The 144,179-nt window shown below is 39.1% G+C and overlaps 3 protein-coding genes across 13 annotated transcripts; 1 reads left to right on the forward strand and 2 right to left on the reverse strand.

Moving 5' to 3' along the window:
• Positions 1-234: 234 nt before the first annotated feature.
• Positions 235-42,381, reverse strand: TPR (translocated promoter region, nuclear basket protein). 4 transcript variants are annotated; one of them, XM_072867165.1, is made up of 51 exons: positions 42,191-42,381; positions 40,415-40,519; positions 39,867-39,940; positions 38,438-38,534; positions 37,958-38,061; positions 37,116-37,280; positions 36,280-36,372; positions 36,076-36,156; positions 34,503-34,590; positions 33,837-33,977; positions 32,740-32,831; positions 31,703-31,900; positions 31,072-31,179; positions 30,316-30,542; positions 29,449-29,612; positions 28,921-29,060; positions 28,687-28,835; positions 28,223-28,385; positions 27,654-27,788; positions 26,739-26,879; positions 26,401-26,569; positions 25,722-25,888; positions 24,576-24,728; positions 23,752-23,868; positions 22,480-22,683; positions 22,206-22,390; positions 21,615-21,762; positions 21,083-21,220; positions 20,232-20,363; positions 19,838-19,968; positions 19,252-19,462; positions 18,731-18,877; positions 18,093-18,291; positions 17,177-17,382; positions 16,401-16,462; positions 15,256-15,464; positions 14,674-14,946; positions 13,732-13,874; positions 12,787-12,870; positions 10,704-10,904; positions 9,283-9,414; positions 8,648-8,738; positions 7,992-8,176; positions 7,103-7,171; positions 5,842-5,936; positions 5,041-5,147; positions 4,162-4,257; positions 3,801-3,957; positions 2,100-2,218; positions 1,454-1,552; positions 235-449 (listed from the first exon to the last, which is right to left on the reverse strand). In XM_072867165.1, the coding sequence occupies exons 1-51, from the start codon at positions 42,339-42,341 to the stop codon at positions 394-396; spliced, it is 7,101 nt and encodes a 2,366-aa protein (XP_072723266.1). In that variant the 5' UTR covers positions 42,342-42,381; the 3' UTR covers positions 235-393. The 4 variants fall into 4 exon arrangements, with proteins under 4 accessions (XP_072723266.1, XP_072723265.1, XP_072723264.1 ...); XM_072867164.1 differs by having other exon boundaries at positions 5,842-5,933; positions 13,732-13,880; XM_072867163.1 differs by having other exon boundaries at positions 13,732-13,880.
• A 409-nt stretch (positions 42,382-42,790) lies between these two features.
• ODR4 (odr-4 GPCR localization factor homolog) lies at positions 42,791-60,187 on the forward strand. Of its 8 annotated transcripts, none has more exons than XM_072867850.1 (14): positions 42,791-43,370; positions 43,833-43,967; positions 44,304-44,435; positions 44,825-44,920; positions 46,063-46,169; positions 46,891-46,927; positions 47,049-47,189; positions 47,825-47,920; positions 48,449-48,514; positions 49,862-49,990; positions 50,676-50,766; positions 52,200-52,385; positions 57,659-57,751; positions 58,946-60,185. In XM_072867850.1, the coding sequence occupies exons 2-14, from the start codon at positions 43,869-43,871 to the stop codon at positions 59,011-59,013; spliced, it is 1,341 nt and encodes a 446-aa protein (XP_072723951.1). In that variant the 5' UTR covers positions 42,791-43,370; positions 43,833-43,868; the 3' UTR covers positions 59,014-60,185. The 8 variants fall into 8 exon arrangements, with proteins under 8 accessions (XP_072723951.1, XP_072723952.1, XP_072723953.1 ...); XM_072867851.1 differs by having other exon boundaries at positions 42,791-43,055; XM_072867852.1 differs by having other exon boundaries at positions 42,791-43,050.
• Positions 60,188-67,127: 6,940 nt separating this feature from the next.
• Positions 67,128-70,212, reverse strand: PDC (phosducin). Its single transcript, XM_072867812.1, has 3 exons — positions 70,152-70,212; positions 68,325-68,485; positions 67,128-67,655 (listed from the first exon to the last, which is right to left on the reverse strand). Exons 1-3 carry the CDS (start codon positions 70,210-70,212, stop codon positions 67,128-67,130), a joined length of 750 nt encoding a protein of 249 aa, XP_072723913.1.
• Positions 70,213-144,179: the final 73,967 nt, after the last annotated feature.

Raw genomic sequence — 144,179 nt, forward strand, 5'->3', positions numbered from 1 at the left:
AATGAAATTAAAAGGAAGGCTTTAACTTCAAGATTCTTTCCAGGTACTAAATGTAGTTTCTGGAATTTAATTCTGACATATCTTCATTTCAGATCGGTACTACAGTTTGGATGTTGGCAAAAGAATAGCAAGACCTGTTACCGCTCTCACAGGAAAGACTGTATCCAAAGACTGGTACAACTGTCCTAGCAAGTGATGCGCAGCAGAGGATTTTAAAAAAAGATGCCATTTGAATGTTGACATTTTGTCTAATTTTATTATTAAAGACATTGAAATGTGTGCACACAAATCTAAGTATAAAATGCTGCTTTAAGCTCTTGCTTCATTACACTAAAGCAACCACAGGCAAACTGGCACTTTTGTATACACAGCTGTAATTACTTCACAGATCCTTTAACTAATATTTCCTCTGTTCAGGCCTCCTCTGCCTCCCATTGCATGAGTTACACCTGTGTTGGAAAAGAAAACAAATGCATTAATAGAAAACCTTTTCAATCTTTTAATCAACCATTGGTACATGTGATACTTTATCCTTCTGTAAGGAATTGCTACTGCAGTGGAGCCCTTCCTTTCTAGTAAAATTCAAGCTCCCCCTTCCTCCCCTAGAGCCCAGTGATATGGATACATTCTACTTCTGTCATTTAAAAGAATGTGATCTTATCTCAGGCCCTGTGCCAAAAGAACAAGTATAGCATTCTTACCACAGTTGAAATCAGTTAGTCCCTCCCTTTTGTTATTAAAGAAATGGCGATAGACTAGAAAGAAAATCTATCCTAGGTCCACCTCCTCACTTTTTTTTTCTTTAAAATACCAGATACCTATATGTCAATGCTACTATCAAGTCTTCTACAATGTTAAAACAATGCCAAACTGAATATAATTCATCTAAAGATTTTTCTTAATACAGATGTTGCAAACAATTTATTGTCACAGTTTCACTCTATACTGCGTTACAAAAGTCTGTAATACTTCTATAAACTTTTTTGGTTGTTTTTTTAAATCAGTGTAAGACATAGGGATTCCAGTTATTATCCCACTATGTACCAAATGGGAAACTAATATGTAATGTTAAAAACAAAGATTTCTAAACTTATGTCCTAATATCATTTTTTAAAATCTTCTTTTAAAAATTTGCAAAGTTTAAGATCTACTGCACTTTACTTCCTCTCCATTGATAAGAACCACGTGTCACATAAGAAGAAAGTTTGCCTATCTAAAAAATGCTCACACTAACATACTAAACCAAAACTACAGATCTCTTAGGGTAGCTAAGGAAACTAAGGAAACTACAGAGCTATTGAAAGCTAGGGAAGGGATGCTGTATTATTTAACATCTTACAAGCAAACACAGGCATATAAAGTAGTACTTCATATATGGTCCCCACAGGAAGAATGTACTAAAAACTTGTTCTAAAGAAAAAGAGTTTGAATTTGAGCAACCATGAACACTTACCCCGCTGTCTGTTGAACTGACGACCACGAACACCAGTTCTTAGTGCCGGTGGCTGAAGTCTGACACGTCGAAATGGCTTAGGCTGATTACTGCTTGTGTCTGAAGAAGTGGAAATGGAGGAAAGAATGTCTGTGTCTAGTACGGTTTCTCACTGTTAATGTTTACATGATTTGATACGCATTATGCTCTTGAATTTACTTTAAAATTATGAAAGTACATCCTTATTTCATTGACATCTTTGATATAAATAAAAGCCTCAAAACAAGTAAGTTTGGGACTTCTTTCATCATCTATGCTAGGTGGTTAAATTGGTAACTCAACAGTGATTTACTTACTGTTCTTCAATGATTTAATATTGAAAAATATTTTAAAAACTGACATCAAACATAACAGTGCATAGAATCACCAAAGTATCAATAACTTTTGCTCCCTGAAGCATTATTCTTACTACAGCCTACTCTAGTTACTGCAGTCCAAGTAAAAATAGTTTGCCATTAAGACTATAGGCATCAAAACATGATCTTGCTCTAAGAGTTCTATCTTACTTTATGTACGTTGGCTATCAGCAGTGCATGATGCTGACCCAAAAAGTTCCCACGCTTAATGAAATGGTACGAAACAACTGCTTCCAGCAATTAACCTGTACCTGCAGATGAACTAGAAGGAGGATCTTGACTAGTCGAAGGAAGATCTGACTCATCAGAAGCTTGAACAGATTCTTCTTCTTGCTGGCTATCAATTTCTAGGCCTACTTCTGAAGTAATTCTAGAAGAGAAGGAGGGGGAGGAAGAACATGTAAGTGTATTCACATAGTTTCAAAAAGCTCAGGAAAAAGCGCATCATGTTGGAGCAGAAAGATTACTATGCAAATGTCTTTCCCCAGAAATTCTCCCTGGTTTTATTGTTTTGTCATGTCCCCCTGCCCCAATAATGAGAGATTTATCTGGCTCTTAGAAAAATAACAATGTCATTTCCTCGCATCTGGAGTTGGGCTGCATATCATATTCAACATACTAACTGTCTTTCAAAGGAGGTCGTAGAAGCTATTTAATAACAATAACTAAAAAACCTAATGTGATGGTGGTGTGTATGTTTAGATAGGGGAAGAATGAAGTGGAGGGACCACACTGACTGCTTACGCCTAAAGATCACTCATTGGCGAAATACCTAAGTTATTTGGACTCTGTCTTCAAAAGATGAAAACCAAAAAGCATTATAGGGCTGGAAAAAAAAAAACCCAAACATTCAACTTCGTTTAAATGCAGCTCACTTTTTGGTATACATTTTATCTACCTTGACTGGTATATAAAAACTGTTAGAAGATAATAACTAAAACTCATAAACTGTGGGAAATAGCTGTTCTCTACTAGCAACAGATTGACTTGCTGTCCTATCAAGCTAAAAGCCTGGTCCAAACTACAGACTTTTCTGTGAACCACTTAGTTCCTCTAAGGATATACTTCTCATTCACTAAAGATTAGATGGTTTTGTAAGAAACAAATATGAGACCTTAACATTAGAATACCTATCCTATGCTCTACCTATTTGTAGGCAGACTATTGCAGTTCAAGTTGGTGCTGCATCAAGAAAACTGTGTGGCATATTTAACTTGCAGCAGTAACACTTCATTTTCTTACAACCAAACCTCCTACCTCCTGCAATCAGTAGATAAAAGTTTAAGTAAATTGTGAACTACACATCTTTTATTATTATGCAACCAATAAAAAGTGAAATATAGCATAAAATGATAACCTATCCCCTTTTAGATTTGTAATGTATTTGATCATAATACAAAATATAGCAATTATTATAAATATTAAAAATTGCACTTGCAAAGTGGAAGACAAAATAATTTGTCTATCAAATTCTTAAGAACTGCTTATTCCCCTCCCTTGCGCTACATCTTTTGTACTTGCACTGCCTTAACTGAATGACTTCATTATACATGCTTGCTTTGTAACGAGAAGTGATTTTCTCTAGTAACAAACAGGAATGCTTTAGCTTTTATTCTACAAACCCCAGTCCTTCAAACTGGGGTTTACCATCAGTATTTGACTACTGCAGAGCCCTCTGCATTCTGAAAAAACACAGAAATTTTTTTTTTTTTTTTGGTGAGTTTTATGTTAGCTATCTTAAATCAGAAGAAGAAAATCAGAAGAAAAATCTTTGGTTTTAGACGAAAAAGTCAGATTGTACTACTTCACAAAATTACTAAATCCTGTTTGAGCTGTCCTTCCTACCAGAACAGGTTAAATTGAATATGAATCACAGGCAGACCTGGATGAAAATAAATAATTAAAACTAACATGACATCAAGTCTTAGTGAACCAAACAAGTCACAGTTTACCCTTCAGATTCTGCCTCTGCAAAAACTTCATCCCCATCATCACCCGCTCCAGCCTCTGTAGTGGTGGACAGATTGCCAGTAGATGTCGTAACCATTGGAACAGACTGAGAAGCATGCTCTGAAGCATCAGCTGATGCACTTTCAGTAAAAACTGTCACTGTACAGGAAAGGTAGTTTAATAAACATGGTGTTAGTTTGAATTTCCTACAGAAAATCCATGGAAATCTTAGGCATGTCAGGGAAAGGGCTACTGAATACTCCTGACGTAGCAATAAGCACTACAAAAACAATAATCTAATTCTTTTCTGGAAAGTCAATGTTTCTAATCTTTACTTCAGCCTGAATATTTCTTGCCACTTACCTGGTGCTGCTACTTGTAATGGTGTTGTGGGAACGCTACGACCACCTGATTCTTCTTCATGAGCAAGGAATAGTGGGGTTTCATACATTCCTAAACCTGCAACACAAAGTTTTAGTGACAATTAAAATAGCCAGCTAAAAAGCAGATTAACTGTCTTCTCTCTGTACACTTGATGAAATCCAGTGATCCGTACTTAAATATGGAGATTTTTGTTATTTTAAGTTTGTTTTGACTTACTGCCAGAGCTAATTATAATTTATTGAAAGGTAAAACCTTGATGAAAATATTTCTATTTGTTTTACTTTCATCCTTTTCTTATGCCATTATTTTGCTGTGAGCTTTCTTCAAAGAACAGCATACTGTTTCATGCTGACAGGGATGCAGGAGAAAGGGATTGATTCAGGACAATAGCAAAAACAATATAGACAAATTGCCTGGCCATCTCTTAGCAGGTAAGGATTTATCCCGAAGTTTTCTTTGCATTTGCTGTTTTCTCCTATTATTTTACTACAGGAAAGCTACAATTAACAGTAAAATTAAAATCAAAAGCCATTCCTTCAATATTTCATTTCTCCTTAAATGAAGTTTCTTGTGCCCAGCAGGCAATTTGTCCTACATGAAATTTCAGCTTCTCCGGTTCACAAGCCTGTTGTTCCTACCCACAGAAGAATTCTACTTTTAAAACCATATTACAAATAGAAGTGCAGCAGCTTGAAGGAAACACCTTTTTACTTTCTGTCAGTCTCTCTCCGCTGACAATTATTAAGTCACAGGTTTCCACACTCAACAAATACCTGAAAGTAGAATTGTATTTTATTGACTGCTTTATTTGTTTTTCACTCTAGCAACCATGGCAAAGAAAGTACAGAAATGGTTTACCTCCTTGTGACGCAAGCTGACCAAGATCAGAGTGACTTGAGCTAGTTTGTGGCATATCTTCAGGGGGTCCAAATCTGAATCTAGGAACTCCAGCTACCTGGGGGGAACTATCAAAATAAAGATTTAAGGAAATGTGCAATTTTTCCAATGATCAGGAAGGGGGGGGGGGGGGGGGACAGACAGGAAAAAAAACCAAAACAAAACAAAACCCAACTTCCTGACCAAAACAAGAGAACAAATTATACATGATACAAAATGAATTAATACTGGCCATAAAAATCAGCTAAAATACTGCTAATTAAATAGCAATTAGTTTCTCAAACTTATTTGGACTGCATCCAATATCAGTAAAACAGTCCTGAAGAGAATATTTGTTACTTACTCATCCTATGAATTCTCAAAATTTTAAGTGGATTGCTGAACATGTCCAAAACCATCCCAAATGCAAAAACGGAGATAACTGTTCCTACTTTTATTGGTAATATTAGGGGGTGGGGCGGAGGGAAGAGAGCAGGGAAGGAAATGAAATAGAAGAACCTATTTTTTTTTGCTCAATCTAGTCTTAAGTCAGTAAGATACAATACATTGGAGATTATCTGCCTCCTAATTTGCTGATAAGTTTCATGATACACAGTTCAAATAATGATTACTTATTTGTAGATGCAGCCATCTATCATACTACTTAGCACGTTTTAGCACGTTACTCCAATCACAAGTTCATTTAATTTGAATTCATTTTCATTCCACTGAAAAATAGAAAGAAATAGATGCCTTTTTTTTTTTTCTTCAACATCTACTTACTGAATGGCTTCTGCAAACCCATCTGTACGATGTGGAACTACAAGAGTTGGTGTGCTCGGAACTGTTCTGTCCTCATCATCAAAGAAGTGTTGCTGCTGAAAAAACAGAGGCTGATGAGAGCCTACAATGTATTTCCAGTTTCTACCAAGCCAAGTTAAAGGTTGGTTTGCTTTTTCCACGTTGTCCAGCAAAACAAAGATGGATTTCGCTCTAACAAAATTCTTGTCTGATTTCAGACATCTAAATCTGAGTTAGTTATATAGATCGCCCTGACAGGCAATTAAAGAAACCAAACCAAACCAAAAATCATACGCTTGCAGAGCACCCATCTTTCAAAGGATTTTTAGACATCTGCTCCATGAGATCATTGCACCATCAAAGTGCCACATCTCCCTGTTGACTACAAAGGAATCTTAGGGTGACTCATTCATAAGTAGATCAGAATCATCTGTCTTAATCTGGATGGCTGTAATGTACTTGCCATATAGGATTTTTCACATATCAAATCATCTGTTCCCTATAGACTTGTGTCCTTTGTTCCTGCATTGCCTACAAAGCCAGAAACCTCAGCTCCCTCTTCCCTCATCCTTCATAAGGCATTCTTTTCATCTCCCTGTCTTCCTCCCATATCTTTCAAACCTTTCACTCCAAACTACTCCTAAGCTCCCTCCCATGTGCTAAGTTACTGTCCAGGCAAAAATCAGTAGGTACTGAGGCCAGTTCCAAGCAGAAATTGAATGACAGGCACATGCAAGCCAAGCAGAATCAAAAAATCTGAGCTAATGGCTTTGACCTCAGAAAATATACTTTTTTAGTCAGTCAGTCTCCCCTCCCTCACTGAACTTGCATTCCGTCTGTCAAATACAGCTGAAGTTGAATAAAGGGTTCAAAATTAGCTGAAGGAGACAGACAGAAATCATAAATTAGCCTTGCTCCTTTAGGATGAAGCTGAAAACATTTTATTATTTTTTCCAGTAACATGTCCACTTTCAAAGACTGATTCTAAAACCAAGTAATTAAAACCACCTTAGACAAAACCAATTCAACCTCTTTTGAAGACCTTTAGCTTCCCGGGAGTTTTCCAGCATTTGCCTTCCATTAATACAGAAATTAACCAGACTAAGATATTTTCTGCAAGACTACAGAAACCATCCCACCCCTTAAGTCAGCAGCTAGGCTTCTTCAAAAAACAAAATAAACCCCAAGAGTTATGGATGTTCCCTCAGTGCAGGTTTTTAGTAGTAGACTTTCATATACTTACCATCCCACCTATACCAGGAGTTAGCTGAAGTCCACGCCCCACCGACTGTCTTCGAGTCATCTGGATTCTCTTTATAGTAAAGAAAATTGAAGTAGTGTGAATGCTTTCCTGGAATTCTAATAACATACAATTGTTCAATCAGAGCCAAGGATAGTGGCTAAAATTATGTGGCAGTGTACAACACTGCTCAGTACAGTATCATACCTCCTTAAAGAATAGACCATGGCAGCTGCTACTCCATATCTCATATCTGCTGCCTGATCCAACCATGAAAGAGAATCGTGTAGGTTTAAATTCTGGGTAAGTGGCATTACTATTTTACTCAACTTTCTACTGAGAACAGAAAACTTTATTGTGGCCCCAAGCCCCAGAACAAGTTAATGGTAAAGAATAATTTCAGACAGGATATTTTTGCAAAATTCACATTATGATGTTTTCATTTACAAAATCTATAGGTCTATGTCAAAGCATAATCATGGGTCAGACACTGACTATGAGAGGTTTAACTTAGAAAATGAATGGCAACATTCCTTTGCCCCGTCTGCATTGGGGCAGAGACTAATAAAAACCCCTGCCAATCTGTCTGAGTTACAACCTGTTCAAGAACAGCTTTTGTAGTGGAAATAACAGCAGTCACTGACTGAAACAACACTGGTATAATAATTTCAAGATACAAATCCATCATGAGTGCCTTACTGCTTTTAATGTTCCCTGCCCAGCCATAATCTGCAGGACAAGACATGTTAGGTCAGTTTGCTCAGCTACCATTTTTAGGATGCTAAATAGATGTAATCTATTTTTACAATAGGCAGAGTACTTATGTTTTATTTAGAAGAAATCAGATAGTAATTTTTTAAAAGTCTTCTGAACCGCTAGAGATAGTTTATACCTGTACTGGGGGACCCAGTTCTTGAGGAGGAGCATGAATAGTTAATCGTGGGGGCAGTGGATGTGGCGGTCTGCGTGGTGACTGTGGGGGCCGAGGGGCCTGTCTCTCCGAGGCAGATGATGGCTGCTGTTCTCTTGAGCTTTCATGAGGAAAAGTGGACTCGGCAGCACTTGTACTCCCTTCTCCTAAAACATACAGAAGTATAGAGGAGTAAACCCATGCCCTTCAAACTCAGTTGAAAACATGAAGGAAAGTCTTCAAATTCTGCTACCACATTAACACAGACATTTTTACCTTTGCAAGAGTGGGGACAGCTCAGTACTGTTATCTAAAATTACTTAAAAGAGGACTTGTGCCAGCTATGTCAACACCAGCACCAAAACAAACTATTGATTATTCAAGTGCTGATTTAGAGAGAGATTAATCTACTGAGCCATCAACAGCAGTTTCCATAGCAACCAGAGCTTGCAGGGTTTTCAAAGGAATGTAGAATAAATCCAGAAAAGAACATTTCAAAAGAATCTACACTTCAGGTTAAAATGGTCTTTAGCATTTTGCCTTACATTCTTAAGTGCATATTTTAACACATACAAAACAGCTTCTACATCTTCCCCCCTTATAGGCAGAGACTTTGAAGAAACATGGAATAACCATACCACTGTTTTGAGAATCTGCTGCCCTCTGGTTGCTTTCACCTCCTCCCATGCTTTCCTCAGTTTCTGTTCCAGGATCTGTACCATCAGCACCCTAAAAAAACCCACATAAACATTATATGACTTAGCACTAAACAACTTATAGGCTCTAAAGAGAATAAAAAAGCAGTACAAAAGTATTCAGAAAGTAAACTAAGTAAAATATATTAAAATCTTAACATATTTCTGTAAATATCTACAAAATCAGGTAAATCTATACAACTCTATGAAATTTCAGAAGTTTTGCATATCTGTACATACACAAACGTGAACAATGTAGCCATCATAATTTCATAATAATAGACAATGAAATATCCAGCTTTTGAAGAAACTGCCTTACTAGCTTTGCAACTACAGTATTTGTTGCTGGCTCCTGTACTCTGCATTTTCATTCAGCCCTCTTAAACATTCAAAGTTGATTTTTCTTGTGAAAACACCCGTTATAACAGAAATTATCATCACCTACTAGGAGCCTCAATTTTCTGGGATGAATTCACACTAAGATTGTCCTTTCAAGTATTCAAATATGTGCAGATGCATTACAACACTAGTTTATTCCCAGAAATTTAGCAGGCTATAAAAAAAGGTACAAATCTCACCTCAGCATCATCTGCTTCATATCCGTCATTACCATCAGCACTACCAGTTCCTTCATTACTGTCATCACCTTCATCTCCCATCCCTGTGTCTTCATCATCATCCTCATCTTCCTCTTCCTCATCCTCATAGTCCTATGATAAGACCACAAAAAAGCCTTAAGGAAGCACAGAAAGGGTAGTGGAATGATTTCAAATCTTAAAGTGGTACACTTCACTTTGTGGTACACAGACCACCTTTGTCTGTGGATCTCTTTCTGAAGATGTTCAGCATTTATTACCCACAGAGTACATGTATGTATTTTTCTATTACTGTAGTAGGTTGACCTTGGCTGGCTGCCAGACACCTACCCAGACACTCCCTCTTCAACAGGACAATGGTAGAAAATAAGATGAAAAAGCTTGAGAGTCAAGATAAAGGCAGGCAGATCACTTACCAATAACCATTACACGTAAAACAGACTAAACTCGCAGAAAATTAATTTAATTTGTTGCCAATTAGAGTTGGATGGTGAGAAACAACGACAAAAACCAGAACACCTTCCCCCCACCCCCTTCTTCTTCCCAGGCTCAACTTCACCCCCTCTTTCCCAATTCCTCTTCCTCCTCCCCCAACCCAAGCAGGGCAGAGAGGACAGGGAATTGTGGTCAGTCCGTAACAGTTTCTCTCCGCTACTCCTTCCTCCTCCAGCGTGGGTCCTCTCCACAGACTGCAGTCCTTCAAGTACTACTCCAGCAGTGGGTCCTTCCTGCTGAAGGGCTGCCGTCCATCAGGATAAACATGCTCCTCCTTTGTCTCCTCTCCATGGGCCACGGTTCCTGGCAGTAGAGTGTATTCCTCCATGGACTGCAGTTTCCTTCAGAGAATATCCTCCTCTCCACAGGCTGCAGGGAAACACCTGCTCCATTGTGGTCTCTTCCATGGGCTACAAGGAATATCTACTCTGATGCCTGGAGCACCTCCTTCCCCTCATTCTTCTTTGACCTTGGTGTTCACAGGACTGTTTCTCGCTTTTCTTCCCCCCTCCTCACACTAACACTGCCATGCAGCATTTTTCCCTTTCTTACATATGTTTTCACCAGCTGATGGGCTCAGCTGTGTCCTGCAGTGGGGCCACTGCAGAGCCAGCTGGAACAGGCTGTGTCCAGCATGGGGCAGCCCCCAGCCTCTCCTCAGAGGCCACCCTTGTATGTTGAATAGTCATAGATAATCTAGAGGCACTGTAGAATTTTATGACTTCAAAAAAATCAAGCTGAATTAGCAAGTATCTTTAAAACACTAGAAGTTCAGGCTACATAAATACAGACTATTTATACAGTAAAAAAAATTATTTTGATTAAATTAGTCCTGCCAGGTGAGCTTTACATCTGATCAAAGACAAAATCATAAAGTAGTTCATAAAGTAATTCCATGATATACATACTTCCTGCTCGCCTTCATTTTCTTCATCATCATCATCTTCATCATCACTATCAATTACAATGACATCATCTCTCTTGGATTGACCATCCTGAGATGAAGAAGTATTTTGTTGATCTGACTGAAGAGGTCCAAGATCTATTGGGATAGACTGGGAAGTTTCTTCACTATCCTCCATGGGCGTGTACTCTCCCTGTGTAACACCCTGTAAAAGATAAAAGTAAATTACCAGAAGAAACAAAATGAAATGCAGCATATACAATTCTTTAAATGTTATTCAGGAAAGCATCCACTGTATTTCTAAGAGTTTCCTGTTTCCAATCCTACCTCTCAACCTCAACCAAATGGAGGCCTGCTCTACAACACAAGTTCAAGTATTTTGTCCTTCACTTCCAAATCTGATTTGGGATGGGTGCCTTCATTAGGGATACTGTATTCATATATGATGCATTTGAATGCACATTCATAAAAAGCTGCTGTCTAAATGTTTACCCATCTATTTCAGATAACCAAGGAGTTATCACCAACACCTGCACAATAACCAAATACAGATACACAGAGTATTGCTGACAGCTGAGGAGGCACTCTATCCTTACTTCACATCCAGCCTGGCAGCCTGGTTCACAATTGCCTGGTTACTTAGAGGGGCAGTCTGAGCACACCAGCAATACTGCAGTTACTGTCATTGCTCAAGACTGGTGATGGGACAAAGAGAAGAGAAACAGACTCTGAAGCTTACAAGAGAAACACTAGTTATTGCTGTTCCTTAATAACTAACCAAGATAGGAGAGGACAAAAGAGAACGCTACAGATGATTGTCAGCAATCAACTACAGACAACTAAAAGTCTCCCCAGGATCAAGGAACAACCATCTCTCCTCTAAGCATGAACTCTGAGCTGCTGTTTGAGAGTTCTTCTGGTCTGGAGTAACAGTAATGCAATTCACATGATAGCCAGCCACAGAGCTAGCAAATAGTTCTCCTTCCATTCAGCACATATGTATATTCAGAGCACGTATGTATATTCAAAACATTTGAACGGAATCTGACAAGTATGACTAGAAGTGTTCAGGAGAAAAAAAAGCATCAGGGAGAGTCCCGCACAACCTCGTTAGAAAAAAAAAAAAATTCAGGACTCTACCACATACATTTTGCAGCATTCAAGACTTGGTTTAGGTACAATAACTAGGTTCTGTTATTTTCTGAACATGTCACTTTAACATTGCAAATGGTTGTCTAGCAGCAGAATTCAAATAATCACACTGAGTGCTAGAACTGTTAATTTAAAGGTACTTGTGGAATAGAGAGCACACAGCTGGAATTTAATAATGGGGAGATAAATGTTTGTCATACGTTTTAAACATGGGAAGGATATGAGGGGGAAAAATGCCTGACTAAAGACTCAGTACCCACCACTGCTTAAAGAAAATAGATTCCACACCTCAGAATGAGGTTTTGCCAAGTTAGGGAATTACCACAACACTTTTGCTCATTTCTGAGGTAAAAGGAGATTAAATTAATGGTTTTCACTTACATTTGGCTTTCCTAACATAGCTACAATGGGCATTTTTGCAGAACTAGAACAAAACCAACTTTATTTTCCTTTGTTTATCACATCATGACCCATGTAACACTAAGCTTGCTCAAGGATTTGTCAAAGCTCTCTGTAAAAGAAAAGCCAGAAAGCAAAGAGAAGTACTCCAAAGGAGTAAGCAAAGAACTGAAAACTCCAATTCCCTTTTAAGACTGTGACTCATTTAACCCCTACATCTCAGTTTCACTATATAAAACTGGGGTTTTAAGGATACTAGGGTTTCTAAAACAACACATCAAATTACAATTCAAAATTGCAAAGCTTCATTAACATTCTGAATGTTAATTATATAGCTATGTGTACAGTGCAATAAAAATTGAGCATCCACCCTTGAACATTGCAAGTCTAAACTTTAAAAAGTTATAAGTGGTTTCCACTGGAAACCTGCAGGATCTGATTTGAGATTTCACTTCTAAAAATACTGAGAGTTGGGGGAGGCAGAAGATAGCTATTTCTGCTGAAATGAATATTTTTTTCTTTTCAAATATGCTTACTTCTCCAATTGAGTCTTGTGAGTCTTGATTGTATGTTTGAGCTTCTACCTCACCATCAGTGCTCTCTTCTGCTGTCACTTCCTCCTGAAAGAACATATATTTTTCTCATTTAAAACACATAATTAGCCCTACAGTTTAGTTCTTTAATATGTTTGAGAATTTTTTACTTTTTTTGAAAAATTATCTTTTCCCACAGATATGATGGGCAACATTTTGTTCCCCTTTTACTATTACTCCTTAGATCTACTTTTATCTAGCACCCCATTTCTCTGCCCTGGAGAAATACAATTTCCCCATTCCAGTCCAGTGGACCTCAGTGTCTCTAAAACTTTTCAGGACCAAAAAGAACCCTCAAGGTTTCCCATTCTACCTCCATCCTCTCAGCTAATTAAGTGATAATGTTCTTACACAATCTTCCCCTTTTCTGTTATGCAACAACCCTCTGGTACAGAGTTAATAAAACATCTTTGATTTCCTTAACATTATTCATAAGTTGCCTGCTCTGAGGTTCTGTCTCAAGTTATTCCTTTTTTGCAAGACATCCCAATTCCCTCACACCAATATTTCACATGCTTCTCCTGTAAGCTTTTCCATGGAACTCATCTTTGCTTCCCTGGCATCTCAAGTACACTGTATTTTATTCCTGAATAACTGTAGATAACGACCTTCCAGACCACACTGAAAAATGTTTTAACTTCTTCCTCCTCGATGCTAGTATATGGCCCTCTGTCTTCCATCCTACAGTTTGATAAGATTTGCGTCATTCATTGCAACTGGTGTAACCTCTGCCGTTTAAAATACCCAAACATAACTGCTTCCTCCCCAATAGATTAAAAAGTCACGTTAAGAATTAACTGACTTGTTCTGAATTAACTGTACTTGCTCTTCCCATTAAAATCTTCCAAAAGGACAGATTAAGTAGTAACATTTTATGTTATTGCAAACCTCAGGTCCAACTCTCTGTATGCTTCTCAGTTTCTTTGGGAGAGGTACATCCACAGTTTCCTCTGAAATTTGGTCCGAGTTTTCCACAGTGTTATCCTCCTCTTCCTCTCGTGGACGTTTAGACAGTGAAGAACTTGGGGTAGCTGAAACTTAAGAGCCTCTCAGTTATTTTCAGAACAACAAATGTACAAAATGAAAAATCAAAAGGTTTGGTATTTTACTCTGGAAGATTGCCTCTTTTTCTGCACTGAATGATAACAAATAGAATCAGACAGAATCACCTTGTGCCGTTTCCTAGGACATGAAAACATCAGCCCCTTTTGTTACATGTCTTATGCTCTTGGACCTATACTCACAACCCAGTTGACCCTAAATGTAAGCTTCAGGGTACAACTAAAGTATTTTTTCCAACATCTTTGCTTCTGACAAGTACACCTAATAGTTTAACAAAGTATCAATTGGGAAACAAAAATGACAGTTTACAAAAGCGTATTTTGGGGAATAAACATTCTACACCGAAATCTACACCATGTGATGCAAACAGATGTGCAACTGTGTATCACACTGAGTAGCTTTAGAGTTCTCTATATTTTATATTCCATCTTAAGTAGCTTACTCATGATTCCTAAAATTAACCTTGCTCCAACAGTACCATGGAAACAGAGGCAGCAAGGTTTAATGTATTAAACCCCAATGCTGCTCTGAATAGATAAGCAAACATGTGAGTATTTATTTTCTGCTTTAAGGAATGCAGTGACAACAGCATTTCAGAGGTACTGTTTCTGAAGGTTCAAGAAAGGAGCCTAACTTCAGAAGTTTGTAAAACGTGCAATAAACTAAGGGGAGGGGGGGGCAGCAAATTCTTTTGCTGAAGTTAGGCCTGGTTTGACAAGAGTCCAAATGGAGCTATTCAAAAAGGTAAGCCTACAAAATAAAACCAACCTGTGCCAAACACTGCTGTAGAAGTGGAGGGCCTTTCTATTTGAGAGCTCTGTACAACTTCTACAATGGTAGGGGATGGCTCCTGATTAGCAGGCTCAATCTGAGGATGACTTTGCTGAGTGGGCTGCACAAAAGCAGTTGCTTGCGTCTGCTGCTGAACAGTTAAGATGGGCTGAGAGAGAGATGTCTGAACATTAGGACTGGTGGAACGCACAGACCCACTAGTGCTTCCAAAGACTGGAACATGCTCCACAGGTCCTTCTGATTGCATAGCTGAAAGGTAAACAGTAGCACATTCAACTGTCTTCATCTTATCTAGTACAGTTCACATTCTCCATTTCAGAATGCCCTAAATAAGCAGGCTGAATGTTTTGCAGATGGAGTTACCATTGCTTATACCTGTCTTCAGTTGAGGAATCATGAACTTTGTTGCAACAGAAGTGGTCATAAAAGCGTAATATTGAAAGAGATGCAGGGACAATAACGTTACGTGAGGTACTTTCAAACTAATAATTACTGAGATCGAGGCAAAGGTAGCATTTATTATTACTGTAGATCCTTGTACTACACTAAAACGCTTACCTTCCTGAGTCTCCACCTGCGTTGTAGGCATAACCGTGGCTGTTGGAGTAGTGGTAGGATTAGTGACCGTAGCAGGAGTAACCATTGGACGGATACTGGCTCTTGGAGTAGACTTATTCCCAGCCATTGCAGCAGCAGTCACTTTACTTGGAGTTGACACAACAGGAGTTGGTTTAATATTTGCTGTTGGTGGATCTGAAGTACTAGCACTGAAAAACAGGGTATTGGTTTCATCATGGTAGTGCAGAAAGTGGATTTTAAAATGTACCAAATGTAAACATATTAGCATAGCCAGAAATACTAATTTTTAAAGTTTTAAAATTTAAAAGCCTGACAAGGACATAATGACTTGTCTTCGGAATTTGTTCATAGTTAAAAAAGACAGACACACTATGCCATCAGTAGCATTTTGTCCAGCTTAGAGGTTTGACAGGTTTCTTCAAAGCTAATCAACTAGAAATCTGTAAGCAGATCAAAAGGAGCAGTGCATAGTTCATACTATTAGCTGTGCTGGGTCTTTATTACAGTGAATAATACATCTTACATTAAAACTAACTGATTCACTCAATACAGAGCAACATCAGCTCTTGGTTGAGAAAAGGATCAGTCAAATTTTAAGACCCATTTTTGAAAGCCTTGCTTTCAAAAGGATGCTGCCATAAAAAATGAAAGGGAGTTTGTTATCTAAACTTAGTAATACAATAATATTTCCCATTTTAGAGGTTAGTCATTTTACTACTTTATCTGTTGTTAGTTAACATCTATTTAGTCTGTTTCTAATGTTTGAGATTCTTCCACAAGGAAGATCCCCCTCCCCCCAACCAAAAAGGTTAAAAGGTAACAATCAAAACTGTACAACTTCAAGAATCTTGAAGTTTGAAAGCATTTAAAAAAACCTTTTATGTTTCCCAAATACCATGTTCCTGGTGGTTAACATGACAATTTAACAGCTTAAAAGCTTTATTGATTAAATGTAGCCGAGAAAACAGAAGGAACATATTATGTATCTTCAGTATCTTCAAAGTTGCTTAAGAAAAACTGTGAAAAGCCAGTGGTTTACTAAAAAGAAGAGCAACTAGATAATGACAAAAGCAAGAAACACCAACCACAGAAACTCTGCAAAACCCCCAAACCCTTCAACTCACATTCCTCTTTCACCTGAAGCTGGAGTAGACTTGAGTGAGATTTGCCTCTGCTGTTCTGGGACCTATTAAGTAAGAAACAGAACTATCATGTCATGTACATATGAAACAGAATGAGCAATTTGGTAAAATACTTCAGCAGACAGATCTCTTCACTAACAATAATTTCTCTAACAGACTTGTTAGCATACCTAGTCAGACTCCATGATTATTGCAAATTCTCCAAAACAAATCATACCAGTCATACCAAATATGTAAACCAATTCAGTAATTTCTCAGGTATTTTCTGAAGCTATTAAGACAATAGCAGCTAGAACCCATTATACTGAACACATGGGTAAAAATACAAAAATAGAGAGCAGAGTGCAAACAGTTCATTGGCTGACTCACAGTGAATGATATAACTGTACCCTTGTTAGCACTGGGAATTCTGACTATGACAGGAAGTAAGTTTTAAATTAAGTTCTGAATCCTTACTAAAGCCAAAACCAGGGGACAGTGGAACTTGAATAGTGCACAGTTTGTTGGGCTCATTGACATTTTTTATTTTTCTTTTTTTTAAAGTGTAGGATTCCTATGACAAGAATTTCCATCTGCTATTTACGATGTTTAGAAAAAACACCTTCATGTAAAGTAGTCCTGAGTATTAACTACTGTATACACAAAACCAAACCAAGTTGGACAACAGTGCTCATACTGACAGCTGTTGTTCTTGTTCAGTCATGAGACATGCAAGCTATTTATTTCCTCTCACACAGCCAGCTAAAAGGATTTTGTACCTTATTTGTAGACTCTGGTGGCTCGTCTCGCTGTTCATGATGTCGCTCCTGCTGCTCTCTAAGCTCTCTTTCCAGACGGCAGATTCGACCTTCATACTGTGATTTGAGTGCACTCATCCGCACCTCCAATTCAGTCTTCTGCTCTTCTAATGAACTGCTCTTTTGCTTCCACTCTTCATTTTCTTTTGTTAGCTGTTCTTTCGTACCTAATTGAATAGAAAAGAATTCAGTCTTGCCACTGTAAAGCTGCCTACTAACTTCTTTGCATGCTGAATACCTGTCTGTTTTAATAGGTTACTGAAGTATTTTTAAATCTTAAAAACGTTAAGCAATCAAAGGAGCTCTCAGAGGTAATTTTAACTTTCACATGCCCTTTTTCTATTTAACTGCAATAAAATTAAAATAAATTAAAAATAGAAAAATATATCATAAATATATATAAATAAAAAATTAAATAAAGAAGTAGTCACAACAGAACAAGATGTTTTCAGCAAGCTCTTACACCATCACTCCTCTCAACGTCAACTGAAAATACAGGAGGCAGTATGTTTTGCACCTGTACACTTAGGGAAGGCAAGAGGGAACAGGAGAATCACCTGAGTTGTTAGTAGGGTCAATCTGCTCTAATCAACAAAAGGATAAAAAATGGGGCTTACCACATTGGCTGGCCAAAACTAAGCAAAACTTTTTTTACCTCCAGTGTACAGCTAGTCATATACTTTTATCATCTCCCGAAGGAATTAAAATTTAGGTTTCAGAACAATTCCTGTAACATCTAATCTAGAAAAAACTTTTAAGTAAAATATGAAGTAGGCTGTATTTTCGTAAGCATCCTGTCTAAATGCTTTTCCATAGGAATAATCAAAAACCCAAATAGAAGACAACACTTTAAGGACAGAAAAAAATACTGTAATACCAGCTAACTGTGCAATTTTCTGCTTGGCCGCAAGCAAGGTCTTCCTAGTTTTCTCTTCCTTCTCAGTGATCTGTTGCCTGAGCTGTTCTTCCTGCGTAGTCTTCTCTTGCAGATCTTGATGAAAACGAGCGAGTTCTGACTGCAGCTGTGTTATCTGCTCCTGAAGATTTCTAACTTCAGTTTCCTTTTCTGCTATAGTCTAGAGAGAGAGAGAGATTGCAGCTGTTGGTCATAACCAGCTACTTTGGCAAATATATAGCCTAACAAGCTCCAAGGACCTAATATTAGCTGGCCACTGTATTAAGGTTAAAAAGCCTCTAATCAACAACAGAGGAGTCCAGTCCTCTCTGAATGCAACAGTTGAGAGAATAGCATTCTCTTTCCCACTTATTTATTCCAAGAAACAGCATGAGACACACTAGACACAGGATTTAAACCAGGTTTAAGGTCCCTCTTTCCCAACAAGACAGAGGCACAAATAGGTCACTTCACATATTTCTGTGCATACATGCGCACATGCACACACACACACACAGAAAAACACCCTCACATTCTTCACAGTTATGCATTTAAGATTGCAGTAGAGTACAGTACTCTGAAACTGTTCACTGTTCTTACCTTGCTTACGCTGTTCTTACCTTTTGTAAACTTTCAACCTGAGTCTCCAAAGCCTTTGTCTTCACTTCAGCTTGACTGAGAGTGTCTTTCAGGTCTTGTACTTCCTGGACAGAAACTTGTTGTTCTTCTTGTTCTACAAAAGGCTGAGTTGATGCTTTGGCAACCATCTGAAATATGTCAAGTGGTATCACGCTAAAGGGTACTATCTGATTAGAATGTCATTATTTTCACAAGTTGTTTCTGAATGCAAACCAATCGTTTAAAGAGTTCTGGGCAAACCCCAGGAATTCTAATGAACACTAAAGTTCCGTTAAGAATACTGCAAAGTATTAAGTGATATGCAGCTCATGCTTTGTGGCAGTTTAAGCTAACAGCAGAACAAACAATGTAATTTTCTGCTTTCCTCTTCACAGATAAGTATTCACACAGTATTATACTAAGGGAACGTGAAGATCATCAGCTAGATTATGCATGACTCTAGATGAAAACATACAGGTTTTTTTATAGATTTTCTTTGCAAACAAAGAAAAAGCATATCTACCTTATCATGCTGTGCTTTTAGCTCCTCATATTGAGTCTTGTACCTGCGCCCAATTTTCTTGACTTGTGTTATAGTTTTCACTTTTTCTTGTATGTCAGCCACTTTAGCATCTACTTCTTTCTGCAAAGTGTCCTTTTCCGTTCTTATTTTAGTTACTTCATCCTTCAGGCTCTGAACAAGATTCTGGCTCGTAGTCAAGGATGCATTAGTTCTAAATAACAAGAAATTGGAGGAACATGCAAAAATGAGATGTTTGAAATTGAGCAATATTGAAATGTATCGATTTTTATGTAATACCACAGGCATTATCTGTAGTGAATTATGTTTTCTAGGACTTTGCAATACAAATGAGTATTTATAGAATACAAATTATTCTACAATACATTAGTTTAGAATAAGTTCAGCTAAAAGACAGCTTCCAAAGCAATTCTCACTTCATTTTATCTGCATATTATCAACTTACAGTAAGAATATCAAAGGTTTCATAGTTACATGGAGACAGTTAAGTAGTCACAGTTCCAGATACAGCTTTATTTAAAATATTTTGCTTTGCACAAAACTTTTTACTAATTGACTTATACCACACCTGGCTATTTCTGCTTTAAGCCTGCCTGTTTCTTCACTCATTTGTTGTATACGCTTGGTGTTTGCCTCCTTCTCTGAGAGCAGCTTCCGATACTCTTCGAGATCAGTGTCCTTCTGTTGACTCAATAAATGCTGAAAGGTTGAGAAAATAGTTTGCATTTTCATAAGATGATTATACAGTTATAGCCAGGAAACCTCTTTGAATTAGAGCTACTGCTTTCCCATTTTGATTTGGAATGCCTGTGAATTAGAATAGCCTATTTTGAAGCTGCATAAACAATGCTTTATAATTCAAATACATTTCATAGTTTGTTGTTGCTTTTCAGAAGTTTTGGAACTTTTTTTTAGTTCTTTTTTTTTTTTCCACAACACCTTTGAAAACATGCATTCCCCACCTGGGTCCGGGCTTTCCAGCGTTTAACATCTTCTTCCAACAACTTTTTCTCCGCCTGCAACATTCCACTTTTCTCACTCAGTTCAGCATTAGACTCTTGTAGAGGTAGAATGTCTGCCTCAAGCTTGCGTACCTGAAAAAAACACAATTGGGGATTAAACTCTCTGGATCTTAGGAGACTGAAGGTAATGGAATATGGTAGGCCTTGAACAATGATGCTAAGAGGGACAGAGAGAGGAAAACCAACACCCTCAAGAAGTCATGATACAGCTTCTTTTCCAACTCTCTGCCTTTCAGTGGCCAGCTGGGGGCAGGGAGAAGAACAAGGAGCAAGAGCAGGGGATGATCCTACAGAGAGGGGAAAAAAATATAGGTACAACTTCACAATCTTAGATTCTCACTCTTTGGACTTTAGTACAGGAAACAGATTATTAATTACATGTTAGAAGCCAAGCAACACTGCACTGGATTCCATTAAAATAACTGGTGCGTAGAAACGGGAAAAGGCATGTATTTCCCTTTTAAACTCTTGATAAAGCTGTGCTCTGCTTTATATGTATTTCTGTGCCATTTTTCATTTATCTGATGATAATATCCTTGGTTACTGGTATATCTCTAGCCAAGGATAAATGCTGGTATTCAGTTTCATTTAAATGAAACTGAACTTTAACCTTCCCAATATTCTAGGTGGACCAATGTCTTCTAAACTAACTGGAAAGTGTCCTCATTTGTATGACGTAAAGGAATAATCACAATCTAAATCATGTATTTATTGTAGTTAGAAATGGTATATCCAGATTTTAATTCATCAACTTGAACATCTGCAAAATTTATGTGAACCTCAGTACTAACCTTTGCTTGGATTTGTTGGAGCTCTTGTTCTAGCCTCTCCTTCTCTTCCCTTAGCATCTTGTTGGTTTCTATCAGTACATTCATGGTCTCAGTTTTCTTCATTAATTCTTCATGCTGTGCAATGGTTTTTGCTGTTACCTTTTGAAAAGATTTAACTCAGTCATCTGTTTTGCTTGCACATGCATTTATACTTACCTGGATCTGGCATAACACCATCTTGGAAAGCTATCATGGCATTCATTATGTCACATGTACATTCAAAACAAATATCGCTTAAGAAATCAGAGATGGGGAAAAAAAAAAAGATAAATTATCTTTATTTTCCTTATTTATGTGATTTTGGAATTGCCACACTGCTCCACAGGACTCAGAACAACTCCCTCCATTTGGCTATACAGCAACCTCAGTTTAAAAGCTCCCAATTCTTCCAAAACTCTTCATTTTTGGGCACAGGCAGCAAAGACAAAGAGTAGAACATAGAGAACAGCCCTCTCTACTTATTGAAATCATAACCAATAATATCCAACCATACCTGCACCTTCTCTCTCTCAGCATTGAGACTGTCCTGCAGTTCCTGCAGTTCCCTTTCCAGGTGCTCCACTCTCTGACGGTAACGCAAACTCTCCACCTGGGCCACCTCAAATCTAGTTTCTGCAATCTCCTTTTCTCGACGTATAAATCTGCAATAAGAAAATGAACAAAGCATCATGTCAATAAAAATGCAAGACAAAGCATTTTAAGTTGAAGCATCTTATATCTGAAAGTCTACTGAGTATGGAAATTGGTTCAGAAAGATCAAATATAAAATCCTAGATAAAAATTCTTGAAAATCTACATAAAGTCCCTAAAAGCCACAATAAGAAAAAAAATCACCTCTACGAAACTTTCTTGCCAATCACATTTGCTAAAATTTGATTTAGCTTCCTGTCATAATTGACTCACATTTTTTTCCTAGGAGTAGAAAAATCTCCTCTATTAGGTACTGATATAGAACGACCATCCTACCTAGCAAAAAAGTGCTTAAATTTTATACATTATCCTTCAAATATAAAGTAATACAGAACTATTTAATTTGTCAACTAATTTATAACCACTGAGAGAAGGAGCCCAGAGCTAAATTTACCTAAGAATTTCTAAGATTTGTTCCTGGGATTTGCCTTCCTCATTGAGAGAAACATTCACCGCAGTTGGCATGGCTTCTTTCATAGAGGTCACCATCTTATCACTCAGACTTTCCAGCTGTTCATGTAATAATCGATTTTGTTTTTCCAAATCTTCACAGCGGGATGCAAGTTTTGAAGCTTCATCCTACAACAAAATTGTTAAATGGCTGTGAATTCTGTGGCTGAATGTCTGTTAACTGAAAAACCCCACTGAAACCCTAAAAACAATCATACCTTGATCATTCTCTCTCTCTCTTCCCAGGAGGCTTTGCACTCTAACAATTCAGACTCAGCTTTCTGAGCAGCTTCCTCTAGCTGCTGCCTTACCGCTGCATTCTTGGCAACTTGTTCTTTAATAGCCTGTAATGCTTCAACATCAGCAGCATGGAGCATTAATTCCCGTTCATATTTATTTTGAGCTTCAGAAGCCATCTTTGCCTGCAGAAAAAAACCCCATAGATTGTTACCTTTAATGTTGTATCTTTGGTATGTATGAAGGGATTCTCAAATTCTAGACAAAATCAGTAACTACTGCTCAAAAAGAAAATCACTGGCCAAAACCTTTATCATTCTCAAAAAAAAAGATAAGCTTAGTATGGTTCCCTTAAAGAAATTATTATTTTTTTTTAAGTTTAGAATTTGAAATAGTTTTCTTTGAGTAGCCAGAAGGAGGACGCACTCTCTCTAGTTACTCTACAATCAAACCTCTTGCTATAGATTCTGCAGGGATAACAGGCAGATATTAGTCTAAGAACATCCACTGGCTACTTCTACATGTGAATGAGCAAAGATATTTACTGCATGAGGTTAAAAAGCTAAGGACAGACTATGGTCATAGTATTAGCTGAAAAAAAATGGAAACGCCCATCTACTAAATTTTGGGTTGAATTAAACAACAGCCAAAAGTTTTTCTACATACTTTACACCAGCCAGCGTTGCTGAAATTATCACCTGCAGAAAAGCAGTTTTCCTTTAAGTAACAGCTGGTAACAAGACAATCTTATCAGGTCCTGCTAAATACCATATTGCCCTACAGTTTTAAAAGATGACAGTTACGTTTCAGGTTAGAAAGATATTGTCTTCTTGTGAGAGTTCAGTTTTCTTTTTTGCTCTCCCCTCAGGAGAGTGATGTAGCAATTCATTAAAAACAGTTAATTACATTCCCCAATCAATTTTTTTACATAATGAAACAAACCTTAGAAACAGTAATCCATCTTCTGTTGTTTTCTTAAACATGACACAAACTGTGCTTGCAGCACAACTTTATATTCGAAGTCAGTTTAGTCGATATTACCACAATGTTTGACCCGGTAGAAAAATGAAGCACTAAATAAGCAGCTGTTCACAAAATAGAGAAAGTGCTCTTACAGCGCTTTTCTTGCCTCCACAAGTCTCTGATTAGCAGCACTACCTTTAAAAAAATGTTTTGAGTTCAACTGAAAACCAGTTAAAACTAACATTACGTTTACTACCTCTGGCTAAAATAGGCAAATACTACAAACATACTTGCTCCTGGCAGTCACGTCTGGCTTGTTGTTCATTATTTAGAGCTGTGCTGGCTCTCTGAAGAGCTTCCTGAACTTCTGATTGCACAGTTGACAGACTCTTCTTTAGTTCTGATAGCTATAGTGATGGGGAAGGGGGGAACAACAACAACAAAAGAACAAGAACAAAACCAAGACTAAATGGCAAAGTATTTTACAGAGTATTGAACACAACAAGGCTCTGAACGTAGACAGTCATGAATAATGTAGAACCAAAGTTGTTACTTTATTTATTTTTTTAAATACTAATTTTAATCTGAAGAGAAATACTTTCAAGATTTTGACTTATTAATATACAGAGGTTTCTCCTGGTAAAAATATGTTACTGTTCTTTCAGAGTCAGGCCTACAGTAATTCTAGTTGCAGTCATCTTGTTTCTTTCAACCCCAATAAAAGTCCAAATATAAGCCACACAAATAAGGGCATAGGCCACTCTGGTTTTAAAATACGTGCATACTACAAATTTGGTTTTGGCTCATGTTCCAAAAAGGGTTTTCTGAAACCTTTCTCAAAAGCTTTTACACGTTTTCCTGCAAACAGTACTCAAAGTTCAGGACGATAGTGACAGCTTTAAATACACAATCACCCTAACAAAGTGATAAGGTTAATGTACTAGTCATGTTTGGAAACCTCTCAAATTTAGTTAGCCTTTTCTACATCCTGAAAGATTTAGTTTTGGACACTATTATACTACGAAAACAAATTGAAGTTTAGGGAATTATGTAAAAGCACATTCTTGTGGACTCTCTGCAAGGGAGTTTAAGACAGGGGGCATTCAGTGCATACCTGTTGTTCCATATTCTCCACAGCTTTACGCTTCTCCTCTTGCAGTTCTTGCTTTTCTTTCTCTGACTCCATCAGCTTCTTTTCCAGCTGTGCTTGATACTCTGAAGACTCCTTCAGACGAGCTTCAACTGTTGCACGAACTTCCTCTGTCACCTTCATTAAAATCCATCATAAGAGATCAATTTTTTTTTTCCTTTAAATATGGGATACTGATGTGAAACCAGTATTTTATTAACAATTTAAAGCCAGAATAGGTATTCTCAGCATCTCATTTAGAACAACACTGAAAACGTGGAAAATCACAAATAGCATTGAAATTTTTCTCTTTTTTAATTTCCCTTCAAAGCTGCAATACCTCATGAAGTACATCTAAGAACAGTTTTAGGTGACTACACTCAAGAGTGCAGCAGCTAGCACATCCTTCTATCACACACTAAAGTCTGCAATACTGTTAAAGCATATCAAGCCACAATGAAGTTTTTACAGTAACAGAACACAGACAGGCAGAGAACTTGGATACTAGAACAAAAAGCACGCCATCATCTACTGATGCTGTAACTTCAGTAGAAAAAATGAGAATTCTGTTTCCCCAGTCTATCTTACTTTGATATGCTGAAGAGCTTGGAAGAACAGGCTTTGTTTGCTATTAACATGGTGGAGTATATAACAGACTGGGAGGTAGTTCTGAAGCTTTTCCCATGAATACCACATAGAGTGTTCTTTTGCATCACTGAAGACCTTACTAATGCAGAAGATGTGAATTTAACTGCTTTTGATTGAGAGCTAATTAATATTTTTAATCATTGATCACAGGGTTATAAGGAAGAGTTTTTAAAAGTCAATTCCCCTCTTTTGAAGGAAAACATTGGCTGGGTACAGCTTTGAGTCAAATTTACAATTCAACATTTTGAAAATATGCTGCAAAAAGGTTTAATATTTCCATGATTAAAAGTGTTTTTAATAAAGTTATCTAAAATATGGTCTTATTACATTATATTCTAATGCCTTCTAAACTAACTTCAGTTTTTTTCCAATTCCTGCCAGAATCCTACAGACTGTACTGCAGTACCAAAAAAAAAAAAAATCTAAAAAAAATCTTTCATTTTGTTTCTGTTTCTCCTCTAATAAACAATGGTAACTACTTACTTGTTTTTCCTTATTAAGGGATTCCTCTAGACTAAGAACCATGGCCCTGTACTGTTCCACATTACTAGAACTAGTCTTGAGTCGTTCTCTCAGGTCATTAACTTGTTCGTCAGCTTGTCTTAGTCGACTGACAAGATCATCCACATCTTCATTTGTACTAGGCTGACCTATAATATTAGAACACATTCGTTAACCAATGAGGTTTAATTCAGTTTTTTTAAACCACTGTTCTGTTGAAAAACTGAAGTCTTTTTAGGATAATAACATGGAAAAACCAATCACCCTCACAAAACTTCCCCAAATAAAGTTGTCAGCCCTAACCAAAATAGTAGCTTACAATAAACGTTGTTGATTCAGACAAAAAAACCCTTATTTAAAAATGCTATTAAAATATTTAAAAATAAATAACCTAAAAGACTTAAGTTCTTTCAAATAAAAATAAAAGGGATCTTTTAATAAGTTTGCCTTTATTTTCCCCTTTTGTCAAAGACTGCTTGGACATTAATTTTACTTAAAAAAATCATCCTGGTTATCATTTGTTTGAATATGTGATTGTAATAATGAAGAGGTTTACTATTTAGTGTACTGTCCTGCTAATTCTAAATTATTATGAATTTTACCATTCTGCAGACAGCAACGGTTAACTTAAAGAGAAATTCAATGTAGAAAAGCATCTTACCTTTCCCTGGAGCCCTCTGTGATGACTGAAATGCTAGCTGAGCCTCCGTATTGTTAAGCTGCTGTTTCAACATCGCAGTTTCTTTCTGGGCATTCTTTAAAAGTTCCTTTGTGTTAATGTGACGGTTTGTCTCAGTCTCGAGTTGCCTCTTAAGATCCAGGATATGAACCTGAAAACACAAGGTTCTTAAACTTGTAATTATTCACAAACAGCCCAAAGACCAAGTATGTTTATAAATTACACATATGAAAAACAATGCACTGTAAGCTGGCAGAGGCCATGCAACTGTGGCTTTATTTTCACTAAAACAAGTTTAGCACATTTATAATTATACTTACCTCTTGATTTTTGGTAAGGGAATGTCTTTGTTCCACCTCACTTTCTAGTTTCTTCTTCAGCTGAGATATCTCACGCTCTAGCTTTTCTATCTGATTACTGAGTCTTTGTTTTGTTTCTGTCTCAGACCTCTCCAGTATTCCCTGATAAAAGAGCATAATACACTATGCTTACAATACACTTTAATAATTTTCTTCTGAATTACAGCAATACTTCATACAAAGTTGTCACAACACTTCTCCCATCCACAAAATAATTACTGCAGGGAGTGAGCAATAATACGTAGATACAGGAGATTATGAAAAGTAGCACTTACAATGTATGACTTATTAAAAAAACATTTTAAAACTAATGATACAATAAGTATTAGAAGAAATTCTTTTATCTGAGTCTAATTCCAGAGATTAAAAAAAACCCAAAAGATCTACCACAGAAATAGAATTCAGTCCCATGACAAAAGGCGCAACCTTAAATATTCATGCTCTAACAGTCAATATACCTTATAATAGAAGATCTAAAAGTATAAAAGTAAATATACCTTAAAACAATAGGAAAATAAACTACTAAGGCAGGCACTGGTAAATTGTGCTATAAAAAATTAACATACAGGTTTTTTTCCTTTCACTTTGTTTCATGTGTTTTGGTTCCATTTTATTGTGAAAACCCTTCTCATCAACTCAAAATTCTCATGACTTCGCCCATGTAAATAACAGAGCATCATAATTTAGGAGAGTAGTAACAAACTTGCTTGAACAAATTACTCAAGTATTTTATGTTCAGTGTCAATTTGTAACCAAAAAAAAAAAAAAATCCACTTTAAGACCCAATCCCATAACTGTTGAAGTCTATTTCGATGGTTATTTATTGAAAACTCTGAAAGACAGATCAGACTTAGACATATGAATAATACCACATACCTGAATAGTTCGCAAATTAGTAAGCAGCAAGTTCTGTCCTCTTTGTTCAGCTAATAAAGACTCACGTTGCTGAGTCAAACGCACATCTGACATCTTCAAGATATCTTTCTCTTTTTTTAAGTTTTCTGCTCTCACCTTTAAGACAGCAAATAACAGGAACTTTGTTATCAATCTCAAATCTGTCCATTAATTTTAATTTGGACAATATTATTTTTATGAGCAGTTAATACTATTTTTAAAAAAGGCTTTTAAGATTACAGATTGTGAATTAAAGTTCATGCAAATTAAGCCAAGAACAGTAAGAACACAACTGTTTGACTAATATTCTGTTTTCTCTGTAAACTGAAACATCTTTGGAATGTTGTTCCATCTTCACTCAGTACTTGAGATGTTGCGGAATGTTACAAATGCATGCACTAAACGTACATGCACACAAGCTTTTACAAATTTAATAGCTGATGCACTCAAAAAGCCACACGTTCAAGTTCTGACAGCTTTCAAGATAATCCTAAGAAAAACTCTTGTGCTAACTTGGACTATCTAGGAGCATAATACACCCTATTACTAACCTCTGCCACTGCCAGTTTTTCATTAGCTCCCCTGAGGTCTTGAGTCATAGTGTTAATTATCTGCTCTTGCTTCTGAGTTGTTGCTGTGAGTTTCTGGGTTCTTTCATGCAGAGATGTTATTTCTCGACGATAGCCTTCAACGTTATCCTGCAGCATTTCATAACTTCACACGGAACAACAAAGCAAAGTATATGTTTGCCACATTAAATTGTTTAATTGCAAGAGGTGTACATACACAGCTATACGTTTCACGTCCTTGTGCATCAGTTTTCACATATGTGGCTCACTCAACTAGAAGGTATATTCTTGATCCCACCTTCACTTTGTGTTCTTTAACAGAACAGACAATATTAATGTTTAACTGGCAACTCTTCCTGAGCGAACGATATCAAGCAGTCAACATGATTCTATTGACAGAGAACACATACATAGGGCAATGAAATGAAATGAAATAGCTGATTTACCGTTTGGAGGCAAACTCCAGCTGTGTGGATATCTTTGCATTTTGTGACCTCAAGTCTGTGACCTGCTCCTGAAGCTTTTCATTTTGTTCATTCAGCAATTTGTCATTCTCTGCCTTTTCTTTTTTATAGTTCTCAAAAACTTCCTGCAACTACATCAAAGAACAGACATTAAAATGCTTACAAAAGTAAAAAGAAATAGTGATCGCTTTCTACAGTGTTTATTGAAAAATATACCTGCTTAAGTGCAGCCTTAGCCTCCACAGTCTCCACTGACTCAGTCATTGACACTGGAGCAGGAGTTGACATGGCCTGAGGTAAATTTGGGCGCTTTGGAGTAGATGTAAGAGAAATCTCCTCTGGTAATAGACCTGAAGCTAAAAAAAGATAAAGGGGATTTTAAAGGCGACAATTGAATGAATGCTTGCCAAAGCAGAACATCATATAACCACACCAAAATATGGCTAAAACCAATTCTGTATTGCTAGGAAAGTCTTGGGCTCTCCTGAGCAACTCATTCTTTATACCTACAATATGCTACCAGAACACACGTAGTTACCACTACATCTCAGTCATTATGTAGCAAGTTATTACACTGTAAAAATAAAATCATGTGTCTAAATCCAAATTCATGGGTTTTCCAATAAGTAAAAGTTGAATACCAGATTAACAGAAGTTACTAGTACTATTACAGCACCATTACTGAAAACTCATAACAAATGGCAACTTCATTTTTTTTAAATGGTGCAGAAATGTGAAGCTTACCTTGCAAAGGAATGATAGCTCCTGTGGTCTGTGCCAACAATATGCGGAACATATCACGCTGACGAACTATAGACTCAACAAGCTGCAACTGATGATGACGTGATTCACGCAGTTTTTCTAGCTCATTGAGAGCTTCCTCAAGCTGACTCTGAAGCTCAGAAATTCTGAAACCAACAACAGTTGTTTTCAGTAACATACACAGCGAGGCATACCAAGATGACAAAACCCTTACATTTTGTCCCAAGTCCTTCAGTGTACATTTACTGCATCTTTGAAAGTTAAGCAACTTTTTTGAGCAAACTTATAGAAAGATTGGCCTTTGGGCTTGCCATTTTGTAAATGACAAAGAAAGTAGGCCTCTTCCATGAAAAGCAGAACAGAGGTAATTCTGTTCATGTGAATAACTTCAAACAACAGTCAGTAGCATGAACAGAGAATTAGGCTAAGAACTTCTAATACAAAATTACATTATCTGTGGGCTTTACAGCTAGTGAATTAGATACACACATAATAAGTTTTTTTGTTCAGCTAACGGGAATGAAAACTTATCTTTCTTTTTCGAAAAACAGCTCTGTTGTGTGAAACCACATTCACTAAAGGATGGACAATTATTTTTACTTTGGATTTTGATGAGAGGAGCTATTACAAGTTATATAACTATAAAGCTATTTTAATCTAAAACTGAAGACAATGTTTCTTAATAACAATTTGCCTTTATAAATTACATAGCTGCTCATGAGCATATGCGCACTTACATATGCATAGGCACACAATTAATACGGATCAGAAGCAAAAAACTGAAGTGTTTGAATAAATCCCTATTACTACTCAGTATAAACAGTTTACTAGAAGGAACAGATAATTTACTTAGATGACGTTGTTTCTTGCTCCTCTTTTTCTCTAGCCTCTCCCAGCTCCCGAAGAGCCACCAAGAGACGCTGATTCTGCTGCTGAAGTTCTTCAATATTTCTGTAAGAGACTAGATGTTGAGATATCACTTCAGAAGAGCTACTGATGTCAGCAGAGCTCACTTCTTCATCACGAATCACATGATTGCCTCTAGCTTCTTCAAGTTCCATTAAAAGCACACGAATCTGAAAGAGAACATTCTAGCATAAGACATGCACACATTCAGAAGTTCATTCTGAAAAACAATGTTAGAAATAAGTACTTGGAAATTAAGTGAATTTTTTCCTACAACATACAAACTATTACAGTCAATTAATACTTGTAAGATAATTACATTATAGAAAAAAGTTTGACAAAAAGGAAACACATCAAAATCAGACGTAGATATTCTGGGTTCACTTCTGTGAACAGATCACAGGACATTCCAGTCAAACAAAGAAGTTATACATACGAGTTTTCCATGTTAGATGTTTAACAATATTATCCTAAAGCAGCATCACTCCTATCCAGCTAAACTTATTCTAATTTTGTAAGCAGAAATGTAAATATCACATTTTCCTAAGGAGAAGCTTTCAACATCACTAAGGCTCTTACAACAACCAAAACATATATGACTGTGGCTGAACACAACTTCCAAGTAAACTTCAGAAATACAGCACGATATTAATAAATTAATTGCAAATAGTACATTTAACCATAGCAACATTTATTCACCTGCTGTGAAAGGTCTTTCACTTGTATTTCCAGTCTCTGGTTTTCTCTTTCAAGCAGAGAGGCATGCTTATTGGCTTTATCAGCATCCTCCTGCAATCGTTGGATTTCCTGCAAGCATACAAACATTAAGAAACACGTACCAATTAAACTCAGGCACATCTCCTTCCAGAGAGACAACGTAATTTAGAGATACATGCCTTGTGAATCAAACTCTTCAACGTTACACTCCAAAGGTTAAACTCCACATATTTAAGAATCAAAAGCCATGCTCTGTCGTGTTGTATTAGTGCATGTATTAAAATTAATGGGAATAGGGCACCAAAGTCCAATTTTACTTCTTTGGACAAACAAATACTAATCTTTGTTTATAAAGAATTCTACTCTCAGAAACTCAGAGATTTTAAGTCAGCACATTTAAGCCTTCACTATAAAAAACTCTGAAAAATGTTGTTTCTGTAAAATACTGTGTACAGTCCAATAAATTGCAAGCTAGAAAGTTCAACAGATATTTTCCCCACAATAAAAGTGGACTAAAAGATCAATTTTATACATTTACTAACAGTAATTAGGATTAAGGAATTAAAAATCCATTTTTTCCATAATTTTACATGCTCTTTTATTTTATACTGACCTTCATAGCTTGTTCAAGCTTTGCAGACAGACTAGCAACAGCTTTTTGGGAACGCTCAAATTCTTCACGCTGACGTTTTAAGATTGGTGCTTTGGCTTCTACTTCCTGCACTATTTCATCCAAATATTTATTGATTCTCTTATTCTCCAGCTTTTCCAAAAGCAACTGATCCTGAGTTTCTACATATGCGTTGTACAGCTGCAACAGAAGATTATTTTTGGTTTGGTTTTTTTTGGTGTTTTTTTGTTTGTTTGGGGTTTTTTTAAATGTCTGTCCAGATGTATCAAAGAACCACTGGTAATTACATAATTCATACCTTAAGGCAGTATAATTTTATACAACTCTAAACTAATTAATTCAGAGAAACAAGTTGGATTTTTAAAAAAATGTGTTTTTAGGACTCATACCATGGCAAAGTAGTGATCCCTATTAATTTAAAAATGGCAAACTTTTATAGTGCAACTGTATGCAATAAAAGAATTCTATGTAAAATGGACAAATCTTAAGCAAGTTTAAGACAACAGAAGTATCGAAACTAGTATCACAAAACAAAGCAGCAGGCACAGAAGAAAGTAATTTAATGGCTGGACAGAATGACCAATAACAAACAAAATTAAAATAATAATTGCCTAGAATATGTATGATCTATCATTACGTTAATTTTTTCTTCAAGTATAAGCCAAATGCGCAGCAGTACCAATTAAAAATGTATGTAAATAAGGGGAAAAAAAGCTCCTGCCAAAAATGCATACAGAAAATAAGTTTATGTACACATAAAAAAAACATATTTCAGAAAAAGAACCAAAAGACCCTACAAATGTTTTCATCTACTAAAGAAAAACTGTAAGGTATGTTGAAAAAAATCCCAATAACTTAGCTAGTAAAGTCTGCCTCAAATGCATGAAAAGATTTCATTGACTTCAGTCAGGCATTACACCAAGTCCCAAACAGTGAATGAAGTCTGCACCCTTATATTATTAACGTCTTTCTGTTGGCATTTCAAGGGCCTTGAAATTGAAGAGTTTCTTCTCACTCACCTCAGTTAATTTCATTCCAGGCTTGACTACTTTAGCTACTGCTGCAGCAGTGGGAGACATAGCTGCAAGTTCCTCCTCAGACAATATGGCTCCTGAAGACATAATCCCACCAATTACCATTAAAAAGCTGCAATAATTCCCATCATAAATATTCTTTATTAATATAAAGAAGGCCTTCACACACCTTTCCGCTTTATAACTACATTACTATTCTAAGTCCTTAAAGTTGCTGGTTTAAGAGTTTTCTGTAATCTACATTATACATATACATGTGCAAGGGACTGATATTATATACAATATTCCATGTCATACATTATCAAGATCTCTGACTAATTTGAAATGCTGAAAAGCTTTTGCTATTAGACTCTTAAAATTTAGATCATTTCTGAACATAAGCAATTGAAACAGCTGGAGCAAAGCTTAACATAAGATTTCTTGGCAAACTGCAGGAGGTTTACAGTGGCAAAGCACTTGTTTACTTGCATTAAATTAACATAGGAAGACAGCAAATATACTTGATGTGCCTCCATTCCTTCCTGCTCTGCTCTCTTTTCTTTAGAAATTACCTATATGTAGCAAACAGACTCCCCTTTAACAAAAAAATTATAGAACAGTCAATATCGAGCAAGATTTAATGTTAAACAGAAATTTAAGGACAGAGGTTTGCTTTCAATTATCTTTTTTTTTTTTTAAAGAGAAAAATAAGAATAGGTTATCAACCCCACTCCCCTCTCCAGAAAACCATTAAAAGCTTGAGGATTCAGCCTTAAGGAACTGTTCCTCTCCCTTTTCTTTGAAAAGGTAAGTCAGATTAACAAAAGAACTTCAAAAACCATTTTGATAGAAACACATTTTCTGGTGGGGAAAAAAATATCCTTTATAGACATATTTTATATACTTTATGTCTCTGTGTGTGTGTGTATATATATATGCGCATATGAAAAAGCTTCTCAAATTCATGATTAGAAATGACCAAAGATGAATTAAGATTAATGCACTCGCTTCCTATATAAATTCAGCATAGTATTTTCATGCAAGACTACTTACAATAGAAAGCCTGAGGCTTTATGCATTTTAGTTCCCAATGTGACCCCTACCTTTACGCTTTGTAGCGGACAGTAAATCATTAGCATTCTCCAGCTCCTTTTCCAGTTTACTGATCTTCTCTCTCAGTTCTTTTTCCATTACAGCTTTTGACTCTTCCACCTCAGTCAAATGCTCCTGGGTTGCTTTATTAGCTAAAATTAAATCAGACAAGCAGTTTATTGTGTTGTGGTTGTTTTAACTTTTTTCTTTTTTTAAAAAGACCAAAATTTGCATATGTACCTTAAATTTTACTTTAACTTTATATGATCTGCAGAAACTCATGCTGATAAGAAAACTCAGTAGCATGACAGAAGCATAACCTGCTGCCTATCACTTTTGCTTAGAAGAGGGCTAAAATATCAACTGTCCTTTTATCAGTGAAAAGGAATCTAAAACGAGAAACTAAAATGAAGACATATCTTGCAAAATTGGATTTTCTCATCCAAATCCAAAGTAAAATTCCAGGTATATTTGAAGATAGTTCCTCCCCACCCCCCCAGGTAAATTCAACTAGTCACATAAAATTTTTGTTACAAAGTGATTGACGTTTCCACAATCCCAAAAGCCTAATGAAGTTCCTTTCATAAACGCTCAATACCTATTTTTCAATGCATCAAGGTAGTTACAAAGGAGCATAACTGTTCTGTTCCATCTGCGATTTCTCACTCACAGCTTACCTTCACCTGCTTCCTTCAGGAGCTTGTGCAGCTCTTCTACTGCTCCTGTCAGTTCATTGCTCTTTGCCTCTGAGTCATCAGCAGCACTCTAAATAAAAGCATTTTTTTTAACCTTTTACTACACAGTAATAGGAACTATATTTTTATAAAGAAACCTCAAACTGACCAAAAATTATGAACATGCAGTTTTTGAGTAAAATGCTAAAAGATTCACCTAAACTGGACAATTCTCTTTACACTTGGATTAAGTTTCACTTTGATGCAAACTGCCCATCTGAGAGTAAGAAGTGTCAGACATTGATTTGATATGACAAACCGAAATAAAATGTGTGCCCTTTAGCTGCTTTATAGCTGGTGCTGGCTTTGTTCCTTCTCTTCACTAAAGAAAATTTGGAGAAATTTTGAGTACTCAAAATTTTGATCATTCTGAAAAATTTGGTATTTTTAGGGAACCTTATATAAACAGCTTATGTTTCTTTGCTTCCAGTTAGAGATCTCAAGTGCAAGACTGTACAATATTTCAGCAATTCTGCAAGTCCATTAGAGATAACTGAAATAAAATTGATTCAACTTTTGCTAATCAGCAAAGTCTCAAAATAGGCTCCCACAGGAGGGCACTCAATCTCGATGCTTTTAATATCAGGTCAGATAAATATGTCAGCAGTTACAAATACATAGCAAATCCTATGTTAAGCAGAAGACAAACCTTTAAACCCCTTCAAATCAATGATTCTATAGTAAAAGCATGAATGAATAGGAGTAAAAAAAAAAAACAAAAACAAACCCCAACCAAAACAAAACCAAATAAAAAGGTAAATGGTAGTGCATTATGCTCCAGAAAAGTTAGGTATTGACTTGCTGTTCAAAGGGACATCAGTTTACATCTAATCAGACAAAGTATTAATGTAGAACTCAGCATTAAGCAGGGTGGAACGTTTATGTGGGTATCTATGCAAGAAAACTCAGGAAACAGAACTCATTAACCTGTGAATCTAACATGCATAAACTAAAGAGCAATGAGTTGTCCTCTTTAGCTGACTTTGCCTTAGTCAATACGCTACAGGATATTTTTCGCTCTCTGAGCCAACAAAACAAACAAAAACTACTTGGTTTTGGTGCTTATTTGACACAATACATGACATTCAGCTGTCTTAATCAGATCACTAACACTTGCAGTGTTATTTGAAATGAACTTCTCCTAACCAAACTCAGAAAAATCTCTTGCATAGTCATATTTTACATACAAACCTTTACCTCCCAATACATCATCATAAGACATAACCACATTCATGCAACATGAAGCCTCAAAACAGTGAGCATAAAATTACTATTTTCTCTCCAGTTTTGCTTAATCCACAAAATGATCGAAGCAAGGTAAGATTTCAAATGCTGCCTAAGACAGCAGCAAAGAAAACAATGTTTTGGATGTTTCAATGTTTTGCAATGGACGTTAGTCTTCCCCACATCCACGCTTTGTGGAGAAAAAAACAGAACTGGCCTGCATTACATTTAATGCTAAGATTCAGCCCCAAGTAATACTAATATACGCTTATAACAGAATCAATAAACTCACCTTATACAAATTGGATAATTTTATGTGGGCATTCAGTTCATTGTGGAATCTTTCCTCCATACTAGCTTGCTGTTCTTTTGCCTAGTAAATTAAAGAAGAAACAGGGTAAGGGAGCATTCCACTATTTGTATTTCACACATTTTGTTTTTTTAATTTGTAAAAGCAACTGTAATGCTGTTTCACATATACTTCAAGTTGTCTTACCTCCTTCAATTTATTCAAAAGGTCTTCCACATGCTTCTGAAGATTTTCATTTGACTGTTTTAAGCTGTTTACCTGTTCCTCCATTCTGGAAACCTGTTCAAAGAATAAATGAGAACGCCATGTATAAATTTCTCTTTCCAATCCAGTTTATCTTGGAAAATACCCATCTCGTTGTTTTTTACTTTAAAAAACCCTAAAAGTTCCAGGAAGAGCAGAAATAGTTACATTTTCTAACAGTCTTTGCTCCCATGCATTCAGCTAAATGAAAAAGTGAGAGTCCCCAAACTGTTCCAGTTACGCATAACCAAATAAACCCACAAGCCTCAGTGGAGCTAAGTCCCACAGAAAACCTGACCAATTGTGACAGTTTAGTTAAAGAAACTGCTCCGGTACCCAAACAGAAGCTCACTGAAGCCGAGTATTTTCAAAATACAGCCATTGATTCTGCCATGTATTTTGTTGCAGGAAAACAAAAACAACATCACCCCGCTCTGCAAAGAATGTTAAGTCAGATCCTTCTGCCCCTTCGCCTTATTAAGAACTATATTCCCATACATTTTAATAGTATTATACCATTATATAGCTTTGTTATCAGCAACTCCAAAATTTCTAGCTTACAATTAAAATCTTTGACTTTTCTATTCTAGATAATGGTAACTATAAGTATTCCTTAAAAATCACAAGTTAAAAGAAAGAACACCTCCTTATTAATTGCAAAATGTACTTTGTTTGTTTTTACTCAAATACAGTTATTAAAGTACTTGATTTTGTTTAATACAGTTAATCAGGAGGTATAATTTATAAGAAATGGCAAAAGCACTCAGTAATCACACTACCTCCTCCTTCTTGTTCTCCAGATTACATTTAAGCTCCAAGATTTCATTGCCTTTCTCCCTGGCAGTATGGAGAAGTTCATCTGTTTTGGCTTTCAACTCAGTGTTCAGCCACATGTTTTGATTCTGTAGTAGTTCTTTTTCTTGCTCCAACCTTTTCTCACGGTACTAAAATGAAAATTGCATAGCGTAATTGTACTGGTTCCACAGAAAATAAAGCAGCTAATCAAAGTACTATGATCAGAGTAGGAGTAGCAAAAACATACTGTAATTTGGTAAATAGCACCAAATGACAGGCAGTGTTCCTTATTACATTGGTAATACTAACTTACCAGTCTCAAACTACAAGAACTTCTTGAAACTTGAGTTAGTTTCCTCAAAGTTTACATTAGCTGGGATCATTAACAAGACTAATATCTAGTTAAAGGAAATAAATTAAGATAGCAAAGTTTTCCTCCTTTCTCCTTTCCTCCTCTCTTTCAGCTCTTTACGGAGTTTATCCTGCCCACAGAGAAATGGTGCAGATTCACAAATAATTATTTTTCTCCTTTCTACCTGCCTTCATGGACCTGGAGTCCTTCTTCCTAGTGAGTGGGAGCAGCCACCATTGCCACCAATGAGGCCTGGACATGCTTGCCCAACCTGATGCCCCCTTGCCTTCTATAAATATATGTCTCACTTCCACTCATAGCAACCAATTTTATAGTAAAATACTTTGTTATAAATAACAGGAATACACTCGACCTACTTTCAAAGTCAATAATGACACAATGATGGTTACATCACATGTAAACAACTACTTATTACAACATTAACAGATACTACGCATATAAAGTACTACTCACCTTCATGGAAACATCTGATGTTTGAAGTTCATCCAACTTTAACTGAAGTTTCACCTTTTCTGTGTTTGCTTCTGTGAGCTTTTCATTTAAGCGCTTAACATCCTCTGGAGGAGGAAGGAGGGAAATCAGTGTTAAAAAAAGCTAATTGTATAACAGTTTTAATTACTCAGCCTAACTAAATTGTAAAGAATGGGAACAGGTTAAGATACAATACAAGAAATAACTGTATATTGTGCAATAAGACACTGTATAATATATGTTTTTATATCTACAAAACCAAGCATCAAACTGCTGTGTTTTTCTGCAATTAGCATGTAATTTCCTGCCCTGTTTCCTTTTCTCTAAACACTGCTACCTGCTAATCCATTATTTGGTGCTGCCTATACAAACTGCATACTCCATAACAGTTCAATTGTTCAATCAAGTCTCTTATTTAGCTAAATCATGTGAAGTATTTTGTTAATATGTTCTTGGCTATACCGTTTAAATGTTCAACTTCCTGAGATCGTCTTTCACTTGTTCGAACCAAATCTCTCTTTTCAGCTTCCAGTTCTTCTTTTTCTCTACTTAAATGGCTCTGAAAAAAATTGCAGAAGAGCAATAAAGAAATGTGGTCAGCTTTCTATAACAGTTTACAGTCACTATGCTTACCACCACAGAAAAGCATGCTAAACCACAGTAAGGTACCCCAGCCAACTGAAAACTGGGAGTAGAGGCTTTTATAGTAGGCAGCTGAATCAGTCTGAACTACATAATATGAAAGCATGGCTGCTTCCATTTTTTCTATCATGTTGGGGTATATAATTCAAACAACTGCAGGTTAATGTACATCTTTCTTCTAGGGCCTAATAGCCAACACATTTCAATTTTTTTTTTCCTCATAAATCCCTCTGATACTAATGTCCAGCTGGCCCTTTGTGCTTAAATGCAAAATACCACTATCACGTAAGATTAGACAGCAAAAATGAGAGAAGTATCACACAGCTTTCAAGATCAGCATACTGAACAGGTAGTTTTCATGTCTTTGCTTTTCAATTGGCATAGAGAGGTCCAGACTGCCACAAGGCTCCCTCTGGTTCTAGCTGTACTTGAATGAAGATTAGAATGAAAATTGTTGAACTTAAAGCAGATGAAACAAACTAAAGGCCTAACAGAAATCCAAAACAATGGGAGTGGTTCAAAACTGCATCTAATTTTAATATTCTTTGAAAGACAGCTTTGACAGTTACAACTTCACTGAAACAGCTTTATTTGGTTAAATAAAAGAGACAACAGAGTAACCAAGGAATGAACACATGCAAAAAATCAGTATCAAAATGAAATAAAAGTCATAGTCTTGGATCATTTATAGGCTATAGTACTGCCTCTGCCTTCTAAGGTGTCAATACAAACCACTTCAGATCTGTCTTCTCATTGTGGACAAATCAATCTAATAATAATGTTTTTGCTTCCTGCTCCAAAATTAGCGTTCTGCTGTATCAGTCAGGTGAAGTGACTCATCCTGCAACCCCATGACTTTTGAGCATAATGCAAGGTAAACTGTGCCAGAGTGTGGGAAAGGATGGGGGGAAAAACAGAACTCTTCTTGACACCTTTGATTTTTGAGGTTTGGCTTAAAGTCACTTCACAACAGGTTTCAGCTACAATGAAACAATCTATCCAAACTGAAATAAAAGCATCTGCTCTGACATATGTTCACTTGTAATTCAGTTTGCTAAAACACCAGCATTTACTTAGAAAACCCACACAATTTTCCTGTACACATGGTCATACGGACACATAAACATGTACATCAGTACATATTTGTACTGATATTGATACAGACCAGTTTGGAAATTGATTGCATTCTTTGCTGCAATGAGACAGGTGAACCAAAGTCTTTCAACTTATTGTCAAGTTCTTCCAGTACCTGAATGGCTGCATTACGATCCTGAGCAGCTTCAAGTTCTTTATTTTTCTCATTCAGTGACTTCAACTGTTCATCTGTTGGATAAGAACAAATAGTAGTGAGGGATCTCAATTGTAACATAATGACAGAATTCACTCTCCAAATGCAATTAAGCCAAAATTTCCCTTAACAACATAAAAAAAGAAAGAGAGAGAGAGAAAGAGAAGAATTCAAGACTTCACTATGGATGGACTAGCTAGTATTGTGGCAAACTAACGCAACCCTTAGAGCAGAGGCATTTATTGTGAAGATCAATACATAATGCACTGTACTACCATTACTACAAAAATCAGTAAGCAAGGGGTTTTTTTTCCATTAGAACAAAATTTCCATTAAAAAAAAAAAGCCGATGTGAACACAAAAGCAAACATCCCTCTACTTGCAGAAATAACAAATGTGGTTGATGGAGGGATTTTCAACTCCTATTTAAAACCTAAAGCATTTCAGCATAACATTGGACTAAAGAATGAATAACCTGTCCAATCTTAAGAATGCGCAGTTATACTTACGAAGTTTTTTAAGCTCCTCGCGGAGAGTTTGACATTCTTGTGTCTCATTTACAAGTCTCTCCTGACTTTGAGCCAGACGCTTTTCTACTTCAAAGTACTGTTGTTCTGCAAAATAACAATGTTATCTCAATTTCACTCAGTAAACATTTCTTCTTCTTTCTCACCTTTATCAAGGATCCTTATTAATGGACATCTTTAATAAAGAACGGTATTTATAAAGAAAATATCTAAAAATATAAGGCTACAGTAGAATTTGAAGAAAAAAGTATTTTTGAAGGCAAAAAGATGCATTTCCACATTGAATTATTATTGTTTAAAATACTTTGTTAGCATGGAAAGTGATATGTTTCCAGAAATGATCCATAAAATAAGAGCCTAATTAATTTGAATAGTTCTTTAACATTTTGGATGTAGCTACAGAATGTTGTATCAGCACAATTACGCAGTGTGGTCTCATCAAATTCTTTTAACTGTAGTGTATTTCTATACACATACAGTAAAATCCACACAACCCTAGGTATCAAGAGATTTGATTTAGAAAATTTTTAATGAGCACTTCTTAAAATGAACTCTTGTGCTCTATGCTGCATATTGTATAGCACTAAAAAAATAATTAGATCTAAATTTTGGTTATCTGAAAAGGTAACTGTGTCATAAAGCTAAACTGTAAAATACTTAGTAAAAGCAAAACTAATCTCACTCTCAGGCATAGTGGGCTTCTAAGGAAGTACTGAGGGATTTTTATTTATCTTATGCTTCCTATTGTATCTTACAATTTCAAGTAATGCTGCCCCTCCAGCCACATATGAGAAGAACGGATCCAAAGGAGACTAACCTGCTAAAATCTGTGGGTTACCTTAATTTACACTACACTTTACTAATTTCCTTTAGCAAGATTTTTATTGTGAAAGAGACAGGAGAGGTGAAAGTAAAGTTTACATCAGAAGTATGTCACCTACCTGACAAATTAACTCATATTCACAACCCTGCCCAGTGCCTACACTCATCTATACTCTTCTCTCATTTCTACTCCAGTTCTCTACTGGTATTATTTTTCTGTGATCAAGTCACCTTCAAATCAATATAAAAAATGTTGATTCTATCAGGAGCATTTTACAGAAAGGTTATGGTCTTCAACATGGAATTTAACAGAAAAAGTATAAACCTAAAGCTACTTGAGAGCAGGGTAAACAAATCATTATTTCTCTTCCACAACAAGGATCAAAGCAGACTGAAACATATCAATACTTGTTAAAAATCTGATGAAAAGCTGTTCTTTAAGCCCATTTTGAATGCAGTTTTAATCCTGAATAGTCTTTTCCAAAAGGAAAAAAAAAAATCCTCAGACTCCTTTTGCCAAGCAAAAGTGAGAGAAAAAACCCTAACAGGTCTCAAGTGAAGGGCCCCTTCCCAGGCAGAAGACGCAAACATCCACCTCACAGGCCCCAGGTCACTCCCTAAAAGCGTTTCGAAGACAACAACGACCCGTCAGGCCCAGCCCTACCTCCCGCACTCCTCTCATCATCAGAGGGGACCACGACATTGCTACTCGCTAAAAGCGCGTCGGAGGAGGGGGCACTCGGCCCGACCCCAGACCACCCGTCCGCAGCCGAGCTGCCGGCCCGCTGCCTCTGCCCGAGCACCGGGACGAGCGGATACCGCTCAGCCCCTGGGCAACGCAGCCCTCTCTGCACGGAGCAGCCCGGGGCCTGCCCCGTTCCCGCTGCTCCCTCACTTCCATTCCCGTTCTCCCAGCTTCCCCCTCCCCGGACTCACCACTGTCCACCTTGAAGCGCTCATGCCTGGCTCGGAGCCCGTCGATCTCGCTCTGCTGATCAGCCAAGAAGCGCTCCAGCTTCCCCTGCACTGGCTTGGGCAGCTTGGAGAGCTCGGCCCGCTCCAGGACCTGCTGCAGCACAGCGGCCATCTTGGAAGCAGCCCAGAGCGCCACTGCGCTTTCCGGCCTAACCGCCACCGGCCGCAACTCGCCCAACGGCGCAGGCGCCACAATGCCGCATGCGTGAGCCGGTGGGCCGGGCCCCGCGGAATCATAGGAAGTGTAGTTTTCCAGGAAGCTGACAGGGCGCCTATAAGCACCTCCGTTTCCGGCAGAACAACTTTTTCCGCCATGTTGTGTGAGGCTATAATTGCTGTTTTAGGTGTAAAAGCGGCTGAAATCGAGAAAGGAGTCCCGAAGCCTTCGTCTTGAAGCTCGCGCGACCCACTCCCCCTTCTAAGGCGTCCTGTGCACCCGGGAGATGCAGGAGGAGGTGTTACCACTTCCGCCACTCATAGCATGGTGGCACTAGCGCGGAGCTCTCAATCTGCGCGCCCTTTTCCCGCGCTCGTGTCTGGGTTGGCGTGCGTCATCTCTCTGTGCTGGGGCGCGACTGGCGCCTGCTGGTGACGCGCGCATTGGCCACCTCAGTGCACTGCTGAGGCAGCGGCGGCGGCGCTGAGCTGAGGGTGGCCGAGCTTGGGGACTCAGTGGTGGCCGCATCTGTCAGGCTAGTGTGGGGAGCGCTGGGGGTGGCCCGCGCCCTGAGGCGGTGCGGGAGCCGCTGAGCTGTGGGTCGGGCTCAAGTGCAGGTACAGGCGGATGCAGAGGTGCTTTTGGCCCGGCCGTGTGGGCTGAGGTGAGGTGGGTGACAGCCTTCCTCCTCGCCCCGGTCCAGAGCTCCAGCTCCGCCATCCCTGTGCAGCTTTCTTCAGCAGACATCTTTGCGGGGACTTAAGAATGCCCTTTGCTTCCTCACCATGTGCTCTTTGGCTTCAGCGTTTTCATAGTTAATTTTTGTGAAAGTCATGAATGAAGTGCATGCACTCAATGCATGAAGCTCTTTCAAAATAGATCTACATGGAAGGGAGGAATGTCTGTGGCAGTCCTCATGCCCTGGATTCATATGGGTACTGATGGGAGCTGTAAAGATGGCCTTTTGGATAGTCCACAGATGCTGTACGTTGAACGCCTTAGGAATTGGAATGAAAATTGTGCATGGCATTGAGTACAAGCGTGGAATTTAGCAAGTCCCTCAAAGAGGGATGTGAATGCAAAAATGCACACTTTTCATTCTGGCCTCTGATGAAACATGATGCAGCAAGAAATTGTTGCTTGGAGACATGTTTTTCCTAGCATTTGCTTGCATGACTGGCCGTGTCATTTCAGTGGCAGGTATATAAAATAGTTTTCTTTCAAATAAAGGTCTTATTTGAAGATAAGACATACTTCTTCCTCTAGTATAGAGAGTTATGTTTTTCTTTTAAAGAAACAAACTTGCAGATCGTAAAGCTACTTAACTAACCTTTGTTGACAGATGAAGTATTAACCTATTCAGGATCTTTGTGTGAGACTCTTATTGTCAGGTAACCGGTGTAGTATCTATACTTTCTTTGACTTTATACATTATTTGTTTTGTAGGTTGAAACTACAATACTTAGTCTTAAACCTGCAGCAATGGGTAGAACTTACTTTGTTGAGGAAGCTATTGGTCAGTATCTTTCAGACCTCAGCACAAAATTAAAGCCTTATGTCACTGGCTTGTTAATAGGGCAGGTAAGTGTGAAACATTTGAAGTCTGTTCCATTCATTCATGTTAACAGGGGAAAGCCCCCTTGGCTTTAATCATCTGGGATAAGTCCATTAACATCACATTGAGTTTGTATAGTGCAGAAGGGTGGTAATATGACCAGATGGACTTCTGTAAAGGGTTTGCAGTGTGAACCAACTACTCAAGTCTTTTAAAATCGTTTTGTGAAAGATATGACACAGAAAAATTAAAACCTTAAAAATAAAACATGACTAAACAAGGCTTTAAGGCAAAGGCAAATTCATGAAGGAATTATTTGCTCAACCTCTTGGTATATTTGCTTATATTGTTGTTTTTGAAAGTGTTCCCCACAAAGAGACTATGTAATTCGGGCTGTTCGAACACCTCCAAAGGAAGAGCAGAAGGAAGACAACATCAGTCTTTCAAAACTGGCATCCATTGATGAAGAATGGATAACTACACACGCCAGTCAGGTAGCACAGTATGAATTAATGAAGGGGGTGGGAGGAACAGAAAGGAAAGAAGACTTTCAAAAAGTGTCTCATTGCTTGTGTAATCTCAAGCCTTTTTCTTGAAGTAAAAGAACTTTCCTAGCCATGCTGGGCACAGATATTTTAAACCAAAATATCTGTATTGTTTTCAAAGTTTATGATGAAACAGAGACTTGGTAGGACTGAAGTGAGAAAACTTGCAAGGTGCTGTGTTCCTACATTTCAGAGGAACCCATAAGTGAAAAACAGTCTTGCTTATTTCATTTCTGTTCTTGATGCATACTTGTCTCATTAGAAATTTTTGGTATATCAAGCTACATGGTTGCTAGATCTCTACTTCCTATTAATACATGTTCATTTCTTTTTTTAAGGTTTCTAGAATGCTTCCTGGAGGCTTATTAGTGCTTGGTGTATTTATTATTGCAACTCCAGAAATGTCAAAAGACAGTCAAAATGCTTTGCGCAAGGTAAGTATACTTCCTGGTGGAAAGACAGGAATATCTTTAGGTGTGTAGCTGAATAATTTTCTGTCATTGTCTTGAGTATATATGGTTGTTTTGTTGCTTTATTTCTAAAAGCACAAATGTTCTCATTTGATGTATGGTTTTGAGACTGAAACCTCAGAAATTGCTGTCCTGTGGAACTGTACCACAGCTTGTATTTGCTAACTTTCTGTTTCTTGTGATGTTTGTTACTGCAATAGTAAATCTTACTGTATTTACTGAAAGTGGACATTCTAGCTTAAGAAAAACATCTTCAGGGTTTATATTAAGCTAAATCCTTGTGGCGCAATTGTTAGTAGTGGTAGCATGTTAGCCTTTTTTTGTCTGAATGAATTGTTCAGATTAAAGATGTTTACAATAGTGAAAGATCTATAGCTCTGATTCCTTTAAAAGGAATATCTTGTATAGAACTAGTGATATTTGACTTAGGTGTGTGGTGTTATATTTAAAAACTACTTAGAACAATCTACTCTCTGATAGACTTAGAATACATTTTTATTACAGTATTGAGGCATCTAGTGCCACATTTAGTTTCTGTTCTGTAGATGTAGGTTCATTTTATTGTTTTCATAAAGGAAGCATGATAAGCAATTTAAACATGAGTAGGTTTTGAAGCCTAAGGTCCAAGATTCAGTTTTGGCAGTGCAATGCAACTGCATCTCAGTTGTGATTACTGAAACTAGTAGCCAGAAATAAAGGTGAGCTGTGTCCAGGTGATCAGTGATTCCTGAATTAAAATTTGTTTTTTTGAATTAGTAGCTATTTTGCACAGCTCTCTTTCCAGATCCTCAACTGATAGGCATAAAGCTGTAATATTTTTGTAGGGAGAAAGGCATACAGGTTGGATATGTGAATGTGTGTTTCTTGATTCAGCTTATAAGGAAACTGAATTAAGATTTCACAAGCAACTTTCGCTTTGGAGTAGTTGCCTATGAATCTTTGTTGAATGTTCTTTTAATGTGACATTTTGGTGACGTAAGCTGTATTTTCTGTTTATGCATAATTATGATATCACTTAGACTTAGAACTTTAGTGCAAGACTATTTTCCAGAAATTATAATGCATTATTTTTGTGGAAAAATCCATAATACTTTTTTCATCCTTAGCTAATCTTCTCAGTGGAAAAGTCCTTGACTAAAAGAAGGCTCTGGAAACCTTCTGAGGAAGAGGTCTCAGACAGAGCAGCTCTTCAAATTTGTTCTGCTACAAAGAAGTATCCTTTATGAGCAAGCTTTATTGCTTGAGACTGCTACCCCCAACCTTGTTTCTGTAGTTATTTCTGAATAAATGATAAACTGGGAGGGGAAAGTTTTTGAGTTCATCTAGGCATAGATCACTGAGTTGAAATCATGGAGTTTTCTGATTAGACATGAGTAAGACTATTGACCCTCTTATCCTTGCAAAATTTCCGTCACTTCTTACTGTTAGGGTTAGGTGTGTGGTGGCATCAAATTATGGCTTCCCCAGTCAGTTTTGATTTGCATAAATTGAGGAAAACATCTAAAATACTGTATAGCTTCTTGAGCTTGCTGTTACCAATGATACGTACATGGAAGTGGGGAAGTAGTGGGCACATGGGATCTGGACTAGTGCTGCAGAGGAATGCTGGGTCTGTTGATAATGAGATAATACAAGGAGAGAAAGCAAGGTTTTTTCTTAGCAGGGTGGGGGAGACAAGGACAAATTGTAAATTGGTGCATTGGTGGTTCTCCCTGTGAATACCTATTGATCTTACTTGTAAGAGATGGGACAGCATCACTATGATAGTTGGAGTTTACAGTCAAATGTTTTTCCACTTTTTTACACTAATGAAAGATGAGAACTTTCTTTAAAGCATAATTTAGCTCAACAAGGAAGTAAAGGACAAAGTAATTGTGAATTGTTCTTATTCGTGTTTTTGCTTTCCACTGGTTCTTTTTCTTTAAGTAGCAAAGAGTAGTTTGCCGAACCTATGATGTACAAGATCCAAAGGTGAGCTTATCATCCTGTGTGTCATATACAGCTTTTAATGCATGACAAGTAATGTTTCAGAAAAATCTCTGAGTTATACAGTGTTTTGTGTAGATGCTTTATTGCTTATTCCTGCTCTTAGAGTTCAGCTAAACCAGCAGATTGGAAATATCAGAGTGCTCTGTCTGCTTCCTGGTTAGCTTTGGACTGCACAGTAAATGTTAATATTCACATTCCACTTCTTGCTACCTCACCGAACCATGACTTGGAGAAGTATACCAAGGTAACTAACCGGCTGCACCAGTTTTGTAGTTGGTCTCTACACTACTTTTTCTGTTGAAAATTAAATGAGAGTGAAAGATTTGAGTAATGTGAGTAGAGGAGTAGGAGTAGTCAGCGGAGAATGTTTGGCAGTTATTCCTCTTTTAAATGTAATTTGAAGTCACTCTGAAGCATTCATAGTATAAAAAATGTGGATAGCTTTTCTTCTGCTGTGCTTAGCGTTGACAGTTTCCTTTGCTCAAAATTATTTAGCAAGTGTCATGATTGTTCCAAATAAAGTCTCTTCTGTTTCAACTAGTAAAGGTTACATCCAATTGGAACAGGGGTATGGGGTGCTTTTAATATGAATTTACTTTCAATAGGCTGCATTCCTCTCTACAAAAATAAAATCCCTGGGGTAGCACTTAAATATTTTGAAATGCTTGTTTCTTAATATTTCAGGTATATTCTGAACATGTTGATTTTAAGATTTATCTTTGGAAAAACATATAGACAGGTTTTTCAGAGACTCTAAAACTCTCTCAGAGTGACTGTTGAAACATGTATTTCTATAATTTTCAGCATGATAACTGTCCAACTCTTTTAGTGAAATACTCTTTCCTCTTATGAGATTTCTGTGTTTTCACTTTTTTAAAGAATGGATTAAATCGATGGTCAAAACAGATAGAAAACAGTGTTTTCCTGATCAATGGACAAGTTAAAGATGATGATATAGAACTACTGGAAGGGCAGGTGAGTACCGAACAACAAGGAATTGAATTCTAATAGATGTGTAGTTAGAACCTCCAGTGTGCTAAAGCATTGACTGAGATGTCTTCTGTACATTTGTTGATCTAATTGGCCTATTTCAAGTAACTAATAACGCAGGACCATTTCATTATGTATTTATTATGTATCCCATCTTCATTGCTGCAAATTGCCTCTTCTTCCTCTGGCAGTGCAAACACAATAATTACATGTGAAGTCTGACTAAAAAATTTTCTATATGCTGTCTCATTAAAGAACCTGAGTAAGGTGTGAATGTAGGTGATGAGATTTCGAAGACCTAAATGTTTAACAAAGAGTGGGAACACATTGTTTGGCTGATGCATTCATCTCTCCTTTTAGTTTTGTAATTATATTCTCATGGCTGTTTTCTGTGTGCCATTTTTCTCTCTTAAAAGCTATAAACTAGGGCACATTTTATACCATAGTGAGGAGACTTTGATTCGGGGAGATTTTTTTCCTGTTTCATGACACAAAGAATTTTTTTCCCCTCAGAAAAAGTTAAGAGGAAATACTCAGTCCAGCACTCAGTTTTCTGATGTCAAGGTTCTGACACAGCTGGTAAGTATTTAGTGGTTTGTAAAGTATAACCTCTGCTATCTTATAGAATAAAAAATAAAAGAACGTTCTGAATTATTGTCTAGAAATCCAGCTTACTTCGTGCTAAGACTTTTTATTCCCCCATGGATATTGACTGTGAAACTGTGGACAGATCTGCATATTTTGTGTCTTTGGAAATTCTCATGCTGTGATAACCACATTGTCTAAGAATTGCACAGTACAGCTGCAAGGAAAATTTGAAAAACTCGTTATAGAAATAAGTCCAGCAAACTCATTCATTTGATAGTAGGATACCTGTACATACCTGCATACATTGATTTTAAGGTGACTTTGCATCGTTCTGAAGTTCAGAATCACCCCCATGCTTCTGCCTGCCATGGCTAGCTATTTACTTGAATGCTTTTGTCAGAAGCTCAGTCACTAGTTTTGGATTAAGGTACAGATCCTGTGAGCTGAATCATAATCTGCAGCTGTCGGGTCTGTGTCAGGAGTTTCCTCTCTACCAGAGGTTATGCTGACTTGAACCCTGGATTAGGTGCCCAAATCTAGGTCCTAAAATCCAAATGTGTCCAGGCATTGTTTTGTAGGCTTCTTGCACAGCACAGGCCATCCTGTTTTGTCAGGTAGTTCCTGGTTTCTCTAAAGTTATGCTTAGCAAAACTTTTAGAAAGGTATAAAATGCCATTTTAAAGACTTGATGAGTATCTCGGCTTCTTTTGTTGTTACATTGTTCTAATGGTTAATTGCCAAAGAAAGGAAAGCTTTTATTTTGGCAGAAGTCGTTTATGCAGTTCATGTGGAAGTTGCGCATCCTCGTGTTTCCAGGTGTTGTCTTAGAGTGCTTCATGCAGGACACTCCTTGTTTTGGTAATTAGGGCAAGTATTTCTAGGCAACAGTTTAGTACAGTTTTAAATGTGACCACATTTATAATTTAGTACTGGCTGATGGGATGACTCTCAGGATACCATAGGTTATGCTTACTATATGGTAAACGTAAAAACTTCGTAGTTTAAAAAAATAATCTTAAAAAGGTTTCTAGATTGCAATACTAATATTAGCCACAAGCCACTTGCCTGAAAAGTTTTAGAAGTCTTATAGACACAAATATTTAAATCGCAAGAAATGGAATGTCTGGAAAAGTAAATACATTTTACATAACGGAAAAGGAAAGAGATTCTCAGTCTTAACTAACAAAACAAAAAAACCTTAGAGAGAGAAATTATGAGGGAAAACAGGTTATATGAAAACATCTTAAGGTATGCTATCAATTTCCTAGTTCTGTTTTTTATTACTTATGCTGCCAGGCCTTGATAACAAGATAAAACTGAAACATGTTTATTTCTCAGTCCCAGGGTTCAAGTCATAGATCAACAGCTACAGTCCAGGTCTGCAGTGCTTCCATAAATCTCAAAGGTGCTGTGAAATGCAGAGCCTACATACATAACAACAAGCCAAAAGTTAAAGAAGCTATTCAGGTAGTAAAAAGGTTGTCAGTTCATCAGAAATGTTTTTTCTGAAATACATAAGATTTGTCATACTGATTTTTCTTTGCCAAAATGACATGGTCTAAACTGGGGTCAAAATGTTCATCCCCTTGAATATAATGGATTGTTTTAGAAACCATCTGTGTGCATGTGTGATGGATTCAGTTCCTTTTTTACTTTTAGCAGGTTATGTCTTCTGTTGCTAAGGCTGTTCTCTGATGAATCTTTGCACAAATTGCCAAAGTGATTAGGCTGTGACAAATTTTCTTAAAATTGAGAAAAAGTAACAGACTATTTTTGTATGTGTCGTGGGAAAATACAGATTTATTTGTTCAGTGATAATTTTTTTTTTCCTTGCTGAGTCAATGCCTTGTGATTATTTTTGTTTATTTTTAATAGTGATGTCTAGAAGTTGTCAGTTCTTATTCTAACAATACTAAAATTTTCCTCAGCTTTTCATTTTTGCTTTGTTGTTTTCTTTTTTAATTTTAATTCTTTTGACGTTAGCTTCTTTCTATTGGACTTTTTAAAATTCTCTTTAGAGTTTTGATTTTCTGGAAAAACTATTCTTTCAACATGGGTTAAACCTATGAGGGACTTCTTTTGTTGTTTCTTACTAGTCAAAAGCTTTGCAAATGGCTTTTATATTACTGATGGTTTTGCTTTGTCCTTGCAGGCTTTGAAAAGAGACATAATAAACACATTGAGTGATCGTTGTGAAATACTATTTGAAGATCTCATTATAAATGAAGGACCTCACAAAAAAAGTAGGAATTCAAAGAAAAAACAGCTTACATCTGCAGTGAATTTCGGTTCTTGTAGAAAATTCTGCTGGTGTACTGATGTTCCAGTATGGTTAGAATAAAAAGCAAATGGCACAATTTCTGTTTGGCAGCCTTGACTTTTTCTCTTGTTTCTCTCTCTTTTTTTTTTTTTTTTTTTTAAATCACTCTGTGGTATTCGTATTAATAGTGAATATGCTAAAACTTAGTAGGATTCACAGAACGAGCTGGACGTGGCCTTCCCTGTTCTTATATCACCTATGTTACAAATGGTAGTGGACGTGAGCTCTGAAGTTCAATAGTTCATCTCCATTAAATTAAATATGGTATTGTATGTGGTGATTATGATGTGAAGAAGTATCCTGACTTTTTTGTTAAGTAACTATACAATTATATCATCTGTGTTGTCTCTGCTCCCTGAATTTACTTCTCTTAATCAAATACCATTTTACAAGCTTTGTGTCATTTAAAGAAGTAGGTCTTATTTCAGCACCATGAATAATTGCATTGGGTTGAATTTAACAGAGCACCATGCAGAGGCCAGAACACAATGCAAATTGATCTAATGAAAATAAAACTTCCTATCATGATTATATTAAAAACTAAGGGGGAATACACTGAGACTAGATCCCCTAGCTCATGCTGGGTGATTGTTTAAACATCTTTGGGTCAGTGCAATGGTATCAAGTTATTTTCTTGTTGTTGTGTTGGTTTTGTTGGTTTTTTTAAAACCAAATATTATTAGTTAATTGAAAGACCAATTTGAAGATCTTATATATAGGGAAGCCTTTTAAAAGATACTGTCTTTGGTAGTGATTTTAGAAAAAATAGAAGAGAAATTGAAATGGGTTGACTGTGTAAGGAAAAACAATTCATCTTCAGAATTACCATTTATTTTAGGATAATGTGGTTCGTTTTGGTGGTAGCCAACTTCGTCCAACCTGCATCATTTAAACTTGTTTTCCATTGCATGCAGTTTTCGGTTTCCTCTTTAGGTGGCACCCGTACTTTGTGGCTTTAAGTATGGCATAAAGCAGCCAAGCGTTTGCAATCCTTTGTGGTGTTGAAATCATATGCTGTTCTGTGTACACTCTTATCTGCGGTCTTTCCCAGAGTTCTTTTGCTAGTCATTCTAAACATGAAAAAAGGTCTGTTTAACATTTTATGGTCTGTTTTGGAAGTGTCTCGGGTATTTCTGGAGAGACTAATTTAAGAATATAAATCAGTGTAATAGCAGCCAAAACGTTTGTAAAACAGTAACAACTAAAAAAGCCATGCCTGAAGACAGGATTTTTACATGGAAACCTTGAGCAGTTCTTTTGCAATAGCTTTATCTTATGGTGAGAGATTAATGAGGAATTTTATCATAACTGGCAAGGCTTTTATTTGGATGGTACTTTTTCCCCCTTTTCTTTTAGATTTTGAGAGGGAATATCATGTCTTACCTCAAAGACTGTTTGTCCCTGTTGCTGGATCCAGTGTAATGCTCAGTGATTATAAATTCGGTGATGAGGCCGCTGGAGAAATTCAGGAACGTTTTGTTGAGATGTTGGATCAATCTGTGCAAGCTGAAGATATCCATATAGCAGAGGAAATTAACACAGGTAAATACAGTATCTGAGAATTAGGATAGGCTGCATCACGGATTACGAAAATGTTGACTAATGGCATAGAACAGTTTTATCTAGATATGGGTTTGCTTAACGTTGGCTTACTTCATATCAAGCTCTAAGGGTTTATATCAATCTAATTACAGTTTAAATATATGTGTGAAAAGTGGTAAGGGTTCTTGCAGTGTTTGTATTTGACTTGTAACAGACCTCTCTTTCTCTCTTCTCTCAAGTATTTTGCTCTTTCACTGCATTATCTGTGCAAGCATAGTTGCAGCTCATGAACTACAGTTCATTTGAACAAGATTTCATACATTACTCTGCACATGAATTAAGGATGATCCTCTATTGGCAAACAAACTGTAAGAAAAACCTGTAAAGCTTTATATTCTGGTTACTTTTTCAGTAGTTCAACTTTGCTGGTTTAAGAGCTGAGTAGTTCTGATGCTGCTTAGCATAAGTTAGAATAAGAAGTTGAGAGCTTTAGTAAAATCTACTGTTTTTTTCACTAAATATTAAAAAATACATATATAGTCTAATGTGTTTTTCAGGAAGTTCTCATGCTAGAACCGGACTCTTTCAAAAATACAAAGTACCTTTCTTTGTTCCGAGTGTTTTCATTTATATATCAAATGCAATACCCAAAACTGAAGTTTTGTGATTCACCCGGAATGGAAAGAAAATTGAGAGAGCTTTTCATTTTCTACTGAATGTCTTATAAGTTTATGACCTCATTATGAGACTGTTATATTCCTTTTAATACAGATATTTTGCTATAATCTAGTTACTGACTTTCTTTTTCTGAATATTTCTGGTTTATATTGTTTCCTATTGTTGTTTTGGGTTTGCTTTTTTTTCCCCCCATACAGCTTTGATTTCAATGTAGGAGTCAAATCTGTAGTTGAAATGCATCTAATAATACATCCTGTGATCTTATGGAAGAAATTTATTTTCTTCCCTGTTTTTCCCCATCAATGTGAATACGAGCTACAGGTTACAGTTTTATAATTGGAATTTAAAAAAAAAAAAACCACTAGTTCTCAGATAAGAACTTTGGACACTTTTTGATGTTGGTATTTAGGGACAAAAAATGGAAAACCTAGCCACAAGTTTGCTGTTTAGGTTGAACTGTGACTACTGATATTCTACTTGACCTACTTGTTTACTTGGAGGATTTTTTGAGTTTCTTAATTTCAGAGCTAACCATAAATTCTTACCTCTTTCTAAATTAATTGGTTTCCCTGGGCTTTAACTAAACCTGTTAGCAGTGAATCTGACTTATTATCTTGAGAAGTAAAAGATGTATACAGCTCAAGAACCTCAAGAAAAACAGGAAAGCCAGTAAAAATCTCTCTTGCATTATAAGAGTGAGTTTAATAATCTTAAAGCTAATTATTACTGAGCTTTGAGAAATTAGTGTAGCTTAGGGAAGCTAATTAATATTGTTGTAGCAGTGGAGATAGGCGTGGGAGGGAGAGAGGAGATGATTCAGTTGAGCTTTATTGCTTATGTAAGGATGTATGATCTGGAGGTAGGAAGAAAGCACGATTAGACTAACAGCAATGCATCACAAAGATTTGATGCCATTAATATAGATTTGATGCCATTAATACGTGTAAAACTATGCCCAGGTAGCTCACAAAAATGAGTTTCTGTGTTCTTGTATCTTGCTGGTCATATCTTGCTGGTCACATCTTGCTTGTATCTTGCTGTTCTTGTATCTTGCTGGTCACAGAGTTAGCTGTGTGGGATTTACTTTCTTTTTTTAAAAAAAATGTAAATTAAGTGCATAGCAGAGGAAAGGGAAAAATATACAAAGAGGATTTTGGAAAAAAATTGAGACTGGCCTTGTCCCAGTGAACACCATGAAGTTTGTCCATAGAATGGGTTCTGTTAATAGCAATGATAGTAATAACGCTTGATAGATGATAGTAATAATGCTTGAACAGCACAATGCTGTTCGATTGTGATAATTATTGTTATGGCATTATTAACTTGTGGTTTGTTAAAATCACAAGTTATTTATACACTTTTATTAACGCCAGGAAGGCCGTTTTAAAAATTAGACCTGTTAACTGTGTAAGAAGACTGTTCTGCATTGTAAGAAAAAGCATTAATTTTGCAATTTGATTTTTATTGGTACTTTGGTATGAAGTAAGTATTGCTGTAAACACGTTTTTGTGTCATAATGAGGCTTTGAGGTTTCCCCTGTGTCATTCCAATTGGGTAGCATTTGTTGTTTCTCAAAGCTTAGCATTATCTTTATTAATAATATTCAATATTTGGTAATGGTATAAAAATTGGTTTGTAGTGAATTTTGACATCAGCCTTTCTGTTTGTATCAAAATTCCTGTGGTCTTAGGCACCAACCTTGAATTAACTGGAAATGCTATCCATAGTGAAGTTCTGGGGGAAGTTTGCTGACAAAAAGAATTGTTTAAAATTCAAGAACATGAGCAGGCTTTTCAAATAATTTCTTTTTTTTGTTGCTCTTTAAAATATGCACTTGAGAAGAAGAGGATCTAATCAGTATAGCCAAAATATTTATTTTTAAGCAGCTTCTAGTCAAAACATATGAAATAAAGGTTTTTTGAGAAGATTGGTTTTATGTGCTTGCTTAGTATGGCCTCTGCTGCTGTCTCCTACAGTTTAATTCTCTTGATTCCTTGTACACTCTCCAGTGAGGTCATTACTAGGTCATGCTTTAAAATTATTACATGGAAAATAGAAAATAAAAACTGACCTATTTATAATTGAAAGGTATAAATAGCTCTAACACTGTAGTTTCAAGGTGCTTTAATGCAAGCAATTGAAAGCTCTGCATTTATGATTGACTTTACTAAATCCCTGCTCCTCCTTGGTGCAGGGAGTGGTGGTGGTGTGTTAAATACCCTAAGTGGATAAACATAAATAAGACTTCAGTAATGGTAATCACTTCCCCATCTTTGTTAGCAAACTGAAGAATTAATGAAGAATTAAGGATTCATATAATTGGTAATAGAAAGCATCTGCTTTTGAAAACTCTTTGTGTGATTTATACTACAGCTGCTTCAAATGCAAGTCTTCTATAACATAATGGCATAAATGCCTTTGGTAACTAAATAGCTCAAGGGTGCTACTTTCTTTTTTCTTGTTTCCTCTTTCTTTCTCCCCCCCCCGCCCCGAGCAAGTGAGCATTGCTGCCTTGATGTGCAGCTTCAAAAGTTACCTTCAGAAAAGTGCAGCAGTTCTTATGAAGGTGCAAAGAAACATAAAGTTAGAGGGCAAAAACTATCCTACTTGCTTATCAAAACTAAAGCAGAAAGAAACCTGCTGGATCTAGACTTCAAAGGTGACCCAAGAAATGTGGTCAGCTTCTCTAAAAGTGATATATTATTTTAGGGAATTGAAAACTATACGTAGTTTGGAGAGAATGTGGTGCTCTTACTGTGCTAGTTAAGGTAGTTCCTTAAAAACCTGTCTTGCAACAATTCATAATTCATTTACTCTATTTGAAGATTTCTGCTTATATTTTAGGCAGATGAGGGTGTGTTTTCCTTTGCACAGAAAAAATAATGATGAAACTACAGTGTCATTGTGGACCAGTGGGCTTCAGAAATATGTGATAATTTCTCTTCAAAAAATCACCCCTTGCATTGAAATGTTGTGTCCTTATTTTTATTTTACAGTATGTGCAGCTTGCAGAGAGATCTCAAAGCAATGTTTATGCTTAATGTATACATATGTATGTGTGTATATCTATTTATCTTGCTATCCTGTTAAGTTTCATATTAGACAGTTATTAATTGCTTTGCTGTAGTACATCCTATACAAAGTCAGTGGGTTCAGGGATAAAAATGGCTAAAGGCAGGTCCTAAATGTCTAGTTCCAGTGCTTTTGTGTAACAACAGATCCTGTGCAAGTTTGACTTAAGAAGATTTTGAAGACAATCATGCATGTGACTCATCTGATGACAGAAACAACCTTTCTGATCACACATCTAGATTATACATTTCCCCTATAGATAATTATATGATAGAGAGAGCACTTTTCCATGAATCATTTTCATATGAATCATACAAGGGATGTGCTTTATTACTCAACTTATAATTTGTGATTTATAGGTGATTGACAACCCCGCTCTGGAAATGGGAGATCTGTTTTTATTTAGATTAGTATTCCATGGACTGCTAAAACTTAGTATCTGGTACTGCTGTGGGTTTTTGTTCTTCATCTTCTGAACAAGAACAATCTGTTAGTCTTTGTTCTTATCTCAGCATGCCCATTCTGTTCTTTCTGAAGACATCCGGGTCTCCCTGCAATAGCACAAACACTTTGTCTTACTGTTTACTTGTCCAGAAGATGCCTGCAATAGTAGTTACTGAATTGAAATCAGAACTTTTGACAAGCGATGCCTTAGCAAACTATCCTGGGAACAGGAATGCAAATTGAAAACCTTTGGCCCACCGCTATCAAGTAGCCTTATCACTGAACTGCATAGTCCAAAGCAAGCTTGCCCTGTGTGGGACAAATTAACGAGTTCAGCTACAGGACTGAAGATTAATCCCCTTCATTCTCTCCTCCCCCTCTCCAACAAGCTGGATATAGCCAAATGATTAGGGAAGTCTTTGGAAAGGAAACAGATAGGGGTTTAAATCCCATCAGTCTGTAAACACAGTCAAGCTCTCACATCCTGGCTGAGCAGTCTAAGGATTTAGTAATTGTTCCAAAGGGGAATGTGTCCTCTATGCCTGCTCTGAAAGTGTATTTTTAGGGGATGTTCAAAAAGGAATTTCTGTGCTTTGAAAAAAAGCATTTATAGCTGTTGGGTAGGGAAATGATGATGGGCTCACTCTTCTAGTGGCAGTGGGTTTTGCATGTTGCCTGAACTCTGGACAAATGGCTCTGAAGGGAAAACTGATCTTGGAAGGTGGTTAATGACTCATTTTGGTAGTTCCATCTCAGAGTAGTCAAATTCTCCCCAGGTTATGTAAAGGGGGTTGGATATGTTACTCTGGAAGCAGGGTGTGGAAAATTAGTTTCGCAAGAGGAACTCCTTCCCAAATGTATTTTTTCTCTTTATGTTTAATCTTCCAGCCATATAGAATAGTTTAGTACTATGTTGTTACTACTGTACCGTTTCTACTGCAATAAACTGTTTTTTTTCTACCATAAATGTACTTTATAAAGTTGATGTGAAGTTCTTGGCCTTTTGCATTAATTCAACTGTAAAACATAACTGTTAGCTTTTCACCTGGTATTTACTTCTTCACTTGATTTCCATGCAGTTAATGTTTGTCCAGTTACTGACAACATGGATAACACACAACAGAAACAACTGACAAAAGCAACATTGCTGTTGAAACTTCAACAAAATATGGGTACGTTACTGCCCTGATTTTGCTATGGCAATCCAGAAACTATAATGGGCCCTTTCAGTACTGTTAGCTTCCACAGCATTATTAATTAACTGGTAAGATTAATACAATACTTTTCTAAAATTAGTCCCCATTTCAGTGTTGTAGGTGCAGGGTATTTCTGGGGAAGAAAGAACCACAGCCCTCTGTTGGAACAAAACCAGTGTTTCATTCATTCAGCCTACAAGTCAATACAAAAGGCTCATGTAGTTTTATTTCTTTGTTGGAGAGCTAGCGCTTCTATAGTTACATACTTTAAAAAAAATAACACAGTTGAATTGCTTTGTCAAGTAGGCATCCATAAATCAGCTAGTGACTCATCTTCTTCTGAAGCTGACAAGTACATATGGGCTTGGGTGTTAAGTGTCAGCCTCAGTAATTCAGGGAACACCAGACACAGAACTCTTCTTTCAAATACAGCTTCTCCATGATAATTCTTTGTCCAGCTCTCATATATCTGCACTTAGTACTGTTCTCTTTGCTGTGAGTTTTGGCTGTCTTTTCATATTAATATACATTTACGCTTTAGTCAACAAAACAGTAACTTTTGTTTTCTATTCATTCTTAGAACATGGTAACTGGAAGATTAAAGAGTAGTAGCAGTAAATATGTGTTTGCTTTGGATGTAAAATGTTTTCCCTTAAATCATCATTCAGATATTTTGGGGTTTTTTTGTGTGTTGTCTTCTCAACTGCATCAGTAACAAGCATGTTAATCAAGAGGAAAATGACTGTTATGCTACAAAGACACTTACAGAGTAGATGTAGTGCCACACAGAAAAGAAAAAACTTAATAGCTTTTGTTTCTTAAAGCTTAAAATTTTTGTTATTTTTCATAGTCTGATTCCTAGAATTAAGCAGTAGTGCAGAGTCAGTGCATTATTTTATGGACCAGGACATGGCTAAGGTACTACAGAAGTATGCAATAAACTGGATTGCTGGAAGGATCCTGCTCTGATTAGAAATAGAACTTTTATAATTAATTATCTGATATCGTAGCTTTAGATTTAGGCTTAGCAGTAGTAGATAGTTTTTAGGGTGGCTCTTATTGTTTCTCCTTCTGCTTGTCATTCACTTTGACCCTGCCCTCCACGCTGTAGCTGCTGATGACTGTGCTGCCCTTGCCACTCACTGAATGCATTTTCCTTTGTTATTTTAGGTGTGGTAATAGCAGCTGCTGTTGCAGTCTTTGCATCGATCTTCTCTTTCAATTACTTCAGTGATTAAATTCAAGCAACCGGAGCTTCTTGGAAGTATTGGCGAGTTACAAGATGGAAACATCTGAGTTTAATATATTGAGAATTGTTGTCTAAATATCACCAGTTAGATGTGCAGTATAAATTGTAATGATAGGTTCAGTTACCTTGTTCCAGCATGCACTTACTGTATCAAGTAGAATCATACAGTTACAATATAAGGTAGAAGGTGAATCAAGTTTACATGAAACTAACCCTGTCACTTTGTATAAATGAATGATAGTATTATTTTCTAGAAAGATCCCTTAAACAAATGTAGAACCTTAATTTTCTTCCTACTTGCTGTTTTAATGCAAATTGCTACTACTGGTGTTCTTCAGGGTATTGGTAAGACTAGCATAGTTACCTGGTATGACAATTCTTGCTTTAAGGGTTCCTTTGCTAAGAGAAATCTCATTTCATTAAAGTTAGTTGGGGAAAAATTAGATTTAATGAAGCCAACATTTCATCATATGCATTGTTTTAGGTAATATTGGTTAACTAGCATAATAGATACACAGATAGTTTTTAGTAGTTTCAAGACTAGACCAATTCAGCATGTAAATACCTTAGTTCAAGACCTGCAGAACTCAGAAATCAGTAAAATGCATAGAAATTTTGAAATGTGTATATGCTGCCTTTTACTCAGTGACTCTTGAGGATTTCTCTATCCAGCTCTGATTCAATCATTGTTCTCTTGGAATGTTAACTATGTCAGCAACAGCTACATCTAGGCAGCCCTTGTGGATTATCTTGTAGATACATGCAAGTTGTTAAAATTGTTTGTGAATCAGGATTTTTAGACTATAAACAGATAGCTTTCCATTATGAGATATTCTCCTGGGTGTGTTAGGCGATAACGTTACTGTTTACTTGCCATGAGGAGAGCAGAAGGAGGGAAGAATTCCAGTAAGGTTAATAGAGATAATTTGTATATGAAATGTGATGTTTACTTGGATCAGAACTACAATAGAAAAGAATTCCAGATTTGAGGGCATTTTGATATCACTGAACATTTCTTTTTTGTATAAAGGCACTGGAACATTAAGAAAAAATGTAAACACTTCGGTTCTAAAGCATAATCAAGGATGTACTGGGATACTTTTAATAAAAGGCAGATACTTTTAATAAAAGGCAACTATGAAAAAGATGTCTTAAATACTATTGCCTCATCTGTGTATTTTGTTTTTACATGTTTGGAAAAAGATCTGCTTTTAGTCTTGTAACTATATTTTGGAACACAGTGTTGATCTTTTGTGCTCAGTATTGCTCAAGTAGGGTTTCTCAGAGGAAAGTGAATTTTGTAATGGAGGCACTGTTTTAAGCTGCTGCATGCTTTAGAGATGCATGTTATTCTGTGCAAATGGGTGGAATCAACAGGCAACATAGCATTATACAGAAGCAGTTGATTCCAGGGGCGGCTGAGTGCTATCCAGAAAATGAGATTAATTTTGTAATGTGCTTCAAAATGTGGTTGGTTTAAAAATTGCTCTGCTAAAGCTTCTATTAGGAGGAGGGGCAGGGGAGTAATATGAAAGAAGTTTTGTCTTTTGTCTCTCTTTGTGTCTCTTGGTTTTTTTCTTTCTTTTTTTGGGATGGTGTATGCTTTTGGAGGTAAAATACAAAACAGTTATTCTGTAGTTGCATGTTATTCGAAACTCAGCCATAGAACGGAAGTACAACATTTGAGATGCTAGATATCTTACAACAGAGAAGAAAATTGTCATGAAGCACTCTTCCAATAGTAGTTCTTGTTTAGCACCTGTGGTGTAAAAAGTAGAGCTCATTTGGAGGTATTGTTCCATGGAACCCCTAGCAAAGAACTCTGCTGTTCTCCCCCCCCCAGCTTATTCAATGTTAAGTAAATGATCCTTTTCTTTATGGTGTAACTACAGACCATCAAATTAATCCTTCATCTTATAACTAACGAGGTATCGAGGATCTGTGGAAGTCTAATTTTCCAATTTGATGTTGGAACAAGGCAAAGAAAGAAGATGCCTTGGATGAGCTTTCTGCTTTAATACAGGAGACTGCATTTAACCACCATCTGTGCAATAAGAAAATAATTTAACCCTGTCAAAGAAAAAATGAGTAATTTGACTTGTATCTACAAATTGAGCCTTCCAGTCATCCTGCCATGAGCAAATAGTGGATGTAGAAGAAAGCAGGTTCTCGCTTGTCAAAGAATTACAGAACTACCTAAGAGGGGATTTCATTGTTGTCTTGCTTTCCATCCTTTTTGTGCTGCTAGCCATTGATAATGTAAGAAAATGAGTTCTTTAAGAAAAATGAAAAGGTGTGTGTAAGGAAAAAGAAAAGCAACCTTTTAAAAGTCTATTTCTTGACTGCTGCTTAGCTTTTGCTCAGGTTTCCTATAGGTATATCTTTTTCCTGCTACCTGTATAGTCTTTGGAAGCTTTCAGTTTGTGAAAACTCCATTGTGACTGAAATTGAGCTTTGTTAACTCGTATCCATGACTGCAGATATATTTTTATTTTAATATGTAAGAGTCTAGAGGAACAGTTGGGACTTCCACATCTGAAAATGTGGCTCTTCTAAGTGTAGTTCTAAAATTGACGTTACAGAATAATTTTACAGAAACCTTATTTTCTGTGCTATGTAGTTTTAAAAAACCTCAGTGGTCTTGTACAATGAGCTTTATAATTCCTCACGTCTGAGGGGTAGCGTTCGGCAAGCCAATAACAGACATGCATCTACTAGAGCTGCTGTTCTTAGTTTGATCAGCAGTGACACCACTGATAGTTAGTTCCCCCCTCTCCTCCTTTTTTGTCTGCATCAGAATATTTGAGGACACTCAGGGTCTCTGTGACTTTGAGTCAAAAGGAAGAGTAACCGTAGCTAAGGGTAGCTGGAAGGCTGCTCCCATCTGCTTATTGAAGCATTTTCTTTTTGTTATTCAAGAGTCTTCATACAGTAGTATGAAGTTGGATTGAAGTCTTGCTTTTTGTTTTTAAGGGGTTTTTTTTGCTACAGAAATATGGATGACTGCTGTGATCAGAGCTTCATTTGCAACTTCATTAGTCATGAGCTTCTGTTGGGGCTTGGCGTCACGTGTGTTTTCTTTTTCTTTTTTTTTTTTTAAATTACAGGTTGAAGGAAATCCTGCTTAAGCCTGCTTAATCTGTCTCTTAAATTGGAGTGTCAACTTATTTCTTGTAACAAGCTGTAAATGTAGTTTCTGTGCTGGTTATTGTTTGTTAGGGTTTTTTTGCTTTCAGCCTGGTTTCTCAAAGAAATGAAGTTTACATGATCAGGCTGCTAATGTGCAGCCTAATAACTTTTGAACCAAGTTTGACAAAGGGGGAAAACTCTCAAAAATGCTAAGCTCCCACCAGTTACGTGGAGGTTTTCTGGTGTGTAGAGGACAGAAATTTTTCATGCCTCTTATTTAAAACATATCATCAAAAAATACAAGACAAATATTGTCCCGCGACTCAAGGAGCTGGTTATTTTTGTGATAGAAGATAATTCATTATTTTCTATGTAACTGTCCTGGTTTCAGCTGAGATAGAGTTAATTTTCTTCATAGTGGCTGGTATGGGGCTATGTTTTGGATTTGTGCTGAAAACAGTGTTGATAATACAGAGATGTTTTAGTTGTTGCTGCGCTAGTCAAGGACTTTTCAGCTTCCCATGCTCTGCCAGGTGCAGAAGAACTTGGGAGGGGACACAGCCAGGAAGGTTGATCCAAACTGACCAAAGGGCTATTCCATACCACATGATGTCATGCTCAGTATATAAAGCTGGGGAAGAAGGAGGAAGGGGGGACGTTCGGAGTGATGGCATTTGTCTTCCCAAGTAACTGTTACGCGTGATGGAGCCCTGCTTTCCTGGAGATGGCTGAACACCTGCCTGCCCATGGGAAGTAGTGAATGAATTCCTTGCTTTGCTTTGCTTGCGTGCGCGGCTTTTGCTTTCCCTATTAAACTGTCTTTATCTCAAGCCACGAGTTTTCTCACTTTTACTCTTCCGATTCTCTCCCCCATCCCACCAGGGGGGAGTGAGCGAGCGGCTGCGTGGTGCTTAGTTGCCGGCTGGGGCTAAACCACGACAGTCCTTTTTGGCGCCCAACGTGGGGCTCGAAGGGTTTGAGATAATGACAGATTTGATTGGAATGTGCCAGATAGAATTTATAGCTGTTATTGCTGTTTAGCTATTAATCAGCATGCTTCTGTGCTTGCCATAGGCTTGCTTGCCTTACTGTATGTTAGAGTCTAGGGCTCGTTAGTGGCTGCTTTTTGCTTTCACTGCTTGCTGTGCTGCTGTACTGCTGATCATCTTACTGTGCTGTGCCTGGGAACATTTTGATAACAGCAATGGCCTTGCGCCTGGGCTGGCAGATGGCCAGGGCATCACTGCTGTTTCTGTGCTGCTGTACTGGACAGGCTGGAACTCCAGTGTGAACTTGAGTCAAAGGGACTGTGACCTGTGGATGAATCCACGTGGGAGCAGGACACCCCAAAGCATCTGTGCCCATGGATTAGCCCATGCCAGAGCAGGTGTATCTTGAAGCGTCTGTGGCCGTGGTTATGTCTGTGCCACAGCAGGTATACCTCTGAAGGGATTGTGGCCCAAGGATAAGTCCACGCTGGATAAGGTGCACCTCGAAGCATCTGTGGCTGTGGATAAAGTCCATGCTGCAGCAGGTACACCTTGAAGCATCAGTGGCTGTGCATGAGGCCATGTTGGAGCAAGTTTACTTCTGAAGGTACTACATTCTGTGGATAAGTCCAAGCTGGAGCAGGGGCAAGGGGAGGACTTCATTGCAATGTTAAACCCGATGGTCTGGTCCAAAGGGATCAGGGGTGGAGATTGTAATGGAAATACCTTTAAATTGTTGTATCCCGTGATCTGAGTTGCATGTTGTGGGAATTAGTATAGCAGGAACCCCTTGTTGCTAGCCAGGCTAGGAGCAAGGGGAGAGTTCGTTGCAATGTTAAACCCTGTATCCTGGTCCAAAGGGACCAGGGGTGGAGATTGTAATGGAAATACCTTTAAATTGTTGTAACCCATGATTTGAGTTGCATGTTATAGGAATTACTACAGCTGGAACCACCTGAACAAATGGAGGAGAAGCCTTACAAGAAGCAGTGCAAGTACAGCAGTGACCTGACCTGAGCTGGCTTTGGTGCCCAATAACTCCAAGAAACACACCACCTCTCCTGTCCTGAGTGACCACCATAAGAGATGAAGCCCAAAGTCATGGACTAAATGAGCTCAGTGGACATTTTGTGGACATTTATGGACATTTTACAAATATTTTGTAGGGGTGGTCCATAGACTAAGGGAATGATGTGTGTGTATTATATCAAAGGATGGGAAGGGTGATGGTGGGTAATGAGAATGTATTGGATAGTGTGAGACCTGAGCATGACGTAAATGGTATGGAATAAGGGGTGGATACTGTCCTGGTTTCAGCTGAGATAGAGTTAATTTTCTTTGTGGTGGCTGGTATGGGGCTATGTTTTGGATTTGTGCTGAAAACAGTGTTGATAATACAGAGATGTTTTAGTTGTTGCTGCACTAGTCAAGGACTTTTCAGCTTCCCATGCTCTGCCAGGTGCAGAAGAACTTGGGAGGGGACACAGCCAGGAAGGTTGATCCAAACTGACCAAAGGGCTATTCCATACCACATGATGTCATGCTCAGTATATAAAGCTGGGGAAGAAGGAGGAAGGGGGGACGTTCGGAGTGATGGCATTTGTCTTCCCAAGTAACTGTTACGCGTGATGGAGCCCTGCTTTCCTGGAGACGGCTGAACACCTGCCTGCCCATGGGAAGTAGTGAATGCATTCCTTGCTTTGCTTTGTTTGCGTGCGCGGCTTTTGCTTTCCCTATTAAACTGTCTTTATCTCAAGCCACGAGTTTTCTCACTTTTGCTCTTCCGATTCTCTCCCCCATCCCACCAGGGGGGAGTGAGCGAGCGGCTGCATGGTGCTTAGTTGCCGGCTGGGGCTAAACCATGACAGTAACCTGTTATAAGATCATGAGATTTTTATAATGTTAGGTATATCTGCAAATTGTAGCTTTCTGAAGAGTCAACTTAGTGATGCAAATGAAATGTTAAGATGAAGGTGATTTTAGCTGAAGGGTAAACATCACGCTTGAGTAAGGGGAAAAAGGACTGCTCTAAGGGAAAAGCTTTGTTCCAGCTGGAGTTCCATCAGAAAAACTTATGATAGTCTTGCATTCAGAAATTTACAAAACAGAAATCGTAACATTTTGGGAAGATGCTGTTTGAATTATTGGTGGAATAAAATCATTAGTTGTTTTACAGGTTGAAGAAGATTGTACATTGTTAAGAGATAATAGGGAATGTCATTCATATTGCTTAGTGTACATGAGGCGAGGTTTCAAGTGCTCTGTTAAAATATTAATCCATGGCAAAACAATATTAAAAGTAGAAATTCAGTAGCATTTTGATCGTCCCTAAAATTGGACAAACAGAAAAGATTTTTTTTTTTTTGGCCATTATTTAAAACAAGGCCTAAGTTGTGTTTAAATTGTTTTGCTTGAAAGGGTATCTCATGACTCCTTCAGTAATGTTTTGCAGGGTTATATTTCCCAAATCTTTTTGAGTAGAATTATTTTGCTATGCAGATCTGGTGGAAAGTAGTGTAACTTTCAGTTACCCCTGTGAAGTTTCCATGTGAATGAAAAGTGGAGAAAAAAAATGTTTGAAACAGTGATAAGAATCTGTTTTTAATGTGTGGGTTATATCCCTGCAGCAATAGTTGCTTGATACTGGTCACTCAGTTCTGAATTTTTACTGATCCACATGCAGAATTTTGCAGGGTGACATTTCTGTGGTGGGATCCTGACCTGAAGCAAAACTGAAAGCTCCCACTCCAAAGTGAGCAAATCATGAAAGTATAAAATCAAATAAAAACTGGTGAGTCATGTGAGTACTGAAAATAATCTTTAACATTTTGATAATCTCAAATGTTATCAGCAAAACTGTGTGCAGTTAAGATATAGATATTTCTGTCCTCAGAGTAAGATACAGATATTTCTATCAGAGTAAAATTCAGCATTCAGCTTTCCCAGTGTGCAAAAGAAGTCACTGAAATGTTTTTAATGTTTTCTTGTCTTGTATCAGAACTGGAAGACGTGGATTTTTTTACACCTATAGAGAGACAGTGGAAGGTTTATAGTAAGTTTACCGTGTGTCTTCTCAGATGGATTGTTAAATTGTAGTTCTCAGCAGCATCCCTTTAGCAAAACTTAAAACATTGAGTTTAGTAAATGTCTAATTACTGCTTACTAATATTTCACATGTTTTTAAGGTTAAGGTTACATACTACCAATATATTTCACACTTCCAATGGCAGGTTTTGAGAGCTGTTAAGCTTTATTCAGAGTTATTACATAAGCACAATGTACTTTCTCAGAAACTTGCAGACATTTTAAATATTACTGTTCAAAATACAGAGCAACAATGAACTGAAATTAGCTGATAATGTGTTTGTGTTAGCTGTTTGAATGACAAACTTATAGAAGTGCTGAGCTAACTTCTGTATTTTCATGAATATTGAAAGTTAAATGCAGAAGCCTAAAATGATATCCTATCCTAGATACCTAAGCCATTTAGGAATGCAAGGACATAGGGCTATTTTTTTGTCCTTAAAACTGCTGGATGAAATCTTGTTCCTACTGAAAGTCAGTAGAAGTGAGTCTGAGGAGGCAGGACTTGCCGTAATTCCAGAGCATGGAGACGGCTTCTTGTGTATGCAGAAGAATGGATCAGTCCTGTTCCTGTTGAAATTAAGTTCTTCTTGTGCTTAATGGAGACTCACATGGGGCCTCAATTTTTAATTTTTTTTTCCTTAATTTCTTAGAGATCACCAGTATCATCTCCTGTTCTTCCTATTACCTGTGTCTGGTGTAGAAATAATTATGTACAGGACTGCCAGTTGTATGTGTTTTAAGTAAAATTCACATACTAACAGTTAAGCAATGTTTATATATGCGTATCTTACAGGTAAGTTAGCAAAGACAGCCTTCTGTAAATGAGATGGGTGTTACTGAGATTCATTTACAACATACTGAAGAGGAAAGGGAGACAATGAGGACTATGGCTCTCTAATTATTCAACATCTTGCTCATCCATGTTGCCATTTCCCAGTGCTGGAAGCTCCCTTTCAGGTAGCAGCCCATACTCATTTAGGAAAGACTCCACATCCACAGCAAAAAAATCCTCATTGAATTGTTCAGAAATGCTAATGAAATTGCTCAGAAGCTCCCCACCCTTATAGACAAGTAGAGTGGGAAGCACTTCGTTTGAGAAGCGGTCTCCAGCCCCCGTGTTGGAGGCCTTGATCTTGCAGAACTTCACGGTGGTGTACTCAGCTGCCAGGCAGGTCAAGCTGTTGTTGAGAGCATCACAGCCCTTAATGCCGTCTTCGTAAATGTGGACGATGACGGTGGTAGTTTTACGTTCTTTCTCAATGGCTTCCAGGAACTGTTCCCCATTCTGCAGCTCACACAGATAACCGTATTTTGCCCCAAAACTCAGCCTCTGGTGCATATCCTGCATGCAGCGTTTGCGGTATTTTTGTAGGCAACTTTCATCTTCTTGCTCATCATGAATTAATTCATACTCCTTCATGCTCATCTGTGAATATTGAGAGAATGATATATTAATGAGTGGTCATCTGTTGGCACTGAAACAGGAAGAGACTAAGTTGTTGTCTAAAGAACATTGCATCAAAAGCTTAGCCAGAAGAGAGCCACTTCCTACAGTGACTCTGGAAGGTCTCTTCAAGAGACAGGTGAAGATCCTGTCTCAACACTTGCATGTCAACTTGATGATATTGAAGACAGTTGCCATATTTGGCAAAAACTTCTGGATCTTCCAGAGTTGGTGGGAATTTTACCAGTGACTGTAGTGGGGTCAAAGTTTAATTCCTGTCATTTTTTGGGTTTTGGGTCCTCCCCTTTCAGAACTGGTAAATGGTGATGAGTGACATTCAGGCTCAGAGCTCTATCCTGACTCGCAGGGGTTTAAGCATGTTGAAAATTTTTGATTACCTTAAGCAAGGATAGAGCATCAAGGTAGGGAATGGAGGAAGAAAGGTCAAACTCTGTGTTGTGTGATATGTTGTTGTGAAATATACTGCTTATTTTACTGAAGATGGTTGGATGTGCATTTGTTCTGTCCATATTGTGTGAGCTCTGCTAAGCTGCAAACAAATGGAATCTGGCAAATTCAGGGTTTTCTAGCTTATAACCGGTATGTTTTATACAGAATCAAAATGAATTTATTTTGCTTTTCTTCTCTTACCTTACGGCAGAATCTCTCTCTGGTGTCTTTATCATGTTTACTGAAAGATCTGTGTGGTGAAGACATTTGTCTAAGAATTTCTTTCTTGCTCAAGGATAAGGAGTCTCTGTCTTCGCTTTCTAATTTAAACTTCCTCCAGTCATTGATCACGCCTTTGGGTCCTAAGGAGAGATGAAGTTAGGTGAGAAACTGGCTCAACAAGAAGCTGTCTTAAGAAGTTTCTGCCCTTTGCTGGTTTGTCCTTCTGTGCCGCAGTTTATCTATGCGAGTAGTTAACAAGGATGAGGATGTCAAAACCTGTTAAAACTGACGTTTTGGCCAAAGCCACTGTTTCTTACACTTATTTGCATTTCTGTATAGCCACTTATTTGCATTTCTCTATAGACAGTGTCTTTGAATACATAACATGCATAAGGACTATTTTAATATATTGACAGTAAAACTAAGAATACAGGACACGAGGTTTTTTGTTTGGGGGTGTTTTTTGTGGGTTTTTTTAAACCCACACCTGTTCAACTGGAGGAGTAACTTGTAAGGCAATGCTATGATAATTCTGATTGTAATGCAGATCTTGCTCTTTGGAGCTGGTTGATTAAAGCAGTTAAATTTTAAAATGGGGGGTAAAAAAAAAAAGGTCTTTTCAATTCAAAATTCCAGTGGTGCTTTTCAAAATCAAACACTTTAATCTGTGTCTCAGATTATAAAGCAAAACCAAGGACTTTTTTAGTGTTTTCAGAGGTGAAGTTTAGGAAATTGAGGAAAGGCTAGGTAAGCAGCTCTCCCTCTCCTGAGAGAGATGTGTTGCTAGCTGCCAAGAGTCTGTTTTGGACTAATTTTCAACATCTTGAAGCAGTGGCTCAAGGCACTGCACCCATTGGTGGAAAGGGAAGGTGAACCAGTCTTTTGCAAACAAGATTCCAAAGCAGGAATTAGCCTGAACCTCTTGGCATAGCGATAGCGATTAAGTGTGCAGTAGCCTGATTTCCAAAACTATTTTGAAGCCTAGGTGTGGATGTAGCGCTCTATATTTGCATCCTTAAAAAAAATATATATATAATAATCTTAGCCAACAGCAGCAAGACTGGTTGGGAAAGAACCCCAAAAAGAGTTATTACAAGAGCTACATTTATTATAGCACAAAGAAAAAGAAGCCCTCAGAGCATGGGGAGGGGGAATGATTGCCACATAGTTGCCTGTTGGTGGGGTGGGATAAAGTGATACCTGTCTGTAGAGCTGAATACAGTGTCAGTCCTCATAAAAATAATGGTGATTGAGTGCTGGATTAAAAAGAATTGTGATTTTGAGCAAGGATGCTTTTCAAGCTTTTAAATGCTATGCTGTGTTTGCCAAAAGGATTTATAGGTACACTTTTAGCACTGAATGTTCCTTCTATAAGAAGGAAAAAATAATTCAGCCTTTATAGTGAAACCTTGTAACCTATTTCTAGCATGTGAGTGTGTTTTTTGTTGCGGTTTTGTTTTCTTCTCTTTTCCCCAGAAGAAGAAAGGCCATTGTTCATGACTGAGGCAATAAACCAACAAGAGCTGCATTGGGCCATTGCTGTTGGTGTCTTCTTCAGGCATCTTCTGCATTTGCCATTTGCTTCAGGTATGAGGAGGATTGGCACAAAGATCAGTTTGGTGTTACCTGCCCTTCCATGAGGGTTGTCACTTCAAAATACATTCTCATTGGCTTTGGAGCCTATGTTTCTGTGCAAGGGGTTTGGGAAACCAATTGGATCTACTCGAATTCTGGGCTTCACCAGCAAACAGAGACGGTTTGGCTTATTTTTAGAAAAAAAAAAATAAATCCAGTTAGTTTCCTTGCCTGTGTGTGTCGCCTGTCCTTCAAAATCTTCTTCGAAGCTGGTGTTGGCATTTTCTTCCATTTTGGTGGCTGGAGTAGGAGGTGCTGCAAGTTCAAAAAGGAGAACAGTTAATAACAGGATAGAAAAAGGGCTAAGCTTGCAGGAGGTACAGCGCAGTGTGTAATTTCCTCATGCTGTTAGGTATCAGTGGGGATCAAAATACACATGATAATTGTAGAGCTTCTCATCGTCTCATAAAAAACAATTAGGATATATGTTAGTCTTTTTAAAAAGATCTCTGGCCAGATTCTTACTGAAAGTGCCTAGGCAAGGGTTTCTTCATTATACTGTTCCTTCTCAGTCATCGGAGAATATTGGGAACATGGTGTGAAATAGTGGTTGTAAAACTTCCTGCAATAAGAATGTGCAGTGAGTATTTTTTTCTTTCTTTTTTTTTTTTTTTTAATCCCCCTTGGAATCAGGAACCTATTAATTTTCCAAGTGCTGTAAGTATTTATTTTTAAGGGTTGCCTGAACTGCTCATTTCTCATACAGAAGACGGAGCCAAGTATTTGAACCTGTTGGGCAAGAGACCTCTGAACATCGTGGAGCTAGACTGCTTGTACTGGTTGGGCCATGTTTGTTACAAAACAGAAAAAATTATGGGGGTTATAAATCAAAATCACTTTCTTGTTCCACCCATTCTATAAATAAGGCAACCCAAGGAGCCAGATGGCAATCACAGGACACTGTGATACAGCAGTACTCAAGCAACACCCTTTTTATCTTTTATGGTGGAATTTTTGAGGGGTGAAGTAAAACCCCACTGTTCTTTGAGGGAAGGGAGGAGGTTTCCCTTCATGTATTCCCATCGACAAGATGAGCCCAACTGGGTGATCCCAGAGCATTACAGAGCAGCAGGGTTTAGCCAGAGCATCGAGCTCTCAAGGTCAGGATGATGTTTTGCTGGTTCCTGAAAGTCACAGTAAATGTTCTTGGTGTCCTGCAGCTTTCTTGAGAAGATCAATTATCTGTTTCAGGAGGATATACTGGGGGAGAAAAGTACCGATTCTTCATATGCATTTTTACTACACTGCTGATAGACATCTACATATCCCTCTGCATGAGCTCTGCCACCACATAGTACTGAGTCTTTTCTCATGTTGGACATCAGTCACAGGTTTCCTTTTTAGTCGAAAACTGTAATTTTAATGTGATAAAGGCAGATGATTTGAGTGCTCCCATTTAGTCTAGACTAGTTTTAGCTGTTCAGATGTTAAGGTAAGCTTTATTTGACTTCACAGTAAATCCCATCTTGAAGCAAACGCTAAGATGTTATCATGCCATGAATGCCATATTTAAAAGCTGCTGGTGTGTTAGACTAGAGTGATGTTAGTGTTGTAGCATGTATGCACAGGAGGAAATGCACCTTAATTTTTACATACCAGCATCAAGGGATAAAGTAGAATAATGGCTGAGCAAAACACAAGGAATCTGATTCTTGTGTGTATGGGGACTAAAGCTAATTAGTAAATGTGAGAATAAATTATTTCATACATGTACTCGTGGCAATTCATCAAAACTTGTGGGAAGCATTGCAGGTAAATTTGGAAGAAAAGCAGGTAATTAATTATACTTTATTAATATAAAATCTTTCTGTAGATAGATCTGTAGATAGATTGTTGTCAGCACATAGATCCAGATTACTGGATCAATTGCTATTCAATCAATTCTGAAATAGAAATATGAAGCTAATCCCTTCTCACATAGGCAAAACTAAAAATCTTTGTCATGTCAGTGATGGACTGCTATGTGGATATGCTGGCTCAAAACCTTGTAAGTCATTCCCATGACTTACATGGACATCTACAAAAAGCTCTTCTGTCTGCTGATGCTGATGATTTTCTTTGTTCCAGGAGGAAAGAGAGGGTTTGATTCTCTGTATGCTTTGCTGTTTCATAGCTTTTAGCCCTGAAAGGCACTAAAAATACACTATATGAAACTTAAGTAGTCTGTTGCAGGCTCGAACCAGAAAACTGACCACGCTTTTGGTGAAACATTAGAGATGGGAACTGATTGCTTAACAAATGAAAGCTCTCCGTAAAGTTTGTGTTACTGATCTGTTGTACCTAATAAATCTGAAAAGATAAGGTGAATCATAATAGCACAGAAAGCTGTGTTTCGTCATTCTTCTGCAGTGTGGCATGAGGCACCGATCCTGATGATGCACAGGCTCGTAAGCTGACCATAGACCTGGGAGTGGGGAACTCCTAAAACTTAATCCTGGCCCTGCGTCTGAGTCAGGCTGTGAGCCTGGAGCAAGTAATGCAAACCGTTCTCCTTTCCACTTAGTGGAGTTATAAATATTTATAACTCAGTGGAGTTATAAATATAAATATCATTCTTATCTTGGTTCTGTGAGAATTAGGCCATCCAAGCCAGGTGTTTCCCAATTAGGCACCTGAGGACAAGGGCATATGAACATGTAACTGCCAGGTGATCCGTGGGAAGCTCGGTTATAGGATGAGCTGGCTCTCCTGTAGTACATATTCTTCCTTTCAAGAAAGCGCAGTGGAAAAAGGTGTAAGCTATTGTATTTAGTGTGTGGGCAAAAATGGGCAATCAGCAGGGTAGGAAATTCTCCCACATCCTTGTGAAGGGTTTAGACAGGGTGTTTTTTTTGTTGCTGGCTGGGGTTTTTTTGGGTGGCGGGGTGGTGTTCTTTTATATGCTGGGCATGCAGCGTTTTCCAGAGAAAAAATGATGTTCCTAATATGGGCGAAATGTGGGTGCTACCAGCTCTGGAGCATGTTGTGCAAGTACCTCCATCAGGAAATGTCAGTGCATAGTGCTGAGACAGTAAAGCTGACACATAACAGAGCATTTTGTAATGACCCATCACAAGGTGTTTCGGATCTAAAGTTGCCACCTCCCTGGCTTTACAGGTGCACTGAAATCCGGTGTGCCTGGCAGTGGGGACAGCTAGAGCCATCCTCTGTGCCAGACAGCAGCTCTCGTAAGAGCAGCTGCACTTTGCAGCCATGTGGACAGACCGAAGTGCTCAAATTTGCACACCCAGCTGCAAGTGGGTCCTAATTAGTTGACTGATGGTGCTGTCTTTCAGAAATTCATTAAGGTCATCTGTTAATACAACCCCCTTAAACCTGAGTCAGCCTGAGAGCTTTGTGGAGCACAGAGGTCAGAGGCAGCAGTTAGCTGCATGGGAATGGTTGCATTTGAAAGGGATGGGCTTGCATGCTGGAGAACATACATCCCTGGCCATTGCAACCAGTTCTTATAAAATCCTTACTGTTTCAAATCTAATGTAATTTTTTCATGTAAATGTGCAGTCTCACCTCTCCTGGTGAGAGCAGAATATCCTGGGAGAGTTGTTAAGTCAAACAGCAAGGTAGGATGATGTGCAGTGATGGTAAAGTGGTGGTAAGCACACGTCACTAAAGCTATTTGTGTCTGTTAGTTCTAAGGAAGTATTGACAGGCCTTTCAGGACGCCAGCTGCATTGCTACTGATCTCAAGTTTTCCCTTTGCACCATTTTAACGGCATGTGACTTGCCAGATGAACAGCAATCTTTGTGTGGGAGAATGTTGCAAATTTAGAAGATATGTTGCATTTTCATTAGCTTTTGTCATTGTTTTTGACAACTGAAAGCAGTTCCTTATGTTTTTATTTGAAAAACTCTAATGGGGTGAAAAATTTTTCCTGGATATTTCTGCTGATCATGAGTGTATTAGACCATATTTTGTAATGCATATGGTGACTTCACATACATATTTTAAGAAACTGATCATTCTGTAACTTCTTTACTTTACTGTCTTTATGTCAGACTTTCTGAGTGAAGAAAGGAAAAATTACAATTTCTTCAGAAGAGATTTGAGACCTTTCTGTGTCCCAAAAGTCACTTATTCAGCAAGAAAAAAGCCAGAAAAAAGCCCCAAACCCTAAGTATATGCCTGAAGCTACCGTTTAATTTCTATGAGCTTTGGATCTGTTGTAGCTTAAGAATAGCATTTCCTATTACTGATGCTTATCCTTCCATTGTCATTAGAGCAGATGGGCTGGCCTTACTACAGGGTAGAAATGACCATTTAATAAAGTGTTTCCTTTTTATCCAACATGAAAGAATGCTTTCTACTTAGTAATAAATATGTTGTGCCTTTGGCCTTCACAGGGAATTTTCTGTTTACCTGAGATTACAAATTTTTTTACTATTTTCTCTTACGCATATTGAATTTCTGAGGTAGCTCAGGAAGAAAGCACTGTGCCTGTGTATTTGTAATGAAGGCTTATTTAATCCTTGTAATATATTGCAGCTGTAAGTACAAAAATAGTGTCTTCTAGTGGTAAATTATAGTTACAGAAGGGAAGGAAATAAATAAAAAATTTCTAAACAAACAGTAAAAGGCAAGATGCATTCTGTAAAGGACAAAACCAATAAATAAAACTTGCTTTCTAAAGTAAGAGGTTTTGCTACCAGTCCAATAAGTAAACATGAGAAATATTTTTCTCAAAATATAAACATGCTCTAGGCACTAATTTTCTGCCCTTTATATGTGCAAATCCTGCTGAAAAGGCTGTTCTGTGTCTGGGCTTACATAACGTTATAAACCAGCACCATGCTGCTAATCCCCAGCAATTGGTGGGACATTGCCTATGAACTGGGAAATATGACATTTTGGGGACTCATGAAAGTGGAAGGATGAAAAGTAAAGGATCTTCATCAGCAAGATGTGATTGCACATTTATGTTTTGAGCTATGTGTGGGTCGTTGGTCAGCCAGTACGTGTGCCTGGAGTGTCCCCTTGGCTCTTGCCTTTTGGGAAAAGTGTCTGAATTTTAACAGCATTTCTCTCTACCCAAGCACTAATTTGAATCTCACTTCTCTGCCCATTTTTCCTGGTTTCGATTTGCAGAATTCCTTCCCTGGTTTATTCTTGTCCCCTCTATCAAATGATAATGGCCACCAAACTTACCTGGCGGATGGGCAGGTTCTTAAGCAAGCAAGCCAAGAGAAGGAGCACCTATGGATTTAAATGTTCAGGTTGCTGGAATTTGGGGGTATCAGGTAAAATAACATGGAACTGGAACGAGGCATCGTTCACCCCTACTTAGGCAGTGGAAATGTCCCAGTGTAGCAGAATCGAGTGAGTCCTCTGTGTGTGAGGCTCTGCACCTACTCTTGGGAGGGTAGGCATGCTCCTGTGCTAGCAACAGTGACAGATTTCCAAGGACCGTAATCCAGAGCTCATCAATGTCATTGAAGCCTTCTCAGTAACTTCAGGGCACTGCAGGGTGTGATCTGCAGCACTGAGCAGAAATGGTTGAACATGTATTTGCATGATTTGTGTGGTTAGGACGTCTGTGGTTCAGCCCTGACCATGATCTGTTTTGTAGCTACTATACGAAGTGCTACATTTCCAACAGACTGTTCATTTTTCATGCCATGTTCTGTATGTTATGTAGTTCTTGCTGTTAGTCAAAATGCATGTTTTCTGAATAAGAGACTGGGCAGGGGGTTGGAGCACATCAGTATCATATGAACCAAGCGCTTTTCAGCTGGGCCGTTTTAAAAAAAAAAAACAACGGAGGGGCGAGGGGAAGCGAGAGCACTATCCATCCTTTGTCATGTATACATTTAGATTTGCAAGACACATTAGCATCATTATGTAAGCAAAATAAATTTCAAGGTCAGAGATCAGAATTTCAGACCCGCTCTGGCAGAGCGTTGCGAAGGGAGCTGAAAGCCGTAAGCACCTTTAGCGCTCAGCTCCCAATGACGACTGTTAGGCACCAAGCCAGATAGCTGCTATTCAAAAACACGGAGTACCTGCAGCTCCCTTTGCATTCAGAGACAATCAGGTCCCTTACATTAAGTTGGGTAAATACAGATTTAAGAGCCAGCCTTCAGTGCCACAGTTGCCTGCTTTGACCGCTTGCATCAGCATTGTGTTACCCAGATGTGCAAAGACAGGCTTATTACATGGATAAATGAAAATTTCCTGGGCTTACCTAAAGGAAAAACATGGTATATCATGTAGTGATTAGATCACTGTGTTTGAGGGTAAAAACATAATTTCAAAACACCGGAATGGGACTACATTTGCTTAAAGAAGAGGTCATACGATAGGAAGAAAACATAAACCAGGATGGGTTGATGTAGAAAGCTGTCAGCTTTGCTGCAGGTCACTATGACTGATGAGAGGGTTATGGGATTGGATTATTTGCTCTATCCGCTTTAGGAGAGTTACGTTGTTCTTTATTTGTGAGATGGAAACATTTTAAATAGATGCAGTCCAATGTTTCATTTATCCTTAAGGCTTTGCCAATTAGGAAATTCCCTCTGTGACTACCCCTGGCTTCAGCAATGTGTTGGGTTAAAAATCATAGGATTAAAAAAAAATCCCTTTCTCTTACTCTTTTTTTTTTTTAGTCTTTCAAAATTAGGCCTATACTTATGCACCAAAAATTATTCATCTTTTATGGATTGCACATTTATATCTGGATTTCACTCTGAAATGGGAAATGAGCTCAACATCTTTCACATCAGTCAGCTTCACTTCTACCACAGTATCGTTGTGTTTTGTATGGAAAGGCAGAATGTAGATATTTTAAAACAGGACTTGTTTTATTATTTCAGAAAAAAATATTAGTTGACATTAATAATGCCACATTTCAATTATCATTAACCAAAATTTTTTATTTGAAAGAGCTGAATTTTGTATATTAAATGGTGAATGTCTTTTGAAACTCAGGATTCGAATTTTTGGAGCATGTTACATATTTGTTGGAGTGGTTACATAGTTGTTACTATTGTGATGAATTCATCTTTTTTTTTAAAAATTCTCTCAGGAAACCTATTATTCATTTATCTTTTAAAAAAGCTGGATATATCAAGTGGGGTGGAAGAGGAGGATGGTTGGATGCTAAGAAAATGTCTATTTGAAGCGAAAGCAGAACAGCCAACTTTTTCAAACGCAGATATTTAAGGGCATGAACCTCAATCCATGTTTAACCTCAATGCCTGGCCCGATTTGTCAGATGGATTGAGCATTTCACCATGGTACTCTGAAAGTCAGGACAGAGTTTTCAGTTGATGTTTAAGTACATATTTAATTTCTGAACTCTAAGTAAACATCTGTATGCCTGCTAGAATTGACATGTCCTTCAGAGTTTTGGTCAGAGTTTATTGCTGTAATTAGCAAAGGCATGATGAATGGCAGAAGCCCAGGGGAGAGAGATTGTATATATATTTTTTTTTTCCCTAAGCTCAACAGATGTTTGGCAGTGCGTATAATCCCTATAATTTGTCAAAAATCACTTATGTCAGAGCTGTAATTCTAGCAGTGACTGGAGACAGACCAGAGAGGTTGATGGCCAGCATTTTACAAAAAAGGGAAGAAACTTAAATTTGTTGTGAGGTTAATTAAAGATCTAGAAGAAGTAGTATCCTGTAGGGACTTTGAACAGACTCTTACTGCTGCTTTCCATCAAAGAAAAAAAAGGGTGCCTGCAGGGGAGGGCTGGGAGGAATCAAAACTTGTGAAGTTGGGAGAACATCCACTGTCTGTTTTGGGGTAGGGCTTGACCAAGAATGCCTCCTAAGACTCTGGATATGCAAAAAACTGTGCACAGAAAACAGTTAGCAGAATAGGTTTGGCTCAGAAATGATAATATTTTAACTCTGGTGTAGGTTGTGGTGGTTTTTTTTTTTCCTTAGCTTGGTTGAAGTTTTTTTCAAATGTGTATTTGTAACTGTAAAAGTAAATCAGTAGGAATTCTTGCTTTTGCTTTCTTCATATCTACACTTTGTTATTGTTATGTGCCAAAGGCAGGCTTGACGTAGCCAACAGGCCTCTCTATAAATGCAGGGTCCACCTAAGCAGTTTTCCTCTCAAATTTGAGAGAATTAAGCAATTTTTAAAAAAAGTTGTTCATGACAGCTTTCAAATTCTTGTATTCTTCATTCCTGGCTTTCTCTGAGCATTAACATGCATCCTCTGAGATGCGTGAAGATTTTGTTTGCTGCTTTCCCATCATTTGAAAAGTTATATTATCTTCCAGTTCTGACACCGTAACACTGAATTAGTACCCTTCTCTGTAGCTGGACCTACTCGCCCTGGTTGGACAGAGTGCAGCATCTAATGCTTTGGGCAAGCTAGGGCAGTAGCTCTTGACAGGGAGTATTTAATAACTTCTTGGCAGTTTAATTAGATTTACATATGTCTTGAGGTGATGATTCAAGAGTAAAGTAAGTCAGAGCAGACCAAGTAACACTGTGCTACGGTAAGGAAAGGGACATCGATGAAGGAAGTATCTTCAACCTGTGCTCTCAAGAATTTCTTGTGTCTTCCAGCCTGCTGCCTTGGAGCTGTTCCTGTAGGACTGGCAGAGCAAAGCAGATAGGGCTCGCTTGTGACTGCCAGGTGTTTGCTGTTCTTCCATTCCCTTTCTTACCCTTCTAGTAAAGTGTCCTGAGACTCCACCAAGCACATCTCTGTGTTTTAGAAGAGTTGACAGAGTCAGTTGTTCACATCATCTTGTTATAGGCATTTAACTTAAGGCACCAACAATGGGAAGCTGGTTTTTCGCAATTTTATCTGGTCGATGTGTGGAGGTAAGCCCTCCAGGTGGCTTTGCAGAAAATGAGTCTGTATTGCCTTTTTCAGCTGGAGCGACTAGCTGTGTAATGTAGGTGATTGGGTTAGGCTGGTGCGAATCTCCCATCCTCCTGGCTGTTACATTATCAAGTGGATATGCATTCTGTATTAATAGCTTTCAGCCACTCTGTTAATATGAGAAGAGCCACTACCTAAAGGTGGGATGGTTCTACAGTTATGTGCTCTCTCTTCCCAACCATCCACTAATGTTTCTTACGTGTGCTGAAATATGAATAAAAAATAGTTTTTTTTCACTCCTGACCCTTACACTAACACATGTATAGCTATCTACATGTGCAGCTATTGGATGCAAAACTGTCTTCCCTTTACAGAGTGGAACATGAAACTTGCTAGTTTGGGCAATTAATTTCCATATTTATCTTAAATGGGAAGATCCACATGTAAAAGTGGTATATCTGTATTTGTCAAAAGGCAGCAAAGACACTGTGAGGACGGCGCAGGCAATCTTGAGTCAGGTCAGTATATCCAAATTAGAAGGAAAGAATTTCCTCTGTTGAACTGTAAAGCTGTTGCCAGCTGGATGTGTTACAACAGAATGTTTTGTTTTGTTTTTTTTACTTGACCATTTACCAAAAAATGCAGTAACCATTTATAAAGTACTTGATTAAATGGAATGGGACTTGGACGTCTGTCAACCACCTGCAACTTCACAGTTGCGTGCTACAGGGTTGCCTGGTCCCCTTGCTTCCAATATCAGAAATAATGTCGTCTCCACTGTATGATCCTGACATCCCTGTGGCAACTACAATTGCATGAAGTAAAAGCAATAGTAGGAATGTATTCCTGATATTACCTTTATTAATCAGAAGATGAAAGCCAAAGCGGACAATATCATGTGGCCGCAGAGAGCCCTGGAGAGCTGTAACTCCTGCAGCGGTTACATCAGGGCCATGGCTTCCTGGTTTATCCCATTCCTGCACAGATCTTGTATACCATTGGTGTCATTCCAGAGGCTTCATGTTTTTCTTTGGGTCCTGTGATTGACTCTTAATTATAAATGGTGGACTTTCACCAGCTAATTTGTAAACAGCTTTACATGTGGCTTGTAAAACTGCATAAAATTAGAATTAATGCTTTCACTTCCTTTGCAGACTAAAACTAAGCAAACTGGGATTGCAGTTATGCAGCAACTAAGGCATTTACACAAGTTTCTCTGCACGTGTAAATAAATGTCACAATTTGGAGAAGAGGCCGATGGCTTAAAACACATGCTTTTCCTATCCTGCTCAAAAACATGACTTAGATAAACAGCATATTAAATCCTTTCCCTGACACTTGCTGTCATTTATGTAGAAACTGGAGTGCAAATTCTGGGCCAGTTTTCCTGTGTACGGTTAGTTGTTTCTAAGACTCCTTCACATGGACTGCCATGGCTCTATCCTGAAATTAATTCCAAATATTTTAGCCTTCCCCATGGTCAAGTTACAGTTGCATCACCTCATAAGAAGCCAGCCTGGCTGCAGCCATCTAACAGTGATTTTTTTCTTGAAGTCTTCTAATATTCATCTGAGCACAAGAAAAGAGCATCAGCACCAGCAGGAAAGGGCCTGTTGTAACAAGCAGCAGGAGGTACCAGGAAGCTTGTTTGCTTAGGGGAGACTGGGGGGAAAAGAAGGAAAAAGGAAAATGAAAGCAACAAAATGATCTTATTGGAAAAGATCTTACTGTAAATGCCTCTGATTCATTTCATCTGCTTCGAATGTGCACACCAGTATGATGTGCACACCAATACAGTGCTCAGATGCCGATTTACGTCCTAGGAACAGGATTTGGAGCAAAGCCCAGGTGAAACATTACTGTCACCTGCGTGATGTGAAAATGCTTATGCAAAACCCAAGAAATAACAGTATCACAGATACTGCGGTCCTACGTACGGGCAAAGATGCCTGAATTCCTTTGGTTCCTCAGTGCTAATCTTAAAGGTAACTGGAAAATATACTCAACAGTGTGAGTTTCTAGTGAATAAAATAGGAAATGAGTGGTAAGCATCTGAACACAGTGTTCCTTGTGTTGTAGGAAGTTGCTGCAGGATTTAGGTACCTTCTGCAAAGTGTCAGAGCAGCCCTGTCTCGTTGCTATTGTGGCTGACATGATAAGATAAGCCAGGTCCTGAACTCTTCTGTTTGCAGCAGCTGGCCATAGGATCAAGAGAAGTAAGAACAAGAGATACTGGAGGTATTCTGATGGTAGTTTTTCTCCTCCCTCTGGATTTGTTTATGCGGCAGTGTAACATTTGGTTAAACCTGAGCTGCTGTAGGAAGCTGACTGCAGCTGTGGAATTAGCTGCAGTAGACATGGGAAGTGGATGGAGTAGCAGCTATATGCAGTGTGCGGTATTTAGGAAAGGAGAGGAATTCTGTGAGTATTAGAAGTAATGAAATCTGATTTTTCTAAGATTTTTTTTCTAATGATTTTGGTGCCTAAAAGCTTTTTGCTGTGGCTTCAGCACTTAAAGGGGCTCTGTGGATTCTCCAGTGTTAAAAAATAAGATGTGAATGCATGTGAGAGCACTCACTCTCCCTTTGGGAGAATTAGACTCATATATAAAGCCAGAGAGTATCATAAATCAGAGAAAAAGCATGCTATTTCAGATTACCATGATGTCAATTATTTGGATTTACATGATAAATGACTGTTACAGCATTAACTGTCCCTATAGACCAGTTCAAGTGTGAACCAGTTTGTAAGAGCCTCATTTATTGAAGTGTTCCAACAAGCTCTCTAAAAAACCCCTCAAATTATAATTAATTTAACTGTTTAACAGGCGATAAACACTAGGTTGGTCTGCACAACAGCAATTTTATATTAACCCCTATGTTTTAAATATTGTAGGAGAGTCTTGGATGACACATCAGTATTCATACTAAACAGAAGAGTATAATAAAATTCTAAAGTCCTAAAATGATTGCTACTGTATTTTAAATAAATATCCACTTTCTAAAGTGATTTTTTAAGTCATCTAAGTAAGATCTGTATGAATGCATTCTAGTGTGTGAATTCTAGATGCAGACATGGATAATGGGAACAAAAATTTGCACTCATTGGGAAAGACAGTCACCTGTAAAGCAAAGAGTGCCTGGAGGTGGATGTAATGTGAACACTGAGGAAGTCCCCAAGGTTTAAAGGCACTATATTTAGACCTTGGGTGGTCAATGGCTGGCATGTTTCCTCATCTGATAGAGCCTGACTTCTCCTAACTCTTTCTGAAGGTTTACTTCATCCTGTTTGGCTTAAGGCTTAGCAAGGTTATTTTTAGCTAGGCTGTAGTTTCAAATGTGCCTCTTGCTTGCGACCAAATGTGATATGTAACAAAATAAACCTGGACAGCATCCAACATGCAAGCGAATGAAGGTGAGCAGTTGCCAAATGCTGTCTTCTGGGATCTCTTCTCAAGAAAGAATTGAGGTCTCCCCACGACTGGTTTTGCATGTCATTGAGGGTTCAAAGGACACCACCACTGAGCTTAATGGTCAACAGCATTGATATGCTTAGATTTAACTTAAAATTGTCAGTGAAGGCATTTCATCATTGTGTGCTTTCAAAGAGGTGAGATCCAAGGCTTTATCTCATAATTTCTTTCAAAACAGTCTCGGTTTTCTTTATTCAAAAATTTCAAAGGCCTTCCTTAACAGATCTCTGAGAAAAGGAATAGCTAGTATCTTTACTGCTTTAAGCCTAGACAGCATCCCTGCTATAAGGAGAAATGGGAACGTGTGGTTATCTTTGGGTACCGTTGGAGGCAGCTATTTCAATAGGATTCCAGCAATTAGGAAGGACAGGACTCAGCACTGCAATTATTTTATTTGATACTTTGTGTCAAAATGACAAGACTTTATTATAACATGCTTTAATCTCAAATTAAGATAAAACATTGAATTCCATGCAAAGTAACTCTCCTTAAGATATTGCATAAATTAAATAATTTAAGAATATTTTAATTATGATGTCATATTATGAATGACTGTTATACTACTGAAATGCCAAGGATATGCAAATAGAAACAAATTTAATTTCAAGATGCCATTTGAATTTATTACTTTTACTGTTTTCAAAACAAAGATACTGCTTTTATGGAAGTTCTCATCAACACTGAAACAATTACCAAAAAAAAAAAAAAATCAGTGAAATAGTTTTTGTTAAGAACAACTTTGACAACACATTTTCACCTGGCTCTGTGCAAGGCCTGTTAGCCAGCAGTTTTCTATGAGGCTGAGAAAGACCAAGAACTGAATCTGCCACCCAGCGTGGCTGAGTTTAGGCTAAAGTCACTGCTGCTGTTGCAGTTCACAGAAACTTATTCGGATGTCTGGCTTAGGTAACCAGAGTGGTAATTCAGAAATTTCTTGGAGGGGCTTTGACCATGTGGAGTTTCGTAATGCAGCTGGTACTTTGCTCGGAGCAGCTGAGATGGCTCATTAAAGCCCAGCTTAGCGCTCTCTGCAGGAATCACCATTCCCACAAGGTTGCCATCCCTTCCTCTGATTGAATGCAGTGAGAAAAACTGTATGTCATTTGCTCACTGTGATTTCCTGTGTTTTCCTTCTTTCTCTTCTATTATCTGTGGCTGTTACAGTGGAAAGGGTTCTGGGTCATCAAAAACAGTTTCTTGTTTTGGCAGGCAAATATATGGGGCTATTTTTCAGGCTTATCATGCTTCCTCTACTTGTTTCCCTGATCTTGCACGTCTGTCCGAAATAAAAATGCCAATGAAAAATTGAAATGTTTCATTTCAGCTTAAAAAAAAAAGAATTAATACAAGAGGTGACATGACTTCACCAAGTCTTTAACTTGAAATTTTAGGGGATTTTTTTAAAAGGGTAGACCCCTTTCTCTCTTTCATTTTATGTTCTTCTACTTATAGTTCTTTGATATCTTCCTTCCAGTAAGCAGCAGAATAGGAATTTCTCTGTACTTGGATACTGATTGTGAAAACTGCTCTACAGCTTTCACTTGAACTCCATAGGCATTGAACATTAAAGGCAAAAACTGTGGTGTATGCCTGTTGCAATATAACGGAGTTCTCTGTGTTGATTTATAGCATGTTTCAGCTTACATTTAAATCAGTGAGAGACACTTCTCTGTATTGGGACTCGGGCTAAATCTTTGTGCTCATTCAAGGAATTCAGAATTAAGGTTATAATTCAGTCTAACTGTGGTTAGCCATATACCTTAAAATGAAGCCTATTACGTAGTTTAAGATGGGATAGCACTGAAAGCTAGTTACCAGACTCTCCAGCTGAGTTCCCTGCATTCTTTTGCCATGTTAAACATACAAAATCATGGAGGCAACCTGATTTTTATTTCCTCTCCTTGCTCACCAGTGTCTAACCAGGGTGCTGTACAGTCTCTGGAGGGTTTTCTGTCCACAGGTGGCTTGTGGAATATGGGTTTGTTATTCTGGTTTTATACCACTGGCTATCTGAAAGTGGTCTAGGAAGACAATAGGTCTAAAAAAAGGGGTGGAAATTTAAGGGCGATGTAGATTTTTCATAAGTTCTTGTGTCTTCTGCATTTAAGACTATTCTGAAGTTGCACAACTTTTGCATATAGTGAGAATCGCAGCCTCCTATAACTGCAGTTAGTTGCACAACTGAGTTGACTAATCCCTGTAATCCAGTCTAGCACAATATTTATTGAAAATTATTTCCCCACTGAGGTGGGGCTACTGATTGTATCAGTCAGGTCCTTTTTTTCTGAATTGGTGCTCTTTGCTCTTTTTTTTTTTTTTTCTTTCTTTTTGAGGGCTGGAAAGGGGGAGGGATGTCCTTTAATAATGTAGTTCACCCAGGAAAAAACTTTGCAGTTGGGATGAGGATATGAACAGATAGCATCATGAGTATTTTGAAGATGTAAAATACCTGTAGGGGTCTTGCGCTTTGTAAATTAGGAATAAGGGAACTCTGTGATGGCTTCAAGATCCATTGCTGCTAGTGATGAATTCCCTTTATCACTGAAAACCAGTAGTTGCATATACTGGCATATAGCAATCATCTTTAGCTATGCAATTTGCTCTCAAGTTGTATTATTCTGATTACTATCTTTTATTCCCTAATGCATTTCCCCATGACTTTAGCTGTGCTGTAATTAGAATTGCTAGGATTAGACATTAACATTTATAACAGAGATCAGCTTAAAATCCCATTCTGAAATAGGATGAAGTATTCATGTGTAATTCTAGCAATCTGGTATATGTCAGCTGCAGAAGAGTGACGTTATGTTCAAACTGTTCCCTCCTGTCAAAAATTTTCAAGTACTTGCAGAAAACTTGTGAAGCTGTGGATTGCAAAGATCATATTGTTTGTGTAAGCAGCTTGGAAGCAAGAATCCAAAATGTAATTTTGCCCTGAGGTTTCTTGACTACTTAGACCTGTACAGTTCACAACATGCTCATCTTCTGGGGATCTCAGCTGTAGAAAGTGATCTCTCAGTATCAAAAAATGGGGGTTTAGTGGACTGTTATATATACTAAGTTTTCTTTGTTTGCTTACATTATGGTTATTTTCTAAGGATTGACATATATATATGTCAACATATATATATGACATATATATTGACACATATATATGACACATATATGACATATATATATTGACACACACATATATATATGACACATATATATATGGCTGTTCTTATGCCCACTGCCAAATCCAAATCTGAGTATAAATGACAAAGACATGCCACTGAGAACAGCAAAATACTGATAAGTATGTAAGTAAAGCAGTCTCTGCATCACCACTGAACTGTGGACCTGACGATTTTTTCTATTGCTGTCAATAGCAGATTGCCTTCAAAGTAGGTGGGCTCACCAGCTAGGCAGGGAAGTTTTCTTCATCTTTTCATGTATCATATCATTTATACCTTTAGTTACATACTTGAAACCTGCCTAAAATTAATGCTGTCACACCAGCTGCATAGTGAAATTTCTTGTCCAGTACATTTGGTTTATTATTCTATTATAATATTTATACTTATATTTATACTTACCAAACCATTCTTTTGCAAGAAAACAATTCTGAGCCTGAAGTTAGATACCCGATAAGAAGGATTTATCCTAAACTTAGGATTTAGAGTTTCTTGGAGGCTCTGAAAATGATGGACCCAGACATGAAAATATTCTGGGGATTATCCCAGACATTTGAGCCCTTCGCTCACCCTTCACCAGAGTGCAGAACTCCATCTCAGTACAGGCAGAAGAAATGGTGTGTTTATATTCTCTTGCAGATTCTTATATACAGGTTAGTACTCAAAGATAGGTTACAAAAAAACCAGAAATTCCATTTTGAATTAAATCAATGGCAAAATCAAATAAAGAAAGAGAGGATTCCATGCAAGGAATATAAAAGCTCTGTTAAATTAGACATAGGTGTTGCTTCCGATAGCCTGGGCACACACCATCAGCAGCTCAGGGGTCAGATTTCTAATATATTTCCTCTTCCCCAAAATTACTCCATCTGGAGTGAATCACCACTTACTGTCCATGCTAGAGCAAAACCTGTATTTATTTAAAGCGTGAATAATGACAGCTCTTGTAGCTTGTTATTCTCAGCTTAATCAAAACAGTCTGCCAAATTCATAACTGGAAACCTGGCATTAGTTTTTATCTCAACAGCTACATTTCAGTCTGATGCCAAAGGTGAGGTTCTACTGAGAGACTGTATCAGTTAAGTTTATCTATTAGAATGTTTAATACACTGCTAATAAATTTGAGCAGCTGTAGCCATCTTCGAAACACTATATTTTATTCCCCTACTAAAATAAAATTTGAAAGGCAACCAACATACAAATCACTCTACCTGAGAGGCTCAGTCACTCAGCTCCACTTTTTCCGAACGCTAACAAATGTCCTTGGTGGTTTCCAGGAGAGGAGCTGGATTACAACTGACCACAGATAGACCTGGTCTCAGATTTACATCTCTCTGTAATGATGGCCCTTGCAGAAATAGCTTTGGACAGGTAATAGGATTAGCATAAGGGAATTAGAAAATTCTGTTCATTAGTTTGAGCCAATGAAGTTGCAGACTGGATAGAGGTTTAAAGTATTTAGTGAGTAGGTATAATTGGGAAGGGAGAAAAACAACTGAGCCTAAAGAAGAGATACAGATGGCACCTTGGTATTGCACAGCAAGGTGTATTAAAAATGCTGAAGATATACAGATGGATTATAAGCACAGTATAAGAACCCATTACTGTACGCAGGAAAGCTACCCTTACAACCCTGATGGCCTTTTAAATATTTCTGAATTGTGATGGGACTCCTGTTTATAAAAGGGATAAAACATGGAAATCATGCTAATATTTAAATAAATCATCCACTCATACCTAGCTACTCATTAATTTAAAAAATTAAATACTTACAGATGCAAATGAAAAAAGGGGGAGAGATAATTTTATTTAATGGAAAACTATAAATTATGTCTTATGTGGTGTTAAGAAACAGTGAAATTCAGAGCAGCTTTAAATGGAAGACTTGTATTTAAACATTTGCAGCTGTGGCTCTTACATGTAGTTGGATGCTTTGCAACCAAGAAGGTCCCATCTCTCACCCACACTGTTGCTCAGACAAGCTTAAGGAGAGTGGCTCTGTGTTCATTACTTACCAACAAGTAATGAACATCAACAGAGGTGAGGAAGGGATGGGGACCCTGGCTTCAATGTCTATGTCCATGCATCTCCTGGTGAGGCAGTGTGGAAATGATCTGAGTGCAGTGCAGTGCAGTGTCTTAACTGAGAGTCCTCCTCCCCTTGACCTCGTGTGTCATTTTTGTTGTGCAGTCAAGGAGAACTGGGAAATGCTGCCACCAATGCCCCACAGGATGATGGGAACTGCTATGCTTGGAGCTGTTTGCTGTCTCTTGCACTATGTTTCTTTTGGAGTTCTTCCTCTCTGCTCGGACCCTGAATTAGCTGGTGGGTTTATCCCACTATAGGTTTCATAATGTCTGCTGGGATAAAGCTAATCCAAAAAAATAGTGTGAACTGCATTCCTTTTATGGTTCTCACAGTTTCAGTCCATCATTAGCTTTCAGCTCATTCAAAGTGCTTCTGCAGTAGTAATGGAGATAGTTTATTGTTGCACCAAAATCAGCAAATTTAACTCAGTAAAAAAATTTATATATAGAGGAAGAACTTGCTATGTAGGTGCAATGTGAGGGTTACTGCCCTGTGCATCTAGTGAGCAAGACTTGCAGGATGCCAAGAGCTTTTGGAAACCTGGGTCTGAAGGGGTTGCTGGCAAGGCTGTCTGGTAGCTTATGTTAACCGAGAATTTGTATAATTTGTGACTAATATTAGTGATAAAACAATGACCAGCTTTCAGTCAACTGCCAGTCTTGCTTTTATCCACCCAGCAGCGACCCTTAATAAAACTGAAAGCTCACCACAAGTCTGAGTCCTCATGAAGACCAGCCTTCCGGAGCTCCAGCCCCCTGAGCCCAGAAAGTCTAGCTACAAAGAAGACCCCTCCCTGCTTCCTGCAGTGGGGGAGGATCGGGTTAAAATTGGGAACATTTAAACAAATTGGATGTAAACAAGTCCATGGACTAGATGGGGTGGACCCACGAGTGCTGAGTCATTGTGAGGCCACTGTTGCTTATCTCAGCACTGGAGAGGCACATCTGGAATGCTGTGTCCAGTCATGGGTTCCCCAGTACCTGAGACATGTGGGCTTACTGGAGCAAGTCCAGTGAAGGGCAGCAAAGATGATTAAGGGACTGGAGCATCTGTTGTATGAAGACAGGCCAAAAGAGCTGGGAGCGCTCAGCCTTGAGAGGAGAAGGCTCGAGGGAGATCTTATGAATGTTTATGAATATCTGATGGGTGGGTATAAAGAAGAGAGAACCAGACTCTTCTCAGTGGTGCCCAGTGACAGGACAAGAGGCAATGGACACAAATTGAAACAAGGGAAATTCCTATGAACATAAGAAAATGTTTTTTTTCTGTGAAGGTGGTTGAACACTGGCACAGGTGAGATTATGGAGCCTCCATCCTTGGAGATACTCAAAACCCAACTGGCCAGTCCTGGGCACCCTGCTCTAGCTGACCCTGCTTGAGCAGGGAGGTTGAACTTGAGTGATCTCCAAAGGTGCCTCCAATCTCAGCTATTCTGTGATTAATTACTTTAGTTGTCGACAGTGTAACCTTTGTTTAAGTATTAGTTGACAATTATTGAAAAATGGGGTCACTGTTTCCTTAGAAATAAGATTGTAGAGAAGAACAACAGAAATCAGTTTTGCCCCGTATCAATAAACTCAATTTCTTAGTAAAGGCTGGGTCATCCTTAGAAATAATGTTGTAAGTGTGTTGGGGACCTGCCAGAATTCTTCACTGAGATTATTGCAATGGAAGACAAAGCTACACATTATTGTAGGTTTTTCTATGTCTCAAAATTTAAGTTGCAGGCAGCTGACACAGTGGCTGTGTATCTGATGTAGCTGCCAGGTGGGGAACACAGGAACGTTGCCCAGGAGGAAATGCCATCATACTGGGACTCCTAACCTAGGTTTGATGGGATATTATCCTGGTAACAGCAGCACCGGGAGTAAGGAGAACAGCTCTCCAAGCATTGTGCCCCAATTTTTTAAAATTCACAATTTTGAGAAGCTGAAATGACAATATTTCCTTTTAAAATTAGACATTCCAGTTCAGTGATATTTTTCCCCAAACTTCTAGCATTTATGTAGAAGTTTATATATGTTTGTTCTTTGTTTGTTTGCCTGTTTTTGTCTCCTGCTTGATTATGTCTCTATTTGCTAAGCCTGCCCTGAGCTATTTCCTACCTGACATGCACTAGCTGTCAGAGATTTCAGGTACTTCATTTCTTTCACTTCCTTATGCCATATTTAAATGTCTTTTATGAGATAATTGTTAATTTTTAACGGAAGTTCCCATCAAATTGGGAAGCTCACTTAGCTCTGTTCCAAAGGGCAAAAGCAATACATTTTGTGCCCTATGAAAACATATAATATCACTGTTTTCAGACAGTGGCATGTAGGCAGAATTCAATTTAGCAATGAAGTAGCTGATGGGGCTTTTCCAAGGCCCAACAGCAGGAGGACATATGTATAGGAAAGAGGGCAAGCAGGGCATTTCTAAACATAAACTTACCAACTTCCAGTTCTTTGATGATAGAGGTTCACATTAGATTTGAGACTGCTTTGTATTTGAGTGTGATATTTAATATCATTGTTTCTAAATGTTTAACGTTCTACTTTTATATGTTCTATCCATTTTCACAACTTCAGACTGTGGGAATTAATTTCCTTCTCTGTGACAGCATTATTTTAGTGGAAGGCCTGAATATGTCTTAACTCCATCACTCAGTCTTAACTCCATCACCCTCTAGCTTTTCCCTACTGCAAGTCACAGGAACGTAAAAATATAAAAAAAATCCCAGTATGCCTTCTGGAGGTAGCCTTTTAAATTAGCATGGCCAAAAAGCTTTGTGAGGCCTAAAAATGCCATTTTGAAACAATTTACAGTCTTCCGCAACCAGTAAGTTTTCTTAAATTTTTAGGTTTTCTCTTATTTTTTTTCCCCCCTCCTTACTTTTGATGAGATACCACTTCTACAGTTTTAGGTGAAAACATGCCCTTAATGTCTTTAATTTAAAATTACATTTTCTCTGCTTGCAAGCTGTAGTGTATGTGCCACAAATATCTATTTAAGAAATTGATTACTAGTGTTATTTCATGATAGTTTTATATTTAATGATGAAGAATTTGTACTTGCAAGAATATTTACAAAATTATAGCCATTAATCATTGGCTTAAAAAGCCCTTTGTTGCGAAAAGGTGGATTAAATCTTGACATAGAAACTGATCCTAAACCAATTAGGAAAACCCTGTTTGTTTGCATCCTTGTCATTAACTTAAGGAAGATTAAAATAAAGAGCAGGAAGAGGAGCAATGTGTTTCCCGTGTCCTGTTCATGGAGCTGCAGTGTCTTGCCCTGTTGCAGCTCTGAGGCATAGCAAACCTTAAAATTTTGGCCTATTTAATTATTTTTTCACTGGAGAGTTCAGAACAGCCTACTGCAACCTGGCAATAGTACTGAAGGTGCTAGGGGATAGCCCAGACCTCTCTGTCCTCACGATGTTGGGGTTAGACCTGTCCCATCTTCCTGCTGCCATGCACTGCCGTTTCATATTTTTGCCTTTTGTGTCATAGTTTGTGTCTTGGTTTTTCTCCTGGTGTGGCCTGAGACTCTGTCATACACAGAGACTGTTCTGCACCTGCTGGCAGTGCCCTGTGTTTGAAGAGGGACAAGGAGAAGCCATATTCCCCACCGGCCATCTGCCGGCACTGTGATGTCTGCTCCTTCATCCTGGTTGCCCATCATTACATCCTCTGTGGAATCCCGGGGCCAGGGCTGGACCACCATCACAGCCTTGGCAAGGAGGATCTCAAATGTTGGCATGCAGTTGAGTTGCCCATGTTTCCTTGTTGTCCTGGGGGATCAGGACCACCTGCAGTGCATAAGGTTGTGATCCAGAGTGGTTCAGGCATTGGGGGGGGTGCTTTTGTGAGTCATTCCCTTGGTATTAGTAGTGCTTTGTATGTTGAATTAAGTCTGTTTACAGGCAAAATCTGTTCCACTGAAGGATGGCAAAGAAAAAAATTATGAAAGCCATTTTGGTGAGGGATGTAACTGCTTCTAAAGTTCATCACTGTATCCAGAGAAAGGATCCTTATCCATATCCTACTTCAGTGTAATGACTTTGTCTTACAGAGAGGTGCACAAAGCTTTTTGAAATTTTTTTTGCATGCATGTTTCTTTAGTACTCTATTTTGCACCATTATATGTTGCCCATAGAGGTCAGTGTTTGCCTTTGAAATAGAGAGCCGTATGCCTGAAGCACTGTAATATCTGTCACATAACATGCAGCTGGCTTTCATATCTGCTTCTACCCATTTCCCTGGGTTAATAACATTACATTGATCTCTTTTGAGGTTCTAAAGACATGACTGAGAAGGAAAATGCTAGTATGTATTTTGGTACATCATTAGGTTTTGTGTCTTTAACATTTTAAAAGATCAAACATGGTATTTAAAAAAACCCCAACAACTTGACATTTCATAAAATATTTGCATATCTAAAAGAGGAATAGAGGATGATTCAGAGTAAGAATCGTATCTGTAGTTATCATCTTACATATATTTTATGCAGTCATTTGCTGGCTGAAAACATGAAATGTTTTCAGTGATGTGCTTGTAGAATGAAACCCTCCCTCTTTATCCTGAGACCTACTTACCATTATTTGTCAATGGTAGTAACAGTTGTGGCTGTATGAGAGTAATTACATAAACTAGTTGCCTGAGCTTATGGAATATACTTTGAGAAATAAAGTCTATAGAGTGGTTTTGAGTGAGTGCTGAGTGAGGAAAGCATAAAAGCAGTCACTCAAAAAACAATGACTGCAGGTTGTATTTTGTAAGGACTGCCTTCTCAAATTAACCGTAGCTAATGTTACCTAAACACATTTAAAAAATATTACTTTGAATTAGTTTCTGTATGCTTGCACAGGGAAAGTGAGGTAAGTATCGTGTGAATTGCACCACACTTCATTATCATCTCACCTGTATTTGTACATTACCCCTAGGTTGTGTGCATTGCAGTTTACTTAACTGTCTAAATGCTTTTTAAGCAGAACTGTTAAATGAGTTTACTGGTTGGATAAAAATGTTATATTACCATATCAAGACATGGAAACTTTGTTTACTAAAATAAGCATTCTTTAGCTTCATCGGGTGTGATGGTTGGATTCTGAGCAGTATGCCTGGCTGCAAAATAATCTGAGTTCTTGTGTTTCACACCTGTTGATAAAAGGAAAACTACCATTAATAGTTCTGTGTGTTCCTTTAAGTTGGCCTAATCCCTCTTTGAAGAGTGACCATTTATCTACAAAAATCAAAACAATTGGTTTAATTCAATAGTACTTAGTATTCCATTCATTGTGAAGTTTATATGAACAATAGATTATTAATGAAATGTTTGCAGAAAGCATGGTGCAACTAGCGCTTCTGGAAATGTTCAGCTGAAAGTGCTTATACATCTGTTCTGATATACTTTTTCCCTCCTTAAAAAGTGTTTTCCCTCCTTAAGTGTCTTGGCAGTGGGGTGAGGGGTTCTGATAGTGTTGAAATACTCTGTTTGCACCAAGGTGTGTGTGTCCTAACTTTTTCTTTTAAAATTAAGTACATAGGACAATATGATGCATGACTTTCTCAATTTATGTCTAGGCAAATGAAGATCACTTCTCTTCAGATTTTCTTCTTTCAGACTTGTAGCCAGAAGGGAGCACTCTTACCTAGAGCATAGTAATGTTCCCCTCACCTCTTAGCTTCTGTTGGCTTGGTGTATGTAGGCAGCAAATTCTTCCACCTGAACAGTGGGTAAAGGGTGAGGCTGGGAACTGTTCAATGACGCACTTGCAGTCTCTATACTAATTTGTTGCCATGTAATAAGACTTTTCTGTCTCTTTTATTACTGGTGGTAGTCTTTGCTTGCTAAAATTGAATGGCAATTCAGAGTAAGATGAAGCAATTCTCCGATTGTCTTCTCGTAGGGATTTGCCATATATGTTTTTCCAAAACAGTGATATATGTCCCTCATATTGCCACTCCTCAATATGATCATAGATTGGTTTGGGTTGGAAGGGACCTTAAAGATCATCTAGTTCCAGCTTTCCTGCCATGGGCAGGGACATCTTTCACTAGATCAGGTTGCTCAAAGCCCCATCCAACCTGGCCTTGAACACTTCCAGGGAGGGGGCATCCACAACTTTTCTGGGTGACCTGTTCAGGCGTCTGACCACCCTCACAGTTAAGAATTTCTTCCTAATATCTAATCTAAATCTACCATCTTTCAGCTTAAAACCATTACCCCTTGTCCTGTCACTACAGGCCCTGGTAAAAATCTCTCTCCATCTTTCTTCTAAGCCTCCTTTAAGTACTGAAAGGCTGCAATAAAGTCTCCCGGAGCCTTCTCTTCTCCAGGCTGAACAATCCCAACTGTCTCAACCTTTCTTTATGGGGGAGGTGTTCCAGCCCTCTGATCATTTTCGTGGTCTCCTCTGGACCAGCTGTAACAGTTCCATGTCCTTCTTGTGCTGGGGACCCCAGAGCTGGATGCAGTAGTCCAGCTGGGGTCTCACCAGAGTGGAGTAGAGGGGCAAAATCACCTCCCTCGACCTGCTGACCATGCTTCTTTTGATGCAGCCCAGGATATGATGGGCTTTCCGGGCTGTGAGTGCACGTTGTCAGCTCATGTCCAATTTGCCACCTCACCAGTATCCCCAAGACCTTCTCTGCAGGGCTTCTCAATCCCTTCATCTACCAGCCTGTACTGATGTTCAACACTTGGCATTGTTGAACTTCATGAGGTTTGCGTGGGCCCACTCCTCAAGCCTGTCAAGGTCTCTTTGGATGGCATCCCTTCCTTTGAGCGAATCATCTGCTCCTCTTGGTGTTATCCACAAACTTGCTGAGGGTGCACTCAATCCTGCTCCTATGTTGTTGATGAAGACATTAAACAGTACTGGTCCTGGTATGGACCCTTGAGGGACAACACTTGTTACTGGTTTCCATTTGGACATTGAGCCATTGACTGCAACTCTTTGGATGCAGCCATCCAGGCAATTCTTTATCCATCAAATAGTCCATCCATCAAACCCATGTCTCTCCAACTTAGATAGAAGGGTGTTGTGTGGGCCTGTGACAAAGGCCTTGCAGAAGTCAAGATGGAACACCTCAGTTCCCCTTCCCTTATCCAGCAACGCAATCACTCCATCATAGAAGACCACCAGATTAGTCAGGCACGATTTGCCCTTAGTGAAGCCATGTTGGCTGTCTCTAATCACCTCCCTGCCTTCCATATGCCTTGACATAGCTTCCAGGAGGATTGGTTCCATGATCTTACAGGGCATAGAGATGAGGCTGACTGGTTGGTAGTTCCCAGAGTTCTCCTTTTTACCCTTTTTAAAAATGGGTGTGATGTTTCTGTTTTTCCAGTCACTGGGGACTTTGCCTGATTGCCATGACTTTTCAAATATGATGGAGAGTGACTTAGCAACTACATCTGCCAGTTCCCTCAGGACCCTAGGATGCATCTCATTGGTTCCCATGGACTTGTGTACATTCATGTTCCTCAGATGGTCTCAAACCTAATCAATATGGTATCTTCTAGGATGTTACCAACTTGGGAGTACCACTGCATTTGCCATGGGCTAGGTGTAAAGGATGCATTGCAGAAATCTGTTCTGAACATGTGTGACACAATCAAAATATTTTGATGGAGAAAAGGGTCAGGTTCAAAATTGAATTGAGTAAACTGACTCATCAGTCACTCCATTATTCAAAAGCTTGCAGCAGTCTAGTGCAGAGAGCTTGCACATGTTTGTTTTCCTTCCCAGGGATTAACCGGAGCTCCACGCATGGTTCAGTGAAGGCTTTAAAAGCAAATAGGAAGTTTTCCCCTAACAGAGTCCAAGCAACGCAGGTAATCTCATGTAGCTATTGATTTACCACGTAGACAATTGTTAAGATGACAGCTAGCTGCAGGCAGTAAGTAAGTGGATGTCTGAATACAGGATGTCACAGTTCCTGGTCCAAAGAGTTTGCAACTGAAACAGCTGTTTCCTTGTGCCAGGCTACCTGGCTCCTCTTGCTTTGGATGGTGTTTCCAAGAATCAGAGTACGCATGGGTCTTATGGTAGAGAGCCACACTGGCTGTATGGTAAGTCCCCTGCTGAGCAATGTCACTGAGACCCCAGAAAAGGTCTTTCGGACCTCTCTCCTGTTTGCCTGTTTTGAAGAAAACCCAAACTGCTTCTAACAGCGAGAGAAGTGCAGTGCTTGCTGGTCTCCTTAAGCTCCTTCTCAGATTCCTCTCCAATGGCCAGCTGCTCCTCCAAAGTTTATTTAAGTTGAATGTCATGGGCAGCAGTGAAACTCTAATTGCCTGTGATAACGTTGTGGGGTTTTTGCAGTTTATCAAGGGCATCTTTTTGGCAGATCTTCGGAGACTATACCACAGGAATGTCAGACTGCTTGTGCTGGCTCTCTGCATGCAGGGGCTGGGTGGGAGGCCTGTGTACAAGTGCTATGGTTATAACATGGAGAGAGTAAATTATTATAAAACCTGGGGAAAGGAAAAAAAACCAGAAGGATGGGCAGACACACAAAGGAGGTGGGCAGTTATTCATAGGTCTTGATATAATACTGGACGTCAGAAAGTGATGCAGATCCAAGCCTGCCTGATTAATTTTGAGCAAAATGGGGAAATGAGCTGGTGATACACACAGGTATTTAATCAGCGTATAATCACAGAAAGATATTTGGAAGGAACCCTTTGTTGGTCATCAGGTCCAGTCCCCTGCGTCATGGGAGAGTTTAATTACACTAAGCTGCTCCTTCTCAGATGGAGGCCAAGTAGTCATTATGTCCAGCAAAGATGTTTCTTGGCAGCTTGCTGCACTGTCCACGTCTTAGCAACAAGAGCACTGCTTCATAATGTTGTTAAACTCTGGGAAATGACAGTAAAAAATGGCATAATTTGGGCTCCATGGTTACTGCTTCTCAGTAACTTCCACCTAAGTATTTTCGGTGGATAAGTAAACTTGTAATTTTGTTTTCTGAACAGAAGTCCTGGAAAATATCCTCTGGGAGTTGAAATTCTGGCTGGGTTGTCCTTTTTCTGTCTTAGCTTTTTACTAAAGAATCTCTGGCTCGGATGCATATGTTGTTTTATGTTGTCATATATATATGTCTCTCACCTGCATATGTTCATGTTCCACACACATTAGACATAGCAGAGTGTGAGTTCTTGAGTTGTTTCTGATTCCTTAGAGGAACTGAAAAATTACAGTAAATGTTTAATTCATTGAAAATTACTTTTCCAATCAATATTTGCCCTTTTGGTGCAGTAAGTTATCTGAACAGACTGTGACTTATTCATGTGCAATCCTAGATAAAATTTTGCAAAGAATTTTTGAGCTTTTAGGTCCTTTGTGCACACTTTGCTTTGAGTATTTCAGATTCAAATTTCTTTTTTGTGCATGTAATTGAGTAAGCAAATCTGATTCCTCTTTGGTTGGGTGAGTGTAACTTCCCTATCGGGAAGACACAGCACAGGGCATGTTCGCTGGCTCATGCCAGCAAACTTCTGGCAACTGTGAGAGTAGTGAGGCATCACCTGTGCCCAGCATCGTGATGCTGGTACAACTCTGTTTCTGTGAAAAGAAACAGAAAAAAGACACTCAAAGCTTTCCAACTGCATATGGTCCATGAAGCTCTGCTGTGAAGGACATGCAGAATAACCATGTTCAAATTATTAGTTTTTCTTAGTTCAAATAACCATACCTCTCTTCTGGATTTTTAAATCTGTTACAGCAAATACCAGGCATTTTTCTGTGTGCTTAGGTTCTCTGCTTCCAGACTATGAAATTAGTGCAGATTGAGTGAATGTTAAAGACAAATACTGGCCTTGAATCAATACTTTCCAAATGATGTTTTTCTATATTTTTTCGAGATAATACTGATCAATTGATCTATTACATTCATTAGAAGCAAGTTTTTGAAGTGCTTTTCCCCCACACTATGTCAAAACAGAAGCCTTAGAGCATAAAGACCTTAAAAATGAAAGCTAAGTGCATTGGTTTATCAATTAGTTTTTCATTGTCTCAACAGAGAAGAACTTAAAAATAAAATGTCTTAAGAAAGGTAATAAAAAACCCCTTTCTTTTTTAACACACTATGTTCTCGTGAATAGACAGGGATTTCCTCAAAAAGCTTTTAAACTTGATTGTGTCACCTAAGCTTTCTTAGCAATGATAGTAACATTCCATGATGCTTCTGGGCTATTGATGGTTGTCTGATGGATTTACAGCATTTCTTGGACATTTTGTGAAATGACATTACATTAAAATCAGCACTTCCATCTGCAAAATCTATTATTGGCTCTTGGCCTCTAGGTCTCATTTTTAGCGTTTTTAAAAACTTCTCATTAGAGGGTTTTAAAAAGCAGTAGTAGGATGCTGTCCCTACCAACTGGAGAGAAGAAAAAGGTGTGCCTCCACAGACAGTAACATCTCTGGATTTGCTCAGAACAGGTAAGTTTGAACCTGCTCAGATTAACTTGGGCACAAGGTTATGCCCAAATCCTGTATATCGTATGGTCAAAGAAAGGAGTTTGCATCTATGTGTACCTGTCAGCCATACTGTGAGCGGAGTTCACAAATCACTCATGCTGTCATTGCAGTCCATGGCAAGGCACCCGAGGGAGTCTATGGGAGCAAGCAGAGTCCAGTTGAGTTTGAACTGGACTCTCTTACACTACCCAAAGTGGGTAGTGTAAGAGAGGGCATTTTGCACACAAGGCATGGGATTTATGCTAGTGCTTTATTATATAAACCTTTTACAAATATTTGTGTGGCTTCAGGCTCATTATAATTTCCTCCAAGCCATACTTGTCTCATGATGGTGAAGAGGTAGGACTTGGGTTGATGGAACCATTAAGATATATAGATGAGAACCATTATGTGCTGCTTATGAGACAAATTTGAAAAGAAGTGTTTAGTAGTGACTGGTTCTAACTTAGTCTGGGTTACCACTTACGCCAGCTCACAATCTGATCCAATGTTGCCTGTTACTAAGGATGTTTCTGAACCCTTGATTAGTGACAGCCATCCTGCTAAAAAGTGATTTGTGACACCAGCAAATCAGACTTCTGTCTTAAGTTGTGCAAATACTTTCCTACATGGATTGTGAGAAAACAATATAAAATATATTTAAAAAAGTAATGAAAAATGTAGTAAACATGAAGAGAAATATTTTTTTTTCTGTGTAAAAGCTGAGGAAGAAGAGAGGATTTTCACAGACATGTTATTGAATCTAAGCCTTGCTGTAAAATAAGAACTTCTAGGCCTGACATTGACTTGCACTTTTTCATGTTATGCTAAACTGAATTTGAGTCTTCCAGCTTGAAGCTGCAAGTGGATTAGTGCAGTACTGTGGTATTATGGACGCCTACAGCTCTTTCAGCTGCAGACAATCACACAAGAGGCTCAACTACCATGAGGACTGCGCAAGTCATTTATTGCGATCTTGGTAACGTCTTAATCTTCTGCTTGCATCAATAAGCTCTTATCTTGTTTTGCTTCAGTAACCTTTCCCTCCTTGCAAAAAGAAATTTTTTTTTTAGATTCTTAGTTATCATCTCTGGCTTAAGCCAGATGCTTAAGCCCTTCTGTAGGTGTTGAGGTCAACCATACCAGATTCTCCTGCAAGACTGAGATTTAAAAGTAGTTGTTGCTCAAGACATGACAGACAAGACATGACAGTACAGTTCAGTGTAGAGTAAGATGATGAACTTTGCTTTCTAAGGATAAAGGACAGATCAGGAGGTTCCATAGTATAAACTTAAGCTTCAAGCATATTTCCTTCATTTACGTTGCATTTCCCCTTCCTGTAGCACATCGGTGTCCAAATTCCCATACTGGCACCATCCCAGGGAACTCTTGCTGTCTATTAAGTTCTGGTGTAATGACAGAGCCAGAGATAGAGGAGAAACTTGGCTGATAGCCTTTGTTTTAGCATCCAGGCGTTTGTAGCCTTTTTTAGGCACTTGGTTTGATGTTGCTATCATGGCAACTCCTGAGTTCTTGGTCTCACTATCTGCTTGGGTTCAGTACCCTGTCAGCCCTCTACTGCTACTCTAGGCAGTAGAACTTAGTCATCTCCACTTTGTGCTATCTTTGTTGGGACAGACAAAATTTTCATATTCTAGTTGCTACATTGTGGCTCCGCCCTTTTCTGAGTGAAAACTTCTTACATACTTTCTTGGGGTGAATTGTTTCTCATCAGAGTGACTGTCTTCTGGGTAGTTTTTCTCCCCTTTACAAGGGTCTTGAGTATTTCTTTTACTGACCCCTTTTCATGGATATGCAACATTTCTTTTTTTCATAATAGCAAAAACTCTAGGGCAAAATTTGTGTTAGGAGAAGACAATTTTGGGAATTTATTAATGAAATGTTGGAGCACAGGAAGTTATTTCAATTAGAATGAGAAGTTGGCACAACAATCAGATATGCTGGATGTTATCTTGTTTGGTTTGGTTTTAATCTAAGAGAAAAGGAGGAGAGATATAGTTAAGTTTTGCTTTGGGAATTCAAAGTGTGTGGTTCTTGGTAAAGAGCACAATAATTGATCAAGAGGTAGCACTAAGATTTTGATCAGTCCAAGCAATCTCAGCATAGTCTTTGGCTTTGCTCAGGTACCGCTAAAGTAACAGGCTAATTGACTTCATTTGACTCACTGGTATGTCGGATCCACAAACTTAAACAGATATGAACAGACTATAAATAGTCCCCTTGCCTTTTCTGATTTCTTTGGGTATTTATATTACCTCATTTGACTTTCAAAAGAGTTCCTTTGTTGAACCTGCCAGTCATTGCCTGAGGAGAAGGATTCTTGCCTAGTCTGGCATGGTATTAACAGCACTGAGCCCAACAGTGCTATAATCTGGCAGATTCCAAACTTTAAGGGAAAGAGATTGCTTTCCCTGTGTCCTGGGGCTTCCACTTTGTTATTTCAACTAATGCATTTCTTAAATCATACTTGTGTTGGCTCCGATTCTTGCCTGATTTATGTGATGTTAATATGTCTGTGCTGAAGGGTCTTTCCTTTTTCCATAAACCTCTAAGGGTTTGACTTAGATCTTTGCTGTAGCCTAATCAAAATTATGTCTTACAATATTGCAGCTCTAAAAATTTTTATGTAAAATAATACAAAACCAGCTACTTTATTTTCACTGGCTATGGAGGACGCTTACAGCCATTAGCTTTTCTATGTGAGAATTAATGTTTGTGAATGTCTCTCACAAAGTTTTATTTCCTGAACAGTGGGAATGGTGGGAGTGGTGCGTTCCTCTGCTCAGAAATCCTCCCCTGTGCCATTGCAGCAAGCTGTGTTCAGCTGCAGAATATATCAAGACATTTTATTTAGATGAACGGTTACATGCTGGATCCAAGGAAAGAGAATGATTTTAAGTACATGTCTGAACATATCCTTGGTTACCTAACTTCTTTAAAAATCTAAGGTCATGCATATCAAGAAAGTTTTATAGATTTTTATAAATGGACCTGTCAATATCTGACAGGGGTCCTTCTAACATGACTTCCTGAAGAGGTTTTAGAAATGCATATTGGAATCAGTCTTGGCTCTCTTTCTTCCATTATCAATTGCATTACAATGCATCCATGGAAATGTTGAGAAATATTGTTGTGGTCATTATCATTTTATCAATAATGATTGCTTGGCTAATCACCCCGAGTATTTCAATCTCAGTTTCTCTTCCACAAAAAAAGATGCTTACTATCCAGCAGGAGGGAAAGGGTCTGGAGGGTTTTACTTTTCATATGTACTTAGCACAATAGTTTCCTGATTCACCAGTGAGGTCTTCTAGCAAAATAAAGTGCTTTTAAAGCTGAGAGAAAAATCCAGGGTGTAAACTGCAAGAATTCTTTTTGCTTATATTTTTGTGGCTTTGATCTTGCCAGGTTGGATCAGCTCTCCATATCTTTTGCCCGAAGAGCTTAAAATACAAATAGACAAGATAGAAGGACATACATGGTCTTGTTTAGCTTGGCATAGGATCCCCAAGTGTGATGGCATTGTCTATTTTGGCAACCTTTCCTCTGACACTGGCTTGCTCAGGAAAAGTTGGATCCCTGCCCATCTCAAGATTTACATATTAAGAGGAGTTGTCTTTTTAAATTTCTGTGCTGTGTATGATCTACATAGCTGCGTGTGTTGAAGAACCTGATGCCTATGACATAAGTGATAGGAATTTGCTTGTAAAATGGCAGTCTGGTTAGGACATACCAAAGAATATAAGATGCGTGTGTAATATAAGTGCTGAGTGCCCATCGAAATTCACTGATGTCACCACCTAACTCTCTTAGCCTCCTTTGAGAAAACCCAGTCTGTGTAATTGAATGGATGAGTTAAAAGTTCACTGCCATCAACTGCTAGATGAGAGAGGAACATGCTTAATGCCTCACATCATTGATCTCTTATAATAAATAATGTTTCATGAGGTACAGCTGACCTCCAGAGTATCCGAAGTAAACTAAATACATTCAGAGAAATCTCACCAGGATATGCACTTGTAGTTTTTGTGTGTGAAGGAGAAGTTTAATATGTAAACATTGTACAGCTATGCTGGGATGCTCTGAATGGAGAAATCCAGAGGTGGGGGTTTATTGTCGCACTGTTCCCTTATTGCACATCTAACTATTTATTGTTGCACTGTTCCCTTATTGCAAGAGAAAAGCGTCAAGTCAGATTTCAGCTACTTTCACAGTTATGATCAATGGACTTCTGAAGAGCATGTCAGCTGAACAGGAGGTATCAGCATCACCTTGACTGGGTGTGCTGAGAGCCTGCAAATGATTTACTGAAGGAACTACATGGAGAGAGAAAACTGTGTAACTTTTGGTTTATGTGAAACAGTGATCATTTTTATCTCAAGACAAATATCAATGAAATTATGGTGCAGAGATGTAGTCCCTACCAGTAATGGGACTTCTAAGTAACAAATGAAAGGTAGCTAATGAGGAAATACTGTGCAGATGATGCAAGTCCCTGAAAGGAGGATGAAAGGGAAATTAAGGCTTAAGGTGAAATGAATGTATCTTGCTCTTTCCAGATGTAATAAAGAATCACTGTTTTACAAGCAATTCAAAATAGATTAAATGCTTTAAAAAGACATCATATTCCTCCTCCATTCTCTTTCCATCTTGGCAACAGGTAGAGAGAGAGATGCTGCAAGGGAACACCTGCTGCTTGCTATGATCTTCAGCAGCCCCTGGGGTCATTGGTAACTGGCTTAAATTATAGCAGGATGCTGTGAGTTATGTTACATGACTGAACAGGCACATGTGGCCTGGGCTTAGGGGACGACGAAGATGGCTTAAAGCTTCTTCTATGTTACCCCTCTCCAAGTTAAATACATCCCACAGCTGTTACTGAAGACTGTGGTCATTATCTTTTCCTGCATTATTTCTGTCTTTAGAGTTTGTTGTGTAGTTTCATAAAATGAAATAGTTGAAGCAGGGGCTTGTTGGAAGGAGGCTTTCTCTCATTTTTACTGGCCTTCTCCTAACCTTACTGGTAGAGTTTGAGAATCTTTTCCAAACTGATAGATAAACCTCTATCTAGTAATGGAAAAAACTCATTACCATGTTCCAGTGGTTTAAGTCTGAACTCCTTCCAGCCCTGTATTTTGGCTTCTCTCTACTGCAGCAAGAAAACAAGTAGATTAAGGAAGTAGAAGTGGCTGTCTTCTCCAGTTTCAAGGCTTTTTCTGTATACACTTGCATGTTTCAACAGGTTGTTCCAATATAAATATTTAAAGAAAAAGGACTTAAACCCCAAACTGGAGTGGATAGCAGTTTCCAGAGCTGCTTCAGGAAAGCTCTTGACTGCAAAGGAGGAGGGTACAGCGTGTTATCGAAAGATAGAAGATAATTGCTAGGCAAAATCATAAACCAGTCTGGCACTTGCGTCTGCCATCCTGATATCCAGACGGTAGGAAAACAGGCTTGGTGTCAGACCCTGGGGAATGATGGAGAAGGGGTGGGAGGAAACCCGCAAAACCGCAGTCCTTCCTCCCCGCTCCTCAAAATGTCAAACACCAGACCGGTTTTTCCTTGCCTTTCTGTACCACATGCATACAGCTATACAAAAATGTGAGTACCTTAGAGCACATCATGGTACAGTCATGCCTGCGTGGCTTGTCTGCCTGGCCGTGATGCATCGGGCTCCAGTTAGTAATGGAGAGCGTGGGGACAAGGAGGGGGACAGCCACATCTGCAGTCTCTTCCCCCAGGTGGCCCTCCCAGCTGAGCCTGTTGAGGGATTTAAAATTGCCTGAACTATTATAAATGCTGCAGGGCAGAGTTACTTTCCAGATAATAAAATTACAAACAGTTAGTCCTATAATTCTTGTATGTGAACATTGGAGCACATATTGCCAATGATCAATAAAAGATGATGATGTAACTTTATACTTACAGCCAATAAAGAAACTTTCTCCTTTGCTCACTTGTGAAGCCTCAGCACAGTGGTTTAGGAATCCAGCGCAAGGAAAAATAGCGATTTCTATTTTTGTTTCTCTTCTTACTGACCTACTGTGACTTCAGCCTCTGAAATAAAAGAAACACTTGTGCTCTGAAAACACCTTTTTTTTTTTTTCTTTTTGAAGAAAAAGTACTTTAATCTCCTAGGTTAGCTGAATGCATGTAAGATGGAGTATCTTCAGAAAATTCAGTGCAACCATCTTAGCTATGAATCCAGTCTTGCATGCCAGATGGATTCCTGAAGAAACATTATGAACATATAATTTTTTAAAGTAAGGAGATTTAATTCTATTTTCTCTCCCCCTTCTAGTAGGCTAATTGTGAACTTCTGAAATTGATACAACACTTTTCTTTTTCCTGATGGAAAACCCCTGATCCAATCCATGCTTGCTACATTTGTTGCTTCAATCTATATGCTGTGTCGACTTTACAGGTCCTGTTTCCGTAGGGTTGGGCAGAAGAGACACATGGTTTGGCAAGGTAACTGAAACTTGAAAAAAGAGCTTTTTTTGAGTCAAAATAACATCTTCTATGTTTTTTGTTGAAATGAAGGCATTAAAAAGTGATTTTGGCTTAACTCTGTGCCACATGAAGGTGTCTTATTTAATTTTGAAATCACTGATGCCTTTGGATAACCTTTTCATTTTAATTTTAACCAGTTTAAAAAAAAAGATCTTAATGATTTTGCTGTGTTTCAAGTGGAACTTTTCAGTTCAAAATGTCCAAATGGTTTTGAACTTTCTAACTCCTCTCTCCCACCAAGTGAAAATAATTGAAAAATAAAACCCAAATTCTGGGCATTTTTAAATCCTCATCTCACCCTAAAGTTATTTTGTATTTTTTTTCTTGGGGAAAACTGAGGACGGTGGAATTCATGTTGTCATGCATAGTCTACAAATGTTTTTTTGGCCCAACCCTATTCCATATTGACTTTCTTTTAATTGTGTGACATTTGAGGTCTGACCTTCTCTGAGGAGAGCTGCTGCCTACTGTGCCCAAGAGACGCTCAGAAGCTTGAGGGATGCACATAGGTGTGCATTGTGTACCCAGAAGGCAGAACTTCTGGATGGCTGATGGTTAAACTGTGGGTGCCACACCTCCCTGAGCTGCATGAGCCTGATTGCAGGTCCAGTTCAGCCCAAAATAGATGGAATTTTGATGAGATCAGTGAAATTATGCAGATTTGCAGGAGATGTGACTGTAGTCCGTAGACTAAGAGACACTGTCTCATAACTGAGGCTGACACTATCAGTCTCACCTCTGTGCCTGGGAAGATCATGGAACAGATCCTCCTAGAAGCTATGCTAAAGCACATGGAGGACAGGGAGGTGATTCGAGACAGCCAACATGGCTTTACCAAGGGCAAGTCCTGCCTGACCAACCTAGTGGCTTTCTACGATGGAGTTACCACATCAGTGGACAAGGGAAAAGCGATGGCTGTCATCTATCTGGATTTCTGTAAAGCCTTTGACATGGTCCCCCACAACATCCTTCTCTCTAAATTGGAGAGATATGGATCTGATGGGTGGACTGTTCAGTGGATAAGGAATTGGTTGGATGGTCACATCCAGAGGGTAGCAGTCAATGGTTCAATGTCCAGATGGAGATCAGTGACAAGTGGTGTCCCTCAGGGGTCTGCACTGGGACCAGTGCTGTTCAATGTTTTCATCAATGACATTGAACAGCAAGATTGAGTTCACCCTCAGCACGTTTGCAGATGACACCAAGCTGAGTGGTGCAGTTGACACACCAGAAGGACAGGACGTCATCCAGAGGGACCTGGACAAGCTGGAGAGGTGGGCCTGTGTGAACTCATGAGGTTCAACAAGGCCAAGTGCAGGGTCCTACACCTGGGTCAGGGCAATCCTTGGTTTCAGTACAGGCTGGGGCATGATGTGATCGAGAGCAGCCCTGTGGAAAAGGACTTGGGGGTACTGACAGATGAAAAGCTGGACATGAGCCAACAATGTGCGCTCACAGCCCAGAAGGCCAACCATATCCTGGGCTGCATCAAAAGAAGCATGGCCAGCAGGTCGAGGGAGGTGATCCTCCCCCTCTACTCTGCTCTGGTGAGACCTCACCTGGAGTACTGCGTCCAGCTCTGGAGCCCTCAGCACAAGAAGGACATGGAACTGTTGGAGTGAGTCCAGAGAAGGGCCATGAAAATGATCCGAGGGCTGGAGCACCTCTCCTACAAGGACAGGCTGAGAGAGTTAGGGTTGTTCAGCCTGGAGAAGAGAAGGCTGCAGGGAGACCTTATAGCAGCCTTAAAGGGGGCCTATAGGAAAGATGGGGACAGACTTTTTAGCAAGGCCTGTTGTGACAGGACAAGGAGCAATGGTTTTAAACTAAGGGAGGGCAGATTTAGACTGGATTTAAGAAAGAAATTTTTTGCAGTGAGGGTGGTGAGGCACTGGAACAGGTTGCCCAGCGAGGTAGTGGAGGCGCCATCCCTGGAAACACTGAAGGTCAGGTTGGACGGGGCTCTGAGCAACCTGATCTAGTTAAAGATGTCCCTGCTCTTGCAGGGAGGGGTTGGACTAGATGACCTGTAAAGGTCCCTTCCAATCCAAAGCATTCTATGATAAGTAAACTAATTCATGATGGTCATCAGACCACACTACCATCAAGCATGAACTTGTTTATATGGAGCCAGTGATTGATGCAATCACCTTGGATGTTTTGGCAAGACGGAAGTTTGCAAGAGCTGACTGCTGACTGTTTTATTACATCATGTAGTAAAGGTGTGATCCGTATTTTCATGTCATGATACAAAACAACCAGCCTCCGTTGCGTAAGTAGGCCCTTTAAAATATGTGGGTTCAAAATGGTATAAGCAAAATGCGTTTAGAGTGATTGCTTGTTTCTGACAAAAGCGATTCTCTAAATTCTCCTTCTCTACTAATGATATCATTGGTATTCATAGGGAAAGTGGTAAATCCTTCACTTCAGATGTAGGTGCTATTAGTTAGCTATGCCATCTGACTAACAGCATGCCTCGTCACTTCCCTGCATCTTGCTGGCCAGCACAAGGTTTCTCCACAGTGATAAGTCAATGTCTACCTGTACTCTCTTCCAGGCTTGAAATGAAAGGATTTACCATTTTAAGTGCCAAATGGGGCTTACAAAAACCCTAGACCCTGTTATTCACTATGTTTAATATTTAACATCATCATAAGGAGTAAAACATGTTGCCTAATGTCTAGGGAGAGATTCCTGAGGTGAAAAGATGACTTCTTCAGCTATTCTTTCTTCTCTTGTTCCCTTATTTTCCTACCGGACTCATCATTATGATGTCAAAGCACCTCTTCAGCAATGGAGCTCTGAGACCCAGTGGATGTGTCACACTCATTTGCTGATGCATATGCTAGTTTGGGTTTCTTCCCCTTACTAGCTGCAGTGCTCTTCACAGTGTGTCCTTTAGCATGGTATGAATGCACGTAGCCATTTCACAGTGAAAAAATGAATCACTACCTATTGTAGTATTTTTTTACTCATTTTGGTTTTTTTTCCAGGTTACTGATTCATTCAAGCAGAACAAATTTCCATGGTAAAATTTAAGGTGTCAAAATATCCACCCTAAGAACTCAATGCTTTATTATCTTGGCTGCTGTAATTTCCTTTTTCAAATGTTTTGACTGGAAATAATGATGGTGGACCAAAACCTGATGACTCATTTTCAGAGAATGGGGACTTATTTTAATTCGTGGCATTAGTAGGGTGATATGTAAAGTATCTCTCCAAATTTTCAAAAGGGGCTAGTGTCAGCAAGCCAGGTGGTGACCATTAGCAGGTTTTAAAGAGGATAGCTTTGAACTCATTAATTTCAGAGATGGAAGAGGATATAACAAATGTGTCACTTTACTGTAGTAGTAATTAATAAAATAGATTGAGTTAATGCAATCATTAGTGTTTCTGTATGGACCACTCTGTCCAACTTCTTTGTCTTATTATGGCACAGCAGATAATTCATTCCCTGTTCAGCAATAGTTCTAGTAAATATTTTACTGTTGTTCATTTTGCTTTATAAATTACCTGGCATGTGATGTAAAAAAAAAATATTTCTAAAGATGTGATAGCAGAAGGGTAACTGATGGAGAGGCAGGGGAAAATCTCTTACGAAATGTTTGATGCAACTATTTTTAATCCATGTGTGCCTTAAGATTTTCATGGTCAGATTTCTGACTGCCCAGAGGGATGTTTTGCAGTTCCAAGTCCCAGTCTTGTTAGTCCCACAGGGATGTAACTGGGCAACCTCCGATAATCCCAGTTGTGTCTCCTGTGGCCTAATCCCTTTCTGGTTTTTGCGGTGTAAACCTTAATGGCTAATAAAGGTCTCAGGACTTCCAGGTCTAACTTCTATCTTAGCTTTAAGCATAGCTAGGTGAGCTACACCTTAATAAAACTTAAGTTATTAACAAAATTTAAGTTATCTATTCCTTTTGATTTTGGAGTTATTTTTTGTTTTGGGGGGTGGGTGTTTGTAGTCAAAGCAGGCTGAACAAGGTCCATCAATCATCACAATTGCCGTCAGGAGGATTACAGACATAATGCAGGTGCTTCCATTCTTCTTTTCCAACACTGTATTCCTAACCTGAAACCTGACCTCAATCATGGCTTACAGTAACACCTTCAGCAAATGAAATCTTAAGGTGCCAGGTTCCCTTTTGTTACCTGCTACCTGTTCTGTATTAATTTATTGTATGCATTATGAGTGTAACCTATTTGAAACGATTCACACTGATTTAACAGAATACTTCCAAACAAATAATTAATTGCCAAGACTAACCTTTGACTACCTTTTGTCAAAGGCTAAGGTAATATGTCTGAAACCAAATGAAACAGTAATTCTTCATTGCTGCTGGGGTGTCTGTACCTGATTTAGAAAACATTACGCAGGTGTAGCTGTAACCCTCTTCTAGCTTCCAGCCTTCAGTTCTGAGGCTGAAAGATCCCTAAATTACATGAACGGTCAATTTCCATTGGTATCAGTACATGGGTGATGTGCAAATGTCTTGTAGGTGTACTGCTGCCTCTTTCTGCCTGCAGGGCAAGGGAAACTGATAACATGGTGGCATCTTCAGAAGTCCTCTATAGATAAAGAGCTCTGTATTGGCTTTCTGGATTATATTGACCCCCTGATGTTTTACCTAACGTGAGTAAGCCTCCGGGGCAGTGTTTCTGAGCTGAGTAGCCCGTGCCTGGAAATCCCTGAGCTGCAGTCCTGATTGAATGTGTCCTACTCGTACAGGAAAACTGGCTGTAATCACTCTTTGTTTCCCAAAGTATGTCTCAAATTCTAAGGAATTTGGGACTAAGAGTTGAATTTTCTGAAATGTCAGCCAGAGGGCTGTTTGCTATTATGAAAATAAGATGAAGATAAATCTGTTTCTCCTAATAATTTCAGTCTGCATCAAGATTTAATTTCTTGAAATTCTTCTAATCTCCACTTGACTTTGCACAAGAGAACTAGTAATATAGCCTTCTTGCTGGTCTTAAGATTGGCTCAGTCTAAACTTCAGCCAGTTTAATGCATTTAGTTTTAATTGTTCTTAAAATCCTAACGCAGCTTTGGTAACCATGATGAGTGAGTTTTCTAGGTGTCTATACAGACACCTTGAACAACACTCGTAAAAAGGAAAATTCCTGTTCTGACTAGCCTGTTGCAGTTGAATAGTAACAAAGAGAAATAATCCAAGATTGTAGGAATTTGCACTAATTGCTTGCATAAGTTTATTTGATTTTGAAAAATCCTTCTCATTTTAATCCTTGTTTAAAGACAGAACATGCCCTGCCAAACCGCACTCTGGTGGGTTTTTTTTTCCTCACCCTGTGACTGAATTGTTCCATAATTGCAGCTATTTGAATCTGAAACTCAAATTAGAAGAACTAGAGAGAGAGGGAATGTGGGAGAAGACACAAATAAAGCAGTGTGATGAATTCAACATTCATCTCTCTGTGTAAGATAGAAGGATTTATACTCTAATCCCTTCCCTGAAATACAGCAAACCCCATTTTAGTACGAGACCAAATGACTCCAATTATATTTTTTAGTGAGGAAAGGTTGCACAGTGTATTTATGCTACTCTGGCTGTAAACCTGTTCCCCCAAATATTTATTTTAATAGCTATCTTACTATAGATATTTAACACCTTACTCACAAATCTTTTTTCAGGTGTTAGAGATCCGCTGTCTGCAATCAATATTGTTCTGGCTGCTGCTGTTTGCGGTAGGTATTTTGTTTGTAGGTATTTGGGACACCTGTACCTGGTGGGTTCCCCGTGTAGAACTAGCAAATCTGCCATGTCCTTAAGATTTGATGACCCATAGATAACAGCTCACCTGCGCAGAAACCTCCTCCTGCCATAATCCATATATATTTAATCTTGTCTCCGTTTCCTGGCAATGTAACTTAAAATGAACCTTGCTGCACCATATTTCATTATCCATTGCTCCATGACTCTCTTCTTTCCTTATGGCCTGTGTATATAAATGGTAAAGATCTCATAGCCCAGAAGCAGCTGCTAATGAGGCCAGCTCAACATCTTTACTTTGTCTAGAAACACCACTGAGAAAACAACATTGAGAAGTATTCCTATTTGTTTTGATAATTTTCTGATAAAATTTCCGAGGGAGATTATTAATGTGCTCTCTACAGACATGTGGAAATTGATTTTTAAGGAAGTCTAGAGAGAAATGAGGAGATGAGTTTCTTCTCAAACCTCTGATCCAGGGCTGCCCCTGGGCATCACTGAGAGCAGCAGTTTCACAATAGCTGCCTTTATTCCTCCTTTGAGTTCAATGTGAATTCTTTAATGCCAAATGTCATTCACATTTGTAAAGCACAGGGAACTGGATCAAATTTTAATTCACCTGCTGCTAATCTATTTGTGGTTGTCTTAAATTACAGAACATTTTTTTATTTATAGAACAGTAGAATTTTTTTTAATATACGTTTCTGCCATTGCTATAAGATGTCTATATAGTATATCAATAACATCTTGAGCATATAGCATGTAAAATTTTCAGATTTGCTTCTTTGGTTGCACATTTCTTCTCTGCTTCATTTGAGCTGATGGAAATTTTTTGGAAGTACTTAGTTGAAGGCTGGATATTTATTAGTGACTTCACTGTTAGACTGAGATTGGAAGTCTTGAATAGAAGAAATTAAGAATCAACTTCCTTTACCAATAATCATTCTAAAATTGTCTAAAGGGCTATTGATATGATTCAATATGGCATTTTCTAACACAATCTGCTGAAATAAGTTCTTTGTTTCATTGTTTTACCCAATAAGAGAAGAGAACGATATTTTCTTTTTTTAACTCTCCTGAGTTAAAATCTTTTCTCTTGAATCAACCTTCTGGCACTTTTTCCACAGTAGGGATCCCACTGGGCTGAGTACATGTGAATTCACATACTGAGTATGCATTCACGCACCGAGTATGAATTATACTCAACAGTCAGCAGAAACAAATTTCTCTTGAAACAAATGTCTCTTGATTTTTATTTTATATTTTGCCTTTGAATGTTTAAGTGTTTTGGATGGACTCACTCTGACCTTATTCATCAGAGGAGGCTAATTCTGACCAAGTGCTGCTGGGGCACTGTACTGCGGTCGTGCTGATTCTGCTCCACAGTTAAGGCAGTTCTTTGTGGGAAATAGGGATGAGAAAACCCTGTTTTCTTTAAGAGAGATAGTGTATTGTAATGAAAATTACAGCATTTCATCTTTCAGAGTTTATTCAGTTTTCCACATGTTCATAGCAAAGCCTATTTTCTTTGTTCAAAAAGTCCTTTGTGAAATTCAGTTCCTGGTATCAGGCCAATTTTTTTTTGGTGGAGTAATTGAGATACTGTTCAACTTTCCTGTTCAATTTATGGCAATCCTTTGCCTAACCAAAGATTTAAAACATTTTTAAAATTATTATTTTCTAGCCATAATTCTTCATAAACCAAAACCTCTTTTCTGTCATCTGTAAAATTCTCGGAGAAGTTTTCTTCTTCATGTCTTGTTACCAGGAAGGGTGAAGTCTGTAGACCAAAACAACCCAAAGCTGCCTTGGAAGGATACTGTATGAAGGGAAAATGTGGAAAAATACTTCATATATGTCTATGAGATTTGGGACTGAGGCTTTTGTGCATCAAACACAGGCATAAGTATAATTGCTGAGTACATATATTCTTTTTTTAGACCTTATTATGTGTGAATTTTGTGTTAAAATGGACTTTAAATTTCTTTATTTCATTATAATAAATAAATTTATTTTATTTATGCGTTTATTTTATTTCCTTTTTTAAATATAATATCTCTTTATTTTATTATGCTGACTTTTGAGGTAGCATCTTTCACACAAAGTTTTAGTTTTGGAATATCAGCCTTAACTCCATTTTAACTTAATTTTTATCTGTGTGAAAAGTTTTATATTTTATGACTTTCTCTTTTCATTTGTGCAGAGTTATGTTTCTGTTATGCATTTCTAGCTAGTATTTGCAGCTGGAAACAGATTCTGCTTTGTTAACAATATATTGGTATATTGTTTCCAAATTGGTTGGAAATCTCTTAATAAAAAGGAAAAGAAAAATAAAGTCTTTATTGGAGAAGGCTGCAATTTTTAGAATAATTCCAAGAAAATAAAATAATAAACTGAATAAGCAATTGTGTAATTGCCACACATAAAATAAATGGATTAGGAAAAAAAAAGAAACTCTTCAGAAGTATGAAAAAAATTAGACTCTTTAAGACAAAATATTTGTGTGGGCACCTTAATTCTCCAATAATAAATCAATTCTCATTAGCTTATAAATTTGGAAATGGTTGGAAGAGCTAAATGCAAATGGAAGAATTAAAAGATACGGTGATAAAGCTTGAACAGTGGTATCCTTGTGCTAACTCAACATCTAAAAAATTATGATAATTAATAAATAGCTTGACTGCATGAATTCTAAGGATTTTAATTACAAATCTATTTTCTATTGGCTCCTTGCCTAATAAACAGAAAGTGGTTAGAGCAGAGGAATTTTGTGTGCTGAATAAAAATCTGAAACTGTTTATACTTCAGAGGCAATACTTGCCCCAAAGGTTTTTCATTTTGCTATTTTTAGTTACTTGCAGTTCATTTCAGGACATAGACATTGCATTACAAAAGCAGTATTAATAGAAGTATTCCTTCATTTCTTAATTAATGTGTGGTTTGAGCTAGCATCAATTATAACAATTTTATGAGTTTTTTCTCATGAAACACAAGTAATTGTAATAGAGAAAGATTAAATCTTGGGCAGGTCATTTTGCAGAGGAGAAGTTACTTTCAGTAGTTTCCCCTGAAGAACTTTTAAGTTCCATTAGGATGAACTTCTGCTTTGAAAATGCAAAACAGAAATTGTTTGATAGTGATGAAATTAAGTCAATAAGTCCAGGACAGAATGCTGCTTACAGGTGGATATTTGGAGGATAAATACAATGTAAGACTTTCCAGAGGACAAATTTATTTGAATGGCAATAGGAGCTGCTACTCTTGAAGTCTCTGCATGGAGAAAGAGCTAGAAATACTACAAAATTGTATCAGGACATGTGTGTATGTCAGCTGTTGACATTCTGTCCATGACATGGGCTCTGCTGTCCTCCAGCACAACAGATTGCTGTGACCAGAGAGCAGCAAAGTCTGGTACTCTCCCACACACCTCAGGAGTGAGATATAAGTGTCACACACAGAAATGGGTATTCTAGGAAAAGATTAAGAAAAGCCATAGAATCATAGATTCATAGAATCATAGAATGGTTTGGGTTGGAAGGTACCTTTAAAGGTCATCTAGTCCAACTCCCCTGCAATGAGCAGGGACATCTTCAACTAGATCAGGTTGCTGGGAGCCCCATCCAGCCTGGCCTTCAATGTTTCCAGGGATGGGGAATCTACAACCTCTATATGAAGCCTGGATCTAATTTGCTTTACCAAGCGTTCCTAACCAACTGCAGCCAGGGCTTTCTTTTTTCTTCAAAGAGTTTAGTTTATCTCGTATAAGAGCTAGGCAAGCTCTAGGCTATCAGTTCATAAGTTACCTGATTTTATTATTAGAACTCCAAATCATACTGAAAATTAATGTGATCAACGTCATCGCCGGGTACTGGACATCACAACTGAGGTGCAATTGGTATGGAGCCTGACTTTGTCTGATCTTTTTTCTGTACTAATAAATAATAAATGCAGCTTTAATCCATAAAACACAATCTTAGTGTAATACTTATTTTTAAAACAGCCTGTCATAACTAGTCCATGACTATGTCAGTCTGTATGTCTCTCTTGCTCCCCTGAGACCAATCATCCTGCTGTTTTCCTAGGAAAGTCCAGGGAAATGACCTGCTGGTTTTCTGTGGAGCTTGGTTTTGTTCACATCCGCTGCTCCATCCTTGGGTGAACCCCTTGATGTCTTTGTGTCAAGCTTTTACATTTTGTCTAAGGGCTAAAGATATTTATTCCTCAGAAGTTTTCCAAAGCTTAATACAAGTACATAGTGATCACTGAACAGAATGGACTGCTGAGGTGCTCAGATATTTGAATGTGCCATCAGCATGGTGGCACTGGACTTTTATAATTTCTACCTAGTTGTCTTAACTTGTTTGTTTTGTCACTTTTGGACTTTGGGAAAATCTTAAAATACCTCTTATGTTTCTGTTCCCTGTTTCCACCTTTATAAAATAGGAGTAAAATATTGACTAATGAGAAAATTTGAGTTTTCAATTGTCAAAGATGTTGGGGCACCTTTCCCAAAAGTTTCTTTTTCATAGATTCATGAAATTTTCTGTTTCATCTGGAGAAAAAAAAATCCAAGCAAACAAACAAAACCTGAAGCTAACTCAGTGTTCCATTTAGCTTCTTATAAATACCTCAAATGAACCTGCTTCCTGATTTCACCAGGTGAAGAACCAGAAAGTAAGTCTGTATTTTTCCCTAATTTCCTCAGAAGCCACTTCTGCCCAGCATAGTAGCTACATTTTCCTTTCTGTACACTGATTAATGCCTTTGGTTCCACTCATCTACATTTGTGATCCCTTTACATATAAAATCTGTAGATGTATAACTTCAGACAAATGTTTGCATGGAAGCATCATGTTTGGCATTAAATACCCAGCCAAAAGCCATCCTTTCCTCTTTTCTCCCTCAAACCAAACCACAATTCTCATGATTTTGTTTGATGGTAAAAGTTTTGATTAATTTGAGGAATTACAGAGATAGTCGCTGAGATGATCACGTATTTGTTCGCTATGAGTTCTTCCTTTCTTGGCATCTATGATGGCTCTTAAATTTCACTTGAATAATGTTTCTTACACCAATAGATGGGGCTGGAAGCTCATTGCATTTCACCAAAACCAAATATTTGCATGCCCATTAAATACAGCCCAATTAGTAATCAGTAACATATGCTCTGTGCCAATACCTGATTAAAGGTAAAAGATATTTCATGGTAAAATAAGGACCATAAAGAAACTGTCAATTATATGGGAATAACGAATCACAAAGGAAAGGCTGTGAGAGAGTCCCTGGGTGCAAACATGATGTTAATTAGCAAATTGAGCTATGACCTTAGGATGGAAACACTAAGTTTTTGTTCCCTGAGGGTTGTCATTTGTGTATGTTGTATTTCAGATGGAGGATATGACTGAATCTTTATAGTGTCTGTGACCAGACACAGACACTATAAAGATTCAGCGGAGAGGTATCTATTTTTCCATCTCTTGCAAATTTTTGCATTTGAAAAATTTCATCCTCCATCTAGGGATGCAACAAACATTTTTGGAGTTTTCCTGTGTTATGTAGGTATGGACTTGAATGTCAAATCTCTGTATCCTAAACACATGCTCTAGCTTTTGGGTCATTTCTACTTCTAATGTGGCTCTATCTGTGGTGAAGTGGCTGGGTTAATGAAAAACTGAGTGCAGGGTCCATTGGTTACAGTCCTTACATGGAATATGGAAAGTATAAATTCATGGTATAAAAGGTATAAATTCTTGCTTCACAGAAAGCTTAATTATTGAAGCATTTTGGAACGGCTCCTACAGAAAGCTTGGGATAGACTGACAGGAGAATACCTAAGAGCTGGCTGCTCCTAGGAGCAATAACCCTGGTGGGGAAGCTATTTTGACCATAAAGTTTCTCGAAGATTAAATAGTGTATGATAGCAAGGGTGTCAGAGTCTGTAAGCAGTCTTCTCTTCTTTACACTTTTGCACCAAATCTGGAAAATTTTAAAGTGTCGTTGTGCTATAGCACCATCCATCCTCCCTGCCATGCTTCCTGGCTTGAGGTCAATATATGGAAATAAAAAATGAACTTGATGTGAACTTGACTTTTCAGACCAAGGAAAGGAACTTCAAAAGGCAGAAGAGAAACCAGAGAGGGGATGTATTTCTAAGAGGTGTTAAAAAATTTCACAATAAGTCTTCTCATTGTTGAGCAGCTGGTACAGCCTAGCTTGTCACGCTGCTCTGTCATGGGTCCTGTGAAACGAAAGGGGGTTGTGACAAGTCGGGGTACAAAGTCATGGATTTCTTCAGGTGGACAGTTGTCTACAAAAGCCACCATGTGTGAAGAACTGTTACTCCTGGCATCCATGACTTAGGCAGGCCCTCATCCATGTTTTCTCTTCCAAAGGTTTGGGAACCCATTCCCAGTTGCTGAGAAAAAGCTCTGGAAATGCCTTCAAAGTGAGAACATTTAAAAAAAAACCACCACCAAAGAAAGGAGAAAGCAAGTCCCCTCCCTCAGCCACTTTTCCAGCATCATTGCCTAAATAAGCGTGATAAGTTAGCCAGCCAAGAGGCAGTGAGTCAGGGTTGGGTTTCCCATGTTACAACAGCTAATATCTATTTAATCTTCTGTACTTCTTCCTCCAAAAGAGGCCTTCCATTGAGACAATGGCACTGGAGGGAAACTAGTAAAAATTATTCCTCCAGCTGCATTTTGAATGCCTGGGGACTAAAGTAAATTTTTTTTCCTAAAAAGCTCTTTTCTTGCCTTTAAAGGGAACAAACGTGTTGGAAAGTTTCAATGCTTTTTATATTGTAACTTTGGTGCATTGTCAAAACATGAAAGAAAGGCTGTTGAAGACTCCTGCCTTTGGTGTGAGGAAAGGTTTTCTCATCAGATTCCTAGCACAATTACAGCGATTTTCTGCCAGAGGAACTGAAGAAGCCACAAAGCAGCCAACTATGGTCAGAAACGATGAGTTGTGGCTGGGAGCCCTTCTCCTCTCCTGACCTCGCTTCTCAAAGTAAAAGGGCCTGATTGATGCTGGGGACTGAAAAAAACACTGGTATTTAGTTGAAAAGGGACTTTCTAAGCAAGATGAAATGGAAAATGACTGTTCTTCCTGGGGGCTGATCACAAGCTCCAGCGGGGGGAGCGTAGGTGGGCAAAGGTCTGCAGGAGTTGGGGAATATTTGGGAAACTTCAGTTTAGACAGACCATACCATTTCTGTCTGCAGAAGAGCTCAGGAACATGATGCTGAGCTCCATCACCATCCCAACAAGACACAGATGTTGTAGGAAGTGGGGTGGAATTTCATTCCAACTATGGACAAAAAAATATGATCTGAGGTAGATCTTAACTTTCATGCATTTTAATTGCTTGGACCAAAGCTTTTAATGGGGAAGTGCTTTCTAGGCTAGCCGGCCAGGGGGACTCCATGTCTTAACGTGCTACAGGAGAAAAGTGAATATGATGATGATGAACATTTTGCACAGTGATGAAAGCCTTGTGGAGAAGTATATCCAAATTATTTTTTTAGTCACAGTGAAAGGCAAATTGCATTTTCCGAATTGAAATTTTGAACTGTTCTAACAAATTACTGTTGGCATTTTCACCCCTTTAAATTTAAGGTTTCAAATTTTTTAATATTAAACACCTTTTTTATTTAGCTAGCTTGTGAGGCCATGCACATAGCCTGCAGTCCATCCATTTCTATTTGTGGTTGTATAGGTACTAAAATACAAAGGAAGGCTGTTTTCCTCTTCAAGTGGTGCTAGAAAATTTGCTCTTCATGTAGCTTTTTAAAGTCATTACATCACAAGAGCTTCATTTGACTTTTTTATGAGTTGCAGGCTTCAGTAGGGTGGTTGGGTTGTAGAGGACATAATGGGAGATCTAAAGGACTTCTCCTTTGATTGCTTAATGTGAGAAGGACAAAATCCATAGCTTGAGGGAAGGTTTTATGAGTTAGAGAAATATAGTTCTTCTGCATAGAACTAAGTTCCCATTTTAGTGAATTTTCTCTCATCCCATGTGGATACACAGTCCCACACTGCGTAGTGCATATTACAGTGCTGCAGAGTACTCAGTGACCTTTTTTGAGGGAAACTATAAATACTACTTTTGAGGGAAACTAAAAACTATAGTATTTACTATAATAGATGGGTGGGCTGTATTTCAAGGGTGGCGTGCCAGACTGTATTTTTCCTTTCTCAAATTAGAGGCTAAGCATGCTGGTGGAAACTCAGCAGAGACAGGGGCATGCTCCATCCCAAACAGGTAAGATGCTTTCCAGGCACTTTACAGGTAGCACCTGGCTTCAGAGCAGGACAGTATCTCCCCAGCTCTGCTTCTCACCGATCCTGTATCAAGAGGAAAACCACACTGCTCCTGACTTTAACCCAGCTGTGCCATGCAGTAGTCAACATGTGCTTGCGGTCTATTTTTGGCAGTCTGTATTGGGAGTGCTGGCCCTGCTCTGGTACTCAGTGAGCGGTGCCTGCAGGCACGTGCATGCCTGCGAGAAAGCCAGTGCACAGACATGGACTGAATGGCTTTGAAAAGAGACTTTCACTCCTCATGCTTGACACTGATGCTATCTTTGTAAGTGGATTTGCTCAAATGGCTTGCTGAGATGTGTGCAAGCAATATACCTCACTTAGGAGGAAAAAAAAGTGGAGTTATTCAATTTTCTGGGAGGAGAGATGAAAAGTGCTTTAAAATGGTGACATAATTAAATCAATGTTGACACGGCTGTATGCCATCGAGCGCTGTGCGTGCATGAAGTGCCTCTGTTCGTGATGTGAACCAGCCGTGGTCATTCCTTAGAGCTGCTTTGCATGCTGAGTGGTCTGTGTTGGTGATCAGCCACACACAGCCCTTGTGTGGCTGGAGAGAGTAAATGTTAAACAGGAAATAAGATCATTCTGCATCTGTCATTTTAGCTTCAGTTCTTAAGTTTTTCTTTAAAAAGTTAGGCAAGATGAATTGCATAACAAGGAAGTTTACTTTCTACTCATGCTAGCTTTCCCTCTGGACTTTCTTACTTTATGTAAGAGATTGTTTATTTTGCCTCAACTCCAATGTGATTCAAGAGTGGCATTCTTGTGTTTAACAGTTAAAATGTTGGAAGGCTTTAAGAAAGAGGCTTCCTGCCTTCCTAGGAAATGGATACCAGATTCTGCAACCGTAATACTCAAAAGTATGTCATTTAACAGGTTCTTGCTCATATTAGGGGCAAAATACTCTATTCTTAGTTGTTCAGGAACAGTGAAATCAAGTTGCTCCTCACCCCCCCTCACTGTACAGAGCAACATAAAGAAATAGGGAAGAAAGGTGGGCAAGAAGCCAAGATCCTTTTCTGAGCAAGGAAGGAAAGCAGAGAAGCAACTCGCCTAACTTACTGTGTCTCCAAACAGACAGCATTCATATGTGCTTTCCTGTTTATCTGAGAACATGAACAGTGGTGTAGGGAGGAATGAGCTGGAGTCTGAGACATATATGCCATCTGCATACACTGAGACACGTGGGTCTTCTTTCATCCACGTTCCTTGCCCAGGTGGACCTCCAGCATCTACCTGGAGCTGGTCCCAGAAATCTGTTCATACCATGTTCCATAGGCACAGGCAGAGCAAATGCAGAATTAGGTCATGATAGCAATAAGTTCACTTTTTGCTACAGATTCTTTTGACTAATCATCTAGAAATAGGGATTTCTGAAACTTCCTAGTCTGTGCCAGGGCTAGTTTTCTTGATTTAATGGATGGATGTGCAGGTTACACTGGGGGAAGGTACTGGGAGATGAGACGGTTCAAGAGCTGGTGTGTCCCAAGTGGGAGAAATACAGAGGATGAGGTGGAGATGATGGTTGCTGAAGTATGGAAGAGAAGGGAGAAGGGGGGCAGGTGGAACATCACAGCCAGAAAAGCTGGTGTCTGTGGAAAAATATACCTTCCCGAGGAGTGTGGTGCTGCCTCTGTAGCACAGTCTCTGTCCAAAATCTTGTGAGGCTTGTGTAGTCTGAGGCATTTCTTTCCCTAAAATGTTGTCCAGACAACTTCTCTTCTGTGGCCACTATGTAAAAAGGGAGATGCTCATTCACCTGATTTCTAGGAAACCGGCTTTTTGGCATCCTGAATTTTCTGTCTTCTCTGATCAGTTTGTGCTACTCGGTAGAGTGTGAATGGTCCTTCAGAGAAGTTTAAAAAAAAAAAAAGTAGAAAACATCTCATCTTGTTATCAGCCTTTTCAGGTCTCTAGACTGGTTAATGCATGGCAGCTGCTAGTTTGTGTGCTTGCCTCGGTCCTCCAGGATGCCTGTGTCCTGCAGGCAATGTGACCAGCAAAAACAAGACGGGTAGGATGAGAGTTAACCATCACAGGAGTTATTCAGTCTGAGCCTCAATTGCTAGGGGCAGCAGGTTGTTTTGAAAATAAGTCTCCCTGCTAAGAATGATAAAATGTTTTTGATGATTTTGTTTTCATCACCCACTTTGAATTCTGTAATGCGGGCTATTCCTAGCCTGAGGCAGAGCTGGAGATGAGAAAACATTTTCACAACTGTCCCCTTGGACTCCAGCCTGTGGTTTGAGGGAAATGCCATTTCCCCATGCGGAGAAGCCCATGTGCATCCAGCCCAGAGACACCATGGCGCGCCTGGGCGTCACACCTGCCTTTCCAAATAGCATGGTGTGGCCACAGGGATACAGGGAAAAGTACCTCCATGGTGGGATGATGATGTGCTGACTACATGGTGTGTATACAAGTGGTTGCAGACTGCATGGTGCAGAGAGGCACAGCATTTGCAGTGGAGTCTTTATTTCTTGTGTTGAATTGCCCAGTTACCTCTACCCCCTGAGGCCACCAGGTACTTAGGCTGGTATTTAGAATATCAGCCTCAATCTATTCAGAATACCATCTCAATCTAGAAAAGAACTACTGAGATGGATTTTTTTTTCTTGTGGATATATTCTTTCACTTTCCTGCAACTGTTTCACTTATGTTACCAAAAAGCACTTCCTTTACATGTGATTTTTATCTCCCTTACAAATGATTGAACATTATAATTTCAAAATTTCAGCAGGGTAGTACGTAAAAGAGGAAGAAATTGGATAGATTTAAACTGCAAGCTTCACCCAAAACATGATCTGAAAACAAACTGTCTTTCCAGATGGCCTTATTTGCATTTTTACAGGCTTCTCCTTGTTGCTGGGGCTGTGAAGGGGGATGGCATGAGAAGCACTGGGGTGGGATGATGTTTGTCCAGTGTAAAGTGGGAAATGCTGAGACCTTTCAGGGGATGGGTATTTTTCAACAAGATTTCCTGGTTGATTCAGGTTGACCAGGAAGAACTGCATAGGCTTGGAGAAGTACTAGAAATGGGTCAAAATAGGGCAATGCATAAAATTTCTTTGGTATGTGGAAGAAAGTGAAGAAACTGATACATGTGTGCTGGTTTTCACGAACCTGTTCCACTCCTCTGCCATCCCTCTCCAGAAATGAATGAGAAATGAATGAGAAATGAATGAGAATCCCTCTCATTTATGAATGAAATGTGATGACAGATGCCTTTTTTCCCCTCCTAGTATTTCAGACGACTATCAGAAACACCAAAACCCAGCTCTGACGTCTATTTATATCCCCTGAAGTGTGGCATTTTCCTTGTGCTGCGCATACAAAGAGCTGCATCCACCTGCCTGTCTGGTCCAAGAAGCGTAAAAAAAACAGAGAGCCACAAGGAACCTAAATGTAAATGCAAGAAACATAATTACAAGTGTGAGTGGCCTCACGCATCTCTGCAAACCATTTTGAGGCATGCCCTGGGCTAAATTGGGTTGCCCGTCCTCCCTTGCTCTGTGCATGCAAACCATACCCCTTGTTCCCGGACAGACTCACACTCTCCATTTGCAAAACAAAAAGAATTAAAATAATAAGATAAATAAATAAAATAAAACCCCTGCAGCTTTGCGCTGACTTCACAGTCTCGGCAGCCCATAATGACAGGGGTTTGCGGGAGGGCCAAGTACGTCAGCGGGGCTCTCCACCGTGCAACCTTGTCCTGCTCCGAGGCGCCATCGGAAATAGCCGTCTCCAGCTGCTCTGCACTGGAGGATCTGCAGTGGTGTTCTTGTTGGACATGCTTGGAGAGTGGTGTCACGGAGCTCTGAAGTTTAATTATAGCCTCTGATGCTAACCTTGCCCTCCCACAGCTTTCTGGCAGGGCTTGCATCCCAGGCAGGGACGTGGTCAGCGGAGAGAGAGAGGCCACGGAGGGGGGCGGATGTGTGGGAAGGAAGACACCTGGGATCAGAGTGGTCCGGAGCTTGCCTCTTCCCCATGCCCCACCAGCCCTGTCCTGCTGACCGTGCTCGACGCTGGCGAGGCTGACCAGCAACAGCTGGCGCGTGTTGGCAGCAGCACAGGCTGGCATTATGGGGAAGGGTGCTGGGCAGCCACAGCAAAGTGTCAGGGTGCACCTGCCAGCAGGGCAATGCTAGGGATGCTAAAAACCCCACCTCGAAACCCAGCCAAGAAGCTATTACTGAAATAATCAGTTTGTTAAAAGCTGTCTTGATTAATTTTTCCTTTTTTTTTTTTTCTGTGAAATTGCAAATTTTTTGCATTTTTTCTCCGGGAAAAATATTTGCAAAGCAAAAAAAATGTTTTAGATTGTAAGACTTGTAAGACTGAAAAGCTGGAGTTCAACTTATTCTTTCCTCATGTTCACAATTTTTATTTTCTGTATGATGTTTCAGTGGCAGCAATGAAATTTTATTTTTCTCATTAGTATGATCATGTGTTTTAATAGTCTTCTTTTTCATCTAATTACATTTCACAAAAGAAGGCAGCCAATAGTACAGACTGGAGCATCTTTGCTATCTGAAGAATTTCTCTTTGTGTCTTTGGCTGATCTGGTATATAACACACCTGTCAGCATGCATCATTAAGATAAAAATAATAAAATATTAAAACACAAAACACAACAAACCACATAATTCCTGTATTTACTGAGTCTCTTTGTTATTCTGAATTGGAAAGAGCAAAACAATGTGTTTTCTCTGAAACAGAAATTCCTAGGAGCTCCATTGATTGCAGATGAAGCCTGATGGGAACAGCCCCAGCCCCTTTCCACTTTGGCCTTTAAATACAGCATTGGGTAATGAGTTGGTGATGGAATTTTTAATTGGAAATTTCCTGCAAGGGCCTTTCTGCTCCTATGAGCTCTCATAGCCCAGTAAGCATGCGGTTACCTCTGCTCCTAACAGGCTTTGTGCTAAGCACTGATTGACCTCTCAGCTGCATCCGGGTCTGCTGTGGCCCACTCAGTGCTTGTTTTCAGCTTGTCCTGTTACAAAAGCAATTTTCCATGGACCAGGTGACTACTATTTGCTTTGGTTTTGTAGCTTTTGCTCAGCTTCTCAATGCGGTGAGGTGTCACACAGCTGTATTTCTTAGCCAACAGCTAGTAACAGCAAAGGGTTATTTGGTTATTCAGTGATCCCAGCAGAGGAGAGCTGGTGCGGGACGAGAGGCGCCATAGGTGTTAGCATCGTTGTAACAGGATGAACAGTAACTCTGTGATTCGACTTTCAGAATTTTAATTAAGCTAATGAAAAATCCTTTGTGTATAAGGTGTGTTCCTCTGGGCAACACAAATGGCACAAGTTGTAATGCTGCAGAGTGATGGAGAGTTTGGACAATGTTGTAACTTGGAGGTGACAACTGGAAACATGAAAAATTCACCTCTTCCCAATGCTGGTCCCAGTATCTCTGCTAATGATGAGGGATACAGGAGGGTTGCAGCACTTGTATTCGTTGCGCTATATAAGTTAAACACCAGCCTTTTGCCTCCAGACCAGTGCTATTACAATTCTCACATCAAGAGAGTGTCTCAATGCAAACCCCTGTTTTCACCATGACATGGTAACATCACCAGCAAGGTCAGGTAGAGCTATGGTTAGAAACAGACTTAAGTTAAACAAATCTGTTAAATAACTAGCCGGAAGGCTGAAAGTACAAAAAAAAGTTATATTTTCAGTTATAACCTCCAGAGTCTCATACCAAGTGGAACGGATTTAATCAGAGCAATATCCTGCAGTGTTCCCTCTGGAAGAAGGGGCTGACAAAGTAGAATAAAGCCATTGCAGATCAGCTGTGCTTCAGATGGAGGATTTTGAGAGAAAAACACAAAAATGAATTAAGATCTTCCAAAACAGCTTTGGCTGTGGGACACGTGTTGGGCTCCCCTTTGTTCACCCCTGGCATTTTAAACGGTCCGCAACACAAGGTGATTGACTCCAAAGGACTTTTTGTGTGGAAAAGTGGTTTGTTGAATTTTATCTCCCCCCCTAAAATCTTCTGAATGATGTAACATCATCATGGCCTACAGAAAATGCAAGAGCTATTTCCATCCAGCTTCGTGTGGTGGCACTGGGGTGCCACCAGTGTGTAGATCCCCATGTGCTGATGAGGGAGTTCAGTGTTGCTCCATGTTACAACCTGGAAGACAAGGAATGAAGAGGGAGTGATTTTGGGGGGTTTACACTGCAGAGCAGTGCTAAGGCCAGGAAAGCAATCCTGGCTTTTGGGGTCTTAGGGAGGTTTTTATAGCACCCCAAAACCTTCACATGCCCCTGAACTCCACCCTAGTTTCTCCAGAATGCAGTACTGCTCTGGAAATCTTTCTGAGAAAGGTTTTCTTCGTGACCATTTCTCAGAACTTAGGCATGGGAAGCTTTTTCATTTTTCAAGAAATTCACCTTTTTCACAATAATCACTGCGCTAAACTTGAGCAAGCTGGAGAATTTCCTTTTTCTCTCTCTTTTGCCTGAGTATTTGTCCACACACTGGCAAGCAGCTGTTTGTGCAGCACAGCTAAGCAGGCAGCACATCGCTTCTGGAGAAAAAAAAATGGGGGATTTTTTTTCAGTGATGCTCAGTTCTTGTAAACTTGTCCTTTGCAGCCTCCTCAGGAAGTGCCTCAAAAGCGGGACAAACCCTGCGGTCACTCTGTGGGGCACCATGACTCTGCTCACTCCCTGTGGGGCAGGTGAGATCCAGCCCTACTCCCCAGATGTGCAAGAGGCTGGATGGGGTTTTTGGGATCGTGCACCGTCTTTCTCTGCAATCAGGCGGGGGGGGGGCGGGGGGGTTGGGAAAGCCTTCCTCTGAGAGGAAACACATGCACGGGCAGGGAGGAGCCAGTGTGACTCCTGACAGACCCTCTGGGCTGGAGGACATGGCAAGTTCATGTAGGAATAGAAAAAAAAAGTATTCTTTTTCAATAACATGCAATTGCTGGCAACTGGAAGGTGCATTTGATTCCCTTGGCACATAAAAGAGAAAAGATGGAAGTTCATAACCCCACTCCCAATGAAAAGGAAGAGTGACCTCCCAGTAAGGCAGTGGAGCATCTCAACTGGGAAGTGCCTGCAGTTATGGGTGCATTGCCTTTTTTGGGGGCAGCTACCCCTGCACACATGCAAACAGAGCTGGACATGCACACATACATGTGTAGGCACGCTTGCAAAGAATGCCAAAACCTTCTATTATTTTCACAAGACAAAATCCCTGTTCTTCGGCCAGCTTTACTTCTAGTCTAGCAGCTATTTCACCGGGGGGAATCCAGACCCTGTGCCTGGTCACTGAGCTTGCTCTCTTTTGCATGCCTTTCAGCATAGTGTTGTTTTAGGTTTATGACTGACATCAACAAATTTACATGTAGATTTTATTGTAGGTAATATTTTCCCTTTCCTTTCTGAAGCCTACCTAGTCCAAATGTTAGATTATGCTGTCTTCACAAGACCTTTTTTATTGGCCAGTGTCTTGGCCCCCAGGCCTTTTGTACACAGCTAGCTATCCATATTTTGCTAGCAACGTGTTTATTTTCCTGATTGATTTCCAGGGTCATTATAATGTTTGTCTTGAATTGAGGTGAATATAACACTTAAGTAAATAAAAGTAAAATATTTAATAAATTGCTAAATAATCATTTGATATTCCAGCTTGCCCCTCTGGTTCTCCTTATGAAGCATAATTTTAATCCATTTTTGAAGTAATTCAAGTGTTTATCTAAATACGTCTTTAAATATTTAAAGATGAGTATTCTGCCCAGCCCTGCCTTGCACCTTTAATGATGAATTTGTTTCCTTAGCTCTTTCATCAAGCTACACAAAACTTGAGTTTCAAGGGGTTTATTGCATTTCATTTTAAAAATGAGATGGAAAATTAGCTGCTGAAATAGTGAAAGAATGAGCTAAAGATTTATTTATTTGTTTTATGTGCTCAAAAGAGATTTTATTTTTCTGATGATGATTTTTGCTTGAAATGGATCTTTAAAGAAGACAAACATAGTCATTCAGTGGATTCAAGCCCAAACACTGGTGGGCAGATACTGCACTGAGCAACCAGTGGACAGCATATTTATTAGCAGGGTCTTTGGAAGCATCATTTTTGCCTGTTTGAGCTTTGTTAGTAAAAGTTGAAAAACTGGCCACAAGTTGCCTTTCCCTACGTATGCATGAACTCCAGCTGAATCATCGGTTTCCAGAAAATCCCTATCACACCTGTGGCACTGTTTAGCTTGTGTGAGGCTACCTCAATAAATGCAGTATTAAACAAATGATTCAGAGTCATACACGCACATTCAACCTCACATACACAGCTCTGAAAAAAGCATGCACATTGGATGGACAATGTCAAGAGTTACAAATAGTTGCAAGAGGATTGTGCTGTACCAAGGGTGCCCCAATACCCATGCGAAGTATTAGCTGACTCACTGCTTTTTTCCAGATGTAGGATGCAGCCACCTCCTGCTAAAGACAATTTTGTTTCGTATTTCAGTAAAACTTCTTTTAAAGCAAGCTTTAAACATGCCTTTACAACACCAGGTGATTTGTAACAAAAATCTAAGCTCTAAGACTACATCTAGACTCTGTACCAATACTATTCTTGTTGCTGGTGTCCAATTGGATGTATGTAACTGGGCTGGACGCTCCTTTATTGCAAATTCAGTCTCCCCAGACCTGTTCACTCTGCAGCGTACATAAAATAAGATACATTAAAAACTTGTTGTCAACAATATAAGCCAAAAGCTGGATTCAGGTGGGAGACAGACCTCTTGAGTAAGTCTGGAGCCTTCCTTGTGTTGTTGTGTCTTACAGTGATGCCACACCTGTGGACCTGCAATTTTCAGCAAGCTTCTTGATGCTTCAGAGAGATTTCCTGGGTGAAGGCCAGAGGTAGCCCATGAAAGGCAAAAAAAGATGTAAAAGATGGAGGAGGACATGGCTGGAGCAAGCTGTGTGACAGTGTGTGACTGGAGACACCAATGTCATAGATGGTGGAGAGCAGGAAAATGCCCTGGCTGTCTGGGAGAGAAAGATGACACACAGAGAAAAAATTTGGAAAATATTCCTTCATTGTCTTGACATGGTAATAGCTGCCAGTGTCTCTTCCAGTGCAGCTTAGCACATTCCTCTTGTCCCATTCATTTTGTCCCCAGATCTTTGCTGGGGCTGGAGTCCTTGTCCAGCCAGGGGTGCCAGCCACTCGCAGGGCGTGCAGAGGGCCAGGTCAAAGGGGGCATATGGAGAAACTCCTCACTGTCCTCGGGGCTGTATGGCGTGATGGCAAAAGGCAATGGGAACACACTGTAACAGGTGAAAACTGGGCATAAGGGAAAAGTTTTTCATAGAGGAAATAGTTTAGCACTGGAGACCATGCAATCTCCATCTGTGGAGATGTTAAAAGCTCGACTGGGAAGGCTCACAGTAACCTGACCTAGCTTTGAGGCTGTGTTCAGAAACATCCTGCTGGGGCCCACCAAGGTGTCCTTCTTGTTAAGGATGTCCCCCAGACCCCCAGCCTTGACATTTCCATTGGTGTCATTACGCACCTAAATAGTTATGGAGAACAGCCTTGATCACTGCTTTGGAGTATTTCCTCCAAGGAAAGCCACCACATGCACATGATTTATTGTGGTTCTCGCTAGAGCTGCAGACCTCCATTTATCAAAAGGAGTTTTTTAAGTACTCATTCAAACAGGGTGATCAGGATGGATGCTGACAGCCTGGGACACAAGCAGGTGAAGGATAAAGACAAGACATGCTCCTACAGTGCTTCAAATGCAGTTTGATTTTTATGGAATATGAACCTGCTGGCTTGAAGTTTTATGAGCCCATTAGAAGCACAGGGTGAGTTCAGACTAGCTCAGACTTTGAAGACAAGTCAGCCAGAAAAACTGCCTGTGAGACTAAAGCACAGTAAATAATAATGCAGCAAAGCATATTATTAAGTTTGCTGTTCTTGGTGCTTTTTTTAAACATTTCTTAACACTTTGTTTCCTGAAAGCTTCATTTCAACTTAAGTGCAGCTCTTCATCTGTGACTGTTATTTTATGATTTAAGCATTAACATTGATGAATTTTAATAGACAGGCCAAATAAAATTAAAAGTATGTATGTTTGTGGGTACAGCAAATACTTTCAGGAAAAGAAAAATTTTATAAGGTGCTATAATAAGTAACACAGAAGGGATACTTATGTTAATAAACCCCAGATATTGAGAAGGATGGAAATACCTGTAAAAGCTGAATTTAACAGCTAATAAATATGTTCACAGGTAATGTTTGCTGGGGCACTGGGTGGCCTCAGCTGGGGCCTCCTTGCACCCCTGCCTGCGGCCCCAGGGTTCCATTTAAGCTCAGCCCTGGAGCTTCAGTCCTGGTTTGAGTTTGATCCTAGGTGTGCCAATTAGCTGAGATCTGAAAATTCATGTGTTTCTGGGGTAAGGATTGGAGAAGAAAAAAGGATTATGAAGCCCTGTTACAGAGGGGTACGTCCTTTGCTCTGGTGGCGCTGTCGGATCCCTTCCCTGGCACTGCTGGCTGATTTCCTGAGTTCTCTCCCAAAGTGGCTTCTTGACTGACTCCTGATGCTGGGTGAGGTGCTGACTGGTGGACAGGGTCCTTTGTGTTTGGGGTGCTCATGATGTTTTGGCTGAGTGATCCTAAGAAGGTCTGGCTCAGTTAAAGTGGAGAGGATGTTGGCAAGAGTGAGCAATATCTGGAGAACTTTGATCACCAGAGAAAAACGGAAAAAATGGATTAGTTTACACCCTGCTTTTAAAGATTTTTGAACCAAGAATTTTTTCAATGGATATGGAGGATCTTGAGTCCTGTAACTATAGTCCTGCTTTTCTAAGCTACATTTTATGGACCTTGTTCTGTAGACTTAATTTTAAGTTGTGTTTTATGGAGGACAGGCTTCTGGACTCTGGAGGAAATAAGGATGTCCTCTAGTCTGAAAAAGTCTCTTGCAGGGTTTAAGGGAATGATCTGTTTCTTCCGGGCCACAGGCAATAAAGCAAGAAGTTGTGGGTTTAATTTCCAATAGGAAACTCCACTGCCTTTCTCTGATGAAAGCAAAGTATGGGTCTAAGGGTGTGGTATCTCCACTGCTGAGGTTTTTAAGAATAGGTTGGACCAACATCTGTCAAATTATTTGGGTCAAATTGATCATGGCTTGGGGCAGCGGGAGGAACCATGTCTAGCCTTCTTGGAGCTGAGTGTCACGAAATAGGCGCCATTCCCTTTCCTTATGCATCTGGTTCCTCACTTCCAACAAGGGTAGCTCTTGCCAGCTCCTTGCTCTCCTCCATGCATAAAATTTTGGCAGAGTCTATCTGTTTTGGGCTCTGTGCTGGTTTTTGTATTTCATCTGTGCTTGCCCCTCATCAGAAACTGGTTTATTAGCAACCACAGGACCTATGATAGGAAATTTCCCTCTGATTATGGTTGCAATAGAATAAAACCCCTGGCTTCTAAATGCTGTTCCCATTTTTTTAGTTCAAAGTGTACAATGACTTTGTTAAACACTTGAACCAAATCATGGGAGTTCTTCATGTCTGTGGTTGTGTCCAGAAGGAGGGGATACATTTCTTTGCCAGGAGCATTCATAGTCGGTATGTTTGAAGCCTGTAAGAGGCTGTAGTGTGAAGTTATCGCCAGTTGGTGGACCATAATCAACTGCAAGCATGAATACTGTTACAGCAATTAAGTAGATTTGTAGACTTGGGACTGACGATGCTGGCAATTTTTGTAGGTTGGGGGATACATCCAGAAGTAGGGAAGAGATTACCATTCACCAGTTCTTCCTAAATCTCTCACAGCATATGGGATGAGATCCATCAGACTTCTCATATGTCCAAAGAGGTGTTTTTCAGCCTCCACATGATCAGGCAAGTTCTGTTGTGCCTGCTCATTTGGGGCCTCAAAACTAAGCATATATTGATGCATAGTGTGTTCTTTGTTTACAGTGAAATGAACTGCTGCTTCTGCTGGATGTATTTCTATGTTAACTGCTGAAAAACGGGTGCTTGGTTTTACTTTCACTGCAAGAGAACAGGATGAGCGCTCTTACTGTGTGTGGCGGTCACCCACAAGTATGGGAACCTAGTCAGTTCACCACTTTTCCAAGAAGCCTGTCCTTGCCACAAAACATGATATAAGTAAATTCATGCTAAGGTAATAAATTAAAAAAACAAACAAAAAAGCTGTTGTGTTTTGACATGAAGAAAACCCTCCCTTCCCTGCTGCCCCTGAGGTCTTCTGTAAGGAGTCTTTGTGAGAACAGAAGAGGCAGTGAACTTCAGAGTCCCCAGCCTGGGCTCAACATCTGTGTTGGGGGAATAAGCAAATATTTGGATGCTCATGTGAGCTTTATAGATCTGAGCACCTTCAGCTTAGCAGAAAACTGTTTCCTTAAGGGGACATTTACCTAAGAGAAAGTTGTCATCCCTTTGCCCTTTTTTCCTTGTCCTTTCTCGCTGTGATCACCTGATTGTAAATTTTTATTACTTAACCTGCAAGATGCCCAGAGAGCCCCAGGAAGCTCCAGCATGGTGAATTTGGGGGGGGGGTGGGGGTGGGGGTGTACATTTATCTGATCCTAGTGATGGGGAGAGTGCTATGGAAACCCCACTCCTTAGTGTGCAGCAACGTGTGCTGCAGGGGACACTTAGGGTTTCCTTAATTCATTGCTTGTATGGGCAATGCAAGAGCCTCCACACCCAGGGAGGGGGTACGACGTGGTTGTGGGAAGGCAGAGCAGGCAGGCATATCGTACGTGCGCTGCTGTCTGTGCAGAAACCTTGTGACTGCAACAGCATTGGTCTCACAGGGGAAGCAAACTGGATATGACCAGTTTTAACCTACAGCTCACCGATGCGTGTGTTTGTTTGCTTGTTTGTTTTAATGAGGGAGATGATAAAATAGGAGTTCTCCCCTTGATTCCTCCGGCAGTGGGTGTTTCGGTCATCGAGTTACTCGCGGACCAGCTGATGGGAAAATGAGTAGGAGAAAATTCCTCTTAAGCTGGCAGCATCCAGCCCTCGGCAGAGAGGCTGAATTCTATAAAACTCATCTGAGAAAGTCTGTTTCTCAGCCTGCATGCATTCTTTTAAGGGGAAAAAATTTAAAAAGGAAAGGGAGTGGGAGAAAGCCAGAATAAACAGCATGTCGCTTGGAGCTTGAGGCCATGGAAAGGTGGAGGGAAAGGGAGAAGGAAAAAAAATACTTTGAAGAGGTACAGGTGGACGTGTTGACATGAGTGTGCTTTGGTTTCAATAGGGTTTTAATTTGAGCAAACAAACAACAGAGCTGGGAAAGTTGGAGTAATCCTGAAGTTCAGCAGTGCAGCACCTTCCTGTTACTGCTTATTCTTATTGTCAAAGCTGACCCAAGATAAGTTTTCTGCAGATGATTTCCCTCAAAAACAGTTCCAGAACCAAGTTTTCCTGGCACTAGATAGTTTCTTTTTTTCACCATTTGTATCGTACTTAATTTTCCTTTCTTTCCCCCAGAGAGGGAAGCAAGGAAAGGATGCGAAATACAATGTATCTCATAGCTGTGTTGATGTTCCCAACATGGATTTTAATGATTCAAGCACTAGTAATTAACTTTATACAATTTACCCATTTCCTTAATTGCTCTGAGCAAAATTAAAATAAGATTTTGCTGTCTGCTCACTGAAACAATTTTCCAGTTACCAGCCAGATTCTTTGTGCTCAGATGAGAATCACAGTCATCATCACCAGCCAGATTTTGGCTTGTGCATACTGAGCACCTGAGTCAGCAGACCTTTCAAAGGCTGATATGCTAAACAGAGACGATAACTTCCTGAAATGGATTTGATCTTTGTGTGATACCGTGCATTTGCCTCGACCGCACCCCAGGGATGGCTGGGAGCAGCTGTACGCTTTCTCTTTGGTGCTCAGCATGATCCATCATGGATTCAATACGCAGCTCTGATTCTCAGCATACTTGGTGTCATGACTTGGCTTTTAACTGGGGAGGGGGAGGGAAGGAGGGGAGGAAGCTGTTTCCTAATGGCACAGGTGTCCACAAATCCAAAAATACTGCTGGATAGCTTGTGGGGGGGAAGGGATAGGCATAAGCCATGTCAGGAAGAGTTTTAATTCTGGTTTTCTGCATGTGGCACTGCAGTACATACCCCCACTGCTGAGAATAAGCTTTTAATGGGGAAAAAAATCCCCTCCTTTTGTGTCAGTGTGCAGGGACCCGGGACCCTCTGCTTAACAGCCCCCGCTCTTCTCAGTGGCATTTCTTACTGTAATCGTGAGACTTGGCAGAGGCTCCCGGAGGAACAGAAAGAAAGAAATGCTCTGTCGCTTCTTCTCACTGAAGACTTGCTTTCATCTCCTGGGAGGCCTCCTATAAAGTAGTCAGTGGTTAAAATAAATAATAAGCTCTGGTGTTTTCTCAGTGCTATATTAAATCAATTGCACTAAAGAAACTCAATTTTATAATGAAGCAAAGGTGAAACCTCACATCCCCTCAAGCAACTCTCTGCAGGAGGAGTGCCTGGCTAGACTGGAGCACCTCATTCACTCGCATGTCAAAGCATCCATGAGATTGGGTTAAAACTCAGACATTCTCTTCCATGGAAACCTTGAGCCCTTTGAAAAAGACATTATTATTAATAAAATACAGGCTAGAAAACAATAAAACTTCCTTCCCCCTTCCAAGTTGTTCCTCTTCTTTTTAATTTTGAAGTGGGTGAGCTGTGTGCTCAGTTGTGGAGCTTCAAAGCCCTGAGGCTCCCTGTGCTGGGTTTGCTTTGAGGACAGTTCACTGAAATGAACCATTTTCATGAAACAGTTGGGTTCAATAAAAGGATATTTTGTTTCTTGAGGTAGTGAGGAGAATGCTGAACCCTTATCACTGTTGGCTGGGCCAGGAATCTGGATTAAAATATTGACCCAGCCTTGGTCTTGAAAATGGCCTGCTCCTCCAGCAGTTTTTTTATCAGAGGAAAGTGATGGTGGGTCCTGGGTGATCCAGCTGGTAGTTATTAGTGTTTTTAGCATGTGTGCTAATTGCAGAATTGAACAAATTGTATGCTTCCTAAAGATCTTCATCTAGAGTCATTAAGAGTCAATATTCCTGGAAATCAAGTTCAGTTTGTTGCATGCTGGTGTAGAAAAGAGGAATTTGGTATTTGCCTCAGAAATCTTCACGGTGACTACTTCACCAATGGTAAATGGCATGTGGCATGAATGGAATTAAGACTGGATTTTGAACAGATTATTCAGTGATGATGAATTGCTAACATCTGAATAGGAGCAAATCTCCTGCAGTCTTAATATAAGAAGGGCAAGACTTCACAGGTTTGGGGTGAGATAATGGTTGGATAGAATTTAGTCTAAATTTAGCCATCTGAAAGAAACTCTTGTCTAAACGAGGCTTGTACCACACATCTTGAACATTGGTCTCTTGAGTGGGATGACCCATCCTCTGAACACATCCATCTCTTATCTGTTGACCATAGATGGAGCCCGCATGACCAAATTGTTTAACTTTTGCACTGACAAAGTTAGGTGAGCTGAATCCCACCCAACGTGTTTACTAATAGTGTATTTCTTCTACATGATTGGGTATCTTCTAGTGCACACTGAGCACTGCAGCCACTTCTGCTTGCCAGAGAGCTGCTTTGAGTTCTTTGCAGAGACCCTCTTAAAACTGTGGTTACAGAGCTGCACTTTTCTTACTATTTAATGCAGCCTGTAATAACTAAACTTGGCTCACTGGAACAAAAACGTGTTTTGCCCCAGGGCTTGAACTTCTTATCTTTCTCCATGCAGAAATCCATCTTGCTGTCTGTGGGGCTCCTTCTGGCAAGAAGCTCAATGTTTTTAATTCAAGACTGGTGGAAAGCATGTGCTTTTTGCATCTCTGGCCAGGAGACATTTAGGAAAGCAGATGGTTTGAGACGTTTCAGTCTGAAACCGGGGGAAGAAAGGAAAGAGGGACAGTAGGAGAAGTGCATGCTGAATATCTGTCATCTAGGGAGACGCTGGCCATGTATCTGGGAAACAGAGACACAAACTTTTCTCATTTTACGTGTGAGCTGAAACACTAGAGTCAGGCATGGTAAAGCTTAACATCTCACTATTGGAGATCTTTCTCTTTTGTGGGTTGAAGGCTGACTTTGTGGTGGGTTAAATTAGCTGTCTTTGTTCCGTACCATTTAAATTGCTTTTTAATTAACTTTCTCTGAGAAGAAAATACTGCTTGAGGCACAGAGCAGTTGCTATGTGTATAATAGTTTCTAGAGCAGACAAAATATCAGAGATGCTGCTAACCTTTAAAAAGCTTGCTTTCATATCATACGCATTAAATGGGATATACCATATGCACCTGAATATAACGATACAGTAAATATAGCTTAACTAAACCTTAATATAACTAAAACAAAGGGTCCTTGATCAGCCACCTTCCTCCTCCTGCCTGGCCCCACACCATTTGCCAAAAGCCACAGCCCTTCCCTTCATACTTGCCTATAGGGCCAAGAGGCCTGAGGCTGACACTGACTCTGAGGCTGGCACGGACTCAGTGGGCGGTCAGACCTTTGATGTATGACAATGCTCATGTCTAATTATTTCCTGCTGCTCTGATGGCATCTTTTCTCCCCTCTCCTGCCACGTGCAGCCTGGTGGCTGGTGGGGAGTAGCCCTCCATCAATTTGGGATGATGCTCCTGTGGAGCTCTGTAGGGAGCTTGGGAAGTCCTAGATGCAGCTTGTGCCACCAGCTCCATACCATCCTATGGCACTGCGTTCCTGGCATATGGCATCACCTCCTCTGATGTGTCCACCTCCCACTGATTTGCACTGAAGGTAGAGTCTGCAGCCATGGGCTGGGAATAAAATGTGATGAGTCTTTATGGGGAAAAAAATGACGTCTCAGCTACGTTATTTTTGGTGGGGCTGTGGGAGTGAGGTAAGGTCTGTCTCTAACCTCACTGGCTAACAGTGATGCATGGTGTGCCTTGTGTGAATCTGCAAATCACATGTTCCCCTGGTAGTTGAGAAATAAAATGATCTAGTTAGCCCTCTTTGGTAAATCTGAACTGTGTAAGGTTGTTACAGCTTGTATTTATAGTGATTGTATTTTTTATGGGGTTTGGACAGGCTCTCAAGCAGTATAGACCCTGCAAGCTGATCCGTGTTCCTAGACCCCCATTGCTTCTGGCCCTGTTCAAGCAAAACAGCTTGTTTCTACAGCCCCGATCTAGATCACATTGAGGCAGCTTGTTGAAGATCTGTTATTTGTGCTTTTTTAAAGTAGGGTTGAGTGAGTTGTATTTCTGTGTCCTAGTAGCTACACAAAATAAAATTAAAATCTATTTCTGGATCTACCAAAATCAGTTTGATTTGTCACAAGGTGTTTTTGGTCCATAATTATATTTAAATACTTGCTTTAAATGGAACACAAACCCACAAATAAAGCAAACTCCATAACTTCTACCTTTAGTTTGAGGGGAGGGGAGGAATCGCCCAAACCCAGTGACTCTGAAACAGAAACTTGAAGTATATCAGTTTGAAATACTCAAATGCAATTTCAGCTCCCAAATTTCCTCTTCTGTGTATGTTATTAACACTAATGCTTAATTTGATGAACATTGAAAAAAACAGTTTCCTCCTTCTGGATGTTGCATATTTTGATGAATTTCCTTTTTTTCTCCCTGAACTCTATGTGTAAAGGTTAAGGTCGTTAGGATACCATAAAATGGCTAATGATAGCTTGACCTCAGATTTTTCTAGGAGAGGAAGTTCATTTATTTATTTGAAGTTATTGTCAGACTCGCTGGACTTATTTAAGGTGGAACTGTGGCAGGGGAGGATTTTTTAAAAATACTTTTCCAAGTATGTAAAATAATTGGAAATTTCAGGAGTTCCTTATGCCTGTTTCAGTGTCTGTCTTCCTCCTCTTTCCTCCATCATTTTACCCCTTAGTTTAATTGGCAAAATTACTTTCAGGAAAGAGAAAATGCCAGTAATACGGAAGAAAAAGGTGATTTCATTAAAAAAAACCCCAATTTATTTTCATGGGCCCCTTTCCTTTTTGTACCAGGATGATCCTAAAACCATTGAGTGTAATGGAAACTTTCTAGAAGGATTTCACCTTTTGTCCATCTTCCTGATCATAGTCAGTCGTGCTATTCCTAGATCACTTGAAAGTACAGTTAGTGCAACATGTAATTTTCCTCCCTGCTGCATTTTTATTAGCACTCTGAAGTTGAATGAGACACCTGAAATCATTTGTACCTAATTTTATAATTATTTGTTTCCAGAGCACTCTAAAATCCCAGGAAGAGGAGAATAAGGTCTCCTCCAACCAGACACAGCATTGACCAGGCTGCAAATTTTGGTTTTGATGTTGCCTTTTGGTCATGATGCATGGTTTGGCTCTACTGGGTTGAAGTTATGCTTGTAGATGTAAAATGTAAAATCATCCATCATTACAAAATATCTTTTGACCTAGGTTTAATTAGATTGTCATGTTTGCATGCATGTTAAATATATACAGATGAGAAGCTTAACCCTGCTCTGAATTGAATAAGGAAAGGTAACAGATAGTAAATGAGGTTATGGTTTACATTGGTTTGCTCCCTTCCCATGACAAATTTGAGATAATGCTAGTCAAAGAGCATTTTAGCATCTGCAGGGTTATTTCACTGTGGTCATTAAAATAAGTGATGAACACTGAAGCAGACTTCTCTATTTCACTTTTCAGAGGGCAGGCATATCTTAATCCTCTGAGAAAGTTAAGTGCCTCTGAGTCAGACGTAGTCAGGGACAGCTACGGTGGGAGTGTTTCACACAACTTGCTAATCAAATGTCTCATTAAGAAAAAAGTTGGTTTTTTTTTTATTGTTTCCTTGGGGTTTCTCTTAGATTTCTTGGGGCTTTTGGATGTTTTCCTTAGTGTAAGAGTTCTGGGTTTTGTTTTACAAAGTTTATATCTTCTGAGAGGAGGTGAAGAGAAACCACATCCTGCCCAGGTTTATCCTTTTTCTTATCAGTCAGAAATACAAGCTAGGCTATTACAAGCTGCTTTTTGGACTCTACAAAGCTATTCAACACAGATTTCCTATTGTGGGCCATGCAGTTTCCTCCTCTGATTTTGATTCTCATTCAGCACAAGGCAGTTGTGGAAACAATCCCTTTTATATGGCATATAAATATGGAATATGGGGGTATCTTCAGAAACAGTATGTCCACTTTCAAGGGAAAAAAAATTGGAGGAAAAACTAGAACACCTCTGTCAAAGAAAGAAGGCATCCATGATGCATCTCAACTAAAGAAATCCATAATGGAGAAGGGAGGCATGATGTTAAGCTCCTGACACCCAAAATAATCCAGGAAAAGATGTCATTTCTGAGGGACTCATGGCCAAAGCAGCCGGGGTTTTGGTATAAACCTGCCTGGTTACCTGCCCTTGGGAGAGGGAGCCACTGGGAATCCCAGTGACCAGAGCCTGTGGTTTTGGGAAAGCTGTCATGGTGATGACTGGGAGGCTGGGAACAATCCCACTTTCCAGTCTGACCAGTTAGGGTGTCCACTTCTCAGAAGAGAGGTAGTATTGGACCAGTTAGGGTGTCCAGTTCCTGGAAGAGAGCAGTATTGGTGGTTGAAAATGACTGGGTGGTCTTGTTCCTGTCCATGGCTTTCCAAGACCAGGGAGTTTGGAGCCCCTGAAAAGTTTGGAGCAGGAAGCTTTGGATCAATTTGGACAATGAAGAAGTCAGTATCTGTGTAGGTGTGATTGGTGTTTCACCTCCTGTGAGCTTTTTCCACGCTCTACCCACCCAAACTACCTTGCTGTTTTGAGGCTTTGCCAGGTTGAGCCACCCTGTCCACAGCTCAGGTGTAGGATCATTTGACCTCTCCCCATTTGCAGGTTTTCAGCATCTAAGAAGTCATTGTCTACCTTTTGAGTCATTGTTTAAATCTAGCACAAGTTGAGCAATTTAGGACCAAGGAAGTGCAGTTGGTACAGCCTGACAATCCTGTTTGGATTAACAGGCAGATGGTGGATGAATGTCTCAGAAGCGCTGAAGTTTGTTCTTCAGCACACACTGCACATGTAGTATATGAATCAAATCACATAATTAGAGAGGCCTTCAGGTTTTCATTGCTCTGGCCACTTGTCTATGCCAGCTGTTAGGAAACTGGGTCACGCTACCTGATATTTATTGTCTTCTATTTCAGCATGGCTGGAAGATGTCGGTATCTGCAAGAAGGCCAGCTAACTGGAGGATGGAGGTCGCAGGATAAATCACAAGGTTGGGATGTGTGTGACCACTACGCCTGAGCATTTTACCTCAAAACCCACACTCTGTGAAAGGGAGTTCAGGACTTCAGATTCTCAGTCTTGTTCTGAAAAATTACTGACCATAAATTCCACCCTAAGCAATTTTGGTCTGCAAATAAATTTACTGTGCATCTTGCGTTTTTTCCCTATGGCTTTGGAGTGACCATATATATCCATGCTTCCAAGTTTGAGCTTTAGAATGAAGGACTGAATTTAAAGGATTTTTAAAAACCCAACATTATTAAATAGCAACTAGGCCTGCAGGAAGGCCTCTTAGCTCCACAAATGCTTGCAGTGAGGGATAACTGCATTTACAGCTGGTGCATGTAGAAGCACCGACAGAAGGAAGCTTCTTCTCTTCTCTGATAGGGTGAAAATTAGTAGAAATAGGTTTGACCTGTGAGAGCATCTGCCTGAGGAGCTGAGGCAGTTTCAGACGTACAATTTTAGACGGAGACAACCCAGGTATTGCTGGTGGTATTGGAAAGTAAAAGTCAATAAAAGGTGACTTTCTTCCTCACCTGCTTCCAATCCTGAAAGAGGACAATAATAGGAATGTAAATTGAGTTATTTTAACTGCCAGCCTTTTTTTCCTGGTCTAGTCCAGGAGGGGTGAAAATCTGTGTAGCACTTGTTGTGGGTGATTGGCAATGCAATGGTCTTATTCAACAGTGCTGATATTATGTAGTAGCAAATTTCTTATCATATAGTGCCCCATAAATATACAAACCCTCTTTTGATTTGATTGGTTCATATTCTCTAACTTTGAAACAGTTTGAATAAGGAGTTTGTAGGCAAACTGATGTGGAACCCCAAAGTACTTTCTTTAGTTTAATAACTTCCTTCCCCAACCATTGTAGGTGTCAGCAATGTGGAGCTGTTGCTGGTTGAAATCCACATTTGGATGTAAACTTTTGAGTCAAATGCTTTTCTAATGTGCTGAATGTGTTGTCCATTGTTGATAGGCATGCATGTGTATTTGTGTGTGGTGTGAGCCAAAACTCTTACTTATTAGAAATCACAGAGAGAAACCTCTTCTCTACGGTAAAAACATGCATTAATTCAACATATCTTTAGTTAGTTTTGAAAATTTCTCAATCTAGCTTTTAGTCTGAATTTTACCAGAAAGGCAGCAGCCAAGATCAAACCCATCTTTGTGGGGTTTTTATGTTTATTAATCATTACCTTTACACACCTTATTTTCACTTGCTTGTTGACAGCAGGATAACCCACATTTTGCTTGAGAAAAAACAACTTTTATCTCAGTTAAGAGAGCTCCTAGAAGGACAGGATGATGGGGGTGGACCCAGATGTAGAGAAACTGTGGGGTGTCCTGTCTGTGCTATAGCAGGAGAAGTGGATGTGGAAGGCTGGTGTGCACGTCCCATCCCTAAACCCAGTCTCCATTTGAAGGAAGGCTAAGAAAAAAGTCTCCTCTGGGGACTGAAAATTAGACTAATATTGGACATTTTCCCCTGGGGCCACCAGGCATAACTTCTATTTCAGAGTTCAGTCTCAGTGAATGTTTTAAAAGACCTTTCCTTTAAACTAACATTTTTCCTATTGGAAAAAATTTGCATGAGCTGCAGCAGTTCCCAACAATTATCCTCTACTTGCTAATAGTGGTTTTCCCCTTCTTGGCAACATGTCAGCTAAGGTGTATCTGCTTCCTCACCACTGCATTTACAGCAAACTTCCAGAAGTTTTGGTTTAAGCTTGAGGTAAAGCATAGGATTACGACATCAATATCTTCTACGAAGTTTTGTGGCGACACTCAGGCATGAGAATTTTTCTTGTATGAAAAATGTTTGCAAATTGGGGAAAAAAGGGTGAAACTTCTCGTCCCCAGCAAGGACTGTTCCCACGGTGCCCGTACAAGGAGATGAGCAGATGCTGTTTGGACTCTCCCATTCCCAGTGGGAGAGAAAGTGGCTCGGCACATCCCTTCTTGATGACTTTTCTACTGAGCCAAGGCAAAAGGTTTCATGTTGATTGACTCATAAAAAACACCACTTCAGCTGCATCAGCTCTGGGAGACAATTCTGCAAAGCATGGAAAATTTCCACAGAGTGTATCTGGGGTCTCAGCACAATGGGTTCCGCTGACTGCTGCTGGTCTATACAGTGACCGGCTTGGTGACAAATTCAGTAGTGCTAGAGGTATCCAACTTGCTGACAAGCATCTTCCCCTCCTCCTTCAGACATGCTCTATCTTGGTGATCTCTCTAACACAAGGCTTAAATAAAAGGCATTTACTAGGAGCCTTTTGGAAATAACCTTTGTAACGTGGCTTGTTCACTTTTCAAGGAAATATGTGAAGATTTCAACTTTGAGGGTCCTGTAGGAGGTTGATCTGAGGTTCTGTGTCAAAAACAGCCTCTCCAGTTGGGTCTCCCAGTGCACAATGTTAGTCTGTGGCTTTTTCAGCCAGGATCAGTCCACAGGATGCCTTCTTAGAGGCCTCTTTGTCTCTTAGACAAGGATGCTCCTTTAGAATATGTATATAACATAGACCATATGATAGCCTGAGTAAGTGGTTGGTGTCAATGCCTGTGCCACTCCTAATGTCCTGCCTTTGCTCACCATCCCACAATGGTGCTTTCTGCCCTGAAAAGCCTGACAGCCTCCGCTTGCTTCCCCCGCCCCTGCCCCATGTCCCCACACACAGCAGGTTAAAGGGTGAATGAAAGCAGCTGTTTCCTCTCCTCATCGAGAGTAAGGAAGGCTTACAAAACCCAGACAGCCCCAACAAATGCCCCCGTGAGTATGTAGGCATGTAGCAGTGCTTTGCATAGCAGACTAATAGTGCACTGGCAGCGCGCACATGATTCAGGCATCTTGCATCAGCCCCTTGGCTGGCTAAAAAAAAACCCCCTCTCTGCCTGTAGGTCAAAGAAATTTAGGGGTTCCCCTTTTTCTAGTCACTGCTCACATGCTGTCAGTGTGTCCAGGAACTGTTTATATTTCCCCGAAATGGTAAAAATGTTACCTTTAACTTCTGCTTGGTGAAAGCAGAGATGATTGAATAGAGATTCAGCTCTCCTAAAATCCAGCTAAAATCTGCATTAGCCAGTTGATTTCAGCAAGCTTTCACCTGCCTGTTGATCACAGTCCCGCAGTCCCAGATACTGAAAACAGTCAGGTATTTGCTATTATTTCCCATAACCTGCTGGATGGAGAGAAAAAGTTTACTCTGTATAATGGCAAACTACAATATATAACATACGAAGAGGGTTGGGGGTCTTTAAACCCTGTTAGTTATTCAGTGGTTTCCATTTAGAGTCCTGGTTGGCTCTTTTACATTCAGATTCACAGTGGTGTATAATTAAAAGCTGATCCTAACTTGTATTAAGAGACAGTGAAGATTTTCATAATAAAACCAGCCTATTATGATTCTTTCTGTGTAACGTATTAGGAAAATTGAAGTGCACAGCCTTGGTCAAACATTAATGTATTTGATTGTCAAGCGCCAGCAAACGCACAAGTATAAAAATTGCTGAAAAGGTCCGAATCACTTGCACTGCTCTATACTGTCTGCTCTGGTTAGGAATAGAGATAGGGGGAATGGTTTATTGCACTTTTACTTATGTGCAGAACTTGCTGTGCAAGTTCGACATTTAATGATATGAATAACTTGATTGAAACACAGATATTAGGGAAGGATCGCCTTTAATGTCTCATGTCTTGCCTCTAGGAACAAAATTATCCAATAACTTTACTGAATAACATGAAGGACATACTGAAAGATTTGGGGTTTATGAAACACTTCTATGTATCTTATCAAAAACTCTGAAAAGCAAAATAAGTGCAATTGCAGGGTTCAGAACAGCGTGTTCATCAACAAAGAAAATACTTCTAGCTTTTTATTAGAAAGGATCTGAGAGGAAGGACAGAGTGAGGGATATGATGCAAACCAGCATAATTAAATAGCTTGTTCTCTTTAATAACTTGAGCTTGATAACAACCCCATGTGGGCTTGATACGACTGCTTGTGAGCCTTGGTGGGGCTGGAATCAAGTTGCATCAAGTTCTGCTGCTCTGGTCTATCTGTTTTAAGCCTATGATCTCAATCAAGGGAGCTTTTCATAGCAAAGAAAAAGGATGCAAGAATTTCTGGGCCTCAGTGATACTTTTGGGTGTCATGTGGGCACCTCCCTTTCAAAATGTAGTTGCAGTGGGTGATGGAGCTCAGTGAGAGCAAACACTTATTTCAGCTCATGCTCCTCTCAGAAGAGCTGTGCATCGTCTTGTCAAAGGTTGCTTGTTGGTGCTATTTTCCTCTTTTCCCCCAAACCACAGCACACCTGACCAGCCCTGTGCTAGCTGCTGTGTTCTCATCCAAAATTTTAAGCAGTCCTCTTTGTCCTAGTGCATGAGGTGCACAGGAGAGCTAAATATAGCTCTGTGTGGCACCGCGGCAAACTTCTGTCTCTGTTCTCGTATCTGAGCCATGCCTTAATGGCCTTGCATTTCCTCTGAGCAAAGATGAGGGCTCACCATCACCACCACACACAGAAGGAAGAACACAGCTGAGATGAAGTGGAGAGCTCTGCCTCTTTCCCACCACCTGTCGGAGCCAACCTGCTGTCTCAGACACCAATGAATGTCATTCTTTGGGATAGATTTCTGCAGGTTTTTGTGTGTGTTAGCCAAAAATGCAGCCTCTGGTATTGGCTGCTGAGGTGGATCACACGAATATGCACATACTTTCCTCACAGACATTGGCTGCAGAACCCAGAGACTGCAATTCCTCCCCTCTCTGGCTGTTGCAATGCTGCTATCGGGGACCTACATGCACATGCCAGTGTACAGCATGGTATGCAACAACTGTTGGTTTCTCAACTATCGAACCAAAATATTTTTTTCCTATTCACAGATTTAGATATTACAAAGCCAATGACTATTACCAAATCATGAGGGCTAAGGGAATAGAGCATCCTTGAAATTATAATAGGACTTAGTGAGAACAGGAAACCTCTAAGCTGTAAAATGCAGCAGATCATAAAATCAAAACAATTAAGCATAGCTACCCTCAGCCAAAGCAAATGTGTCTGTTGTAATACTGGCATAACTAATCTTTTTGTGGTATGCATGAACTCAAGCAGCGCACGTGTGAGCCAGAAGCTACTGTCACTCAGCAGCTCACCCCTGTTTCAGTGATCATTCTGCATAAGACACAGCATGATTGTCTCTCCCCTGCTCACTTCTAGGGAGAATGAGTTTGATATTTGCAATGAAATAGTGAGCCTCACAGTGAGGAGGAATTTAACAATTTTTCAAAAATACCCACAGACTCT

Source organism: Ciconia boyciana, chromosome 7 (assembly GCF_034638445.1).
Source record: "Ciconia boyciana chromosome 7, ASM3463844v1, whole genome shotgun sequence".
Lineage (NCBI taxonomy): Eukaryota > Metazoa > Chordata > Aves > Ciconiiformes > Ciconiidae > Ciconia > Ciconia boyciana.

Excerpts from the sequence above, each read along its gene's own strand:
- TPR (XM_072867163.1), bottom strand. The coding sequence starts at position 42,341 with ATGGCCGCTGTGCTGCAGCAGGTCCTGGAGCGGGCCGAGCTCTCCAAG. Across the intron at positions 22,684-23,751 it reads GACGTGACTGCCAGGAGCAA|GCAAAGATGGCTTCTGAAGC; the intron begins GTATGTTTGTAG and ends TTTTTTCTGCAG. Across the intron at positions 22,391-22,479 it reads AGAGAGAGAGAATGATCAAG|GATGAAGCTTCAAAACTTGC; the intron begins GTATGATTGTTT and ends ATTTTGTTGTAG.
- ODR4 (XM_072867850.1), top strand. The coding sequence starts at position 43,869 with ATGGGTAGAACTTACTTTGTTGAGGAAGCTATTGGTCAGTATCTTTCA. Across the intron at positions 43,968-44,303 it reads CTGGCTTGTTAATAGGGCAG|TGTTCCCCACAAAGAGACTA; the intron begins GTAAGTGTGAAA and ends TGTTTTTGAAAG. Across the intron at positions 47,190-47,824 it reads ACTTGGAGAAGTATACCAAG|AATGGATTAAATCGATGGTC; the intron begins GTAACTAACCGG and ends ACTTTTTTAAAG.
- PDC (XM_072867812.1), bottom strand. The coding sequence starts at position 70,212 with ATGGAAGAAAATGCCAACACCAGCTTCGAAGAAGATTTTGAAGGACAG. Across the intron at positions 68,486-70,151 it reads AGGACAGGCGACACACACAG|GACCCAAAGGCGTGATCAAT; the intron begins GCAAGGAAACTA and ends ATCTCTCCTTAG. Across the intron at positions 67,656-68,324 it reads GAGAGAGATTCTGCCGTAAG|ATGAGCATGAAGGAGTATGA; the intron begins GTAAGAGAAGAA and ends CAATATTCACAG.